General features: G+C 34.6%; 6 protein-coding genes and 1 pseudogene across 12 annotated transcripts in view; 5 read left to right on the plus strand and 2 right to left on the minus strand.

Annotated features, from left to right (window-relative positions):
• The first annotated feature begins 371 nt into the window (after nt 1-371).
• On the plus strand, nt 372-25,656 carry LOC138329517 (centriolar satellite-associated tubulin polyglutamylase complex regulator 1-like). 5 transcript variants are annotated; one of them, XM_069276555.1, is made up of 12 exons: nt 372-739; nt 1,651-1,753; nt 2,842-2,972; nt 4,193-4,277; nt 4,525-4,610; nt 7,463-7,655; nt 8,403-8,512; nt 12,082-12,136; nt 15,722-15,736; nt 17,501-17,521; nt 20,224-20,292; nt 24,495-25,656. In XM_069276555.1, exons 1-12 carry the CDS (start codon nt 694-696, stop codon nt 24,724-24,726), a joined length of 1,146 nt encoding a protein of 381 aa, XP_069132656.1. In that variant the 5' UTR covers nt 372-693; the 3' UTR covers nt 24,727-25,656. The 5 variants fall into 5 exon arrangements, with proteins under 5 accessions (XP_069132656.1, XP_069132658.1, XP_069132657.1 ...); XM_069276557.1 differs by lacking the exons at nt 15,722-15,736; nt 17,501-17,521 and adding an exon at nt 21,114-21,222 and having other exon boundaries at nt 24,495-24,692; XM_069276556.1 differs by lacking the exons at nt 15,722-15,736; nt 17,501-17,521.
• Nucleotides 25,657-30,078: 4,422 nt separating this feature from the next.
• LOC138329516 (cryptochrome-1-like) lies at nt 30,079-39,284 on the minus strand. The gene is made up of 11 exons (XM_069276553.1): nt 38,484-39,284; nt 36,165-36,389; nt 35,634-35,828; nt 35,067-35,170; nt 34,436-34,590; nt 34,029-34,175; nt 33,452-33,616; nt 32,970-33,110; nt 32,344-32,495; nt 31,306-31,514; nt 30,079-30,561 (listed from the first exon to the last, which is right to left on the minus strand). Exons 2-11 carry the CDS (start codon nt 36,377-36,379, stop codon nt 30,449-30,451), a joined length of 1,596 nt encoding a protein of 531 aa, XP_069132654.1. The 5' UTR covers nt 36,380-36,389; nt 38,484-39,284; the 3' UTR covers nt 30,079-30,448.
• A 3,567-nt stretch (nt 39,285-42,851) lies between these two features.
• LOC138329518 (putative per-hexamer repeat protein 5) lies at nt 42,852-61,492 on the minus strand (annotated as a pseudogene).
• Nucleotides 61,493-66,484: 4,992 nt separating this feature from the next.
• On the plus strand, nt 66,485-79,587 carry LOC138329519 (integrator complex subunit 12-like). Of its 2 annotated transcripts, none has more exons than XM_069276561.1 (8): nt 66,485-66,578; nt 67,922-68,063; nt 69,050-69,157; nt 72,346-72,641; nt 73,731-73,797; nt 75,011-75,103; nt 76,226-76,423; nt 78,724-79,587. In XM_069276561.1, the coding sequence occupies exons 2-8, from the start codon at nt 67,935-67,937 to the stop codon at nt 79,183-79,185; spliced, it is 1,353 nt and encodes a 450-aa protein (XP_069132662.1). In that variant the 5' UTR covers nt 66,485-66,578; nt 67,922-67,934; the 3' UTR covers nt 79,186-79,587. The 2 variants fall into 2 exon arrangements, with proteins under 2 accessions (XP_069132662.1, XP_069132661.1); XM_069276560.1 differs by having other exon boundaries at nt 66,492-66,568.
• A 6,873-nt stretch (nt 79,588-86,460) lies between these two features.
• Nucleotides 86,461-110,018, plus strand: LOC138329520 (uncharacterized). Its single transcript, XM_069276562.1, has 8 exons — nt 86,461-86,518; nt 87,588-87,609; nt 89,100-89,590; nt 90,774-90,890; nt 95,580-96,268; nt 97,844-97,883; nt 100,835-100,907; nt 105,542-110,018. Coding segments are annotated over exons 2-8 (1,419 nt in total). The 5' UTR covers nt 86,461-86,518; nt 87,588-87,601; the 3' UTR covers nt 105,543-110,018.
• A 2,114-nt stretch (nt 110,019-112,132) lies between these two features.
• On the plus strand, nt 112,133-117,885 carry LOC138328803 (carbohydrate sulfotransferase 11-like). Its single transcript, XM_069275540.1, has 4 exons — nt 112,133-112,859; nt 114,718-114,746; nt 115,129-115,362; nt 116,334-117,885. The coding sequence occupies exons 1-4, from the start codon at nt 112,724-112,726 to the stop codon at nt 117,261-117,263; spliced, it is 1,329 nt and encodes a 442-aa protein (XP_069131641.1). The 5' UTR covers nt 112,133-112,723; the 3' UTR covers nt 117,264-117,885.
• Nucleotides 117,886-135,595: 17,710 nt separating this feature from the next.
• Nucleotides 135,596-144,179, plus strand: part of LOC138329522 (zinc transporter foi-like) — a 10,476-nt gene continuing 1,892 nt past the window's right edge. The window contains exons 1-3 of one of the 2 annotated variants that reach the window (XM_069276564.1): nt 135,596-135,911; nt 141,087-141,231; nt 141,698-142,697. In XM_069276564.1, the coding sequence (XP_069132665.1) occupies nt 142,637-142,697 (61 nt within the window). In that variant the 5' untranslated portion in view covers nt 135,596-135,911; nt 141,087-141,231; nt 141,698-142,636. The remainder of the gene's footprint in view (nt 135,912-141,086; nt 141,232-141,697; nt 142,698-144,179) is intronic. The other variant, XM_069276563.1, reaches the window with a different exon arrangement.

A 144,179-nucleotide genomic window follows, 5' to 3' on the forward strand; every position in this document is an offset into this window, starting at 1 on the left:
AACGTTAGTTTGGAAATATTTTACAAAATGAATCTAGCTTCTATCATTTAACAACATAAGGTAGGTATATCAGAGTTACTTCCCTTTATTTAAATCAGAATTATTTACACTAAATGCGTTTCGTTTAAGATTGATCCGAAAATTTAAAGAACAATTACTTTCAGAAGTAGGTTGAGATGTTTTCGTATATAGATCATATCAACAACAATATTAAGCTATCTTAAATAAGTAGGGCTGTCTTTGATAATAACAAATATATTTTATGTGTACCAAATATGTATATAAAAGATAATCATAAAGCCTTATACACAAAGCTAGAAATTATGCGAAAATAAATAAACAGGTACCCGTGCTAGCTTTACTAATAAAAAAAGAAAATGGCGAACGACATACTGACAAATATTTTTCGAGGAATCTCATAACTTCAAACTAACACAGAGAGTGCAATCCATTTATACTTTCAGTTATGTCAATATCCATGATATTTTTACGTTCATTGTGCCCTTCTTGTGCATAAAATTCTATTTGTGTCTGTTCTCTTGATGTCGATTCTCCGGTTGCTAGGAAGGTGTCATGGACGCTATTTTCAATTTCAATTCTATTCCCAAATGTCACTGAAAGTCTGTTTTAAATCGACTTGACAATAGTCATAAACAATCTTATTTGCGCTAAGATTCATTCATCACAATAAAAATGACAACAGAGGATAGATTTTCCATGAGTGCCGAAAAGTATTTAGGTAATTATAAGAGACAACACGGACCATTGTCCTTGGTTTGGAATCAATTTTTTTTAATTAGTAGAATTACAATCTATCGATATCATAAACTGGTTCAGTAGCTCACAACTTATTTATGATCGATTGTACTCTTTAGGCCTGTTTTTTTATTTGTAGAATTTCAATCTACTGATATCATTAATTGGTTCTGTAGCTTACAACTTTTTTATGATCTATTGTACCCCTTAGGTCTGTATATCTTAATTTGTAGAATTACAATCTATCGATATCATAAATTGGTTCCGTAGCCTACAACTTAGTTATTATCGATTGAACCTTTAAGTCTGTATTTTTTAATGCATAGAATTATCTATCAATATCATAAATTGGTTCAGTAGACTAGTCTACAACTTATTAATATTTAATATCAATTTTATCCTTTAATCTGTAATAAAACTAATGATATGCTTTCTTTGATAAGATTTATTCATATGCTATTTAATTTGATCAAATTGATGCGGATCAAAAATAATGAAAATCTATACTTGTTTTATTCAGGTAATAACTTGACTTCCAATGATCATAATGCATTTTCACTGCATATTGAAATACCAGTTATAACGTTAATTTAAAGCAAAATTGCTAGTAAGAAAATAGTACATTAATTATATTTGTAAATTAAATAGCCAAACAAAGTTATTTTTTGTTGTGATTCTTTTTATAATATACAAATGTACATAGTGTAAAATGTGATTATGTCTGGTATGGTATTTGGTCACGTTTTTAAATTTGAATATTTGATTTATAGAAATATCAACTATAGCTAACTTGATTTCTCTACAAAGGTAGTCAGATGGATGATTGTTGATAATAGAGAACATGTCTGTTGCTATTGTTTGTCAAAATCTTGTATATGAACTTTATCTTTTCAGCAAAGCACAATATCCTAGTGTATTTAGAGGACAGTGTTGCCCAATTGTTGGAGCACAGAGAAGAGAATCCCAAAACAAATGCTGTAAAATTCTTCAGTGAATAGTGAGTATGATGTATAATAGTAGTCACAACATATTTACTGTACAATGATACAGTAAAACCTGCCTTAATAACAACCTCATTAAAATGACCAAATAATCTTAATATTACTAAACTGGTCATTAAGTACAGTAAATTTTCCCAGATAAAGAACAAAGATTTTTATATGCACAATTTTAATATAAGAAAAATGTACTATTTCCCAGATCTAATGGGAATCTGCCCCTGAGATTATTATGTATGGAACCACTAAAAATGTTATATAAAAATCTTTGTTATTTATCTGGGAAAATATGCACAAATAATCAAAAGGAAATGGCCTTAATTTGGCCCCAGAAGCACCTCCCCCCACAAAAAAACAAACAATGTCTGGCTCTAAATATGAATTATACATACATTTGTACAGTGGACCCTCGATAATCCGGACACCTTCGTTCCCAGTCTAAACCGTCCGGATTACGAGTTTTTCCGGACTGCCGAATTCCGTGCTCTTAGTCAATTAAATTGTCACGTACGAGTTACTCCCCTTGACCTTGTAATCGATGACAGGCTTTTATGTAATATACGTGTATTATAATCAATACTTCGTTTGGTATGTTTTTATAGGTATTTATATATCATTACGTTAAGAATAATAAATAAACGTATTTCTTTTTCAAAATACGAAATCTAAAGCCATAGTTAATTATATGCTATGTATGCATATAGCTACGTATCCAACTCTTGATCTGTCGTATGGCAAATTGCCTAACCAAAGATCAATGTCATCTACGTTCTTGGCATAAAAAAACTATGATAACAATAGTTGTGAACACTTTAGGAACTCATATAATTGTTATTTTGGATAATACGAATTTCCGGACTAGTGTGTATAAATAACGTTACGGAAATCCGTTCCCTGACATTTCCGTCCGGATTGTGAGTTTTCCGGACTATCGGCATCCATATTATCGCGGGTCCACTGTATAAGTTTTTTTTAACTATCATTAAACAAATTGTCTTCATTTTATTTTAGAAAATGATCTTGAAAAAAATTTTATGCACTTATCAATGTTTTGTTATCATATCCTTTTTTTTTTACTTTTGTTCAGCTTCAACAGTTTACGAGATGGCAACCACACAATGTTTAGAGAGTACAACTTTGTACAAGCTACTCCCCACAACAGAGCGTCCTTTGTTCGACTCTTCTGGAAATGCTACCGACAGATTGGTAAAAAAGGAGGTCAGTTACACATATTTATAATTGATCACAAGATGATATCATATGCTGCCAAATGTACATATTTTACAATAGCTAACGGTTTATTTAAGTAAGTATAAATCTGTTTATAAAGTTGGCTTCATTTAAAGATGCTCCACTGCTGACAAACGGTATTTTTTCACTATCAAAAACAGGAGCAGACAATTAAGTATTTTTCTTTTGGTACAAAAGTTACTTACTTTACACCATTACCACCATTGGAAAGTTTGAGCTTCTAATTTTACTTCAAGATAAATATGTTAGAAATAATAAATTGCATCCCGAAAAAATTCTGTGGCACTTTGTTCTATATAGAATGAAGTTCTGACTGCGCATGCACCAAAAGCAAAATAAATTATTTTATATTATTTTTTGTGTTAATTAAACATATATATATACACCATTAAACACAAATTGTTGTTAAAATGATGAGTATCATTTATGCTCTGTGGACAGAGTGTGGTCAATATTAATCCTAAGAGTTCATATTCAACATATATGTACCAAAACAAGTACTTGTCATCTGTACACAATGAAATGTAAATGTGGAATTAATGCAAATTTAAAGCTACAAAATGTACATGTCTCACAAAATGATGCATATTAATTGCATAATTTAAAGAATGCACTCAAAATGTGTTGAAAATGCAATTGACCACCGCTCTTGTAAAAGTAGTATTTAATGATTTTAATCAAATGGGGAGCCACTATAAGTCCAATCATACTAATTCATTATGATTGGCACTAGTCCGACTTTAAAGTTACTAGCCGTGGGCATCAGACTAGTGCTTAAAGTGGCAGACTGCACAAAAACACATATTGACTCTTTTTGGATTTAAAACTTCTGACCTACAGGGCTAGACTGTAGAATTCTAGACACTTTAACCACATGGTCACCATGACCCCTATTGTAATTCAAGCTTTTTAGCCAAGATGTACATACATCAATTTGGTCAATAAAACAACTAAGGTAAAGTAGAATTTACGATTGATTAGTCTCGCCATTCGGTGAATATGATGTCATATTTTGATATGATTTTATAATGTAACTATTGATCAAAGATGGGACTAGCTGACGGTAAATCATACTTTACCCAAATTGTTTTAGTAATATTTCAAAATTATGCATTTATTTCCCCATTTTTTATTTCTTGTTATATAAAAAATTACTTTGTTAGATTTGATTTGTTGATTTATTGTAGATCTACTAAGTATACAGGAGTATCACTCACTAATATCGCTACTGTGTCCAGATTTCCCGTTTGAGCCAGTTCAGAAAACAGCAAGGTAATGAATGAACAACTAAAATCTACAACATTGATCACTACACCTTGACAACAGTTTTCATTCAAAACAATGTATTATTACATTTGATGCTATCAATATCATGAGTAAGTATTATTACTAACTATACAAATAGGAAAACATAATGGATAAAAGGTACAAAACAACACTTATAGAAAATGTGATACTTATAATATTCACCTTAGAACTTTTAACCTTTGTGTAATTCAACAAAATTACCTAATTTCAGAATTATCCTTTTGGATGATGCCTTGGACTGCCTAATATCATTTGCCGACTTCATCTATGCATTTCAAGTACAGTTTTACTATGATGGTAAGATATCATTGGGATTGTTTACTTGTTTATTTATTATCTTGTACTATCAACAGCAGGTCCGGATTAATATGCTATAGTATATTATAACACAGTATTTTTATCAAAAAATGTTTCTGTAAAGCTTAAGTCATGAACAGGTGATTGGAATTTTTAGCTGGCCGGTGAGCTTATGTCATGGCGCGGCGTCCGTCGTCTGTCCGTCCGTCAGCCGTCAACATTTAATTTAAATCGCTACTAGTCATAGAGTTCCACATGGATTGTGACCAAATTTGGCACACAAACATTCTTGGATGAAGGGGAACAGAACTTGTATAAATTTTGGCTCTGATTTCTCGGGGGCAGGAGGGGCGGGGCCCAATAGGGGTAATAGAGGAAAATCCTATAAATCGCTTCTTGTTCTAGAGTTATAAATGGGTTGTAACCAAATTTGGCCAGAAACATCCTTAGGGGAAGGGGAACAGAACTTGTATAAGTTATGGCTCTGATTCCCGAGAGCATGAGGGGCGGGGCCCAATACGGAAAAATGATGTAAATCCTATAAATCGCTACTTGTCCTAGAGTTCTGCATGGATTGTAACCAAATTTGGCCACAAACATCCTTGGAGGAAGGGGAACAGAACTTGTATAAATTTTGGCTCTGAATCCTGGGGGCAGGAGGGGCGGGGCCCAATAGGGGAAATAGAGGTAAATCCTATAAATCACTAATTTTGGCTCTGATCCCCCGGGGGTAGGAGGGGCGGGGCCCAATAGGGGTAATAGAGGAAAATCCTATAAATCGCTACTTGTCCTAGAGTTCTGCATGGATTGTAACCACATTTGGCCACAAACATCCTTGGGGAAGGGGAACATCCTTGGGGGAAGGGGAACAGAACTTGTATAAATTTTGGCTCTGACCCCCGAGGGGCAGGATGGGTGGGGCCCAATAGGGGAAATAGAGGTAAATCCTATAAATCACTACTTGTCCTAGAGTTCTGCATGGATTGTAACCAAATTTGGCCACAAACATCCTTGGGGGAAGGGGAACAGAACTTGTATAAATTTTGGCTCTGATCCCCCGGGAGCATGAGGGGCGGGGCCCAATAGGGGAAATAGAGGTAAATCCTATAAATCGCTTCTTGTCCTAGAGTTCTGCATGGATTGTAACCAAATTTGGCCACAAACATCCTTGGGGGAAGGCGAACAGAACTTGTTTAAATTTTGGCTCTGACCCCCGAGGGGCAGGATGGGTGGGGCCCAATAGGGGAAATAGAGGAAAATCCTATAAATCACTACTTGTCCTAGAGTTCTGCATGGATTGTAACCAAATTTGGCCACAAACATCCTTGGGGGAAGGGGAACAGGACTTGAATAAATTTTGACTCTGACCCCTGAGGGGCAGGAGGGGCGGGGCCCAATAGGGGTAATAGAGGAAAATCCTATAAATCGCTACTTGTTCTAGAGTTATAAATGGGTTGTAACCAAATTTGGCCAGAAACATCCTTAGGGGAAGGGGAACAGAACTTGTATAAGTTATGGCTCTGATTCCCGAGAGCATGAGGGGCGGGGCCCAATACGGAAAAATGATGTAAATCCTATAAATCGCTACTTGTCCTAGAGTTCTGCATGGATTGTAACCAAATTTGGCCACAAACATCCTTGGAGGAAGGGGAACAGAACTTGTATAAATTTTGGCTCTGAATCCTGGGGGCAGGAGGGGCGGGGCCCAATAGGGGAAATAGAGGTAAATCCTATAAATCACTAATTTTGGCTCTGATCCCCCGGGGGCAGGAGGGGCGGGGCCCAATAGGGGTAACAGAGGAAAATCCTATAAATTGCTACTTGTCCTAGAGTTCTGCATGGATTGTAACCACATTTGGCCACAAACATCCTTGGGGGAAGGGGAACATCCTTGGGGGAAGGGGAACAGAACTTGTATAAGTTCTGGCTCTGATTCCCCGGGAGCATGAGGAGCGGGGCCCAATACGGAAAATTGATGTAAATTCTATAAACCGCTACTTGTCGTAGAGTTCTGCATGGATTGTAACCAAATTTGGCCACAAACATCCTTGGGGGAAGAGGAACAGAACTTGTATAAATTTTGGCTCTGATTCCCCGGGGGCAGGAGGGGCGGGGCCCAATAGGGAAATAAGAGGTAAATATTCAAATTCCTTCAGAAAAGAAACAACGAACCTGTATTCAGTACATGACTTAGCATTACAAACCAGGTGAGTGATACAGGTCCTATGAACATATTTCGGTATAAATCTTGTGTCTGATTGGGGTGGAGTGGTCCGGTTGGAAATTACTTATTTACATTATTTACGTTCCTTTTGCTGCATGAAAGTGTTGATTAATGTACATGCTTTCACGTTGAAATGGATATGGGTTGAATTAGTTGTTAGATTAACCTTCTATGAACTGCCAAGGTGTTTTAAGGACAGCCCAGCATTTATTTGGTGTGTTATTTGGTGTGTTGCCATAGTGAAGCGTGTGTATGTTTATGTCTTTAGTATATACCCCCAGGTACATATGGTTTAATTCTTGTCAGTTCTGTTGTGACCTGTTGTGTCCGATAGCATTTATGCACCAAACTGGAAAAAAATAAAAAATTATTGATGATTATTGTTTATGTAAGTTTTTCATATACATAGTATTTTCAATACATAAAAAGAAAATGAAGAAAGTTTTAAGTCAATTGCCTGATGAATTAGTGTTGAGGCCAAACTTTGATAAGAATAAAGTTTGTAGCTATGGTTGCTGCGGTTGTTAGCCTAAATAGATAGACTGTATATACTCTAAAGTAAACTTAGTCAGACTCTACAAAGTCGAAGAAGAAACAGATTTAAATATTTACCTGTGTATTGTTTTAGAGTTTATGGAGAAGTGCCATGAGATATACTTATCACTGATGCAGACACAGCGTAGTCCCCGCGACCCGGTGGTAGTACCGTCTGGGACAGAGGACACAAAAGTCCATCAGAATAGCCATCACCCCTCTGATGGGGTCGATGCCATGCAGTATTTCAGGGCAGTCTACCCTCTGTGCGACCGGTCCACATTTAGGTAAAAGTTCACTAAATCAAGGGTTAATTTTTGCTGTTGTAAATATTTAAAGATGCTCCACAGCTGACAGAGCATAAATGATATTCATTATTTGTACAATAATTGGTGTTCAATCGTGTATATCTATGCCTAATTAACACAAAAATAACATAAAATAATTTATTTCACCTTTGGTGCATGCGCAATCAGTACTTGTATTCCATATAGGAAATAGTGCCACGGAATTTTTTCGGGATGCAATTAATTATTTTTCATATTTTTAACTTGAAGTGAAATTAGAAGCTCAAACTCTTCAATGGTGGTAATGGTGTAAACTAAGTAACTTTTGTAACTGAAGATAAATACTAAATCGTCTGCTCCTGTCTTTGATAGTGAAAGAATACCATTTGTCAGCAGTGACGAATCTTTAAAGATTCTTTTATAGAATTTTGTAGAATCTGTTGAATGTACTTATTTTGTTCTGACGTTGACCTATCGTGTATGGGGTTTTTTCCTGTAATCAAATAAGGTCTCTTTATAACATGGGGAACTTGCAAGTTTTATTTAGATCTGAAGTTTACTAAGTAAATAGTAAATAGAAATACTGCACGTAAATATTATATACGATTATAAAAAAATCCTATTTTTGTCAATGTATATTATAGTTTAAGTTCATAATAATTTATTTTGAAATGTAACTATTCACTATAAAATTTTCTTTCTCTATTTATACAAATGTTTATATTATATGTTTTGTTTTCCTTCCAGTACCCCTCCTGGAAACTGTCTCAAGGAGATTTTATTTAATGTTCCAAGGGTTTCATTTTATGGCTTCCTAATGGCATTAGCAAAGAGTGAATCTATCAATGACCATATAGGTAAGTTACCAGGCACCATGGCAACACAAGCAATTATATACGGCACCATGGCAACACAAGCAATCGTATACATTACATCAATATAGTTATACAAGTGATTTTCTGTGTAAAGGAGAAGGTACGTTAAGACTCGAATATGGCCCCAAAATTAATTCTCCAGTAAAAAACAACATGTTTTGTCATATAACTGTTGAATACATTTGCTAACACATTACATCCCGAAAATATCCCGCATGTGCCAATTATGTTCACTATGACGTCATCAACATGCAGTTTCCCGCCATTTTTCACAAAAATCCTTGAAAAATCATACTTTTTGAGTGGTTTTCTCTAAAAATGAATGTGGCCGCCTTCGTGGAGCAGAAAGAGATTTTTACACATTGTGTATCGAGTATTTACGCATATCCATGCAAAATATAAAGTTGCTCCAAGGTGGCGGCCAAATCCATTTCAAGCCTTATCTAACCTAAAGATGATGAATTTCTAGCAAAATTTGGCGAGAAGAGGAAAATCATCAATTTGATGACGTCATAGGGGGAGCACATCGTGTACATGGTTATAAAAAGTTATGTTTTGATGAATGGCAAGTATGAGAGTATTTATTGATGTGAAATTGATGTGGATCAGAATTAATATTTTTCGGCCTGAAAAATTAAGGCCAAATACTGGTCCTATCATATCTACTCCTTTACCATATTTGTCCTATCAGGTCCACGGTGGCCAAGTGGTTAAGATGTCCCAATATCTTACCACCTCGAAGTTTTAAGCATGAATCCCATGTGGGACAGAATAATTTGTGATAAACCTTTTAGGCTTCCTCAGTGTTAAGATTTCAGAGTTTCCTGTTAAATCAAATTACTATGAATGTTCCAGGCTATATGTACATAGGCATGGATCTGTTTTCAGGATGGCTGCCGCAAAAATCAGAACTTTTAGATGGACCGGAGTCAGAAATAGCATTGTAAGAAGGGTGTGCTCCCTTTACAACCCGAGTGACACATTAATTGTCTTTATCACTGTGATATTTGTTACATCACATGATTTGTTGTTGTGATTAATTATATTGCACTTTGATCTTTCCTTTATTGTGATTTCAGTCACTCTTCGTTCAATTTTCATTGTGATTTCAATCACTTTTCATAGAGATTTCATTCACTTTTTATTGTGATTTCAGTCACTTTTCATTCAATTTTCATTGTGATTTCAATCACATTTCATAGAGATTTCATTCACTTTTTATTGTGATTTCAATCACTTTTCATTATGGTGATTTCAATCACTTTTCGTTATGGTGATTTCAATCACTTTTCATTATGGTGATTTCAATCACTTTTCATTATTCTTTTGTTTTAAGTGTTTGGTCTATTGCCATCTATTACTTTTATCAGTGAAGAGAAGGGGAGACTACTACATGTTGCGACCTTTGACCTATATGCGTGTGATACACTTTCGATTTAACCTTATCCTTTAATATCCTCTTGTTCCCCCTATTTTTTTCTTTTCTAACTTTGGTGTAATTTACAGGTCTCCCTGAATCATGGTTACTTTATTGATAGTCCCTTTTGTACTTCATATCCTGAAATATATTGAAAGAATTTTTAAATTTTTAAATTTGTTGCCCAAAATAAAATCCTTATATTGAATGCTACCCTGATTTTGAATCTTTAGATGTTTTGACTTTTGTAACTCTTTCTGTCTGTAGAAACATACGTCATCTGGAGAGTTTTTAAACATTTCAATGTATTCATGTATTGATATTTTTAGCCCACCATCATCAGATGGTGGGCTATTCAAATCGCCTTTCGTCCGTGGTCCGTGGTCCGTCCGTCCGTCCTTCCGTCCGTCCGTCCTTCCGTCCGTCCGTCCGTCCGTCCGTTAACAATTCTTGTTACCGCTATTTCTCAGAAAGTACTAAAGGGATCTTTCTCAAATTTCATATGTAGGTTCCCCTAGGACCCTAGTTGTGCATATTGCATTTTGCGACCGATCGGTCAACAAGATGGCCGACAGGCGGCCATCTTGGATTTTGATAGTTAAAGTTTGTTACCGCTATTTCTCAAAAAGTGCTTAAGGGATCTTTCTCAAACTTCATATGTAGGTTCCCCTAGGACCCTAGTTGTGCATATTGCATTTCGGGACCAATCGGTCAACAAGATGGCCGACAGGCGGCCATCTTGGATTTTGTTAGTTAAAGGTTGTTACCGCTATTTCTCAAAAAGTGCTGAAGGGATCTTTCTCAAATTTCATATACAGGTTCCCCCAGGACCCTAGTTGTGCATATTGCATTTTGGGACCGATCAGTCAACAAGATGGCCGACAGGCGGCCATCTTGGATTTTGATAGTTAAAAGTTTGTTACCGCTATTTCTCAAAAAGAACTGAAGGGATCTTTCTCAAATTTCATATGTAGGTTCACCTAGGACCCTAGTTGTGCATATTGCATTTTTGGACCGATCAGTCAACAAGATGGCCGACAGGCGGCCATCTTTGATTTTGATAGTTAAAGTTTGTTACAGCTATTTCTCAAAAAGAACTGAAGGGATCTTTCTCAAATTTCATATATAGGTTCCCTAGGGCCCTAGTTGTGCATATTGCATTTTGGGACCGATCGGTGAACAAGATGGCCGACAGGCGGCCATCTTGGATTTTGATAGTTTAAGTTTGTTACTGCTATTTCTCAAAAAGTACTGAAGAGATCTTTCTCAAATTTCATATATAGGTTCCCTAGGGCCCTAGTTGTGTATGTTGCATTTTGGGACCGATCGGTGAACAAAATGGCCGACAGGCGGCCATCTTGGATTTTGATAGTTTAAGTTTGTTACCGCTATTTCTCAAAAAGTACTGAAGGGATCTTTCTCAAATTTCATATGTAGGTTCCCCTAGAACCCTAGTTATGCATATTGCATTTAAGGACTGCTCCATAATGCTTTTTGGGACTGATCGGTAAAAAAGATGGCCAACCGGCCGCCGTCTTAGATTTCATTGTTGAAGTTTGTTACCACTTTTTCTTAGAAAGTACTATAGCGATCTGTCTCAAATTTTATATGTAGTGTGTTTGAAAAAGTTTGAAAAGCAGGGAAAAGATCCTCTTTCCATTGTCAGACATAAATCATTCTTTGGTGGGCGCCAAGATCCCTCTGGGATCTCTTGTTTATTTTCATTTTCAAACACATGTGGATATAATTTGAGATAATAACCAGTGTTGGATGTTATGTGTACACTTAACACATTCATGTTAAACATGTGCACATTTTCATCAATTATACGATGTAGGTATAAACATGGTCACTAAAAAATCACAGGTAACATAGGAGTTTTTGGTATACAAACGTCTAAACATATTTGTGAGTTCTGGGTATGATCTGAAGAAAGTCATTGATCTAATCTCTTTCTTCACATAATTGATCTCTAAGTTTTAAGACTTTAGGTTTCTTGGGGTGGCAAAAAAAAACATCTTTCATCAATATACTTATGCATTTGTATAATACACATGTATTGTTTTCTGTTCACTTTGTCCACATCTGTGTTGTGTCCTACACTACAGCGTGAATGTTTATCACTTTTTTACAGGGAAGCTCCCTCCGAAGGCTGAACTATTAGAAGGCGCAGACTCAGAATTAACATCGTAAGCTACTTACTTTGTCTCTTATATTTACCCATGGTGTCTATTTGGTCCTCTACTAGTATACAACTATCTTAGTTTTCTACTGAGTTTACCTGGGAGGGGGTCTGCCGTATTTCTACTGAGTTTACCTGGGGGGTCATACTAGTATACGTCTGCCGTAGTTTTCTACTGAGTTTACCTGGGAGGGGTCATACTAGTATACGTCTGCCGTAGTTTTCTACTGAGTTTACCTGGGAGGGGTCATACTAGTATACGTCTGCCGTAGTTTTCTACTGAGTTTACCTGGGAGGGGTCATACTAGTATACGTCTGCCGTAGTTTTCTACTGAGTTTACCTGGGAGGGGTCATACTAGTATACGTCTGCCGTAGTTTTCTACTGAGTTTACCTGGGAGGGGTCATACTAGTATACGTCTGCCGTAGTTTTCTACTGAGTTTACCTGGGAGGGGTCATACTAGTATACGTCTGCCGTAGTTTTCTACTGAGTTTACCTGGGAGGGGTCATACTAGTATACGCCTGCCGTAGTTTTCTACTGAGTTTACCTGGAAGGGGTCATACTAGTATACTTCTGCCGTAGTTTTCCTCCGAGATTACCTGGAAGAGGTTCATCTTTCTATATCTAATTATCATTACATGAAGTGCTAGTCATCCAAAGGTTAGTTAATCCAGACAGATATCCCTATAGATATCCTTATATTAATATCTGTACTTCTAGTAACGGCTCTATGATTGTATTTTGGGTTTTTTGTCACTAGAGGATTTAGTTTGTTTGTTGATATACATTTCTTTTTCTCTTGAGAAAATGAGTTTTTCAGTTTTCATAACATTACCTTCATTTATTTATCATGGATTTGCTTCTATACAATGTGACAGTCTTTTGATGAAGAAAAGTGTTCATTACCGGGCGGTAGTTTTCAGAATATTTATTTCTTTGTGTTACTATAGTTTTGCTTCAAAATAGATGGGTTGACTGAACAAATGAATATCAATTGTAAACTAAATTACTAGATACACTTTCCTTTTAAACACTATATCATGGTTTGATATGACCAAATCCCCCGATTAATATAATTTTTGAAAGCATGAAAATTAACAATTTTACCTAATGAAACCATCATTACGGAGTAAAACATGTGTACAATTTCACTTCGATATGATTATGTGTGTTCCACACTCACTCTCCCTCTGTACAGCACTTCAGGATATTAACTTCACTTCCCCAAATAACATAACTCCTCTGATAGTGTTTATCAGTGTACATAGAATATCATTTAAAATCATATCTATTTATAGAAACTTATTAGATACTTTTTAAGGGACTTATTTAATTATAAGTTTGCTTTGTGGTTTTTTTACTGAGATATATATATATATATATCAATATGATGCAGAATGAAACCCTTTACATACTGGTTTGATTATTTTAGAGTCATCTCCCTTAGGATATTGTGTAGCATTTGTTGATGACTGTGTAAGGATTTTAGTACTTTGTCGAATTGGGTTCAACAACAGGTTCAGAGAGATTCAATGATACATGATTCTGGTGACATGACTAGAGTGTTCGAAGCAGACCTTGTGATTCTCTTACTATAGCATACTAAACATGAACAAATCTTTACTGACCTTATTCCTTGATAATTAGAATACCATTTTAATCACCATCATTTCATCTAGATCTGTATATTCTTTATTTGCATATTACAGAGTTATTCACCCTTGCGGGTAGGTATTTTTAAAGTGTAATGTACCAAGTAATATTTTTCAGAGAAGGCAATGTCGGTTTTGCTCACAAAGTTGTGACTTTATGATAGATACCTACCCTCATGGGAGATAACTCTGTAATATATGTGAAGACAAAATATAATCTAGATTATTGAAATTAGCTTTTGATAAATTACTAAAAATATATGCCGTTTATTATTTATTTTTGAAAACTTCATCATCAAAAATTACGAAAAACCAATTCAACTTTCAAAGACTATTTCCTAAAATGTTAAGATATTTCAACTTTATGTAATGAATTTTCATTGCTTTTATCATTTCCCTGGTAAAATGCAATGTACTTGTAGTGAAAATTCAAGCATGGTAGAAATGCGGGACGTACATGTTACTATGGTAATCATTCATGTTATAGGTTAAAATATCAAATCACATTTAACATAAAACTGACGGAGGGTTTGAAGTGACAAATGTAGATCTTTACACTAGTCTAAACATATTAGTAATAAAGTCACATTTTTCTTTTTCTCAGATTTCCACGGATCCATGAATTGAAAACTAGTCTATTCAATGGGACATAAACTCCTAAACTCCTATTCAATGGGACATGAACTCTTATAAGTACATAGTGGGAAAAGTCCAGCTCATTTCTCACTTACATTTTATTCTTAAAAGAAACTTTACAAGCTCAAATGCATTTGTAAATATTTTATCATATTTTTTTTAAAATCTTAATGATAATTGTTTCGTACATTCTAGCATGTATAATTATGTTTGTGTAATTTTTAAGCTTAATTTACATAACTAAGTGGTTGTACAGGAATATTGTTATAATTTCGGTACCAACTGAATTTTAGATCACGGTTATAAAAGCAGTCTTTTTTCGAAATTTAAAAAAAAAAAAGTTTAACTGAACACACCGCCCCCCCACCCCCCACCCCTCCCGTCTGCCATTGGTATGTGGTCATTAAGCTTCACTAGAAGTAGCTGGTTAGCTGGTTGAATTGCTGTGTGTTGCTTTATGTTGTGTGTGATGTACATTTGCTCACATAAACCCTCCTGTCAGCTTCATGTTGATTTTGCAGCTAGATCTCATGGGATATTGTCAATACTATGTCATTACATTCATCAATAAGATTGTCATATTTGGGATGTCAGGCAAAAAGGATCTGTGACCAAAATTTTTTTTTTTTTTTTTTTTTTGCCATCTTCTGTTGAAGCTCATGCTCACTGTTCTTTGAGATATAAATTTTCAAGAAATTAAATCTATCACTGTTTTATTATGAGTGTTCCTTCTTTATTTTTGTTATCTCCTTCTGGAGAGATATTAACTCTTTCTGAAAAAATTTCCAAGATATCTTTTGTTCTCTCTCTTCTTATTAAAATGGCCTTTCTAGAAATCATAAATAATGATTAAAAAAATCCATTTTTGAAAAAAAAGTCTCTGACATTCCTGATGCTGTTGTTAGATAAAACTAACTGTGTTGCTGTATTCCAGGTCTGATAATCTTCCATGAAATAACATAATATGTACTGTGAAACTGTATTCATGGTACATTAATGCCATAATATATATATATACACAAAAGAATTACTCAAATTTAACAAAAATAAATAAGTCCTTACCTGTAGGAAAATGATGTGCCAAGTGTGGAACCAGAATATAGAAAAACTTTTTACTGAAATCAAACATATGGAAATGATGTTAGTGTGATGGTGTTGGTCCCTGTAACTAAGGAATCCTTCAGTTCTTTGTGAATGTTCAACGGAGAGAGAAAATAACATTTAGGTGGTGGTACACAGTACTAATATGATTAAATGTTTTTATCAGACAGATTGTTTATGTTGATATTGTTATGTTTACAGTAAAAAACCTACAAAGTAAGTCACCAGTCTCCCTATTATTGTCTTGTATTCATGTAACCTCTATAGATCTAGTCCATACCGGTCAGCCAGACCATATACAGTCAAACCTGGTTACCTCATGGTCAGCAGAGCACTGGTAGAATGTCGTACTATCTCACATGCTCTGGACTTTGTAATAGCAAAACTGAAGACAGTTCAAGAAAAAACAACAATAACAACAGAATAATCACATGACTTCATTTGAAAATTATGTAGAGTGTGAAACCCAACTTGACAGCCATACAGTCAATCACAGTGTATATGTATTGTTATTTAATTCTTTTAATATACATCAAAGTACAAAATTACCTGTTTGATCTGTTGGCGCACACAGAGCCTTCAGTCCAGGGGTGGATATTACTACAATAGTAATCTTTGGGTTACAGAGGATCACTTTATCAGTATTCAAGTAAAGATCATAAAGTAATAGTTTGGTGAGGACCAACAAAACCTTAAACATGGCCTTTGAGTTAAATCGTTGATCAATATGATTAAGCAGGTACAATTTGAACGCTGTATCCATACTGGAGCCAAAGTCACGCACATAACTACATAACCACTGAGCAGGTGATAAAATGATTTTTAGGCAAGACAATTCACCTAATAAGGTAAACACACTACTGTCAGAGCGATTTGAGCAGTTCTAGACAAAAGTTGTATAACTCTACGAGCAAGGGACAGGGTTCGGCATACAAGAAGTTTGACCACAGTGTGTAATGGCAGACAACGAGCAAGTTTGAACATTTCACACACATGTCACCACCATGGGCTTTTCAATCATATCACAGTAAAACCGACTGATCTAATTTCCATTAGAACTGGTTTTTTTTCGATACATGTACAAATTTTAATGTTCACTTACACTGAATTGTCCCTTTAAACAAGTAAACACTAGGTTTGACTGTAGATTTATATATTTTATGTATTCTCCAATACAAATGTGTATTTAGTGCCAATATATAACCAAACGTAATCTCCATACTTGTACCATTCTTCACCAATTTGATATTGTTCCACATGTATAAAGTAATGTCCCCCTAATTAGATATATTTTACTCCTATTGTCTCTTTTGATTTGAGTGGCATTATGTATTTTCCCCATGTCCAATTTATTCATAATACCATAGATTCTGCTCCAGACAGAATCCTGATGTACTGTATTCAACTCTGTACCGCTTTCCAAAGTCAAGTTCAAAGAAAAAGGTCAGGGGCTACTTGTTAATTGTGTCCCCTCTCCCTCTTTTGCTAATTCATTTATTGATTACTTTGTCCTAAAATTTCAAAAAGGTCTAAATTTGGTCCGAATAATTGCCTCCTCAATTTTCCCCCTGATGTTTTAAACACTATGGATACTTATTTTGGTTGAATACAGTACATTGAGTAGTTCATGTAGCAAAAATACTGCATAATGATATAAAAATGTTGACCAGTAATAGCTGTTGTACATTTTAAAGGCAAAATACTGAAATTTGTTTTATTTCTCATATTGATATCTGGAGTTTAAAAAACCTAAATCTTTAATAATTCTTTTCTCCCTCTTAAAGGCTAAATCTTTCATTAAATATCAAACATCACAAATTATCCATTCAGACTATTAATTTCCTAAAATAAGTTAAATTAAGTTCAGAGCAATCAAAAAGATCAAAGGAAAATCTTGAAAAGTAAACATTTTATGTTATCTGAAAAACTAATCAGGAAAAATTACTGATTACTGATGTGAAGCTGCTCTCGTGTTGACAGACTACCTATAAAACAGGGGAAGTAAGTATAGTTATTTGTCTATATATACAGCTAGAACTAGTCATACAAGCTAGCATAGAGTCTGTCTTACTATCAAGTGGATGTTTATGGTAAAAAGAACATGAAAGGTCAATGATGGGTAGCTTTTATAAAAATGTTTTTATATTGCTTATTTTTCTCAAATCTTATATTGCTTATTTTTCTCAAAGCTACTCAACTGGAGTTCTGAACAAAAATCTGTATAGTTAATAATAATGAAGATTATATAATAAAGATCTTTAGAGCATGTATTATTCCATCAGTTAGATGTATACACTGGTAAATGTTTTACATATAAGATTAAAAAAACAGTTTCTCCAAGCTTCATGTCCCCCAAAAATAACAGCGGAAATTTTTGAAAACTTATCTTAATCATTCATAGAAAATATTTTATATCAATCTAGTCACTACATTATAGTCTTCAAACATATTTTTTATCAAAGCTACCTGAAGATCCAATATAAATACTACTAGCAGTATTCAGAAAAAAGAGAGTTATTTATTATAAACATGTACATAATACACATACTTGTGCCAGTGATTTAAGTTTATTGAATAATAGCCAGTAGAGATACTGTTGTCATGATTGATGCATTTATTTTTATGTTCCATCAATTTCCTTTTATCAGTATAAAGTTTCACAGTCATTAGACTTTTTAATTCCCATCGTATAAATGGTTGTAATCATGTGGATTGTATTAGTGTATTTAGTTGCATTTATACCAGGCAGTATTGTATAAATGAACGAAGGAAATATATGCTTTATAGTAATTAGTTCAAAACTTTTTGAAACAGACCGCTTTCTTTTAATTTTGAATTATTCATCTTTATCATATGAAGCTATCATTGATGATTTTTTAATATCTAACATATACAGGTATATTAGGTGTTCTATGATGTAAGATTTTTGTGTTCAAATACTATTTGTGAAATGATCATACATATCTGTCCCAAATGCAGACCATAGATGGAAGTTGATCTTTACATCTAATAAATTTGCCAAAGGACAACTCTATGAAACAATAGGCATTAGTACTTCATTTGATTTTAACAATACCATACCTTTTGATTTTTAAACTGTAAAAAAGAGTTCAATCCATTATTGGCTATTGTGAAATTGATTTTCTGGAAAAAAAGTAGATAAAATATTTATGAAATATATGCATGCATATATAGGTATTTCATATATCTGTGAGGGTGTGTGTGTGTATATACTATATATTTAAATTATATGTGAATAATAATGTTTCATTAAAAATGTATGTTATTTATAACCTAGCTGGCCAGGAATATTCTTATACATTATAAATGTCAAATAATATATGATGACTTTTAACATTTTATGGAGAGTTAATGTGTGTAGTGGGAGATGACAGTTCTATATGGTTGTTACAGTGAGTTTTATGCATAAAATGTACATGGCTTGTTTTATTGTTTGGAATAAAATATGGCAAAATTTAGCACTTTGATGTTTTTACCTCCTGTTGTAAACGTTGTTAGATATCCTCTCTGTACTGGAGGGAGAAAAAGGATCAATATTTACATTGATAATTTAACCTGGACTCTCTCAGTACACTGATGTTGTTTTTTAGTGTTAGTGCATGCTTGACTTTATTGTATATCCTTATGTTTGCATGACCTTGATTTTTAGAGTATATCTGTAGGTTTGACTTTGACTTTTACAGTGTATCTGTATGTTTGACCTTGACTTTTACAGTGTATCTGTATATTTGACCTTGACTTTTACAGTGTATCTGTATGTTTGACCTTGACTTTTACAGTGTATCTGTATATTCGACCTTGACTTTTACAGTGTATCTGTATATTTGACCTTGACTTTTAGAATGTATTCTTTTGTTTGACCTGTTGCATTGTACAAGGTATTCTGATAGTTCATCTTGACTTTTACAATGTACATGTATTCTGATGTTTTAACTTGACTTTTACAATGTATTCTTATATTTCACCTTGACGTTTACAACATATGCTGATATTTCACCTTGACTTTTACAATGTATTCTTATATTTCACCTTGACGTTTACAATGTATACTGATATTTACCTTGACTTTTACAATGTATTCTTATATTTCACCTTGACGTTTACAATGTATACTGATATTTTACCTTGACTTTTACATTTTTTTTCTGATATTTCACACTTGACTTTTTAAAATGTATTCTGATATTTCACCTTGACTTTTACAATGTATTCTTTATATTTCACCTTGACGTTTACAATGTATCTGATATTTCACCTTGACTTTTACATGTATTCTTATATTTCACCTTGACGTTTAAACGTATGATATTTCACCTTGACTTTTACAATGTATTCTTATATTTCACCTTGACTTTTACAATGTATTCTGATGTAAATGGACTATTTTAATGCATTCTGATATTTATCTTAAATGTCACAACATCACTCCACCAAATATTGTTCTTGCATATATACAGTTATACAGTATATGTTGTAATTTGACTTGTGATTATATTTCCTTACATTATCCTAGACACTGTACTGGCTCATACATGTATTTTAATCTCGAATAATTGAGTCATATATTTGTATTGATATCCACCAAATGTTATATTCACTGTTTCCTTTTATACATATTGTACTATATTGTAATCTTTCTGTTTGATGTAAAGTGTTGTGTGACAGTGTTGACCATTTTACAGAAATCCCAGCGGTCAGCCAGTAGCTATCAATCCACCACTGACCGTGCCAAATCCCCAAGCCCAAGCCAGGTATCTATCTTCTGCTATATGCCTGATCGCTAACACTCTGTTTTGCTTTGCCGATTATTGTCTTGAAAAGATACTAAGTCTGACAAATGCCTCTACTCATCTCTAGATCTGTCACTTGTTAACAAAAGATCTAAAATAAAGTATCTTCATGTATACAAACTGTCTCAGGCAGGTAATAGAAGAACAAACTTTCTTCCAAAAAGCAAGCTTAATTTTTTGCATGTAAACTAAGTGCACAGTTTTCACATGGTTCATTACTCTATTTAGTTGTTTTCACTCTAAATGTTACATTCTCTACTTTAAGCAAGCTATATTCCAAAGAGAAAAAAAAAGAATTATTAAAGAATATGATAAAAGAAATAATTTTGCAGACAATGCCTTTATGGACACTTTTTAGCATTGTTCAGACACATTCAGGCACAGTAGGCGTCACAGAAAAAAGTAAATGTCAGTGTTATAGAACTGATCGTGCCATGAGGTCATCAGTGGTTGAACCACTAAGGTCATAAATGAATAGTTCTGTCACTAGTTCCTTAGGAACAAGGCTATCAGTTAAACATATAAATTGATGTTATTTTGATTTTTTTTTCTAAGTTCCCAACTTATTGATATGTTTGGAAGTCCAAAATCATGATCACAATTTTAAGACATGGATTATCAAAGTTGTTTATTATATATTAAAAAATGATTTTGATAGGGACATATTTTTAGAATACATGTATCAACAATTTGATACCATACATATATACTGTTTATACACAACTACGTACACTGACATGGATTTCAAGGAAATACACTGTACAGTATTCATATTTTTTCAGGAAAAAGAAAAAGTCACACTTGTCTTTGGTGCAAGTGTCGGATATTTCACAAACGTATTTACAAATAGTTGCGAATAAAAGGAAGCAATTTGAAGCTATGGAAAATGAGGTAGAATTTCCTATCACTATTTAGTAGACATTGAATTAATTTGTACATGGGTTTTGCTTTAGTATTTATTTAGCAGATATTCCGTGGGTAGATCAATTTTGTCGTTAATAGTGCACTTGCCACGTCAGTAGTTAAATAAAGAAAATATTGGTGTAGGTCACAGGGTCTTGTAAATTTGATCATTCTGTTTTCATTTACTGGAGGTACATAAAATGGTTATTTTTATGGCAATTAAATGTAATGTAAATTTTGCCTTCAAACTAAATGGTAAACAAGACATTTTTATAACATATTTAATATGTTTATAATTACAGTAGTGGGATAGTGATTAATATACAGTAACGTGCCAAAAGTCTTTGTAATTTTTATTTTTCCCTATATATTCTACGTATTTTAACATTTTTTCTTTGATTTTTCCTTATCTCGTCTATTGGCGGATTTTACTCAATTTTGGCATACTTGTAGAGAATTATTTACACTGCTTTCAGCTCATAATACTTGTATAATTTTCCGATATTTTGTTTTCAAAATATACATTTTGTATATCTTTTTTGTGCACTACTTACACTTATGACGTCATTTCCTTCTTTGTTTTTACCAAAATGGCAACAAAAAAGTATTGCGTGGTTATGAAATACAGTTTTCTCAAAAAGTGCATGAAGGAAAATTATGTTAATATTATTAGCTGAAAGTGTAGACAATTTTCTACAAGTATGTCAAATTTGATTAAAACCCGCACCTAGATGAAATCAGGAAAGGAAAAATCTAAGAAAAAATGTAAAAATACATAGAATATATGGGGAAAAAAGAAAAAGTATGAAGACTTTTGGCACACAACTGTATATAGGATAGTGTTGAAATTAATGTAATTCTTCATTTTCTAAAAACTCCCAATACTGTTTGAGTTTTGACTATAAAAATAATGGTTACAGTTTGAGATTTGTCCCTTGAAATTTCTACATGGTTTTGGCACCTGCATTAGACAAAAAAAAAACCAAAAAAAACACACACACACAAAAATTTAAGTAATAGAAAATTTCATAAGGAACTAATGGGACATAAGGAAATTCTAAGTAAAATACATTTAGTCATTTATATCCATTATAAATTGTTTTTTTCTTAGGTTTGAATTATCATATATTATGTAAAAAATATCTCCAGATCAAATGCTTTTTTTGTTAGGTTTGAATAATCCCTGAATAATACCACCAGATCAAATGTTACAAGACCCTATGACATTTTAAAAATGTTACCTAATGCATGAAGATGTCACACTGTAGTTAACAATATTTATCAGTACATTTTAGAAATTAATGCATTTATTTTTTCAACATTGCTTTTAATTCTTCATTATTTTTCATGTTCAATATTAATCAAGATAATTGTGAAAGGTAAAAAGTTCAAGAAAGGTAATTTGGAGATTCTGTTCCCTTTTGAAGGTCAGTCAATAGTACTAGTGGTGACAGTATATGCTACAAATACCAGACGGTTGTGTCACTGAACTTGGAATGTCTCCTCTCAAAATGTCACTGAAATCAGAATATGTATTCACAAAAGGTTGCTGATCTCTAAGGATTACTAGCTATCACCCGAAAAAATCTCCAGATGGTGGATAAACTTCCAATAGTGTCAAGATCTTTACCTGTATGTGTATGGTAAATCCAAGGTGGTCACCTGATGCCTTGATTAAGGTTGTGGGCAACAAAAATTAAGCACAACTCCTTGGAAACCCATCTTTATGTTCGGTCCAAATTTCTGAAGTAAATCTTAGAATGCATCACATTATTGTCCGTTTTATGATGTCACAAGGAATCTCCTCGATACAGCCGGACAAAAAGTGTGACAGATCATATTACATGTTTATGTCAATACAGTATTACAGGGACAAAATGTGAGTTATGAATGTGAAATATAGATACATAAGATTTACAAATAGTTTTGTATACCTTGCTTTTGTGGGTACTAACACATTTCAGTGTTTTGTTGCATGTTGGTATGGTGTGAATCAGACTTAGGTAACTCATTAATAAACTAATTACTTCACCTATCTCCTTCCTTCTCTAATCATTTTCAGCACTCCTTCATGCTAATTTCACACCATGATTTATTTGGCACAATGTTAATATTAATATTTCAAAAGGTCAAATTAGAATTCTTTTTTTAAAGAAATCAAAAGATAAACATGGAAGATATTATCAAGATTTTGAAGCCTTTCTATAAGTGAAGTCCTGTTCACACTGAATTCTACAAGTACTGTGTGGTACTAGCCTTGAGAAATGTACTGTTGAAGCAGTGTACATTAAAAATGTAAAGGATGATAAACAACAGTTTGTAGTGATGACAAAAGTGTTAAACCCAAACCATGATCTGAAAGTTTGAAATCTTTGTTGCATCATCATTCTTCTTCTTCTATGAAAATTCTCATGTTTTGTCCACTGCCTATAATAAATAGCATGAATAATTAGTAATGTGTTAGCTGTGATTGAAGACTGATGCATGGCATGCTTGCTTTCTACATAACTAGCTCATTATTTTTAAATACCAGGTAATCAAATGTGGAGATTTGAGTATAAAGGTCATATTGTTAAGTGTATTTGAATTGGAAACTATTTCATGTATCATAGATTGTCCAAAGATCAGAAATCAACAAAGTTGTGAAGCTAAACTAGATGATCACTCTATTGTCTATTTTATGAAATGATAATTTGTTTATTAATATTACTTATCTCAGCTGTTACCATAGAAAACAACTGTACAATCACTGCAGTCATTATCCTTGATGAATATGTTTTATAGTTTATATATTTTTCATATTTTTAATAGTAGTTTGTAGTTTAAATTTACTACCATTTAAGCTAATTGAATTAAATTTCTACATTTTTGTCTATACCATTAATATATAAATAGTACTTGATGCAAATTATAGTTGGCAAATTCTTAGAAATTATATCACATGGAAAGTTCTTCAAAATGCCTTGGTTGTCGAAAGACTGACAGGGTTACCATGTTGCTGAAAATGTTTTACATAATGTAGATTATTGCGTAAGTATTATACGCGGGTAAGGTATTGTATTGCCACACCTAAGGTATTATCTGTTGAAAGAAGCAAACAGTCAAACCAATCTATACATATGGTCACCTCTTTCTCTCTAGAATTTTAAAATTTAAGTTACGCTGCCCAACATTTTGTGAATTACTCCTAACTCAGACAAATTTGCTCCCATATTATAACAAGATCTGTGATATTATATTGTTCTTTTTGTTTCCTCCAGCCCGACAATTCGAATGAAAACAAAGACGAGGCCAGTATCAGCGACGGGGAACAGCAAACATAGTAGTTCACAGAATGTGTATACAACACAGACGTCGAGTAGTTCACTGTCGTCACACTCAAATAAGGGCAAAAACTCTCAAATAAATACAAGGAAAACAAAGAAGAGAAAGGACAGTTCAGAGGAAAGTAGTTCTGATTCGGACAGTGACAGTAGTGATGACACAAACTGATCCATTTACAGTCTATATTGGGTTATTGTGCTAGGATCTGAACAGAGAGTCCCGTAATATTAGATGTTAGGTATTGATCCTTCAGACATCTGATGTGATTCTTGTACAGGGGTCTTAATAGAAGTAAAATATGCTTCTGATCCACAAAGATCTGGACAAGGTGTCAATGCTTTTTGAAGTTTGAACCTGGAAATTGTGCTTCTGATGTAAAAAGATCTGGATAATTGATGGTACAGATCTAGAGGATAGGATTATTTCACTGACGAAATATGCTATCTTGCAACAATCTGATCCATAATGAAATTTCTATAGTAAGGTTGTACAAATGTATAGAGATACTATGTTGATATTGTCGGTAAGTCATGCATCATAAATATCATAAGTATGTAAGATTCACTGAGCCTTACCACAGATTTATGTATAGAAAATTTAACTTTTATTTTCCACTCCACAACTTCAGCTTATTGGTCCATCTAGTTGAGAAGCAGGATATATTATGGAACATCAGTATTTTGTGATGTAACTTTTTCTTCAATCAGGGTAATAATTGGTTTAAGTATGTTATTAAGACAGATAATGCAATATTTTCTATGAAAAATAAACTATTAATAAATATGCAGTATTCTTCATTGTATTTAAAATTAGTGTTGCTGATTTATTGAGGTTTCTAGTGAATGAACCTGTGGTATAAGCCATTATTTACTGAATTATAGCAGTTGCTTGTTTTTGTCATAAGGTGAACAATTTTCTTAAAGTACTTTCCACTGCACAGGCTAATTACCATGTTTGAATGTTATAGAAAATGGAGTCATGTATTAATGAAATCTTAAACGATAAAATCTTACTAAAATTGTTGTAACGTTGATAAGTGATCCATCTGTGGTTTTTCTGCTGTCCATTTAAAGATTTCTTTATCTATAACATTGGATGTTTGGTACTCACATAAAGATTTCTTTATCTGTAACATTGAATGTTTGGTACCCACATGTAAAGATTTCTTTATCTATAACATCAGATGTTTGGTACCCACATGTAAAGATTTCTTTATCTATAACACTGGATGTTTGGTACCCACATGTAAAGATTTCTTTATCTGTAACATTGGATGTTTGGTACCCACATGTAAAGATTTCTTTATCTATAACATTGGATGTTTGGTACCCACATGTAAAGATTTCTTTATCTGTAACATTGGATGTTTGGTACCTACATGTAAAGATTTCTTTATCTATAACATTGGATGTTTGGTACCCACATGTAAAGATTTCTTTATCTATAACATTGGATGTTTGGTACCTACATGTAAAGATTTCTTTATCTATAACATCAGATGTTTGGTACCTACATGTAAAGATTTCTTTATCTATAACATCAGATGTTTGGTACCTACATGTAAAGATTTCTTTATCTGTAACATTGGATGTTTGGTACCTACATGTAAAGATTTCTTTATCTATAACATTGGATGTTTGGTACCCACATGTAAAGATTTCTTTATCTGTAACATTGGATGTTTGGTACCTATATGTAAAGATTTCTTTATCTATAACATTGGATGTTTGGTACCCACATGTAAAGATTTCTTTATCTATAACATTGGATGTTTGGTACCCACATGTAAAGATTTCTTTATCTGTAACATTGGATGTTTGGTACCTACATGTAAAGATTTCTTTATCTATAACATCAGATGTTTGGTACCTACATGTAAAGATTTCTTTATCTGTAACATTGGATGTTTGGTACCCACATGTAAAGATTTCTTTATCTGTAACATTGGATGTTTGGTACCCACATGTAAAGATTTCTTTATCTATAACATTGGATGTTTGGTACCCACATGTAAAGATTTCTTTATCTATAACATTGGATGTTTGGTACCCACATGTAAAGATTTCTTTATCTATAACATCAGATGTTTGGTACCTACATGTAAAGATTTCTTTATCTATAACATCAGATGTTTGGTACCTACATGTAAAGATTTCTTTATCTGTAACATTGGATGTTTGGTACCTACATGTAAAGATTTCTTTATCTATAACATTGGATGTTTGGTACCCACATGTAAAGATTTCTTTATCTGTAACATTGGATGTTTGGTACCTACATGTAAAGATTTCTTTATCTATAACATTGGATGTTTGGTACCCACATGTAAAGATTTCTTTATCTGTAACATTGGATGTTTGGTACCCACATGTAAAGATTTCTTTATCTGTAACATTGGATGTTTGGTACCTACATGTAAAGATTTCTTTATCTATAACATCAGATGTTTGGTACCTACATGTAAAGATTTCTTTATCTATAACATTGGATGTTTGGTACCCACATGTAAAGATTTCTTTATCTGTAACATCAGATGTTTGGTACCCACATGTAAAGATTTCTTTATCTATAACATTGGATGTTTGGTATCCACATGTAAAGATTTCTTTATCTATAACATTGGATGTTTGGTACCTACATGTAAAGATTTCTTTATCTATAACATCAGATGTTTGGTACCCACATGTAAAGATTTCTTTATCTATAACATTGGATGTTTGGTACCCACATGTAAAGATTTCTTTATCTGTAACATTGGATGTTTGGTACCCACATGTAAAGATTTCTTTATCTATAACATCAGATGTTTGGTACCTACATGTAAAGATTTCTTTATCTATAACATCAGATGTTTGGTTCCCACATGTAAAGATTTCTTTATCTATAACATTGGATGTTTGGTACCCACATGTAAAGATTTCTTTATCTGTAACATCAGATGTTTGGTACTCACATGTAAAGATTTCTTTATCTATAACATTGGATGTTTGGTACCCACATGTAAAGATTTCTTTATCTATAACATCAGATGTTTGGTACTCACATGTAAAGATTTCTTTATCTATAACATCAGATGTTTGGTACCTACATGTAAAGATTTCTTTATCTATAACATTGGATGTTTGGTACCTACATGTAAAGATTTCTTTATCTGTAACATTGGATGTTTGGTACCCACATGTAAAGATTTCTTTATCTTTAACATAAGATGTTTGGTACCCACATGTTAAGATTTCTTTATCTATAACATTGGATGTTTGGTACCTACATGTAAAGATTTCTTTATCTATAACATTGGATGTTTGGTACCCACATGTAAAGATTTCTTTATCTGTAACATCAGATGTTTGGTACCCACATGTAAAAATTTCTTTATCTTTAACATAAGATGTTTGGTACCCACATGTAAAGATTTCTTTATCTATAACATCAGATGTTTGGTACCCACATGTAAAGATTTCTTTATCTATAACATCAGATGTTTGGTACTCACATGTAAAGATTTCTTTATCTGTAACATCAGATGTTTGGTACCCACATGTAAAGATTTCTTTATCTGTAACATCAGATGTTTGGTACCCACATGTAAAGATTTCTTTATCTATAACATCAGATGTTTGGTACCCACATGTAAAGATTTCTTTATCTGTAACATCAGATGTTTGGTACCCACATGTAAAGATTTCTTTATCTATAACATTGGATGTTTGGTACCCACATGTAAAGATTTCTTTATCTATAACATTGGATGTTTGGTACCCACATGTAAAGATTTCTTTATCTGTAACATCAGATGTTTGGTACCCACATGTAAAGATTTCTTTATCTATAACATTGGATGTTTGGTACCCACATGTAAAGATTTCTTTATCTTTAACATTGATGTTTGGTACCCACATGTAAAGATTTCTTTATCTATAACATTGGATGTTTGGTACCCACATGTAAAGATTTCTTTATCTATAACATTGGATGTTTGGTACCCACATGTAAAGATTTCTTTATCTATAACATTGGATGTTTGGTACCCACATGTAAAGATTTCTTTATCTGTAACATTGGATGTTTGGTACCCACATGTAAAGATTTCTTTATCTATAACATTGGATGTTTGGTACCCACATGTAAAGATTTCTTTATCTATAACATTGGATGTTTGGTACCCACATGTAAAGATTTCTTTATCTATAACATTGGATGTTTGGTACCCACATGTAAAGATTTCTTTATCTGTAACATTGGATGTTTGGTACCAACATGTAAAGACTTCTTTATCTGTAACATAAGATGTTTGGTACCCACATGTAAAGATTTCTTTATCTATAACATTGGATGTTTGGTACTCGCATAAAAAGATTTCTTTATCGTTAACATCAGATGTTTGGTACTCACATGTAAAAATTTCTTTATCTATAACATTGGATGTTGGGTACCCACATGTAAAGATTTCTTTATCTGTAGTTTCCCAATAGTAATGTATAGTTACTTTTATTCATATAGGATTAAATTTCACTATAATCACTATGTTATTTCTGCAGACTTTAAAACTCAAGAATAAAATGGAAAGAAATGTTCTCCCGTGAAATTAGTTAACTATACTCTATTAAATGTTTTTAGCTAAGAGATGATTCTGTTATAGGTGTCAAGATCCCTAAAGGATACATGTCTTTTGTATGCGAGGTAAAATGTATGTAAAAATGTTTGTGTTATTTACCTTATTCATTACAATTCCTCAAGATACTTTTTGTAAAATAAATGAAACATTAATGAAACTTATCAAATGTTTATTATTATTGTACTAAATAAAAATTTGATAGTTTATGGCAGAATTTATATGCACAAGAAGTGAGCCAGTTCAGACGGCCTTGACCTTTACGTACAGTGTCTGTGGTACAGAGAGAACTTACATACAAAATGACCCTACGAGCCTAAATTGCTCACTTGTTATACATATGTACAGTAAAACGCAGTTATAACAATCTTCTTAGGACCAACTATACCTCTTCATTATAAGCATAGTATGTTATACCCATGTTACAAACATCATGTAAGGACCCGGACAAGGAACGGGAAATACAGTGTAAACCAACGTATTTTTGCAATGATTTAATTTCGTGTGTTCATGGCGACTTAATTTTACACAATTCTTATTCTAATTCCACTTTAACAAGTGGTTTCTTGCATCTATGTTTGATACATTTTTGCGGAAATGAATTTTTGTAATTTCTGATTGTCCGCGTCATAAACAAAATTTAATCACATGTGAAAATAAGTCTATTTACATTATAACACAAATTTGCTGCATACGGTATTTGTTATAACCGTGTTTTACTGAACATACTGTGATTCTGCAAAAACTGCTTTAGTGCCTTTCTTCTAAGCCAAACTTCGGTAGAAAATCAGAAATCTCTGGTCCTTTTTAATACTTATTCTTGTGAATCAGAAAATAAGCAAACACCTGCTGTAATGATTCAATGTAAAAAAAAATTATAATAAAGCCAGTATTATTTTCTGATCTAATCTAATTTAATAAAACTTTAAACACCTTATTAATTTGAAGAGAATTTTTAACAGCAAACTGAAGAGACCTGAGCCTCCACATGCAGTAATTTTTTTTTCTATGGTCCAACCTTGTCTAATCTGCAAACCTTTAGTTAAAAAAAGGCCTAATTTAGACACTTTAATACCGTTTATTCAATTCTGGCCTCAGTTAGTACTATTGACACTACATGATTCATCTTCTCGTTAGAATTCAAAAAATAGACACTAGATATACCGGTAACTTTCTATCCATTTTTGACACCGAGCAGCATTTTGGCCGAAGTTTGGAAGTCTGCCATTGTAAAGTTTACATGTCCCACTTTTGATATTCTCTCAGTCCTGGTGAAGCTCACTTCCCACTTTTAACAAAGTCTGTGATTTTGGAATTTTTTGTAGCTGTTTTGCTCTTTTTAGGATTGGGTTTTGGGGTCGTCTGTTCTGATTTTCTCTTTTGTCCTTTTTCTACAACAGTAAGAAACGTCAAATGAGAAATTACATTTTTGAGGTTCATTTCACTATATCTCTGAGACAGAGAAGTTATGATTCAATAGCCAGTTAAAAGGAAACAAATTGCCTATTGCTCTGTAGTTGCATATCACCTAGTGGTCTGAGGTAGCTATTTCACAAACTTTATATACAAATGGCTACTCATCATAATTATTCTGTATTAACAAAGCATATTACTGAGTTATCTGCCCTTCCAGATAGGTATTGATTCTGATGTCGTGTGTTTGTGAGGGTAACATTGTACTTTTAGGAGAAAATGACGTAAATTGCACTCACAAAATAATGACATCACAATGGATACCTATCAGCAAGGGAGTTAACTCTGTAATATGCAATGATGGAATGGTTCATATAAGCGGTTCACATTAGACTAATTTATCCAGATACTTATGAAGGGTTTTATTTGTAAGTTGGGGGCCATTGTTGCCAAGTCGTTAAGATGTCCCTCCACATCGGCATAGGTCTTGAGTTTGAATCCCATGTGGAATGGGCAATTGTCAGGTACTAATTGACTGAAGTTCTGTGGTAATTCTATAAGTACTCTGGATTTCCTCCCCCTCCTGAACCTGACACGTCCTTAAATTACTCTGGCTGTCATAGGATGAACCAGAATATACCATTCAGTACCTGTTTCAGAAGTTGCATCTCTTATTATTTTGGCAAACATTAGTAAGTTAATTTGTATTTTATTGACTTTACCTGAAGACTTGTCCCCCTTATCTGGCCTGTTCTTATACGCTGTTGCCATACGCTGTATGTTGATTGGCCTGATCTTGTCGTGGTCCACAATCGGACGTGGGTAGTCCTTTCCAATGACGCACCCAGCCTTTTCCTGTACCTTCACTGGAGCTGTCCAGGGCTCATAGATATACTGGGTTGGCATGTTCTTCAGGACAGGTATATACTTCCTGGAAACATTGGAATTCAACTTATTACTTTGAAAATAGGAATGTATGTTATACATAAATAATCTGTCCCACAATGAGTTCGAGACAATTGGACAGGATGGCATAAGACTTTAGCAAATCAGCCATAATAACACTATGGCATAATGAGCCTAACAGTCATCTGTCTATTGATTAAATAATACAGTAGTAATATACAGCAGGGAATAACTCTGGACAAAATACAATTGACCAAATGGGCTGAAAGTGTTCACATTTTCTTTAACTCATAATTCATATATCCGGTATCGTATGCTAAGAAATTTCACTAGAAGATGCAAGTTTCTGATAGACCTGACCACTAGTACTGTAATCTTGAAAGTACCTTATTTTCATTTAGGTGAACAATCTCGTAACTGCTAACTAGCTATTGACAAGAAGTTATTTAAAGATTTTTGCCTTATTGACTCCTGTGACCTTCAAAGAAATGTCAAAATAATTTACATTAACAAACTTGGCAGACCTTAATCCAATATCGGTAGTCTGAGCCGTTTGGTTATTGAAAAGAAGACATAATTTAAGCTTACGCAAATAAAGCTAATTAAATTAAGCATTCAAAGTTTAAACTTACATTATTATTATTTAGAGATGAATTTATTTTTATGATTTGAACTTGTTTTGCTTTGTTAAAAGTAATACTGCAGGTATATACATGTATATAGATGATATTATACTAGTATGTGTATTATTTAATTTAAGTTTGGTGAAAAAATTTCAGACCTCAAATATATAGATTTCACAAAATCTGTATTCCTGATGAGAATATGCAGCACATGGAAAATAACCTCCTTACCTGATGTAGTTGCCATCTTTATCTGTCTTTTTGCCGAATGCAATTGGACTGTAGACTCTGAAGTACTGATAGAAGAAGCTAGAGGCAGACAGCCACATCCAGTTAGCAGCATTGAGACTCCAATCAGCATCTAGGAGGTATTCCTCAAACACCTACACAAACAAAGACTTATTGTACACTCTCAATCACTGTAGCCTTATTGCATATTATCTGCTCTTGAGGCTAGTCAGGGTGGTACATCATAAGTTTGTGTGAGAAAATGACCTGTGAGTTATTGTCTCTGAACTAGACATTGTAGACACAGGCGGCCAACTTTCAATGAAAATTATACACATCTTTACTGTACGATGATTATTTGCCATCATGGAAATCCCTCCAGGAGTAAAGGGGAAGTAACTGTTTAATTGTTTTGGTACAAAGGGCCATAACTCTGAAGGAATACAGGAGGGGTTTGAGAACATCACCTATACTCTTACCTATAATAGTAATTCTTCATATTTTTGCTGTTTCTTATTCATATCCCATTTCCATCTCACCTTTAAAAGTTTATTATGATAACTTGCTGAACATGTGACCTAATTGTACTATATTTTAAGTCTTTTATAACATGGAGGACATGTTCCTACCTTTTTGCCCTCCTCCCAGCTGATATACAGATCGCCCCTGGTGAGGAAGCAGGCGGTCGCATGCCTGGCCAGATGATGAATCCACCCCTCCTGTCTCAGCTGGGTCATGATGGCATCAATAAAAGGATATCCTGTTCTTCCCTGTAAAAAAAGAGCATCATTGCTTGTAGGGGCTTTAACTCAGCATTCACCCTAAAAGATGGTCTTCTGGTGTAGTAATTAAGGCATTTGTCTTTCACCCAGAAGGTCAAGTTTTGATTCACAAAACGGATGGGAAAGGGTCAGAGGTCACCTGCCCAATTATATGCGGGTTACATGGTTCTCTGTGGACTCCAGTTTTATTCCACTCAAGACCAGGGTAACCCTCGTATACTTATATCCAGGTCATGGATTGTATAAGGTATACTTGATTGATGAGTGACTGATAAAACGTTTTTGAGTAGGGTGGAAACAAAGATATTTGTTTTGCATGGCCTAATCACCTGTTTCCATGCATTTAAGAGCTCAGCATTAGTATCCCAGGGAATCTGTATACAGATAGGGTTGTCTACCATCTGGTCAAAATTTGGAGTGACCGATCCAACTGTATAGAAGAATTCCCGCCACAGCAGCTGACCATCAAGGGACACTGGTGGTGCTGTGTGTTTCTGAAAAAAAAACAATGGCTGTATAAAATAATGGTATTTCTCATGCTTTTCTTCAAAAAATATGCGATGATGACATGGTAATATATGCTTTGTTTTCAAAAAAGAAAGTACAAGAACTATATATAAGAAGACCGTTTCACCTCTACTCATCAGAGGATGCCAGGAACCATATACATGTAGGTAACCTGTTCTAGAACTACTGAACATGAGTTCTGAAACAGACTATCTTTTGTGGATACTAAATTTCTAGATTTCTATTTTAAAACAAGTTCGCAGAGAACATTTAACTTTTGCGAATTTGATAATTAAATGTAAATTTTGTGGAGATATACATTCGCGAATTTACTGTGATCCTGAAATTTGCGAAAGTAAATCGCATGTGAAAGAAAGTTGGTTTACAGTAAATACTGACCTTGTTTTGTTTGTAGATATCAACAAGTCTGTAGTACATGGTCCTTGGAGAGAGACAGCCAAACTTGAGGTATGGACTGAGGACAGTTGTACTAGGATGTAGGGAGTTCGGTTCTGTCTTTGGTTTCTCAAAATTACAGACCCAATTCTGTGGAGTAATGGAATATATGTAGTCTTCTGACATTGATATATAGACCCATTTATTTTTGCAACATACAAATTTTCATGTATTTTTGCAAGAGACCTCAAAAAAAAGTTCAAAGACTTGCAAAGAATTGTTTTCAAAATGTAATTGCAAAATGTGAATAGTTAAAGTATCACAAATTTAATGTACCAGTATTTGCCAACATGTTGATATTGACGGAGACGAGAAATATACTAGACATGATGAAACAGGTTTATACTTACTGTTTTCTTCATCATTCTGTCCAGCCTGTCCAGTGCCTCGGTCTCTCCACCAGAGAAAAGACATGGACCACAATCCTTGGCATTTTTACCCAGACCCTCTAGGGTTGGAATCCCATATTTCTTGTCATGGTTCTCAGAAATTGATGTTGCACATTCTGTTGTGAATCAAAGTTAAAAAGTTAAATTCTCAGTACAAGGATTATTATTACCCAGTGACTTTTTTGGTGCATTTGGTGTTGAATAAAGGCCTCTTCCTCTTAAGAAATTTTGCTGCATTTTCAAAATTAACCCAATTACATGTGAACATTTTCCCAAATAAAGAAAACTATCTCTGTTTCTAGGACCCTGGTTATATGCCTAACAGTGCCGTATACCGTTATATCCAATGAAGTGATCTAACCATTTTTTTTTTGTTGTGCTTGGATACCAGTACTTGTATTTCTCACAGTGCTGTATACCAGTATGTCCAGTGAAGTGATGTAGCCATTTTTATTTTGTTGTGCTTACATTTGGCTACGAGTAATTGATAACATTACTCTGTCTGACCCCTTTATTAAGCACAGGAATTAACCCAAAAACAGATTATGGAATGCTCACAAGAGCAGATAACTCTGTACAGGCTATTACTTACTAGAAGGTTGTGGTACAGGTTTTGGTGGGGAACCCAGCATGGACACAACTGTCTGAAGTCTCTTGTAAGTCAGAGGTGCAGAGCCACCATTCTTCTCTATAATTCTATCACAGCACAATTAAGAAAAGTTAACATTTTTTCAATGTAAACAGGTGAAATCAGTAAAACTAGGAAATTAAGATATTTTAAATGTAAATGCTAATCAGTAAACGAATAAATTAAGACTCATTCACTACAGTAATTGACAGTACATTACCCGGTATAAGCTAATATTTGTGTATTTTTTAATTGGCAAACTTTTAAAATACAAAATAATATTATTCTTAGCTCAATTTTCCCAGCTGTGCAACCACCTCTGATATATTGTGGAAAAGCATGTATGTAGACCGGTCAGGAATCCAACCAAAAACATAATGAACTTGTCACAATCGGTATTGGCTTTATAACTTAATCCTTATGATTATTTTACAAGCTTCAATCCAACCAAAGTATTAACATTATTGGCAGGTGGTTAGTTAAACATGTTAAATGTAACTTCTACTCAGGAACATTAACTATAAGTTTTACCTTTTAGTGTCGTACAAAGTATGGGACACACATTTGATGACTTCCACTCCACATTCTTTGGCAATGTCATCAACAGCAGCATCTCGTTGTTTGGCGTACGGTTCTGTGTCCACTTCGTAAGTAAGAGTGGTAATGTTCCACTTCTTAAACAGATCAGGGAGCACTTCTTCTGGTGTCCCTTTGATGACAAACAATCTGAAATTAAAATACAAAAAACATGTACTTTTTCTCTCTCAAAATATATCAATTTTATATATCTTCTTTTATCACCTAACTGGCCTTTTCAGCCATGTCATTAATATAATTACACATGTACACATGTGAAATAATTGCACAGTTATATATAAAATGATATCATATTAATCGAAATTATACGATTGCACATGATTGTCAAAACACATAATCACAACATCCAATTAACAAGCTTCAGCCTATGTAATGGTCAATTCTTTCCCCCTGCTGAACCCCAAGGAAAAAACAGACTATTAAATCAATTGTTTTTTTATGTTTATTGACTTTGTTTATTTTTACCGAGAGTTAATTTTCCTCAGATTGGCGTCCAGGTCCTGCAGACTCTGAAGAAGAAATCTCCACCTATTGATGCCAACATTGCCATTCTTTTGGAACCAAGGATCAAGGATGAAGATTGGTTTTAAGTCAGCTGCATTTTCACATGCCGCAACTAACGAGGGGTTGTCATGAATACGGAGACCTTTCCTAAACCAGTGTATAGACTTCTTTGCCATTTTATTTTCCCTGAAACACAATTGTACATGTATATATAAAAAAATACAAAAGAGCAGATTCTAAAGGTCATCGTCAATACTAAAATTATACATTATTGTATATTTTGAAAATAAGATGTTATTGATACATTAAAGATGCTCCACCGCTGACAAATGGCATTTTTTCACTATTAAAAACAGGAGCAGACGTTTAAGTATTTTTCTTCAATTACAAAAGTTACTTTCTTCACACCATTACCACCATTGAAAAGTTTGAGCTTCTAATTTTACTTCAAGTTAAAAATATAAAAAAATAATTAATTGCATCCCGAAAAAAAATCTGTGGTACTATATCCTATATTGAATGAACTACTGAATGCGCATGTACCAAAGGCAAAATAAATTATTTTATATTATTTTTTGTGTTAATTAGACTATAATATACACGATTAAACACCAATTGTTGTTCAAATGGTGAATATCATTTATGCTCTGTCGGCGGTGGAGCATCTATAATTTAATTAGATCGCATTAAAGGGACAATTCAGTCTAAGAGTACATTAAAACTTGCACATATTTCGGAAGCTAACCAGTTCTAATGGGAATTAGATTAGTTGGTTTTACTGTGATATATGTCAGAAAAGCCCACTGTAGTCAAATGTATGTGAGATGTTCAATTGCCATCACACATAGCCTTGTATGCCGAACCCTGACCCTTGCCTGTGTAGTAAAGAATTCTTTTGTCTAGAACTACTCAAATCGCTCTTACAGTTGTGTTAATATTATTACATACATGTTCTTGTCTAAAAATAATTTCATCAACTCCTCAGTGGTTATGCATTGCATTTGTTTAACGTGCGCGACTTTGACTCGGGGAAGGGTACAGCGTACATGTTGTACCTGCTTAATCGTATATTGATCAACGATTTGGAATGTCAATGGTATTAATCAAAATACTTAACAATGTTGTGAAATTTGTCACTATTTCTTGTCATATGTTTCATAAGGAATGTAGAACAATACATTTATGTCATATTTTGCTTCGTGGTTATGTAACGAATTAGCCTCACTGAATTTGATCGCATTAAGTATGATGTACCTCGTATATTTGCTAACATAATGATTATACTAGTACTACTATATATAATTTTCATAATTTTTTTATTTATTCAAGTTTCAATGTACAAATGATAATGAATTGTATACAAGTTAATGTCAATTTGCATTTGAAATTTAAAATTACAACCTGCACATTAGCAATTCAATTGAAACTTAGATATTTATATGATAAAATAATTTGATAATTTCAATTGCCAATAATTAATATATATAATGTGTGCATGTAGTATTTTTTAAATGAAATTGTATAATTTATACATTTATAGATATACTCTATAATACTGATCAGTATGTACATTTTGGTACATTGTATTCAAATATAATACTATAATATTGGAGTACAATGTACAAAAATGTACATATTGATCAATATTATAGAGTATAACTTGAAATTGACCAATTTTATAATTTGTAATTACTTGGTATATATAAAGATACAATGTACAAAAATGTATCTATTGATTATATACAGAGTATACAAATGTAACTTGAGATCTATTTCATGCTCAAAATAAAGGTAAACATTAATTTTACCCCAACAAGACATATATATAAACATGTACATGAATACATGTATGTTCAATATATTTCAGTCATGCATCATATGTCGATCAGTTTGACATTTAATACGAACTGGTCGAGAATGATATAAAATGAATTGATAAAGTTATAGTGCATTTCACCTTCTGAAGGTTTCGGACTGATTTCAAGCCAAGGCAAATAGGATTTATATAGTCTAGAAATAGTCATGGGAAAATCATCATTTAGAATATAACATGCATATGTATTTGTAAGATTAGTATACATGCTGTATGGATGCTTCATTCTGTTAATGCGTGTATGCAAACCGACGTGTTGTTGTCGCTGGACTGCTGCTGGATCGTGAGAAATGAAATTCGCCTGACATATTCGATATTTTGTGTGCATAATATAAAACTGTCGTATTTTTTCAAAGCTATAGTTTGATGAATAGAGAAAACATCGAGTTAAGCTTTAAAGGCCTTACCTCTAGTTCATCCACACACAAAACGCCGTCCAGTGCGCGATCAGCTGATTATGTAACTGTTTCGAAACATGGCGCGGTTTTCCATTCGGAATACTGCTCTATCGGGATGTCTCTTGATTCGGGATACAACGAGGATTCGAAACAAAAGGGGTTCGATGCTCATCGAGGGAACATGCAATTTTAAATTTTTTTTTTTTTTTTTTTTTTTTTTTTGCTATTTTAATAAATAAAGACTTTCAAACATTATTTCATGCAAAATGGAAATTTGACGGATATCAATGCTATTCTGAATTATATAAATAGAAGAGTAAAGTTGTTTCAAGTTAAAAGGTTTATTTTGATGATTCGACATGATCTTCAATATGATGAAGTAGGTCGATTACTTGGTAGATGTAGATGTAGATGATGTATTCTGTACTTTCGACTTAATACTCAAACCCCTTCTTTCTGGTTCTATATAGAGAGGGACATCTGTCGGTACATATCGGTAAAACAATCACTACATGATGATGTGCCACAAATGGGCGAACATTTGACATGCTAGCGTATTTTTTCTTCGGGTAAACTATTTAAACCATCAGGTATGATGAGATAAGATATTCAAAACAACGGACACGCATGAATGATGCCTTACAAACATAAATCAAAACACAAAATTTATGCACTGAATTTTTTATACCATATGGAAACATACAATAAAATGTACCTGCAGAAACCTCTCTATAATTACTAATGACACTGTACAAATGTTAAATAAAATTCTAGACCACAACTTGGCTTCATGGTCTGACCTTTTGTATTAATTTCACTGCACTTGGCCCAGTTTCATCAACATTCCTTAAATTTAGGGAAACCCTTAACTTAAAATTTTCTATAGTAAAGCATTACAGAATTTAAGAGGCTCCTTAACTTAAGATCATTTTCCTTATCGCCTGAAATGCTTTTCTACAGGGAAATTTAAGTAAGCAAGGACGTATATATACACTTATAAATACTTGAATTATTTTTTTAAGTTAAGGAATGTTGACGAAACTGGGCCTTGTAGCTGTAAATATAATGAGGTTTTTTCAGCCCTTATTTGTACTTAAAAAATTAAGACATATGCATTGTACGTATTGTAATTCTCTAAATGTTGGTATTTTATGGTGGCGAATAAAATATTGAAAGCTCGTCTTGAGTACGAAATTACGACACATATAACTTTAGCAATGATATCACCATTTTTAATTTCATCGGCAAACAAAAAAACTTGTTTGCGAACTGCGAATGCTTATATTTTTTTAGACTATTTGATAAAATAACATACGTTTTAATGAAAGACTCCATTGGTTTATCAGGGGATTCTTTATCCAAATCAACACAAATCGTCAATGTATCTATTGGGATGTCACGATTACTTCGGAGTTTCGCGTCATTCTCGTTTTTTAAGTGATATGGAAAAACTAAAGAATTAACAATACAGAAAGCCAGATTTAGTAAGGAAACAAATAAAAAAAAATTGCAACGTATACAGTGCAAACTTTCTTTATTGTATATACATCCATGTATTACTATTTTTGATTATAAATATTAGTTACATTTAGATTCTCAATTGAGGCGTAAACCTTCACACGAATAAATACAAATGACATCCTAAAGCAAATATACGACTAGTCAGAAGTTCCCATGACCTGTTATTCGTTTGATTTATGATTTCAACTTTCTTCATTTGACAGTAATATCTGACATGTACAAAGACATTTGCTTTACCTCTTGAAACAGATACATTTTCTGTATACTCTATCAATAGGATAAGCATAAGCTGTATCTTTGGACCAACTCCGTTACATTCGCCTCCGTTGAAAATTTCTTGTAACGTAAAAAGTTGAATCGGTCAACGTCAAATCTCAAATCCACACAGATTTTGACCGCAAACATTCTAGAGTATGATAAAATATTTTCTTAATTATTATTTAAAGATGCCCTACCGCTAACGAATGGTATTTTTCTCTAAAAAATAGGAGTAGACAAATTAATATTTTTATTCAGTTACAAAAATTACTTACTTTACGCCATTGCCATCATTGAACAGTTTGAGTTTATTTACTTCAAGATGTATTAGATATAATCATTTCCATCTACCAAAAGCAAAATAAATTGTTTTATATGCATTTTGTGTCAATTAGACCCATATCTACAGGATAAATTTCTGCTATTGTTCAAATAATGGATATTGTTTATGCTCTGTCGGTCGTGGAGTGTCTTAAATTGCTTCCTCTTTCCTCTAGATCGTCGAAAACGTGACTCAAAATACAATGTCAGATCACAGGCTTATGATTGTAGAGGTTTCTGCTCCAGCTTAGCCCTCAGCATAACGGGAGTGGGACGACTGGTTCGCCCGTTGTCAGTGTATAATGTAACCGGGTTGGGTGTGTTGCTTGGTGCCTTCGGCGGAATGCTTCATTGATATAGCACTATAAAAAGGGCAACAGTCCATTTTACAAGAAGACACAATACGAATACTCGCACACATACACGGAAGGCCGCCCTAACATGACACTGGCTGTTATTGGAAGTTAATTAATCAAACAAACAAACAAACAAACAAAATGATTCTAGAGTTATACAGACACCTCTATATATATATAACAGAGTATTACATTATATAGGCTGATGCCTGTATAACTATAGAACCACAAGCCTGTAGTCAGATCTATTTGGAAGGGACTGAACTGTTTTAGTCACGGCCAAATAACTACATGTCTTATCCACAGTTGATTGGTTGTTGCAGTAATTATCTGACTCTTTTACGTGTATCTTTCCAAAGTGCGTTGACCTTACACTATATTTAAAGCAATTTTTAAAAGAAATTAATGTGCGTTATCTTCAAGGCGGGAGTAACAATGCTCAGCGGCCTACATCTGGGTCTGGTTGTTCAAAGGATGATTAACTCAAATCACTTGATTAGTGAAGTTTTTTCATTTTTCATTTGCTGCAAAACCTGTCTTTATATCTTCTCTGATATAATTATGTAAGTAGGTACTGAATAGAGTTTCGAAGAATCTTGTAAAATTGTGTAAAGGTAGTATTACCAGATTTTATTTTATCTTGATTTCGTTAAACTGTGCAAATTACCCTTTGAACAACTGGGCCCAGAACATTATTCACGTAATTATTGAATAAAATGAAAATCATTAGCTAAAACATATAAAATAAATTAAAAACTTGTGTGAAATATTCTTATGAATGACTGTTACTAGAAGAAAAACCCCTGTTCAAGGACTATATTGTGTTTGTTTATTGAGTGCTTTAAATATAAATATTGATAATACTCTCACCTGCTTGACACATATAGCATTGACATATATATTTAATAAATATTGACCTCCCTCACGTTCTAACATTTAATATACAATGTAAGATTTTGTCTGTTTTATCTTTTATGACAATATTTGTATTGACTTGGCGACTATTTCCAATGGGCGTATCTGGGTCAAACTTCTACCCTAATCATAACATTTGTAGATTTGAAATATAGAAATCTGATATTGCAATGTGTGCTGATTTAGGTAAGACTTATGTTTTCATTTCAGAATATCTTATTGTAAGTACAATTTAATGGGAATTAGGCAACAGGCAATGTCCATATTAGTCCTCTCCCGGTAACTATATAAATAAAAGTACATGTACAATGCATAAAATCCACAACTAGAAAATATAACTTGTATAGTATATCACTGATATAACAGGAGTTGAACATAAATCATAAAACTATTATCAGACAAGTGTTTCTTAAAAAAATGATAATACATTAATAAATCTTTACAATATCTTAACGAATAAATATCAAAAGTGCTCTCAATGTCAATGACATCTTGTACAAAGCACCTGATATCTCTAATGTATTCATGAACAATTCTAAATAATATATTATTTGAATTAAATTGGAAAACCACACAGGCAGACAGGACTATCACTTAAATGAGATTTAAATACATAAATCAGAGTTTAGATTACTCGCGGAATATATTAACTGACATTATGTTGGGTTTTTTTTTCGCCAGAATATAGTTTAAGTGCTTCCGAACATTTAAGGGACTTATCTGTAATACAGATTGGAAGCATTCCTTTTGATTGTACACACATGGATGACAAACAATGTTTGTGCTGCAGGGGAATTGAATTAATAATTCGATATTCTGTAGAACACTATATCTAAACAGCATTATATCATGTGGCGATAAAATTAATTGATATACTCATATATATATCAATGATATAATCTTAATTGTTATAATGTAATTTATTAATTGGTATACTATTGGAAATATTTCCCAGAGATATGAACAACAACTTGAAAATTTCTTAGAGATGAAAACAGAACACTTTATTATCACAGAATTATCACAGTATTTATAAAATATCAAATTTAACAAATATAAAACAAATTAACATTTGATATATTAAAAATAAGAGAATAACAACCAGAATCAATGTCAAAATGTTATAGAAACATAAAAAAAACCCGAGAATTTACTTAATAACGTTAAGTCCCAATGTTGTTGTGGGATATTTTTGGTTATTTTAAGTTACCAAATTTTGACCAATGATAAAATGTATAAGTTTATAAAGATATTTAAGCATAATTCTCAATATCTTTTAGGGTTATGAAGTCATAGACAAAAAACGGAAGGACATTCGTCATAGATGCTTCCTTCTATGAAAAGAATGTTCGCCCGTTTTTTGTCTATGACTTCATATCCCCAAAAGACATTGACAATAATGCTCAAAATTTAATTCAGATAACTCAATAGGGTACTAATTAGGCATAAATTTCCGTAATTTTACTTACTTTTACAATAAAACAAATTGAGTTTTGGCGCATTGATATCTTATCCAATAATTCAGGTTGTCCAATGACTGTGCCGCTTTTAAAATTCCCCGCGAAAATGTTTTGTATTTATGACGTCATAATACCTCAAAGATTTAACCAATAGTAATGAGTGTAACATATGAAATTAAATTATTAGATGATGAAATTTCAATAGCCATCAGCCTTATAACGAAGGCATCATTTGAACTTTCATAGAGGCCAAGTAAGACAAGGTATTTGGTGTATTGTTTAGACAATTATATTTATAAGATAACGTGAAAATATTAATCAAACTCGTGTAGTTGCTCACCAGATTTACTACTCACTGGTTACTGAAGAATTATGCTTATATAATATATTAATTTATTCAGTTTGCTTTAAAGAGACAATTCCATTTTCCTGTGACCGAATCCTGCCATGTCACCACGTATAAATACATTGGTCTACATCCTTGTGAAAAATTCAAAAAAAAAAAAAAAAAAAAAAATTCAAAAAACAACAAATAATGAAAATTTGCACGATGATTTTGACAATTTTAAATGCTGTCGTAGACATTTGCGGACAGGCCACGTTTATACCAACTAAGTTAGAACCGGGTTATTTCCTATGTAAACTTCAATGAGCTCTTTAACTAAATTGTCCCTTTAAGAAAACATAGTCAAAATATACAAGTGTTTGTGGAAAGTTTAGTTAAATAAATGTCTAAATGATAGGACATAACAACTACAAAATGTTTTTACATTTAAAACGCACAATAACAAAAGTAACACAATGAACACCAAATAGGACATGGAACAATGCTATAAAACGCGCTGTAAATATTCAAATAACCATTCATGCCTATTCCGTTTTTGCATATTACAGAATTAGCTTCCTTGCGGGTATGTATCGATTGTTACGTCATTATTTTGTGAGCGCAATTAACGTCGTTTTCTAAGAAAAGTATGACGTTACGCTCGTAAGCACATGACGTCACAATCAATACCTACCCGCAAGGATAGATAACTCTGTTATATGCAAATACAGAATACAAACCTCTGTTGTAGCAACAAGGTGCACTTATTTGGACTCCTTCGAAAAAACGCTATTGTCATTTGTTTGCTGTTTACTCCACATTGTAGTGCACTTTACAAAATTTAAATGTGCTCAAAGTATTCGAACCTTTATAACAAAAGAGCCAAGAATGTCAACAAAAGATGAAACTCCGTCTTTGCATATTACAGAATTATACCTCCCTTGCGGGAAGGTATCGTTGTGATGTCATTATCTTGTGAAAGAAAAATTCACGTCATTATGCTCGCACACATGACGTCACAGTCAACACCTCCTGCAAGCTGACCAAGATACGTTGTTGTCCTGACTGACCTCGTCAGGGGTACCGAAGGGAAGATGTGTTTGTCAGCGGGGAAAAGGAATCAAGAAAAACATGATATATATAATACAACAAGGTATTATTGCACTTGTAAGATGAGTTTGCTGGCTGGCATATTGTGTCTAAAACTTACATGTAACACGACGCATTGAGATAGAAAAATACAGGAGCAATAACGATTAAAAAAAACACCAAACAAACAAACAAAACGTAACAAACAAAGAAAAAAAACGGCAACTGTTCAATAACAATATCAAAATTAACAGATATAAAACAAATAAAGAATGATGATAGGGTACATTTACACATCATACTAATGGAATGAGGAGTATTTCGTTGGTGAAACACTGGATGCTTTTATGTAACGAGTACTAACTATAGTTTCAATGATGAACAATGAAGCAAATCATCTATGAAAACAATAAGAAGACGGACTGCTCAGAAACAATAAGAAGACGGACTGCTCAGACTTAATATTCAGACTAAATATCAGACTAAATACTCAGACTAAATATGAGACTAATATGCATATAAAATTATACATTATCAACCAATATCACTAATAATTCTTGAATTGAAAAAAAAGTATTTTATGATTATGCTCAACATTACCAATAGAATTCCATTAAGATAACGAAATCTATATAAGAAATACTGACTTTGATTATATCCTTTCATTGTAAGTGACAACCTCTTTGTGCACTAATATAAAGATTACTCTATCTAAGAAATGTTCCCTAAAATGTTTTTAGACGTCTGCTTCTGCTATTCATAGCCGCTATGGAAATTTGAAAAAAATACATTCAATTCATATATTTACATTAGAATGATTTATGAAAATAAAAAATATTAAAAGGTTACTATGTTATATCAAAAATTATGACATCCATATGCAACGAAAAAACGAGATTAATGGAACAGCTGGATGACAAAGTCGTTGCACAACATCGTGTTTTCAAGCTCTCGTCTTCCGGTCGATCTTAATTTACAAATGACAAACGGTAAACAAGAAATATAGTTAAAATAAGATTTGATTGACTTATTACAGTAAACCATAGTTGATTCTATATCGAGAAACAACACATTAAAGATTATACATTAAAATAATATTGAGGGGGACTATTCTTTTTATTGATATGAAACTGGCGTGATGTTTGAAATCAGCTGTTCGATGCACGAGAATCGTTGTATTTATAGTGTATTCATAGTGTTTTCATAGGCAAATGTTTGTTTTCGTCAGTTGGTTGATTCATATAGTGACGAAACACTCAGAATGTAAATATAGTGAAATATTTGTACATAAACACGAATTCATTCGCATAATACTCTTCTTTAAACAGCGAAAGGTTGGCGGAACTTCTACCACTTCATAAAAAACGTCATGATCACCAAATAGACAGGAACAACGAGGTAGCGGACGAGGCAAAAGGTGTACTGTGATGGGGCTGTAAAAAGATAATTAAAAATTAGATAAGGACTATTTACACAGATATAGTAGTGGCCATAATACAGCACGCACGCGATTTTGTGTACTATATATTCTTAGTAATTTTACATTTTTTATTCCTCTTCAGAAACGTAAACATTTCAAAGTTGACAACATAAAAGCTGGTTTGCTAGCGCTTATTTTGAAATAATGAAAAATGTTCTTCCATTGCAATATTTCCGAGTTGTGAGCGATTATAGGGACCGCAGAATCAAACCAAAAATAGATTCCTGGAAATCCCCTTTTGGACACAAGATTTCATAGAGAGGTAGAGGTGAATGTTTCGGAGCCTGCTGATTGGGTATTCAGCATCAGTTTCAAATGTTTAATGTGTGGGTTGGGCAATACATGTAGATGTGAAATATGTAAAGAAATTTTAAAATTCTGTCAAGTGTGTTTCTGACAGGGGGAGGTAATTAATATTAGAATTTCATGAATATTTTGGTCAATTTTTGGGGCGGAATTCTTGAAACATAAGATGGCACCGCCCACATAAAAGTTTAGCAATATGGTAGATCTTATAATTCCTTTTTATTCACAGGTATGCGAGATACTATTCTCCAAAATTAGTGACAAGTGACAATACTTGAAAACTCCATTTAACCTGGACAGTGGCAAACGTTAACATATCGTATAAAGTGAAATCATTTGGTTCTGCGGTCTCATTTCATCCAAACAACGTTTGATGACATCGCCATTACCTTCTTTATCTATAGTAAAATGGTGTCATAAAGATTACATGTCTACAATTAAGATCGATTTTGTACTTTTCCGATAAATGCTGCAAGGAAAATACTTTGGATGATTTTCATAGGATGCAAAAATAGTCCAGTTCATATAATCTTGTTACGATTGAATGTAAAATGACTTTAGGAATAACAATTAATGATATGTAAAATTACTAATTTTATAGTTTATACTTGCGTCATGTATTATGGCCACTGACTGTTTATATGCTGTTCACATTATCAGTATTATATATTTAGTATTCCAAGACTCTCAAGTAAGTTTAATAATCCGCTGAGTCATGTTAAATTCTAATGGAAACGTTTTGATATGCCTTACTCTACCATCATTTTTTTTAAATATATATATTTATATCATAAGAGTATATTAAATTGTGTTATATTAATATATTAAAGAGTACGAAATCTTTCAAAGAGTCCGCCTAATGTTTGAACGACATATAACCAACTCATTACAATGTACTGATGCAAGGCATAACATCACGACGATACTATTTTGTTGATTTATCAATTATATATTTGGAAATCCAAACCATTAAGTTTCACTACTAGCTGTCCTCATTCTTGTAATCGCATTTCGTATCGCAGTTTATGAATTCTGTGAAATCATTTTCAAATAAAAGATGTTACTAAGAAGATTTCAACGTAACATTACCTAAATTCACGAGTTATCATAGCGAGTGTCCATATTTCACCGGGGTCTAAACTTCAGTATTTTTATGATAACAAGTGATATTGTGGTAATTATGACAAAAGATGAATAGCACAGTATCAGTAAGAAATAAAAATCTTCATAACAATATTCAAACAATAAAATTTTATTTCGAATTACCAGTCAGACTCCTTTTCCAGTACAGTTCTTAGAAAGGGCGACAACCTCCTGTGGGGGGATTGACTTTATAGAAACTGTTGTTTATTGTGTCCGATTTCACATAGTTTTGAATGAGTGGCTTATTAAATAATAAAAGGATAGTGTACGGACATAAATTTACTCAATATGACTTTTAAATCTACATTTACATATTTATTTACCGAAATGGTATATAGAGTTATATTGAAATCTATTCATACAAAAATATAGTTTTCATGCCTTTGTAAGGAATTCGAGTTTGTAAAAATATGAGGAAATTTTCATTTAAACTGTTAATTATATCTCTTATACGAACAATAAAAAGTAAACAATGGCGAAATTTGGACAATTTGAAATTTGGAATTCATTTACAAAAGTAAAATCTTACCTCCAGATCCCAGGGAGTCGGCCTGAAAGAAGCAACTTCCGCTGCCATTCACACATGCTGTAGTATCGACAGTGTTACTGGCGGTTGTTGTCGTTGTGGTTTGCTGATTACTGCTGGTTGTAGAAGTGGATGACGTAGCGGCAGCTGATGATGACGTAGTAGAGCTCGGTGTAACATTCGGCGTTGTGGTTGTAGGGGCAGCTGATGATGACGTAGTAGAGCTCGGTGTAACATTCGGTGTTGTGGTTGTAGGGGCAGCTGATGATGGCGTAGTAGAGCTCGGTGTAACATTCGGTGTTGTGGTTGTAGTGGTGGCTGATGATGACGTTGAAATACCAATGGAAGATCTCAAACTGCTTGGTTGCGCACTGCTGTCAGTAGAGCTTTGCGATTGTGTGCTACTCTCAGTAGAGCTTGGCAGCTGTGTGCTGCTGTCGGTAGAGCTTGGTAATTGTGTGCTGCTGTCGGTAGAACTTGGTAGTTGTGTGTTGCTGTCGGTAGAGCTTGGCAATTGTGTGCTGCTGTCGGTAGAGCTTGGTAATGGTGTGCTGCTGTCAGTAGAGCTTCCATATTGTGTACTACTGTCAGTAGAGCTTCCAGATTGTGTACTACTGTCGGTAGAAATTCCATATTGTGTACTGCTGTCAGTAGAGCTTCCATATTGTGTACTGCTGTCAGTAGAACTTCCATATTGTGTTCTACTGTCAGTAGAGCTTCCATATTGTGTACTACTGTCGGTAGAGCTTCCAGATTGTGTACTACTGTCGGTTGAGCTTCCATATTGTGTACTACTGTCAGTAGAGCTTCCATATTGTGTACTGATGTCAGTAGAACCTCCATATTGTGTACTGATGTCAGTAGAGCTTCCATATTGTGTACTACTGTCAGTAGAGCTTCCATATTGTGTACTACTGTCGGTAGAGCTTCCGTATTGTGTACTGCTGTCGGTTGAGCTCCCATATTGTGTATTGCTGTCAGTAGAGCTTCCATATTGTGTACTACTGTCAGTAGAGCTTCCAGATTGTGTACTGCTGTCAGTAGAGCTTCCATATTGTGTACTACTGTCGGTTGAGCTCCCATATTGTGTACTACTGTCAGTAGAGCTTCCATATTGTGTACTTCTGTCGGTAGAGCTTCCAGATTGTATACTACTGTCGGTTGAGCTTCCATATTGTGTACTGCTGTCGGTTGAGCTCCCATATTGTGTACTGATGTCAGTAGAGCTTCCAGATTGTGTACTGCTGTCAGTAGAGCTTCCATATTGTGTACTGCTGTCAGTAGAGCTTCCATATTGTGTACTGCTGTCAGTAGAGCTTCCATATTGTGTACTGCTGTCAGTAGAGCTTCCATATTGTGTACTGCTGTCGGTAGAGCTTCCATATTGTGTACTGCTGTCGGTTGAGCTCCCATATTGTGTACTGCTGTCTGTAGAGCTTCCATATTGTGTACTGCTGTCGGTAGAACTTCCATATTGTGTACTGCTGTCTGTAGAGCTTCCATATTGTGTACTGCTGTCGGTAGAGCTTCCATATTGTGTACTGCTGTCAGTAGAGCTTCCATATTGTGTACTGCTGTCGGTAGAGCTTCCATATTGTGTACTGCTGTCAGTAGAGCTCCCATATTGTGTACTGCTGTCGGTTGAGCTCCCATATTGTGTACTACTGTCAGTAGAGCTTCCATATTGTGTACTGCTGTCGGTAGAGCTTCCATATTGTGTACTGCTGTCAGTAGAGCTTCCAGATTGTGTACTGCTGTCAGTAGAGCTTCCAGATTGTGTACTGCTGTCAGTAGAGCTACCATATTGTGTACTACTGTCGGTAGAGCTCCCATATTGTGTACTGCTGTCAGTAGAGCTTCCAGATTGTGTACTGCTGTCAGTAGAGCTTCCATATTGTGTACTGATGTCAGTAGAGCTTCCATATTGTGTACTACTGTCAGTAGAGCTTCCATATTGTGTACTGATGTCAGTAGAGCTTCCAGATTGTGTACTGCTGTCAGTAGAGCTTCCAGATTGTGTACTGCTGTCAGTAGAGCTACCATATTGTGTACTGATGTCAGTAGAGCTTCCATATTGTGTACTGCTGTCAGTAGAGCTTCCATATTGTGTACTGCTGTCGGTAGAGCTTCCATATTGTGTACTGCTGTCGGTTGAGCTCCCATATTGTGTACTGCTGTCGGTTGAGCTCCCATATTGTGTACTGTCAGTAGAGCTTCCATATTGTGTACTGCTGTCGGTAGAACTTCCAGATTGTGTACTACTGTCGGTAGAGCTTCCATATTGTGTACTGCTGTCAGTAGAGCTTCCATATTGTGTACTGCTGTCGGTTGAGCTCCCATATTGTGTACTACTGTCGGTAGAGCTTCCATATTGTGTACTTCTGTCGGTAGAGCTTCCAGATTGTATACTACTGTCGGTTGAGGTTCCATATTGTGTACTGCTGTCGGTTGAGCTCCCATATTGTGTACTGCTGTCGGTTGAGCTCCCATATTGTGTACTTCTGTCAGTAGAGCTTCCATATTGTGTACTGCTGTCGGTAGAACTTCCAGATTGTGTACTACTGTCGGTAGAGCTTCCAGATTGTGTACTGCTGTCAGTAGAGCTTCCATATTGTGTACTGCTGTCGGTTGAGCTCCCATATTGTGTACTACTGTCGGTAGAGCTTCCATATTGTGTACTTCTGTCGGTAGAGCTTCCAGATTGTATACTACTGTCGGTTGAGCTTCCATATTGTGTACTGCTGTCGGTTGAGCTCCCATATTGTGTACTGATGTCAGTAGAGCTTCCAGATTGTGTACTCCATATTGTGTACTGCTGTCAGTAGAGCTTCCATATTGTGTACTGCTGTCGGTAGAGCTCCCATATTGTGTACTGATGTCAGTAGAGCTTCCATATTGTGTACTGCTGTCAGTAGAGCTATCATATTGTGTACTGCTGTCAGTAGAGCTTCCAGATTGTGTACTACTGTCGGTTGAGCTCCCAGATTGTGTACTACTGTCGGTTGAGCTTCCATATTGCGTACTGCTGTCGGTAGAGCTTCCATATTGTGTACTGCTGTCGGTAGAACTCCCATATTGTGTACTGCTGTCGGTAGAGCTTCCATATTGTGTACTGCTGTCGGTAGAACTTCCAGATTGTGTACTGCTGTCGGTAGAGCTCCCATATTGTGTACTGATGTCAGTAGAGCTTCCAGATTGTGTACTAGTGTCTATTGAGCTTCCATATTGTGTACTACCGTATTGCGCTGTTGTCGAACCAGAAACTGCAATTGATTAAGAAACATAATTAGTCTTTATCCGAAATGACAACATTTCTACCAGAATACTTAAGCTTTGCATAGTTTGTCATAAAGTGTTGTTACTGGCATTAGTTACGTTGTTTAATGCTTTGATTTCCAAAAATGTGAAGTTAAATTGATGACTTGAGCAGAATAAATATGTTACTTGTTGAAAATATTTATTGACATCATAATATCATATAACAATTTCCTTTTCATGTTTATGATCCTGTTACCATGCCATTAAACAAAGTGGTTTTTACCATTTCCATGCAGGTATATCAGAACTGACGGTATATCATATCTGGCTATCTTTGGACATGCATGCAGAGTTTGGTTGCCAAGACTCTGGCGTCCACAGTTACCAGGTTTCTATACACAAAATTTATCAAAACCCATATATGGATTTCTTTATTTTGACACATCACATGCTTAAATGGAAACAAAATACAGGTAAGAACGTAAGAACATTTGGTTGCCACGGTCTTAAATAAGTGTTAGCAGGGTATCAATTAGCCTAGACTTACAGTTCCAGTTCAGTGCTGTGCCGTTAGCCAGCTTATAAACAAGGAAGATACATACTCGCCAGATATTTTCATAAAATGTTTAGTGACACAAAGTTATCGTAGAAAGTTTTGCAATCTTATGAATTAACACAATGTTTGCCTTTTATTAATTTATGTTTTAATAATATGAACATAGAAACAGGAAAGAAAAAAGGAAAACAATTGGGAATTTTTACAAACATCAGTCATCCAAACCTGTTTATAAAGACCCCTCAAGGGATCAAGAAAAATTGTCTTTATAGCCCAATGGTTTTTATGAGATGACCATTTGGGAGCATGAGTATTTATACAGAGGTGGTCGCAAAGCCAACTTTAACCGTGATGCAATTTCTAATAAAAAGAGCAGTTCAAATAAACGAAAAAAAGTCTCAAAACAAAAAACAAACTTTAGGAATATCAAATAATACTGAGCTGTTTTTGTGTACGCCATTTTATTAAGAAGTTAGATAACGTGAATAATGTAGCAATAGGAGAGAGTGAGACAATGAGCAAAATTAATGTATCAAGACATTGGTCTGATATTTGTTGTTTGTTTCAAAATGTACATCCATCCAACAAAGCATCAAAATACATGTACTGTAGTTGTAAAGCATTTTTTGTTGATCATTTATTACATAAAAAAACCATTGTTGCCAAACTTGCTGTACCCCTATGACGTCTTATCAATTGCCTGTCTCCACCAACTGACGCAGTTCAAATTCAATTAATTTTACCTTAAAAGAGCAAAACCCATTTCCTAAAAATGTGACGTAAATTTGAACATGAGTTTCAGAAGAAATAGTAACCTAAATTCGCATTCTTCCACGTCCCATTGACGTAATGTTCATCTGAAATTGACATAAAGTTTTCTTTGTGTGACATTCACCACATTTTAAAGTAAATCTAAGGTTGATTCAAGTCATTGTCAGGTCAAGCTGTTTTCAGTTAAGATTGACACGAAGACAATACCCAACCCCAAACGAGAGAAAAAGACCAACTGATGTTTATTATGGAGTGATATTGATCCAACCTAATTACAATTATTTGAGAGTATCGAACAACATCGTAGTGGAGCGGAATTACAAATCTAATTTTGATTAGATCGGATATTGATCTAACATTTATGTTTTGCTTGTGCGAACATATTTTTACCATCTTGAGTTTTCGTAAAACCCAACATAAGTTTTTATTTATCTAGCAAATTGTCTCCTTTGTTTGATATGTATAATGCTGTGTCTTAGTCAGTATGACATTTTATTTGTTTGTCTGTGATATCTTTCAAGTATATATATCCACTGTCACCATCAATGTTTTGTTGTTTATGTGACAAGATGGAGGATGCATAAAATACATTTTACTAGTGATAAGAGTGGTATGGTACAAGAGGTGTTGAACCAGGAGCGGTTTTTTCCCCAGTATATTATCCACGATATTAGCTACTGAGAATATCTCAGCATTTAAAATAATACATCTTCAGGAGAAATAACAAGTTTGATTAAGGATGCGCTCTGTGATTGTAGATGAAAACTTAGCAAAAATAGGCAACAACTGCAATGATGCATAACTACTATTTGTACCAGGGATGAACTAGATATTTGAAATTCAACAATTTAATCACAAAATACCAGGTTAAAAAAGCGGATTTGGGTGCAAAAAAGGGCCCAAACCATATATAGTCCTTTTTGAGTAAATCACATGTTTTAATTATTAGTTTGTTACAGTAATGCTTGTGAATGCATGAATTCATCATTGCTTAAAATCAGAAATGCAATAACGTTTGATTTCGCCAAAATAATACTGAATATCGTTTGCAGTAGTTTGTGAAAATCTACCAGTATTAACGATCGTCAATATTGATATCAACAGAGAAAAAATGTTCTCGAGTGCGAAACGGGCAATACGAAATGTTGTTAATACAGATATTCAAGTAAATATTCCATTGAATATTACTCTTAACCATTGGTATTAAATGTCGACAAACACAGGTATAATTGGCCCCTCTTACTGTCGTAGCTGAAGTGTTGACGATTGTCCTTAATAGTCATTTAGCCATATTTGCCATAGTCATCAATTTTTCAGTCATGAGGAGTTTGATGTTTGGATTTTTTTTATCACGTATACAAATTTATATCAAATCTCATATCATGTAGCCATGTTGATCATAGTAATGGTAAGTCTTATAAAATTATACATTATTGTTTATATGTACATGTACCTATAATCCTTCATCCCTGGAGATCCACCTTGATACAGCTAGCAACTAACAATATATTTGTACTATGGGCAGCCTAATGAGACTTATCCAAACTCAATTTTTGAATTGTCTCTCTGTTAATATGATTATCATTCTTCTTCTTTTCTTGTGTTATTTTAAAATCATCAAATATTAAAGTAAGGTAACTCCTAAGAAACTAATTATGGGTAAACACTAGTAATTACAAATATAGTATAACTCCACAAATCAAATATATCTGTATTCTGTGAGATTGATTCTTGATGCCCATCAGTGGATGGCTAATTGTGTTAAACACATGTGGACTTTATAGCCTGTATCTGTTGTGGCGAATAGGACCAATATCGTGAAATATACATACTATCAAGTATAGTTAGAATTATGTGATAATATTTGGTTATTATATCAAAATGAAAATTAACTGTTAATTTATAGAGTTACTATAATATTTGATAAAAAATTATGTCATTTCTCATCTAGGCGTTACCTCCCCTTCTTTTCATAAACCTCACCATGTATATATGTTTTATATAATTATTTGTTTGTACCACCAATATCAGGAGTAGACTAAGATAGGCTGTCTAATCCAATTGACACTAACATCTTTTTGTCAATAAAATATTTGAAAATGGAAAATATCAAATCTCATTGCAATGCATTAAAAAAGCTATAGGCCCTTGTTTCCAGATTAGACTATGCATACTTACACATCATAAATAATTTATAACATAAAATTTCTTTTCATTACTTCTATATAAGTTCATATTCCTTAACTTCGTTCAGATGTCACAATTCTATCCAATCACAAAGAAGGGTGTATTGATACCGTATCACAGTCTAACTTTACAGATCGCTCAGATTTCACAATTCTATCCAATCACAAGGAAGGGGTATTGATACCATATAACTGTCTGACTTTACAGATCGTTCAGATGTCTCAAGTCTATCCAAATCACAAGGAAGGGGTATTGATACCATATCACAGTCTAACTTTACAGATCGCTCAGATGTCACAATTCTATACAATCACAAGGAAGGGGTATTGATACCGTATCACAGTCTAACTTTACAGATCGCTCAGATGTCACAATTCTATACAATCACAAGGAAGGGGTATTGATACCGTATCACAGTCTAACTTTACAGATCGCTCAGATGTCACAATTCTATACAATCACAAGGAAGGGGTATTGATACCGTATCACAGTCTAACTTTACAGATCGCTCAGATGTCACAATTCTATCCAATCACAAGGAAGGGGTATTGAGACCGTATAACTGTCTGACTTTACAGATCGCTCAGATGTCACATTTCTATCCAATTACAAAGAAGGGGTATTGAAACCGTATAACTATCTGACTCTACAGATCGCTCAGATGTCACAATTCTATCCAATCACAAGGAAGTTGTATTGATACCATGTAACTGGCTATTTTGGAACGTCAAATTTTTGAGGGGTCAAAATTTTCATTATTTGGCCTAAATCGGGATAATTATTTAGTTAAAATGTTATACATAATTCATCTATTCATCAAATTTTCGCTTATCAAATTTTCGCGACAACAGCAATACCCCATGAAATAGTATACATAACAAATTCGCAAAAATAACTGGCTAAACGGTCCAACAATTTTCTGGAAATGTTGCAAGGAGCCATTTTTAACATTAATTTGATAAATGTTAAAATGAAAGAGACACCATTCTTTTTTATTGACGATTTAGTTTGGCCTCGAATTGATTTTTTGACATGATGAAATTTAAGGTTTTAGGTATGCTCCTTGTGTTTGGCATATCATTTTAAAACTTACTATAGATATAATCCCTTAGCAGATATTTCTAAAAAAATTAATTAAATCTAATTCGCGAAAAATATCTTTTCAACGACTGAAATGTAGCCAGTCAGATTTTTTAAAAAGTCAGCATTCGTCCTAAGTGCCTTTAAATTAAAAATTGACCCTTGGGTCCATTAACACCATTTAGTGGTGGAATTTTGTAAACTTACACATATTTATTTAGTTAAAAGGTTATACATAATTCATCTATTCATCAAATTTTCGCTTTCCAAATTTTCGCGACAACAGCAATACCCCATGAAACAGCATACATATCAAATTCGCAAAAATAACTGGCTAAACGGTATAAGCTTTTATTAAGCTCGTGAATATTAATGACATTGATTAAAAAGGAAAAAAAGTTATATTTTTATAATAGTTTACATTGTATTCTATTTATGATCATGACGTATAAATATTATTTGTATTGTATGACCTTGAAGTGAATTATCTCTTACAATGTTGACTTAAAAGCACTTAACCGTGCGTCACAAAATAAAATAGGATTGGTACGGAAAGTTGACGTACAGGTATTACTTTTAGTATACTTATGTTATAGAATGAATAGAATTACCGTAAAGTGTTTAAAAGCAGTGTTGCAAAATCCACCCACGCTCCGATGGATCTTTATATATTTTTCAATCTTTTAAGCCCTTTAAAAGGAATAAATGGCATGAAATAATGTTTTTTCAGCATTGGAAATGTTGCAAGGAGAGCCATTTTTAACATAAATTTGATAAATGTTAAAATGAAAGAGACATTATTCTTTTTTTTATTGACGATTTAGTTTGGCATCGAATTGATTTTTTGACATGATGAAATTTATGTTTTAGTATGCTCCTTGTGTTTGGCATATCATTTTAAAACTTACTATACATATAATCCCTTAGCAGATATTTCTAAAAAAAAATAATTAAATCTTATTCGCGAAAAATATCTTTTCAATGACTGAAATGTAGCCAGTCAGATTTTTTAAAAAGTCAGCATTCGTCCTTAGTGCCTTTAAATTCAAAATTGACCCTAGGTCCCTTAACACCATTTAGTGATGGAATTCTGTAAACTTACACATATTTATGGTATTACGAAATAAGTAATATATTCTTGCATTTTCCTTAATAGTACAAAAAACTTTACAGCTTGGTTTCTTTTTTAATATTAGAAACCGAAAAATAATTGAAAAGAAATATATTTGTATAAACAACTCAAAAGTAAATAAAGAAAATAATATCAATTTCCCCTCTGATGTAGATAAACACTATTCAAAATTGAATTATAAACATATTAACATATCGAAACATAATCACGCGATCATAAAGGCTACACTCTAAATTTGACCAATCAGGAGCTTTAATTTCGTTACCATGGCAATAAATTATTTTAAAAATAAAACTTCATTGTTTCTTATTCGGCATACAGTACTTCATAACCTATAAGTACCAAACTTCTCTAATTTTCAACCAATCAAAGTCTTCCAGGTAGTTACCATTAAAAACAATCGTTTTGGAAGTACTCAGCATATTCCATAATCCCTATTAACCAATTTTCATTTGCATTTGACAATATCTTATATTCAACCAATCAGGAGCCTCCTTTTTGTACCCATAGCCAATCTTTTTTTCGAAGTCCATATTTTTGTACACCAATTTTCACTTTTATCGGCCACTGAAATCTTAAACTGGAAGCACCCCGTCGCTAACAGTACTCGCCATATCGAAAGTCGCCCAAAATTATTTTCCCATATTTTAATTTTGAAACTAATTTATACATAGAGAGAACACATCCCGAGATCTTAATGCAGCAATAAAATTCGGGACATGACATTTTTTTCTAAGAAATGGGACAGATACAAAGTATACGATACGCAAATGTAATGTGAATAAAAAGTGTAAAATATTTAGCAAAAGATATCCCATTTTGGCATGTTTGTGCAAGTAGTTTTAATAAAAATGAACACAATCATAAAAAGTAGTGTTATTTCAAAGGGACAACTAAAGTACTTTTGATAAGCAAATTTTACACAAAATTAGGCTGTTGGCAGTTTCTATGAAATGTTTACCATTATCATGAACACTATCTTTGATAAACGTATGAGCAGCCTCGTGCGTGTGTATTGGATATATTTAGTTTCCTTCATAAGTAGTAAGATATTTCCGTTTCATATTTTAGTGCTTTTCACGCTCTCTTTAAACGTTAATTCTTAAACAATGTACAGCACTAAGTTTTGTAAGAGAGTATTTCCTATATTGAACCACCATATTGCGCTTATTTCCATTCGCGCTAATACCTCATAATTTACAACTTTTCTCTAAACTTTGACTGCACTTATAATGTAAATAAGCATACTTACTGTAACAATATATATGCTACATTATTTAAAAGATCAATTTGTGATAAAATAAAACTTAAACACTGCGGAAGATTTTTTCAGATAGAAAGTAGATTTTAAATACTGTATTGTACACCAACTATCTTTCGTATACGATTCATTATAAAAAAGTTTTTACAGTAGATGAGTTAATGTAACCTAGGATTTTTAAATACCGGAGCCAAAAGAAACATAAAACAAAGATATATTGAAAAAAATTCTCAATCCAAAAAGGTCACATTGAATAAATACTCGTAAGCTATTAAGATAAATGTCTCGACCATTGCTATTAAACAAGATCAATAGAAAGAATTCAAGTGGGGCAGCTTTGGATTTAAATTCTGTTATGCAATAGACATTTAAAGGTTCGTGGTTTCAGTATGTCACGATCATTGGTAATGCTTTCTTTTATTGCCCTTCCTTGTAAGAAAGGGGGGCCCAAAAGGGGTAAACAGTAGTAAATCCTTTAAATTACATGTTAATTTCCTATTTAAATACACATGTAATGAAAATTCAATATCAATCAATTTCCGATATATTTCATTAACCAACCATTTCTGTTAATTGTGCAATTCGGTTCGTATTTCATATCATTATAAACAATGTTGAATGGACGTCGTTAATTATCATCGACTTTCTTTTCTGTACAAATTTGACTCTATGTTGTTAATTAGCATTTACTGGGTGTTTTGTACAGTTCTGAAATGACTCTGTACACATAAAACACACAAACAAACGTGATACTAGAACATTATAAATACACCATACCACCAAACACTATGTAAACTGCTTCAAAACTGCCGAAAGAAATTGTAACAGAGGCAACACTACATGATAAGCGCTTTAAATACACTGTACTGTAAAAATATTTTTGAAGTAATTTTATTTTAGTGTATTTGGCCAGTTCAGAGTGTCAATACATACACAATCTAAGAAGAGTTTCAAAAACGCCTTATACCGAATACGTTTCTTGAATAACATACCCATATCATTCGTAGGCAATATTGACACTCTGATCATTTGAAGCTGAATGTATCTTTAAACTAATATTGCATCCAGTACTATTTTTCAGTGGTATCATTCTTTTTGTGGTAAATTAACTTTCTTTTGTATCTTTTTTTTCTTTTTTTTTCAAAGCAACATATTTTTTTAAGATTGATTTTTTATTTTTAGAAAATCATTGTCTTTATTTGTAGCAAGTCGTCATTGCAGAAAATATGTCAAAAACTTAAACTTTTTTGTTCATTTTTTATACACGAATTTTAAGAAATGACCAATATGGCGGCCATTTAGAAAAAGTACATTTCTTACCCTTTGTAGAGAGGTATATTTTCACTTTTTTTTTACTTCAATATTTTTAATTAATTACCATGTTTAGCTATATCAAGTTCATTTTTCTGTAAATCTTTTCAATGTTCATTGTGATGAAAATATTAAGCATTTAAGTGTCGTAATTTAATAAGGAATAACACAGAATTTGAATGTCATGCTGACTGTCAATTTTGTAATACAAATAGCAACTTTACTGTTCTAGAATCGACACTACAAAATTAAATAGAAATCAATGTTTTGTAAATAATCAGAACTGTTAGCGAATGGCTAAGAAATACCCATGTTACCCGATTTTCAGACGATGACAACCAAACGGTCCTCCATTATGTTTCCATAGTAACCGTTAGTGAAGCATGCGAAGTGCCAAATTATACAATTGATTACGTTTGGCAAAAAATTATAAAAAGATTATATAAAAAGTTATTGTGCATTTCACAAAACCCGTTTATATGGTACCCATTAGTAATGAGAAGCTTCATTGAAATTAATCCATACAGCAGTTTAAGAGAAATTGTCTGGACAAACGTTTTCTAATGATAGTAGATACCCATGCCGCTGATTCAAGTATGCTCTACAAACTTCAGGGAGAAATTATAATAGACCTTGATCATAAAATGAAATACTTCATTGTTCTTGTTTGACGCATTTCTTTTTGAATAAAAATAATTTGTACTTCAATTTCAATAATATTGTCGACTTATTATTTTAGCATTAATCTCAATATCTTTTGGGTTTATGAAGTCATAGACAAACGGACGGAAACTCTTTGCGTCTATGAAAAAAGAATATCCGTCCGTTTTTTGTCTATGACTTCATGAACCCAAAAGATATTGAGAATAATGCTTATAATTTAATTTAACTAACGCAATCATGTACTAATTACAATGTAGTCATCAATTTCAGTGATTTTACTTACAATAAAACAAATTGCGTTGTGGCGCATTGATAGCTTATCCAATAAATCAATTTGGCCAATGACTGTGCCGCTTTTACAATATCCCGCGAAAACATTTTGTCATAATACTTGACCTACAATTCTTTTGGTCTATGGAAAAATAACCTCAAAAATCTAACCAATAGAAATTAGTGTAACATATGAAATTGAATTATTCAATTATATGTCTGAATGCCGGGAGCTTTACTGTGGAGAAGACAAAGAGCTCTTGTATGAGAATCTGAATCCATACCAGGGCAGACCAATCTTGGGAGCTCTTCTCAAAATATAGATGTACCTAATTATATATGTGCATCTTTATTGACGTTAAATCAGAGGGATAAAACAAATGTAACGCCGAACAGGAAAAAGGGGTAAAGTAAAAATTGATAAATGAGCGATACTTACCTGCGGTGAGGCAGACTACACACACCAGTGTGATGGCTATCCTTACTGTAGGCATGGTCGTAGACTGTGGTCCGATCGAAATAAACACAAACGTTCCACCTATTCAACAGAAACAAGTGCATATTTTCCAGAGAGCTCAATTTTGCGATTTTTATACATCAAACTTTCACGGTGATGTTATTTTCGCGATAGATGCACTTTCAGTAGACATCTAACAACAAAGTTCATACATGTACAAAATATTATACGCGGGGGGAATTTTCATGCGAGCGTACTAATTGGCATAATTTTCCCACTCGCGTAAATTTCCACCTTTACAGTACCAACTTTTCATGAAATTTATCTTGAACAAACTACATTCCTACTTCTTAGTGATTTATGGGATTTATAACGTATGTATTATAATTTTGGTAATAAAAATCGTTTATAAATGACCAAGGTATTAATAATATTTATATTTTTAAGAATACGATTTGAATTAGTAAAATAAATTTAACATCAAAATAAACAAGAAGTTTAAACTATCGACCGTCTCGTTGGCTCTTGTGGACTACAATGCTTTGATAACCTGGTTTGCAGCAATGGAAATAATATACCAAAACGATATTTGAGATCTAAAGTATTTTCTAAGAAAACTCTAGCAGAAAACTTTTTTCATTCTTCTATAGGAAGTGTCAGTCGAGACTAATTGAAAATTATCGTCATCACTAGGAGTGGAATACGATTGAAAATTAACATACCAGGTAGATCATTTAGAGGCGACTTAAAGTGAAAATTAATATACCAGGTAGATCATTTAGAGGCGACTTAAAGTGAAAATTAACATACCAGGTAGATCATTTAGAGGAGACTTAAAATGAAAATTAACATGCCATGTAGATCATTCAGAGGCGACTTAAAGTGAAAATTAACATACCAGGTAGATCATTTAGAGGCGACTTAAAGTGAAAATTAACATACCATGTAGATCATTTAGAGGCGACTTAAAGTGAAAAGTAATATACCAGGTAGATCATTTAGAGGCGACTTAAAGTGAAAATTAACATACCATGTAGATCATTTAGAGGCGACTTAAAGTGAAAATTAATATACCAGGTAGATCATTTAGAGGCGACTTAAAGTGAAAATTAACATACCATGTAGATCATTCAGAGGCGACTTAAAGTGAAAATTAACATACCAGGTAGATCATTTAGAGGCGACTTAAAGTGAAAATTAACATACCAGGTAGATCATTTAGAGGCGACTTAAAGTGAAAATTAACATACCATGTAGATCATTTAGAGGCGACTTAAAGTGAAAATTAACATACCAGGTAGATCATTTAGAGGCGACTTAAAGTGAAAATTAACATAAATTATCTAAAAGATACTTAAAATGAAATTAACATAAATCATTTGAGACGACTTAAACTTAAAATTAGCATAGGCTATATAAAGGCCCACTACCTTTCCGAAACGGCTATTCATTTTTAAAATGGGAATGTAAAACGTGATTGTCAATTTTGTAGAGTTGCAAAATATTAGCTTACTGTTATTTCTACACTTATATCACCTTCTGAACAATATACTTGATAAAAATCAATTACTAATTTTCAAAACGCTTGTGTTTCCCGCATGATGAATTAGTTGACTGTTACTGTGTCAGACTGCAAAATAGCGAAATAAATCATCCTTGTTAAAATACACTGTAGATCATGCTTGAATTCTTGCATTTGTTTGGTCGTGTAACATCATCTTACACCAAAAATATAAATTTTCTTATTATTGTTTATAAAAAAAAATTCGGAAAGATAATGGGCATTAAAAGACGACTAAAATTGAAAAATAATATAGAAGCGGGTAGATACAATCGTGGGTATTGAGAAATTGATATTAAAACGGTATCGGTGCGACTTAAACTGAAAATTAACATAAATCATTTAGAGGCGACTTAAACTGGAATTTAGAGGCGCAAAAACGAAAATTGGCATAGAAGCGGGTAGATACAATCTTGAATATTGAAAAATTAATATTAATAAGTTGGCTTACAGGGAAAATTGGCATAGGTCCTTTTTCTTCATTCAGAGGTGACATCAAGCTTAAAATCAATATACATCATTTGGAGGCGACATAAATTGAAAATTAACAGATTATTCAATTAATGACATTGATGGTATTTTGGTAAATAAATCATAATAATATACAGACACCAATGTCCACGATTATGGTGAAAAAAACCCTGCTATTTCTAGTTTGATGTTTTCACTAAAACAAAATAAAAACGGTACTTACGTGTAATGTTCACAACGTACCGACAGGACCTCCAGCAAGCCTACAGGATTGAAGTACAATCTCTAACGCTCAGCTTTTTACTTACATTCTAACTTAACTAATAGAGACTCGAATCAATATTGTCATATGTCCTTATTCCTGTTGTGGTGAAAGTGTAGCCCTAGTCTAATGCCTATACTGACCATACGGCATACCAAGGACATTAACCAATTTACACCAGAGATCGAGATACCAATTTGAAATAAAAGCAATGCTATATTTTCTGTTTTAAGTGTGTAATAGCGTTGCATTTTCTTGTAGTATGGTATGGTATTGTCTATTGCACAGTGTATGACTTGGCAAATTTATAAGTTATTTAGACGCATTTGGCAAGTTTTTTTGAATAACCATATTAATCGTAGGCCGGTCAGCTATTAAATAAACACTTAGACTACAGTTTGAATGTAAAGTGTATATAGCTATACATAAAGGTCATATGTTTAAATGTTTCAATAATTCGCTTGCTTGTTGCCTTTGGCAAGCCAATTTGTCATCGCCCGTACAGCAATTTTGATTCAAATATTTAAGCTAAATTTTATAGCTTACTTATCTGATGATATCTTTCTCTTAAGAAATGGAGAACTACATGAATAAGTCGTACGGTTTAGCAGTAATTTGTCTGTTTTCTGAGAAGGTTTGTGAATACTAATTTGACATGGACTAGAAGATGCCTGTCCCTTTGGACCCAGAAAAGAACAATTCATACTAACAAGATTAAAACCGTGAATTCAAAATTGATAAAAAAAGGTCAAGTTTACAAAGTATTGCGAAGATCAGATCAGTTTCAATGACAACATTCCATCATATAAACCTATTAAGTTACAACATGTTACTCAATAGGCATACATGTGTAATGGATTGCACAAAAGACCCACAAGATATCTTATTAGTTATACTGTATAAGTGAAATACATGTTTTTAAAACTGACACAAAACGATAATGGAGAAATACCAAAAGCATTAAGGGATCTATTGTTAATTGTTTTCGATCTTTAAGATATCTTACTGCTGACGAATGATATTTTTCTCTATCAAAAACAGGAGCAAACGAATTAGTATTTTTTCTTCGGTTAACAAAAGTTACTTACTTTACACCCTTACTATCATTGAAATGTTTGAGCTTCTTTCTTTCCTTAAAGATTAAAAATATCAAAAATTGCGTCCCACAAAACGAAATCCACGGCACTATACCCAATATTAAATTAAGTACTGATTGCTCATCTACCAAACCAAAAAATGTTTTAGATGTATTTTTGTGTTATTTGGACACATACAGGTATATATACGATTAAACATCAATCTAATAAAAATCAGTAGGCTTGTATATCAGTTATTATTCAAATAATGGGTATCGTTTAAGTTCTGTCGTCGCTGGAGCATCTTTAAATTAATCTTAAAATTATTTTAATGGGCACTTACAATATTAATGTACCTCTTACTAATAAAAAATTGATATTCTTCAAGTGATGCCGTACATAATACTATTGACATCCAGTGTCTTTTTGGATTACCAGGGCGTTAACGTACTTACTGTTACTATTCCATATGATATCGTAGAGACGACTTTTGGGATCTGAATTTTGCTCTTCTTCCTAAATGACTTTCATCTTTCTAACGTCTCCCTTGAGATTGCCTCACGTTTTGGCCTTCAGTTGAGCGCTCGCCCCTGTGAGGAAGGCTCTGGGTTCTTTCCCCTGGACGAGACACACCAAAGTCTATAATGTGGTAGTTTCTGCTTAGTTCTTGCCTCTTTATTTCTAGTAGTTTGAGATGGCTTTACAGTATTTAGATATTTTCTCCACTTGGTTCTTTTCCTTGGAAGTGCTCGAACAGCAGCCTGATACAGTGGGTGCTTAACTTTGTGACGATTGTCAACTTTGTTCACTGGTATGTGTTTTGTCAATGGTTCTTGATACATTATGCTAAACAAAGTACATTAAAATTTTGTAGTTCCGTGCCTCAACTGTAGACATCCTCTCCATACATGCCTAGTTCACTGTAGACATCCTCTCTATACATGCCTAGTTCCCTGTAGACAAATCTTAATTGATTTCTCTGTAGTCTGCTTTAAAATGAATGGCATGGGTATGAAATTCCAAGTTAAAACACAATGAATGATCACTAGAACCTAACCCAGGGTGTAATAAGGTGACTGGGAAAGGAGACATGAACAATACAAAGTTCTTGTGGGCGAACACAATACTAATATTGGGTTTGAACGCAATAGAACGCAATAATAAATATGACAGTTACATGTACAGTTACATGTAGCTGTCAGTGATATATATTCTTGCGTTCACACAGAATATTATTGCGTTCACACGCGATCTAATTAAAATTAGACTTGTAATTCCACTCCACTAAGATACCTATGTTATTGGAGAGTAACGTATAATAATACGTAGAGCATCGTAGTGGAGCGGAATTACAAGTCTAATTTTAATAAGATCGCGTGTGAACGCAAAAGTAAATTATATGCGTTCACACGAAATAGTATCGCGTTCACATGTAAAAGTATTGCGTTCGCACAGTATTTTTTATGTCGTTTCGCAGCCACCGCATCTTCGATACTCCATGAGTTTCGATCACTTACGATCTCTACATCCCTGGACTATCTCATAGTAAAATTGAAGGCAGCTCAGGGAACAAATCTGAAACAATCACAGGCCTGCAAAGAAATTGTACAGAGAGAGCGACGCCCAACTTCAAAGCCACACAGTCAACCACAGCTAGTGTACAGTTATACGGCTCTTTTGATATGTGTCAAAGGACTAAATTACCTGTTCTGTTTGTTGCCTCCAGTTTTACTATGAGATATTCCAGGGGTGTAGAGATCGTATGTAATCGGAACCCATGGAGTATCGATGATGCAGTCGCCGTAGATTCCACACATGTACGTATATTATATATGTACAGTTGTCGTACAAATATGTATTGACTTTAGGTTATTGTGAATAACAATGCATTACTTCCCCTATATGCCTATACATTGTATATTTTTCATATGTATTAATTGTCAATATATCTGTGTAGTTGAAACTATTTTTTCACCGAGAAAAGAATTTATTTCTGATTTTATTTTTTATAGGAATTCCGGAATATTTGTCCCCTTTTCCGGCTTGCTTCATTACCTGACAGACGCTTCCATCCGGCGGTGAGTTGAGGTAGATTTTGCATTTATTCCATTTCCAACATTGCCTTAAGTTTGTAAAATATGTTTAGGAAGTTACCTGTTTCACGGATAAAGAACTTAAAACATTTTAAAATTCAATTTAAAAAAAAGAATGTTGTATGACATGTCTTGAAATTAAAGTAGACTTAGACTTGCAAGTTTGACCGCTTTCTTCACTCAACTGCTCGACTGACCAAGTGATTCCACCGTTAGGCCTAATTAATCGTCTTCGACTTAAAATGGTTATGCATTCCATCAATAATGACGAATATTGGCATTACGGCGCAGCGGCGTGGGGATGGGGTTTATATATAGTGCATTTCTCTCTTCTTCTTTTTTTTAACTGGTGCTGATATAGATAAAAGTTAGTAGATAAAGGTTAAAAACAGGATAAAAATGAAGTGTTTACTACTTAGGCCTACTGTATATAGCTACTACAGATAGTAGTAGACTAAAGGTTACACCCTTGTGCACATGGAGTGCACAAGATTTAGACTACAGGTAGACACGGAGTGCACTACGTGTGAACACGGTGTCCACTACGAGTGGACATGGTGTACATTCAGACCTAGACAGACTTGATGCATATCAATCAGTTATCTAGCGATACCCTTCTAGATCGCCTTTCATTAAAATATGTATACACTTGTATATTATTTTTCTTTGCTATTCTAAATTCTAAGCGTAGTGTACGTAAAAATTACGTATCCACTTATTGGTGGTTAGTCTACCTACAAGTGCCCAATTTACACTAACACTAGCCAAGTGCTCTACCAACTGAAGTACCTGGTCACAGATGACCAACCCAGTCCAATCCCACTACACTCCTCCCTCCTTTTTCGAAGTCTTCGCCCTCGAAGACATACAAGAACCTTCCAAACATCACCACCGTGGGTTATTTAGTTGGGCGCCAATTCTGTAACAGGAGAGGAAAAAGTGTAGCGGCCAGACCAGGATTCGAACCCGGGACCCTCCGAACACTAGCTGAGTGCTCTACCGACTGAGCTACCTAGTCACTGATGATCGACCCAGTCCAATCCTGCTTCACTACATTATCTTAAGACTTTATACTTGTAAATACACGTACTATAATAGTGATTAGGTTTCCTTTAGCTTTGGTTTATATATGGGCTATCCTACCTGCTAAATGCATTTTATTTGGCAGAAGGAAGTTCTACATGTCCTTTAACAGAAGTGTAAAGTTTTTATTTTCTGATACATCTTACAGGCTTGCTGTTCCACCTTTCTACTGAGTTGATTGTAATTTTCTGCACTCTGAAGAAGGTGTCCATGCATCCTCTTAAAATCTGTTGTATATCTCTTATTCTATTTCAGAATTGTAGTAAGAATGACTACTGTTGAACTTGATCCGGTGTTTGTGAAGGCTTTGAAATTGCTACACTCCAAGAGTCGAGACTCAGCAGACCAGTTGTGCCAGTTGTTGGAGGATGCTATAGCCCAACGGAAAGGTCAAAAGGTCACTATCATTACATGGTGGTACAGTAAAACACTGATATAACAAACCTCTCTGGGCCAACAAAATAACTTCATTATAAACAGGGTTCGTTATGCACATATTACAGACATATTATAAATGCCTTGATGGGAATGAAAATTACTACGTTATAACCATGAATTCACTGTAAGAGCATTTATTAAAAACATGTTTTATTGTACACTCATTTTGAGTTGAGGATTTGTGTGATGGAATGTCAGTATATTAAAAACAATAAACCTGTCCAAAAGTCCACTCCTGGATCAAACAAAATGTTTTCTTGATAACCAAGTGGTCTAGACCCTTGTCAAATTCTATTAAAATGAGTCATTTGTAACTCCAAGAAAGTGCTTTTATTTAATATCTATAAACAGGTGGTCTTTATACAAAGATGGTCGCTTAGACAGATGGTCTTTATACAAAGGTGATCACTTAGAAAGATGGTCTTTATACAAAGATGGCCGCTTAGACAGGTGGTACTTAAACAAAGGTGGTGGCTTAGACAGATGGTCTTTATACAAAGGTGTCACTTAAACAGGTTTTACTAATCCATTAGTGTAACACCTGATATTAAACTATTTTGTGTGTGAAGAGACCAAAAACAAAAGTATGCAGAAAGTATGTCATTATATATATATATAACTGGATGTAAGTATAGAAATTATGTTGCATGATCAAAAATACACCTTTATTATAGAACTAAGATATACCTTGTATATGAGATGAGTAGGTTTGAATACCGGGGGTAACTTTTAAGCTTTTGATGTTTATTGGCTGATAGAAACTTAACCAATTACCATAAAAAAATTGAAAGATGAAATAATATTGAAAATGTAAGTGAGAAACTGGTTCTGTATATTTTATATCTATCATAGGTATAGATTTGATAAGACGAAAATATTGGAAAATTGCAAACATGTCAGTATTTAATTTGATTTTCATGTATACATATAATGATATGATTGCAGACAGCATCAATTACATCAGAGTCCAAGACTTCAAGTAAATCTTCACTGAAACATCAAGAGGAAGAAAAGCTGAAAAAGAGAGAGTCGGAGAAAAGATCATTGGACAAGGTACCCATATTGTTTTGATATGCATCATTGTATTTTAGTGTTGAATTATCATGTAACCATATTTGTTGAGTTTATCATACAATCATACAGTTTAATATAAGCATCATGTTTTCAGATAATTGTAGCAATTTCAAATTGAAAATTGATTCTCTATTAACCTAATTGCATGCAGTCAATTTTTAGCTCTCCTATTCGAAGAATAGGGGGAGCTAATGTTGTCACCCCTGTGTCGGCGTCAGCGTTGGCGTCCCATTTCATGTTAAAGTTTTTGAGCAAGTTTCTGTTTCGTCAATTGTTTAAGCTTAAGTCATCATAAATGTTTATGATTTTATTTTCCTAATGTGTATGGATGCTGAACGTGATAATACAACCAATTTGGGGCCCTTTAGGTTTTTTTTGAGTCTGTTAATTTGTCATACCCGTATTTCCATGTTTAAGTTTTTGAGCAAGTTTCTATTTTGTCTATTGTTTAAGCTCAAGTCATCATAAATGTTTATGATTTTATTTTCCTAATGTGTATGGATGCTGAACGTGATAATACAACCAATTTGGGGCCCTTTAGGGGGTTTTTGATTCTGTTAATTTGTCATATTTCCATGTTAAAATTTTTGAGCAAGTTTCTATTTTGTCAATTGTTTAAGCATAAGTCATCATAAATGTTTATGATTTTATTTTCCTCATAACGTTATCTGTGTTTACCATAAAAAATTTTATACTGCAAAAGAAGACATTTCAACTTCTGTTGGAGGCAAACTAATATAGACTGAGGGCACTGCTTGATAATTTAAAATAGTAAATACTTGAACATAAACTTCTTCTGAATAGGTGAGCTTTGCTGTTCTCCAACAGCTCTTGTTTTCCAATATTCCTACATGGTTTTAGTCAAATTCTCGAATCTTGACATTAATTGAAATATTATATATATATATATGTGTGTGTGTAATAAATATGAAGAAAAATCCTAACTGACGAAATCTATAAGAAATAAAAACGATAACGACTGACTAGTGAGCACTTTCGCCCCATTCAAGGGAGCTCTACCAACTGAAGTACAGACTGTATGACTTCATATATACTTATACATGTATATACAATATGTATTTTAAAAAAGACTTGAAACTTTACATTTAATAAGAATCATGAAAATATACTGTAATTAAAGGTAATAGGTATTTACTGTTAATAATTTTCCACTTTGACAGTAATTTCTAAATTGATGAAATGCCAATGGCATTTTCCCAATCGTGAAAAATAGTGATGATATTATCAAAATTTTGCTATGGGTTACTTTCCTGAAATGGCTGATAAAAACCCAGAATAAATATGGTTGTAACTGTTGGCTACCACAAACATAAATTGATGCATGTTATATGTCCATTTGGATTAAGTTGTGTCTGAGGACACAAAGGTACAGACCAATCTGAGTCTAGCCTTAGCAAGAAACACAAAGCAACATATACATTGCCTTTATTTGATATGGACAACACCCATGTCTTAATTAATTTTCTGCGGTCATCAGGCCTTCTTTGATTGACAAACTTTTGCATACTTTGTTTTCCCCCGCTTTCTCCGATACGGGGGATATTGATTTGGGTTTGTCCATCTGTCTCTCTGTCCGTCTTTCTGTCTGTCTGTAACACTTCGTTTCCATGCAATAACTGTAACAAATGTAAACCAATTTTCTTCAAACTTGGTGACAAGGTTAAATGCCTTAAGGGCTCAGCCAAGTGCAATTGCGACTGACAATGGACCTTATTTAGCGGAGTTATGGCCCTTTGAATTACTAATAACTGTAACAAATGTAAACCAATTTTCTTCAAACTTGGTGACAAGGTTAAATGCCTTAAGGACTCGGCCAACTTCGATCGCGACTTTCAACAGACCTTATTTAGCGGAGTTATGGCCCTTTGCTTAAATAAAAAAGTCAGTTTCTGCCACTTCCTTACAATAACTGTAATAAATATTATCCAATTTTCTTCAAACTTTGTAAAAAGGTCGAATGCCAGCTTCGATCAACTCTTTTAGCAGATGTTATTTATCAGAGTTATGGCCCTTTAATTTACTACAAATGTCATTTTTCTGCAGTTTCTGTGTAATAGCTAACAACTGTTAAAAGTTGGTACCGAAGTTAAATGTCTTAAGGGCTTAGCCAAGTTCAATCGCCACTTTTGGCAGATCTTAATTAGCAGAGTTATATCCCTTTGATTTAATAAAAAAAGTCATTTTCTGCCACTTCCGTACAATAACTGTAATAAATATATGCCGATTTTCTTCAAACTTGGTAACAAAATTAAATGTCTTAAGGGCTTAGCCAAGTTCGATCGCCACTTGCAACGGACCTTTTTTAGCATAGTTTTGGCCCTTTGATTTAATAAAAAAAAAAGTCATTTTCTGCCATTTCCCTGCAATATAAAAAATAACAAATATTAACCGATTTTCTTCAAACTTGGTAACAAGGTCAAATGCCTTAAGGGCTTGGCCAAATTCGATTGCCACTTTTGGCCGACATTATGTAGTGGAGTTATGGCCCTTTGATGTACTACAAAAGTCGTTTTCTGCCATTCCCTAAGTTAGTATCAAAGTTAAATGCCTTAAGAGCTCAGCCAAGTTTAATAGTCACTTTCAGCGGACATAATTTTACACATATTACTTTCGAATAAGACTTAAGTTTATTTCTTCATGTTTCAACCTAGGTTAAACCTAACCTCAATAATGTTTACCTACAATATGTCCTGAAAGCGGGGGATGGAAATTCCATAAATTTGCTGTTTTTATACAGCTTAGAATGAAACAAGTAAAAAGTAACGATATATAAATAAATTAATTAATAAAATTAATGTTGAGACTTAAGCATGATCACTTGAATGATTACAAATTCTATACAAAAATTACATCACTTAAAATTATATGCAAATTCATTTATTTAACTTTTCGGTACAATCATCACACAAAATCTCCCACAATCGTATCAATAAACTTAACAATTGAAATACACAATGGAAGCACTGACAAGATGGGATTGAGGTCAACCTGAATCATTCTCTACCAGGGTTATAGAGAAAACACAATCAATGTACTGGGAAATCAATACCTTTAAATCGGAATAAAATCACATCTCTATAACGAAACAATTGCCTAATGATATTTCATCATGATCTTGATATTAAAGTTAATCTTGCCTTTTTCAGTTGAAGAAAGAGCTGGCAGATTTATCGGAGGAAGTTCCTGCGAAGAAAGCACGTCATGATTCACCACTGACTGTGACAAAGGTGAAGGAAGAAGACACAAGTCAGGAGACGAGGAAGGAAGAGAAATCATCCAAGGACAGAGAGAAAGAAAGGAGGAAAGAGGCAGAAAGAAAGGCAAAGATAGAAAAAGAAGAAAAGGAAAGACAAGAAAAATCAGATGACAGTGATGATGAAGAGAAAAGTATTGATGCAGATGATTTTGCATTTGATCTAGGAATCGCATGTGTTGTGTGCAAGTAAGAAATTTATATTTTTCTATATGATTGATTGAATGGAAATTTACCAATGAAAGCTGCAAAGATGTTTGGACCGCTCAAAAATTTACAGAATTCTTAAAGATGGGAATTAGAATAAAACAGAATGTGTGACATTTACTCAAAAGTTTTAGTCATATTGTCAGGCTTAGATGAAAAAAAATTCTTGGAATTATTTGAAAATAAAGACAAATGACATCTATGATGTTCCAAATGAAAATATGAAGCAAATAAAAGTATTACATGAGTTTTTAAATTGGGTACATCTCTGTATTAGGTAACAATAAAATCAATCTGTATAGATCAACACCTAGTAATTTAACATCTTGAAAAAATTGAAGAGATCTTTTAATTATGCTGGGAAAAAATGCATAGTATTTTTTTCTTCAGTAAAGCAAATTAGTCAGTATAATTCTTCAATTGATAGCTACTATATTGTAGCTCATATCAATGAGACTAATTCACGAACCACGTGATACCGGATAACATTTGTGCAGGACTAGTATATCCAGTGGTGATGGAACTTAGCCCTTCATAATCTTCCCATGGCAATGATGTCATCTTTTGACATCATTCCATCACCAATAGAAACAATAGTCCCACACAAACATTTTCAGGTATCAGGTGGTACGTGAATTATTCCCATCAAAGCTCAAAAGATTTGTAGGCTGATGATGGTGTCATCTTAATAGCGCAACAATTGGTGCTCGTTACTGCTAGAGGAGCAAAGTAATGTTTTTGGAAAAGGCTATTTACACCTTTGCATGCCTGTTTTTGAGACATATTTCAACCTATAAGAAGCATAGAGAATTTTGTCTCAGAGAATCACTACAGCAGTGCTCCACTAGCACACATAGGGACAATTTTGTACCTGGCCAGAAAGCATAGTACTAGGTAGACAGGGTCTCTAATTAAATGAATATTTAGAAATTTGTTTACTGAAGAAATGTCAGGTCTTTAGTTTGAATTATAATTAAGCACTAAAACAGTTGTATTAGACTATCAGTCACATGCTGGTTATACAAGTGGTTTCTTTGTGTTAATTATTATTTGTTAATTGATATTTTTCAGAGGGTTTGATGTGACCTCTGGAAATCAGCTGGTGGAATGTCAGGAATGTCACAACTTATACCACCAGGTTTGTACGATCAATTATAACATCAAGTTTATACCACAGTCAAAGCCTTGGCTTTGTCGTTTGACATAAATATATTTCTATAGAGACAATATTTTAAATAGTTCTTCAATCTATCAGAATATTTTCAAAGTCACTTAGGTACTTGTAGATAAGGATCTAAAAACTAATAATTATAGTTTGTGATAGGAAGCAACCAATTAAGGAAAACAAGTGAAGTTTCAAAATCCATTTTAACAGTATCATAAGTATCATTATGTGCAATGGAAACACATATGGCCACAAGGGGAAACAAACTATCACTCCAGTTTTAGGAGCTCTAAGTATTCATCCGACGACAATTCATTACTAGTATAGTAGTCTATAGATATTTTAATTAATTAGAGTATTTTTAATTTCTTCATAAAATGCAAAATGGATTTATACTTTGTAATTTAAGTTCAGGAAGTATTTTGATCAAGTATAAAGTTTGCATCAACTTTGAAAATTACAAGTTATTTAAAGGGACAATTCAATGAGGCTAATTCTGTTACCTAACCACAAAGCAAGATATGACATAAATGTATTGTTCTATATTCCTTATGAAACATATAAATATTGACAAATACCACGACATTGTTAAGTATTTTGCCGTTAAAATTTCAAGCAAAAGTCAAGTATGTAATACATAACCACTGAGGAGATGGTGAAATCATATTTAGACAAGAACATGCACCTAATAATGTAAACACACTACTATAAGAGCAATTTGAGTAGTTCTAGACAAAAAATTCTTCTACGCCAGATTGATATGTTGCGGCATTCGCTAGAGGGCGTCTGATGACAAGGGCCAGGGTTTGTCATACAAGAATTCCGACCACTATGTGTAATGGCGGACAGCAAGCCAGTTTGAACATTTCACATACATTTCACTACAGTGAGCTTTTCTGGCATATCACAGTAAAACCAACTAATCTAATTTCCATTAGAACTGGTTTGTTTCTGATATATATATGCAAATTTCAATGTACTTTTAGACTGAATTGTCCCTTTAAATATGTATTGATTTAATAGAATAAATTGCTGAAGCCATCAAGCAATATTTTGATAAAATCAGTTTGCTGTTTAGTTATTAAAACTTATTAACAAGAATAATGATATGCAATGAATAATCTTGACCTAAACATTTACATCTATCGTGATATTAAGCCAGATCTCCATTGTATGTTAATTACAGGAGTGCCACAAGCCAGCGGTGACAGAACAGGACGTCAATGATCCCCGGTTTGTATGGTACTGTACCAGATGTACCAAGACGATGAAGAAAATGGTGAGTCTTAATTTTTAGTTTCATGTTGTAAATGTGGAAAGTACAATGTACGCAATGAAGTAATATGTTTTAGCACGAAATTCCCTCCATGCATAATTCTCTCTTTGTTAGCCCACCATCATCAGGTGGCTATTCAAATCGCCTTTCATCCATTGTCCATCGTCTGTCCATCTGTCTGTTAACAATTCATTCTTTGGTGGGCGCCAAGATAGCTCTGGAACTCTTGTATATTACAGAGTTGCCTTCCTTGCTAGTACGTAAAGATTGTGACATCATTATTTTGTGATCAAAACCAGTGCGGTGTTCTCTGAAAAGTATGTCATTAGGATGATAAAGACATGCCTTCACAATCAGTACCTACTCGTTAGGGCAGATAACTGTAATATGCAAATACAGAATGGACAGTTCATTATTAGCTTAGCTCTTATGAATCTTGATACAGGTTCTTTTTATGTTAGGTAAATCTTAAGAGAAGACCTAAATTACAATGAATTAATTAAAATCAACAAAAGTATTTGTACTAGTTGATCTGTTAGAAGTAGTATAACACTGCCTTTCTTACTTAATGCTCTTGTTCTGTACGTTGAACTAATCAACTAAGAAGCTAGATGTATTTAAGTTGTGTAGAAAAATAGAAGATGTATGTAGCTGTACATGTATTTATATGCAGAATTTTTTATTGGGTCATAAAACAATAAAGCATAGTTGTTTGAGTTAAAGAGATACAGATTTAACAATAATTGGTGATCAATTCTGTCTGTCCTATCATGTTCACTTGTAGTTTCTTTTTATCACAGGAGATTCAATTTTGCTATATTGGATTTTCATAAACCCTATTTGCCATTTTCAGGCGCTTAAAAATTTACAACACAGGAGGATGCTTATAGAAGTGGGTAGGATTGATTATATGGAGGGATGCTAGTTATTGCAAATATGGCACTAACAAATAGAATGGAAACAATACTTGAATGACTCATCACTATTTGACAATATTTGAACATTTCTCTTCATGTGAATTAGGATTTGAAAAACCATTGAAGTTTCTTTTCATCGAAGTAAACAGCTAATCAGCATAAGATAAAGTTTGACTATAATATATATTTTGTGTTCTTTACCATCCAGGCATCTGCTTCCAAGCCAGTTAAGGGCAAGTCATCGTCATCATCATCATCATCATCATCATCGTCCTCCACCTCTGTGCCGGCGTCTACCAAGGAAACATCTAGCTTGAACACCTCCAGTAGCAGTGGTAGTTCTAGCAGCAAGAACACCAAGCCCGATCCTTCTACACTGTTCAGCTTCCGCAGAGTAGAATCCAAGGTCAGAGTTGTCACCATAGCATTTTAAGCTCACCTCTTGAAGACAGTGGGGCTTATAGAATCACTCTAGCAAGTGTTGACAAATTGTTATCTGTAACAACTGACATTGTTTTCTTATTAAATTTTGGAATATAAGTGTTTTCATGACCTATCATTTTAAGGAAGAACATACTGGATTTTGAGAATTTCAAGGGGCTCAATGGGCCAAAATCACCAGGTTAAGGTTTTGGTGCAAGTGCTGAAAATTTGTTATCCATTACAATTGATATTGATTTCTTTATGATTGTTTTTAGGTTATAAGTATTGTGATGGGTGAGAACTGTTATTTTAAGGAAGAAAATGATAGATTTTGAGAATTTTGATAGGCCCATTGGGCCAAAATCATGAACTTAAGGTTTTGGTAAAAGTGTTGAAAAACTGTTATCTATAACAACTGATATTGATTTCTACATATTGTAAGTCTTGCTTTAGGTGTGGATAAATATTTCAAAGATGAAAATTAGAATATTGAGAATTTTAAGATGCTGAAAGTACCAATTTATACTTTACTTTATACAATTGACATTGATTTCTGCCTTGATATAAGGGCTTAGGATTATATATGTTGTGGATATGGGTATTCATTTTAGGGGTAAAACACAGAATTTCAAGAGGCCCAATGTGTAAATATTGCATGATAAGGTCTTTAATGGCTGCCAGAGGCAAGCTTTGCTGTTTTCAAACAGCTCTTGCTGTCATTAGGGAGGGGCATATATACTGTAACATTGAAATTTATGCGGATTTGAAATTTACGCTAATTATGCTGGAGACCTTTTTACAAGGAAAATTTCCAGCACGCTTTTTTAGCTCACCTGGCCCGAAGGGCCGGTGAGCTATGTCGTCCGGCGTCCGTCGTCCGTCGTCTGTCCGTCTATCCGTCCGTCCGTCCGTCCGTCTGTCCGTCAACATTTCCTTTAAATCGCTACTTGTCATAGAGTTCTGCATGGATTGTAACCAAATTTGGCCACAAACATCCTTGGGGGAGGGGGAACAGAACTTGTATAAATTTTGGCTCTGACCCCCTGGGGGCTGGAGGGGCGGGGCCCAATAGGGGAAATAGAGGTAAATCCTATAAATCGCTACTAGTCATAGAGTTCTTCATGGATTGTAACCAAATTTGGCCACAAACATCCTTGGGGGAGGGGAAACAGAACTTGTATAAATTTTGGCTCTGACCTCCCGGGGGCCGGAGGGGCGGGGCCCAATAGGGGAAATAGAGGTAAATCCTTTAAATCGCTACTTGTCCTAGAGTTCTGCATGGATTGTAACCAAAATTAGCCACAAACATCCTTGGGGGAAGGGGAACAGAACTTGTATAAATTTTGGCTCTGATCCCCCAGGGGCAGGAGGGGCGGGGTCCAATAGGGGAAATAGAAGTAAATCCTTTAAATCGCTACTAGTCATAGAGTTCTGAATGGAATGTAACCAAATTTGGCCACAAACATCCTTGGGGGAAGGGGAACAGAACTTGTATAAATTTTGGCTCTGGTCCCCCGGAGGCAGGAGGGGCGGGGCCCAATAGGGGAAATAGAGGTAAATCCTTTAAATCGCTACTAGTCATAGAGTTCTGCATGGAATGTAACCAAATTTGGCCAGAAATATCCTTGGGAGAATAAGAACTGAGTTTGTATAAATTTTGGCTCCGGTCTGGGGGGGCAGGAAAGGTGGAGAACAATAGAGGAAATAGAGGTAAATCCTTTAAATCGCTACTAGTCATAAAGTTCTGCATGGAATGTAACCAAATTTGGCCACAAACATCCTTTTTGGAAGGGGAACAGAACTTGTATAAATTTTGGCTCTGGCCCTCCGGGGGAAGGACGCGTGGGGCCCAATAGGGGAAATAGAGGTAAATCCTATAAATCGTTACTTGTCTAAGAGTTTTGCTTGGATTGTGACCAAATTTGGCCATAAACATCCTTGGGGGAAGGGGAACAGAACTTGTATAAATTTTGGCTCTGACCCCCTGGGGGCAGGAGGGGTGGGGCCCAATAGGGGATTTAGAGGTTAATATTAAAATTCCTTCAGAAAAGAAACAATGAACCTGTATTCAGAACATTACTTGGCATTACAAACCAGGTGAGCGATACAGGCCCTCTGGGCCTCTTGTTTAATGTGTGTGATACTAGTTATCTACAAGTTTGAAGGTATGTTTATTGTAAAAATTACAATGTCGCGAAATGTAAAAATGTTGATATTTAAAATGATTAATGATTTCCACTGAATGTTGAATGTATATAACCTCTAGATATTTTGTCTTTGCAGACATCAAGCTCTAAAGACCAAAGCAGTAGTTCAGGCAATCGTCCTCTCAGTGGCTTGGCTAGTCTGGCAGCCAATCTGTCGGGGAAGAGTGACCAGACAAAGTCCAGTAGTGGCAGCAGTAGGCCAGAGTCCTCATCCAAATCAGTCAAATCAGAGCCATTTAAAAGTAAACATGATCACTCGGAGAAAACCTCTAATAAGAACAAGTCGTCGGAGCCAGCTGTAAAACCTGGGGGCATAAAACTAGGGGTGGACATATTTAAAAATTTACCCACCAAGGCTGAACCCGTGAAATCTAGTTCTAAATCCAGTTCATCCAGTAGTAGTTCTAATAGTAGTAGCAGCAGCAACAAGCAAAGTTCGGGAGGATCAACGTCAGCAGTCAACGCCGACAAACGACTACAAATGATGAAAAAGAAGGCAGCAGCTAAACTACAGGAAAAACGGTCTTCTTTGAGATAAATGAGAGAGCTAAAAACTCTAAAAAACAATAATTGTATTTAGGATCCTGGATGGAATGAATAACATGTCTACCTGCCTGTATACATGATCACACTAGGTACATAGTAAATTTGCATACAAGTACGTCTTATGACATCGGCTAGAACCTCTCTATCAATACAGATTATAAGCCGGTTTTCTGATGTAAAACAAGCATCACTTAATGTATGGTTATGTGTTTGTAAAAATATGTTACAATGTAACATTGTGCTGAACATGACTGAGTTATCGATAACAAGCTACAATGTTTGTGTAGCTGAGTTAAGTATTCTCCAGGAAAAAAATCTAACTAATTAGGGTTTGTGAAACAAAACAAGTTCTATTCTACATATTTGAATAAGTATATTAAATTCCTTGAAATTGCTTGAGTGATCAAATAGTATCAATTTATTTCACCATTACATGTATTTACAGAGAACAAGACATTGTAAAATATTTAACATGGGTTTGGTTGATTTATCAAGTGTTTCTCATACTTAAAACATGGCATCGAATCCCACTGGTACTCCACCAATCTCTCCCAGGGTAATCCCACTGGTACTCTCCACCAATCTCTCCCAGGGTAATCCCACTGGTACTCCACCAATCTCTCCCAGTGTAATCCCACTGGTACTCTCCACCAATCTCTCCCAGGGTAATCCCACTGGTACTCTCCACCAATCTCTCCCAGGGTAATCCCACTGGTACTCCACCAATCTCTCCCAGGTTAATCCCACTGGTACTCTCCACCAATATCTCCCAGGGTAATCCCACTGGTACTCCACCAATCTCTCCCAGGATAATCCCACTAGTACTCTCCACCAATCTCTCCCAGGGTAATCCCACTGGTACTCTCCACCAATCTCTCCCAGGGTAATCCCACTGGTACTCCACCAATCTCTCCCAGGGTAATCCCACTGGTACTCTCCACCAATCTCTCCCAGGGTAATCCCACTGGTACTCTCCACCAATATCTCCCAGGGTAATCCCACTGGTATTCCACCAATCTCTCCCAGGGTAATCCCACTGGTACTCTCCACCAATCTCTCCCAGGGTAATCCCACTGGTACTCTCCACCAATATCTCCCAGGGTAATCCCACTGGTACTCTCCACCAATCTCTCCCAGGGTAATCCCACTGGTACTCTCCACCAATATCTCCCAGGGTAATCCCACTGGTACTCTCCACCAATCTCTCCCAGGGTAATCCCACTGGTACTCTCCACCAATATCTCTCAGGGTAATCCCACTGGTACTCTCCACCAATCTCTCCCAGGGTTTATTGTGGTTCCCACATTCACCTCTGTCAACGGCTTACGAACTGGACGTCTGTTGACCTCTGGTCGCAGAATATTACGTAATGACATTTTAATACACTGCGCACCCTTTATAAATGACATCAAAGTGATTGTTTTTGAAACGGCAGACGTTGTATGCAAATTTTGACTATTTACATACAAGTATCCACAAAAAATTCATAATTGTTTGGTTTGATATTGAATGATCAAATTATGTTATGTCAGAATTGACAGTCGTTTACATGAAAATGATACAAAAGAGAACTTACAATGTGCAAAAAGAACATATGTAGTATGCGTCCGAAATATGTTTTTTAAGAAACTTGAAATTTCCGTGAGTCGTTCATAGATGTGAAATATGGGGCCCCAATGCACCTTTGGGGAGATTGACTCTCCACTATTACACTGGGTATTGTTTAAAAATTCCACAGCTCCTGCTGGTAAACCCATATAAGACTTTGATATCCATTTATGACACATTTCATTGCGTCACTAAAGATCCATGCACAGGTACTATATGGTACTCATACTGAAACATTTACTCCGTTTAGTTTTCACTATTCAACATGGGAGGACCATACATCATAATGTACATATGTATCTCTGCATGCAGTTTTGAACCTGACAGTTATAAATTTTAGATATGAATTTAAGTGACTTGGACCAAAAACTTATGAGGGGAAAAAAAGATTTGGAAAAACAAAATATTCATCAATAGTTTGAACACAGAAGAGTGAAATCATGTGACACAAAAATAATGTTTTATGAAACTATTCCTGGGGAATTATTATCCTTATGAAAGGTATTGGGATGTAAATTTGTGTAATAGATGCAATTTGTACGGAATATGAAGTGTTTTGGATAAAACAAGAGGTCCAGGGGCCTTAATGGTCATCTGACTACTGGCACAATACAACACATCAAAGAATATAGTAGTGGCAAACAATTAAGGCAATACAAAAGGACTCTTTTTATGGAATATGAATAAGAACTTGAATGATTGAACAAACATTTGAACAAACTTGGTAGCCCTTCATCCCACCATGTCACAGGCCTTATATCAGGCCCCTATTTCTCAAAACAAACTTAAGTCAAAAACTGACTTAAGTCATAAATTTTCATATAAATTACAAAAGGAGAAAAACTTAAGTTTTGACTTAAGTCTGCACTTTTGTTTCGAGAAATCGGGGACAGATCTCTAGGCCTCTTAGTTATTTACAAGAAGTTGTTTAAATATTTTAGCCTATTGACCCTTGTGACCTTACCTTGAATGAAGGTCACAGTCATTTAAATGAACAACTTGGTAGCCATCTTTTCCAGCTTGTCATAGGCCCAATATCAGGTCTCTAGGCCTCTTATTTATTCACAACAAGTTGTTTAAAAATTTTAGCAATTTGACTCCCTGTGACCTTGGATGACGGTCAAGGTCATTCATTTTTAGCAAACTTTGTAGCTCTTCATCCTACAAATGTATCATGTCACAGACTTATACCAGGTGTCAAGGCTACTTAGTTAGCCACAAGAAGTTATTAAAAGATTTTGGCCTATTTGACTCCTGTGACTTTAAATGAAGGTCAAGGTAATTCATTTGAATAAAGTTGGCGGCCCTTCATGCAAGCATGCCAAAGGCCCAACAAGAGTACCTTTGGCCTTTTGATTCTTGAGAGGAAGTCGTTTAAAAATTTTGGCATTTTTGACCCTTGAATGAAGGTCAATGTCATTCATATGAACAAACTTAGTAGCCTTTCATCCCAGCTTGCTACAGGCCAAATATCAGTACTTTGGGCCTTTCGGTTATTTAGAAAAAAATTGTTTGAATAAAAAGTTTACGCACGGCGAACGGCGCACGACGACGGACGATGCATGGTGACAATATATAGGTCATCATGACCCTTAGGAACTGATGACACACACAAAAAAAAGAAAATTAAGCTGTGGTATCATGGAATTCCATCTAAACCTTCTCGGTCCCTTTTCGGATGTATTAAAGTGAATTCTTTAATGGGTTATGGATGTAGCGGATGTGAAAGAAATGATGAAATTTATTTTAAAATGAAGTAATGAAAATTGCACACATATAAAAATAAGTGTACAAATACATCGCGATAAATACCCCTGTACCTAGACTTTATCTTTAATATAAAAAAAATGGTTGTTGTAGCTTGGAATTCTGGATTTGTTTGTAGCTTTACTATTACTAGAAACCAAACCTTTGTAGTTGAATGGAGGATATTAACTTTCGTAAGAAATATGTCTACACTACAGAATCAAAGAGGGTGACAGTTATAGGCTAGCGAAATCATAACATTTAATGTTTGAATTATGGGAAATGAATAGTCTTGTTCTTGCTACATCCCTCTGGTTGCCTCAAAATTAGCTCGTTGGAATGAAAGGTACAAAACTTGTCACTTAATAACAAATTATGCCAAATTGCATTTTCGATATTGGACCACCCTTGGCCAATGTTATTGCCAAATTGAAGGCTATGTTTGTTACAACAAATGAGACTGGTAGTATGGTCCTTTAGTGTACATCAAAAGAATAGAATAACGGTACACAGTATATTGCTTTAAAGGTATGCAAAGCTTTCTTTAATTTTTAAAGGAAGTCTTTGTAGGCTTGCGTTTGGTCTTTTTCACTTGAAATATGTCTTGTGTTTTGCTATATGATATAGTCCAGAGATGGATTTAACAACGATCACTATAGTAAATATAATCTAATAATAAATCTAATTATTCTTGTAGTTTCATCATTTATTTTTATCATTCGTTTGAATACAAACCATCTGTACCTATTTACTCGTTGATCAGTAGCATATGTTTGAATTTAAAAACAGTGAGATATTTAGCTATGAATATTATAATACTTTTTGACGAAATAGTTTGTGACTTTTCAAACAAAGATTATACCATGATTTTATATCACATATAGTCAAAGAATATTTTATCTACAAATTCGCTCCTTTAAATGTTTAGTGCTTCCATTTTATTGTCATATACATCTAGACAGAGATTAAAAGCTATTCATTTCATTAATACATATATGTAGCTAAATATCTTTAACATCAACATATTTTTGTCGGCAACAATTTTAATCAGATCAAACGATTTAAAATAAATAAAAAAAATATGAAAGAGGGGATTAATGAATATCCATACACGGTACTGTTATTTTTGTACATGTATGACGTAACGCGCGATGTTGGTGACACATTGCGTAACATATAAATGGTCGTCGTTTTGACGGTGCTTTTCTGACGCGATTTATTTTGCTTGTTACGAGCATTTTCATTGGCTTAACAATTTACTTTATCAGCCCATAAAGGAAAAAATGGCGTCGCCGTTTGTAACGTCGCTTCTGATTGGCTGAAATGACGGCGTAATAATTTCATAGACAAAAGAGTCCCAAAATGAATTTTAAAGTGTTGAATAGATTATCTTTAGTAAATTGAATTATAAGGATTAATTTGAATAGATTTTTTATGTTATGGAGATATAACACAAAAAATCTGAGTGTACTCTCATCATAAACCGCTCGCGGTTTATTTAGAGTACACTCAGATTTTTGTGTTATATCTCCATAACATAAAAAATCTATTCAAGTTAATCCTTAATTATAAAGCATGTTTTACCGTTATCCAATATATACATGTACCAGTGATAAAAGAATGATGCACTATATAAATAACGAACATTTACAGGTTAAACTATGCATATAGGGCGTAATTTTAATTTCCTCATGATTATGTTCACTATTTTGTTTGAGGCTTACTGGTACTTACGGAGACGCGATGGCCGAGTGGTTAAGGTGTACCGACATACAATGTACATGTAATATCCTCGCGTCGTCGTCGCGGATTTGACTATAAATGTTAAAGCACTTTTCCTATGGCCGATGTTGATACATATTCTTTCAATTTTAGTACAGATCGATTTCTAATCACGCTTTTTAAATGGCGTGCCTGGAGTTACTGTTATGAATCACAGGGGTCTGAGAATTAGTACAGTGTACAGTGTATTTCAATTTGGACATAACATAGTGCCCATATAATCTTAAGACGTTTTATGGATCTAAATAAATGTCTACATGTAGACTGTACTCGTATGATACACCACGAAGAGAATGAAATTTCCTGATTTCTTTATCTAGACTCCTACACATCTAAAAGTGTGTGTTGACACTCTGGTATGTCTAACTATAACTAAATATCAGATGCCTGTGTTATGCATTGGACGCTAAAATATACTCTTTTTGTTCCCAGTCTTTCTGAATTGTCCCTTTAACACATTTCTATTTTTCATGAATGCCATTTGACACATCATACCGCATCATTGAATCATGTTCATTTATTTTTGCGTATGTTTAGTGCGATTTTAGATCATTTTTAAAAACCAACACTCCGGTAATTGTTACGCGTTACATGCCGTTATCTCAGTGTTTTGGAGAAACTAAACGTGATTAAAATGTTTTTATGATTCGCTTTTCCGCCTTTATTACCCATTAATTCAAAATGCATTAAAAACCGCTTTCAGTGATATATAATACGATGCAGGTATATGAAAATAAAAGAAAACCACAACGCTTTAAGTAAAGGATGAGTGTATTTTGAGACGACGTCACCAATTTCGCGAACTACGTCTATTATATTGACAGTTAGCTGCAATATTGTAGCTCAAAAGACTTTTAAACAGAAAATGGTGTCGTCTTTAGAGCTACAATTGGTGCCTATTACTGCTAATGGAGCAAAGTAATGACTATGCAAACCATTATAAAACGTTTGTTTGCATTTTATCGTACTTGTTTGATATCGCTTACCTACTAGGCAATAAAACTGAACCACATGAAATATCAGATTCTCATCGAGGCATTATTTTTTTACATAATACATATGAAATCTTTATGAAGGGAATTTATACGGCAGGTCCACAAATTGTGAATTTGACGTCGTGTGAGCGGTACTGTAGGTATTAAGAATGGTAGTTATGTTTGTTTTGGACAAAAATAATATGTAAATATTTGTATACGCATAAAATAATTGGAAACCTTCAAAAAAGTATAGAAAACTGTGCCCAAGTGATTTCCGGAGGCAATGCTCCACTACGACACATAGGGACCAATTCGTACCCGGCTGAAAAGTATAATTCATAGGCCGGGTACGTCACCAATATCGCGCGCTACGTCTATTATATTGACAGTATATTCACTGGAATACCTACGATGAGTTGATATCTGTATTTTGAAAATGACGATCGCATATGTAAATCTACCTTTGGGGGAATTAAATACAAACTTGGTTACAATATCTGTATTTGTATTAATGTGGAACTAATAACCGTATTAATTTTGTCTGATTTGACCGTACTTTGGCATATCTAGCTATATAAGTAGTCCTATATGCCCCTGGTAATGTCTCCGCGTAAGACAAATTATCGATCTAATTTGAACACTTTCAGTAATTTCTTGGTTTTTTTTTCCAAATATCCCTTGGATAAGCTATGTAAAAAAGCACACGACTTAATTAACGATACTTTTGTTATACAAGGAATAAATACAAAAGTGCTCTGTTACTTTAACTCTGCACGACACATCATCATTGTCAATTGATCGAAAACACATTTTCTTCTGTATTACGGTCAAAATTGCCCGCTAAACCTACTTATATTATCATATTAGGATTTTCTCCCTCTTTTGCCTAGCACATACATGTGTACGTTATATTGCAGGATGTGGGTGTCTAATAATAAAGGCAGGTTAAACGAACAACGGTTAAAAGTGCAAAGTAGAGGTTAAACATAATTTCAATAGTAAATATTCTATAAATTACACTGATCGTCTCGCGGATTTTCTGGATACATACATATAAAAAATGACCTCGTGACTTTAGCAAGTCTATTAGAGGAAGTGACTAAACTGGAAATCCCCAATTTGTTTTATATCGGAACTCCTCGTATATTTAGTATTTGATATTACTCTACATAGGGAGGTGTTCCGATAGATACTAATAGTGAAAGGAGACAGGTGAGTTTGAGGAATTTTTAGAAAATTATGTCAGCTGTTTACGCAGAACTAAAAATTGTTGTCGTAACAGTTAGTCCAATATACTAAGATATAATTAAATAGACGTAACTCGATCAAAAATCCTGTTTCATGATGAGAGCAGGAAGTGTCTTCTCATATTACATGTACACACAGGTGGTACATTGTAGGCTACATAAATGTAGTTCCTGTGACTCAGAAATAAAAGGTTTGAAATTTCGGCCAATACACATGTCCTTAAATACCACCTGTGCATGTACATAATTGTATGTACACGTGCATTGTATTATATATGTAATGTGATATACATGTACCCACATGGTTTGACGTTCTGCCAATAATATATAAATGTACATGTGTTTTTATTGACACGGCATATAATGATGTGGTATTCAAAAATTATTGCCAAACTCCTGGGATGTAACAGAAAGTTAACCAACACTTATATTTAAAGGTACTTACTCTAAGAATAATACTCTTCGTGCATTTTGTTTGTCAACTTAATCAAGCTATATGTATTCCTCAAAAGCGACGATTTTGGCAAACGATTGTTTAATGAAAGGGGTTGATATAAAACGACTGTTTGTTATTGCTGTATTCACAGGTAGATGGAATTAGGTTACTTAAAACCACAGAGATCTGAGAATTAGTTACAGTTTATATCAACATGGGCCCACCAATGTGTCCACAGACCATATTCAGGTGTTTAGGTCTAGATATAGTTTCTTATACTGAGTACATGTACATGTATCTATGTACCAATTTTTTTAACCCAGGCCCTTAAAACGTCCAAAATGGTCTATATAAACTGTAGGCACTCTGGTGGGTCCATATTGATACTAAAGTCTCAGATTCGTGTGTCTCTCAAACATGACATCAAATAATAATTATGTAACATGAAAGAATTGATATTCACGTCACGAGTCATCCTAGTACGGCTATATCAAGGCTTTATTAATGACGTCATTGGGCTATATATAGCCACGTTTTGTGAATGATGAAGTAGGTGACATGTACATGTACAACTTATATTTTGTATTTTCTTTTTCAGAATATCTTTAAGGCATGGCCCAGTGAGTAGTTAACTTTTTTTGTTTCCAATTATACATGTACTTAATATAGCATGAAATAGTCGTGGACATTTCATTTGTTTTCCTTGGTGCACTTACTGCTTCCTCGACATTCCATGGGTTACTGTTACTGTAGTTATATCCACCCGTGGACTATATCATAGTAAAACTGAGGGCTCTGTGTGTGACAACGCATCCAATACTGGTACATTATGGTTGACTTTGTAGCTTTGAAGTTAGACGTCGCTTTCTGTCAAAGGAAGTTTCTGTTGGTCTGTGATTAGTCACTCCCTGTCAGGAGATTAGGTACATTTGATGCCGAATAAAAGCCCCTCCCCTTGAGAAATTTTGCTGTGTTTTCCCAATGTTACGTAAATATTTTCCCAAATAAATAAAAAAAACTCTAACATTTACATGAACAGGGAAAATATACATTCCTGTCGAGTGCCCCGACCAGGAATCGAACCCGGGTCTCCGGCGTGGATATCTACGGCTCTACTGACTGAGCCAAAGAAGCATGCTCCATCAGCTGAGTGACAGAGACTGTATTTAACACTATTTACAAGTCACACCGACCCGCTCCTTTTACACTACTCCCCCTGTTTTTCTTGAGATTTCCTAAATCTCAACCCGAGACTCTTTAACCACCTACCATGGGTTATTTAGTTGGGCGCCAATGTAGAAGAACAGGGAAAATACACATTCCTGTCGAGTGCCCCGACCAGGAATCGAACCCGGGTCTCCGGCGTGGAAATCTACGGCTCTACCGACTGAGCCAAAGAAGCATGCTCCGTCAGCTGAGTGACAGAGACCGTATTTAACACTATTTACAAGTCACACCAAATAAATAAAAAAAACTCTAACATTTACATGACAATTGTATTAAGAAAGCTGGAATGTAGTGTTTTCTCTATTGAAAAGGTTAGGTACAGGCCCCTGAAATTATTCAGTAAGAAAATCAGCGCCTGAAATTCTTTCCGTTTCTCTATAAAATAGTCCAGGAGAGGATACCGGTAACGACAGTGAAAGTAAACTCTGGAATATCGAGGATATGTCAGTGCTGCAAAACTTCATTATCAAATTTTTTTAAATAAATAAATAAAGAGCCCAATTAATTTGTTTTAAATATTATTTGAATCACTGCAGAGGTTACTAATATGTCAACAATCGACATTCTTTGAAAGCTGTAAATCACGAAATATGAATACACACAAATATTTAAGTGTTGTAAAGTTGGGTTTCCTTTTTGAAAATAAAGTTTAAATATAACCAAATACTAAAGTGATGGACTTCTCAATGTTGTTAATTTGGCCTCGTGTATATTTCTTTCTTAGTCTGTAGTCTGTAGATCTAGATGATACTGTGAATATGATTTTCTTTTTTAATATTTTAGATGTAGCGTTTTCTTGTTTTTAAATAATTGGATAAATATGCCTTATACAAAATCATTTATCATTTCAGTATTAACACGTGATTTATAATATATTATACAGGGCACCGTCACCAAATCAAACTAATGAAGAAAAGTGCTTAGAACTGATAGCTGAATGTAAATGTGCTGAAATTTTGAGAGAATTGATAAAATCAAAAGTGCGCTGTTGGTCGTCGTTTTGTTCGGAATTACATAAAAAGTGCACTTCACTTACAAGTGAACAGAGAAGTCTTCTTCAAAAAACGGATCCAAATATCACCAATTTTGACATAGCATTATGCACAAAGATAGTTAGGAACATTAATGGTATAAAACCGGATGATGCAAAATGGAATTCGGACATAGATGACGGTGACCATTCTCTTTTCTCTTCGCTGAAAAAGATATTCAAATTCCGCACAGAAGTGATCCACAGCCCCGATGATAGAAGTTTAAATGCACAAGAACTTCTTGGTCTTGTTTCAACTGCCTTCCGAGATATCCAGAACTCACTGAAGTTTGAATTCAACTTCTATCGAGAGCTAGATTCCATAAGCATGTCATTTACACGAGGTAAGGATAAGAACATAAATATGATATGGCACATCTATTTGTTGTTCCAACGATACAGGACACTGTAACATACTTATTTGTGCTCTATCGCAAAAGGATCTTTAACAGGCAACTTTTGTACTTTAACAGGTAACTTTTGTACTTTAACTTGTAACTTTTATTCTTGAACAGGTAACTTTTGTTCTTTAACTGGTAACTTTTGTTCTTTAACAGGTAACTTTTGTACTTTAACTGGTAACTTTTGTTCTTTAACAGGTAACTTTTGTTCTTTAACTGGTAACTTTTGTTCTTTAACAGGTAACTTTTGTTCTTTAACAGGTAACTTTTGTTCTTTAACAGGTAACTTTTGTACTTTAACAGGTAACTTTTGTTCTTTAACAGGTAACTTTTGTTCGATCCTTTATCTTTTTGAAATAAAAAATTGTTGAAATTGAAGGGAAAAAACGCATAAAAGCAACGAGGAATTCTGGCAATCATCATCATGGTGGCACAGTAGATATATATATAGAGGTTACACAATATTAACTATTTTTTTGAAAAGTTGCAAAAGAAACAAACTTTAGCGAATGTCTTTTGGTAAATTTTGAAAAATAATTGATGAGAGGGAATTACATTCCATACCCTTTACCACACTATTCCTAGGATGTTAGAATCGTTGGTTAAATGGCCGTTATGCAAATCTGCTTACTTTCGTATGCAAAATAGGCGTACTGATATGACCCACATTGTTAAAAAGCTATTTAAAATTCAAAAAATGCATTTTCATGAATATTTCATTTTCATCAAATTTATTTGATGGAAATGGATAGATATTTCAACATGACTTTAGCGCGTCATTTAAAATATCTGTATAAAAACGCAGTTTACACACCAGTTAACAACGATCTGAAATCCAAGATGGCTGCCAGAGTCGCCACCTTGAAATTTCATTTTGATCTTTTTTTTTTATCTCCAAGTTTTACTAGTACGATTTGGCTGAAACTGAAGTGATCCTGACATGGTATTGACAAAGTTTTTTTATTTTGGAGTTAGACACCATGACACCATATCTAATACATTTCCTATACGCCTGTTGTCGGATGACAGTATACCCTTGGACCTCTTGTTTGCCTTCTACTGCTTCCAACACTACAGAGAGAACAATAAGTGGCCAATGTTTCATGATAGTATATGATGTTGTCAGGTCAGCGGTCATTGGAACGGCTCCCATCACAAGTAGATACAGACGCTGTAATGGACACTGGAGACCCCTTTGCCAGTCAGCCACCACAACTAGAGGAAGAGTTAGATGACAACATTGGTAAGATGATGTATCCACTGCCTTTTATGAGAATGATACATTACGGAATATATATAATCATATCCTTTATACAAAAATGTATGTGTTTGTCATCATGCACCGTCTGTCATCGTGCGCCGTCTGCCGTGCCCCGTCCGCCGCGTGTTAACTTTTCATTCAAACGACTTCTTCTCAATAACCAAAAGGCCCAGGGTACTGATATTTGGCCTGTAGCATGCTGGGATGAAGGACTACCAAGTCTGTTCAAATGAATGACCTTGAACTTCATTCAAGGTCACAGGGGTCAAAAAGGCTAAAATCATTAAACGACTTCTTGTGAATAACAAAGAGGCCTAGAGACCTGATATTAGGCCAGTGACGTGCTTAGATGAAGGGCTATCAAGTTTGTTCAAATGAATGACCTTGACCTTCATTTAGGGTCACAGGGATCAAATAGGCTAAAATCCTTTAAACAACTTCCTTTTAATAACTAAGAGACCTAGAGACCTGATATTGGGCCTGCAACAATCTGGGATAAAGGGCTATCAACTTTGTTTAAATGAATGACTTTGATCTTCATTCAAGGTCACAGGGGTCAAATAGGCTAAAATCTTTAAACAACATTTTCTCAAGAACCATATAAGGCCAGCAGTATGCTGGGATGAAGGACTACAAAGTTTGATGAAATAAATGACCTTGACCTTCATTCAAGGTCACAGGGGTCAAATTGGCTAAAATCTTTAAACGACTTTTTCTCAAGAACGGAAAGGCTCAGGGTTTTTCATATTGGGCCAGCAGCATGCTGGGAGGAAGGGCTACTAAGTCTGTTCAAATGAATGACCTTGACCTTCAGTCAAGGTCACTGGGGTCAAATAGGCTTAAATCTTTAAACGACTTCTTCTCAAGAACCGAAAGGCCCAGGATACTCATATTGGGCCTGCAGCATGCTGAGATGAAGGGCTACCAAGTTTGTTCAAATGAATGACCTTGACCTTCAAGGTCACAGGGGTCAAATAGGCTAAAATCTTTTAACAACTTTTTCTCAAGTCTGAAAGGCCCAGGATACTTATATTAGGCCTGCCGCATGCTTTGATGAAGGCCTGCCAAGTTAGTTCAAAATGTAGGTTAAAATCTTTAAAAGACTTCTTGAGAATAACTAGGAGGCCTAGAGACCCGATATTGGGCCTGTGACACGCTTGGATGGAGAGCTACCAAGTTCGTTCAAATGAATGACCTTGACCTTTATCCAAGGTCACAGGGGTCAAATAGGCTATAAGTAAGAGGCTTAGACCTGATATTGGGCCTGTGACATGCTGGGATGAAGGGCTACCATATTTGTTTTTTTTTTTGTTTTTTTTTGTAAATAACTTTGATCTCCATTCACAGAGGTCAAATAGGCTAAAATCTTTAAACGATTATGTTGTATTGTGCCAATAGTCAGATTACCTTTAAAGCCCATGGACCTCTTGTTTTTATTTTATTTTATTTATTTTAGTTTTTTTTTATTGAGGAGGGGTTCAGTTGCTTTATAACCATATTACGAAGTATTTTGTCTTTAAGGCTTTAGGCTGTTTAGAATTCTTTCATTTCTCATTGCTGTAATTTAACTTTATCTGGAAAAACTTGAAGTGTCAAATACTGAGCTGAAAACTTCACACACTACATTTTTGTTTTGAAAAATATGTGATAAAATAGCTATGGTCGGGGGTAAAAACTAGGGTTAGTAGGAGTACCTGAAACATACATATGCTTTTTTTTATTTTCCCAAAACAACACCATTTATCACTGGCCAGGGCTATCAATTAGGATATTTCCGCTACAATCTTGTGATTGAATAATTATGTGTGCATTCCATTCCGTTCACGAAATACGGTATATCCCTGCTTTATATATCTTTTATTTATCATTTACTGTTACATGGTCGGTGACTTTTCCATAGTTCCTCACTTTTGTACGGATAGTGAAATTATTTTCCAACTGCATACAAATTTATATGTACAGTAAAATACGGTTATAACGAACCTCTCAGGACCAACAAAACCAGTTCGTTAAAAACATAGTTTGTTATATAAATATTGCATATATCATTTATGAACTTTGAAGGGGGTAAGCATTACAACGTTATAACCATGAATTCATTGTAATTGTGTTCCTTATAAGTGTGTGTTACTGGCACAGGTAGTTAAATGTTTGGTACTTTTTATCATTATGGTTTTAAAGTATATTGGTATTGTGATTTCTCGTTCGAAATTACCTTAAGTTATATAATACATTGATGACTTCTTCGTTGTTTTTATTATTATTATTATTTTATTACAAACTAATCGATATTTACATTATATAATATTTACATTTTGTATATATCATTGACTTCTTAGGTAAAATCTGTGTTTTCGTGCAAATATCACATACACTGTACATAACAATAATAATAATAAAAAAGCTAACAGAATTTTATAACATATATATATTTAATTTATTTTTCACAAAAAATAATACGAGCAGCAACTTGAAACGTCATGATATACACGTGTATATCGAAAGGTTTCCAATACTTTTAAATAACATGCTTATCAATTTACTAAAAGACGAAAATTAAATATCTTAATTCTCGTCTTTTCGTCTTTTCGCCCCGAAAAGACGAAAATTACAAACCTTAAATTTCGTCTTTTCGTCGTTTCGCCCCGAATAGACGAAAATTAACAAACCTTAATTTTCGTCTTTTCGTCTTTTCGCCCCGAAAATACAAAAATTAACAAACCTTAAATTTCGTCTTTTCGTCTTTTTCGCCCCGAAAAGACGAAAATTAACAAACCTTAATTTTCATCTTTTCGTCTTTTCGTCTTTTCGCCTTTTCGCCCCGAAAAAATACAAATTACAGATATACTTTGTCATCTATCATATACGACGGAGATTATAATGTAATTTCTAATGTACAATTATGATGAAGACCATGTCATGTATGTAGTCAAAATGTCTTTTCAAATAATACACAGTACATTGTACCTACTGATTGACTGTTATAATTAACTGTATTTGAGCAATTTCTTGGTACAAGTCCTTCCTTTAAATTCAAAGTCTTCACGAGTTGTCTTTCATAAATTATTTTGTTAACAAGTTTATCCATGGTTCAAACGCTTTCAAATAATACCCGCCAACAACTTTTTTTTTCAAGTTGTGTAGGGGAGGCAACTCCTGTAAGTGCTTAATTTAGCATCTTAAGTTCATTATGGTCCTTACATATACACAGCAATGTTTTGATAAGCGTAATTGCTAAAGAGGGCGATTAGAACACAAAAAATAAGATATTAATGAATTTTAAAAAATGTATCAATCACGCTAAAGGATTTGCGGAATGATGAATCTGTTAGTGGCACGTGGCATATGCCACGTGTGAGAAATCTACGTAACTGCTGTAAACAAACATGTTGACTTCTGTTTTAAAAGGGGCGAAAAGACGAAAAGACGAAAATTAAGGTTTGTTAAATTTCGTCTTTTCGCAGACGAATTTAAGGTTTGTTAATTTTCGTCTTTTCGGGGCGAAAAGACGAAAAGACGAAAATTAAGGTTTGTTAAATTTCGTCTTTTCGGGGCGAAATTTAAATTTGTTAAATTTCGTCTTTAAAGACGAAAATTAAGGTTTCTTAATTCTCGTCTTTTCGGGACGAAAAAGACGAAAAGACGAAATGGCACAAATCAGCCACCGTACGGATAGCAGTTGAGACTTCTTCTTTTGTGTTGTACACATGTTCATTACATATGTTCATAGAAATATAACTGTTGAAAACAGATATATCTAGATCTAATATCCGATGAAAAGTTACATAATATAAGACCACGATCAAATTTGTGCAATGAAATGAGATGAGAAGGTTTTTGCCGAGTCATCTAGGTTTTCCGTGTCGATACCAAAAAAAACTTGTATTGTAAGACTGTGTATTCTGTTTATCATGCAACCATTTCATTATACATGCAGAAGATGATATTCAAAACTAAAGTAAATTGCATGTTATACATGTATACACGATTCTGCTGAAAGCGAAACAATCAAGAAAAGATGCATTCACTAAACCGAATGAGCGTGTACTCCCTTTTACTACCGTGGGAAATATGTAAGCGAGGTCATTCCGGTGATTGTGACGTCACTGTTTGGCGGGACTGACTGACGTTTCATTCACTACTACTAAAAGTGACGTCACTGGAATGTTCAGGATCAAATCATCAAATTTAGAATTTGAATCAAACGAAAGAAATTAAACATTTATTTACTGACATCGTAATATTTTCCTATCGCAACTGTTACAGGAAAATCTTATGATCTGGTATTGAGTTCTATGCCCGACTAATGTCGATATTAGTGCTGATATGCATTGTTTCTTGATATTGTTCCGCTTTTGTTGTTGACTTTAAATTCGTAAAATGAACTTAACCCTCGAAGGGCGTCAAAACGCTTGTTTTCAACGGGAATAAACACCGTAGTAACAAAGACCTTCCAAGTATGGCAACAGTGAATATTTGCATCGGGGAAACAGGGACACAAAAATTTGATTTTCTCCAAAAGTAAGAAAGTTACACTACATTAATTTTTCTGGAATACTTAAAAAAATCATTCTGATTTCAGAACAGTTGGAATTATGAAGATACCTCTTACAGTATTATTATTATTATTATTATATATAATATAAGGTGATTATTATTATTTTCGGCCAGATCTAGAAATGGAGTACAGCCTTTTGCACCGTTTCACTCTGGAAGAACGTGATCAACTGAAAAGGAAAATACGATTGATTAGGAAATACAAATCAAGATTCTCTCCATATCTCAAGTCTCCACAGAGCGATGCGATTGTGGTGTATCATAGAGATGATGACAAAAACAAAGATGACAGTGTTGCCGCCGAAAAATTCCGAAACACTATTAATGACAGAATCATCCAAGTAGGCAACCGCCGTGTAAAAGTTAAGGTTGTGATGTACGATGACCAACGATTCGAGGGCAGCAAGTTAGGATCACTCAATGAAGCCTATACAAGAAGCACATATGCATTCTTGTTTGTGACTAAAGAGTTCTTGGCTAATGAGTATCTTAAGGTGGTTACAGAGTCATTGCTTATGGATTCTATTGAAAATGAAACGAAGAAATGGAGAGTAATACCTTTCCATACTTCGCCATTAGAACTTAGGAGGTACAAACTACCATTAGGTCCTAATGTGTTGAAGAGTGAAAACACTTATGGGCAGGATGCCGGCTATTGGCGTAGAATGGACAAGCTGCTGGGAGGTAAAATCCACGAACGAGAAGACAGAGAATTGGATCTTTTGGAGGAGGAATATAAGGAAGCCATAAAGATTCAACAAGAAGACGAAAAGCTGGCACACGCAACAATGGCATTGGATGAGGTATGTAACTGTGTTTTTCTACCGTTTATTGTATTATTCTAACATTGTATCCTTTTTCTATTACATAAAATATGGAACTGGTGATATATAAAGAAGGACATAATAGAACCGGACTAACGTGTCGTTTGACTTAGTTGAAGTCGTACTTGACTAAGGCATGAATGTAGTGCTTTAAGTTATGATCTAAAACGTGTGTTCTTGTGTTAATTCTTATGTGTAGACCGGGCCCAAGAGACAATATTACTATGCCCTTTATTTTTTGTCTATGGAAACCACCTGATAAATAAACGTGTTGCTCTGCGGTTATGACACAATCTAAAAACGAAAACTAATTTCTCTTATCTCTGTACCACATAATCGCGTCATTAAAGGCTACATTGTATATTGCTACAATACAACCTTGTGATGTCCCTGTGTCTACAACATTAGGTCCTAGTGTTTTCTCGGTAAAATATCATTTTCAGAAAACAGACTCGTGAACCTGTTTAAAAAGACAAACATTGGTATTAACGAAATAGAAACTCCACGTAAAATTTAACGTATGAAACATTTTATCGCAGTCGCATTTTTCTTAGAACTTATTACCGCAATATTTTCAAAATGGCGGATTATCTTCATTGTAATATGTAATGTCGAGGTATAAGTATTAGAGAAAGAAATCTTCCATAATGTAGTTATAAAGGATATGGATATTCTGACCCCGGGATCGCAAAATGTTTTTAAGTTTTACATTATGTGACCCTCTAGTAGAATATCCCTATACATACATGTATATATCCTTCCTATCTGATGTTATCGCTTTCCTTTATTATGTGTTTATTTTAAACATATTTTTATTGTCGTAAATTATTGACAACAGGGATTGGACACAAGTTTTGCTAACTTAGTAACGTCCTCTCCCGAATACATAATATGAATATATACATAATGGACAGCAATGAAGACAATACATATATATAATATGAATCAAAATTTTCTATTTTAAGAATGAAGGAGAAAAGGGAAAGATGGAGGAGTATAGGAGAGGAGAATAGTTATTTATTAACTTATAATTATTTGTAAACGTGACAATTGTGTTCATAGTTATCTGACTAGCTGGGAAACACCGATCGGTTACTTCATTAAAATCTTGTCCATTATACACATTCCATAGAAACATTGCACTGGAGATCCACTCGAAGCCATTCCTTTCCTTGAAAATCTTTCAACTACACCAGCCAGCAGATACAAGTGATTTATACTGTTGACATATGTATAACATGTAATCTATTAATTAACTAAGATACAGGGTAGATATAGGATAATATATACATAATGGGGTAGGATGCTCATAATGTCAAAACCTGCCAGTACTATCAATATAAATTTGGACTGCCTTTGCAACATATTGCAACATCATTTTCTAAATCTGCATCTCCTCCTAGAAATGTATCTAATGTAATGTCACATGTGTTTATTCATTGTTGTCATCAGACTAGTTATGATTTTTCATTTACCTTGTACATATTTGACTAAGAATGTGCAAATACAAATAATAAGTCTATTAGCTTTTTATATTCATTTCTTTCTTTGTAGCTGAATTTGAAAGTTATGCAGTCGCCCAGATATCCTTGTGGTGAGTACCAGTAATTTATTATTGTATGTTTGAGAAAAATCATAAATGGTCTTAGTTTGTAATTTTGAATTAACAGTGTTTCATTTTCCCATCCTCCCGACTTAAAATGTTTCCATTTTAGTTTAAGCGTATCGTATATGACGATTTTGTTGTGTTTCCTTGTAGTGTTGTGAACATATGGGTGCCTCTAAATCGAAAGCGAAAGTACTTCTGTTAACATTTCGTAACTTACCCTATAAGGAAAATCATCATTGTGGAATTAACGAAATAGGCTTCTAATTAGGTTGAAATCTTCATTTTCTGTTGGAACAATGTGTTTATAATACAACTTGTGCATTTTTATTACCATTAATACGTTTTTGAATTTATTTTAAATGAAGATTGTTTCAGAAATTATCTTACATGTTAAATGATATAACGTTTGTCATATCTGAGCAATGAAACAATGAAAACTCTTTTGGAATAAACATGCAATATCACGTTGGCTTGAATAGAATAAGAAAGAAAGATTTTGATTCTGCTGGAAATTATTGACATTATTTTGACATTACCACATGTATGTTAAGGATAAACACCTCTGAGGTTTCAGTCTCATTGAAATTTCTTTTCAACCTAAATCAAGATAGTTTTGAGATTTTCATATAAAACTTATCAATATCTATAACAAGTTGCTGAATGTAATTTTTTGTAAAAAAAAACCAACAAAACAAATGTGACTTCCATTGTTTGTAGAATTTTTATTCATAGATTCAAAGAAAATACCCATTTTTCGGCCATTTTGAATTGTTTTTCTTTGTGTTGAGTAAAGCCAAATTCTCTCTATTTCCACTTCAACCAGATTTACTTTAAACTTCACTGCGATCAGGTTTATTAGCTGGCTATGCTCATTTTTGCTGCAAATCTTTACTATTATGCACTAGACAAAGTAACAAAGATTCAAATGAGGCAAACATGTAAACTAGCTATAGGATCCCCATCTATTTGCGTGGTTACTTTAAGAAAGAGCAACATCTTCTGCATTGATTTGAAAATAAATTTTAAAAAGTTTAATATTAGAACTCTTTCTATAAGGTTAGAGCTGGCAAAATCGACTAAATTGTACTGGTCATTTTGTAATTGAAACGTGAGGGGTAGTGGTAACATATGTTGCTATTCTGAGGGGAAAATAAGAGTCTTTTAAAGATGCTCCACCTCTGACAAATAGTATTTTTTCTCTTATCAAAAACAGGAGCAGACGAATTAGTATTTTTCTTCAGTTACAAAAGTTACGTACTTTACACCATTACCACCATCGATAAGTTTGAGCTTCTTACTTTAATTCAAGATGAAAATATCAAAAATAATTAATTGCGTCCCGAAAAAAATCGATGACGCTATGTCCTATATGGAACGAAGTACTTATTGCTCATACACCAAGAGCAAAATAAATTATTTTATATGATTTTTTTTGTGTTAATTAGACATATATATACATGAATAAAAACACCAATTATTGTTAAAATGATGGGTATCGTTTATACTCTGTAGGCGGTGGAGCATCTTTTACAATACATGTAACTGCTATATTTTTAAAGAGGACAAGTGTACAATAAACTCATAAATTCATACATATCAAACAACCCATTAGGAAAATATAGCTTTAAGATATCGTGTCATTTGTATTTGACTAAAACGACAAAATTATCATAAAATCCAAGATTTTGTCAAATACGTATCTTAGAGAGGTAATAACTCAAAAACAAGTACACGGACATATGGTTTTTGCCCATTTCTGCTATGGCAGCAACTCCCATTTTCAAAAATCTAGATAAGAAATAAAGTTTAGTGTGTAGGAAAATGTACTTCTCGGAGGTGTACATCATTAAGACGTTGTTCCAACATATAGTTATGACGATCATCATTCACATCTACATTATACTTGATAATGTGGATTTTTAGGAAAACAAGGGTCCATATATCATACTTGATAATGTGGATTTCTAGGAAAACAAGGGTCCATATATCATACTTGATAATGTGGATTTCTAGGAAAACAAGGGTCCATATATCATACTTGATAATGTGGATTTCTAGGAAAACGAGGGTCCATATATCATACTTGATAATGTGGATTTCTAGGAAAACAAGGGTCCATATATCATACTTGATAATGTGGATTTCTAGGAAAACAAGGTCCATGATCTACCTTTTGATTTGCCTACATTAAAAGTACGATATACGTTACCAGATTTAGTGTGGGACAGTCATGATTTATATGAGCTTGGAGGGGAAGGGCCCCAAATGGTGAATATTGCTTTGTTTTAAATGTCTACTCTTTCTTAACCCTTGAGTGGATTACAACCAGATTTGGTATGAGATATCATTGGGTGAATTAAGGCAATCATATTTTATATCAATGAGGGAGTCCTACCCTGGGACGTAGAGGGTGTGGATTCAAATTGGAAACCTCTTGTTTTTCATGACAGAAGAAATTTCGATACTGGTTTCATAGCATCTCTTGGAAAATAAACAAAATACATTTATTTTATTGTTTAAGAATGAAGCATTACCAAATAACGCCATCATCAGTTTCTAACTATATGCTGTTGTCCCCATCATTACATCACAATCGATACCAGTGTCACAATTCTCTAATTGCATATACAGAGTTTGTCTGCCTTTGCGGGTAGATATTGATTGTGACGTCATAGGTTTCCGAACGTAACGTCATACTTCTCGGAGAAAACGACATGATACCTACGCAAAAGGGAGCTGACTCTGTTATATGAAAAGGCGGGATATCTCCTGACATGAACTAAATGGACAATAATAGGACAATATGAATTATAAGAGAAATTAATAATCCTATTATATCGTTGATTCAAGTACAGTTTTGCTGAAGTGTGATCGTATTAGCAAGCGTAAATATACTTGTATATTGTCACATGATGTACAATCATTTATCACTTCAGATGGAGCCGAGTCCCATCAAGCCTCGCAGACATCAACTGTATACGATCGTACAGCAAATGATAAGGATTCATGGTGTGTATTTAGCCTCATCATTATTTTCATTGACGCTGTAACAACCTCGCTTTGTCCCTGCGTTTTCTTTTATCTTTATTTGAATAGTCTGTAAGTGTAAACAAGTTAGTCCGTAGCATCACAGTTTAAGTCCAAACCACAGGGACCTGGCACGAAATTTGTTCACCAACAGTATACATATATATAACAAGGGCGCAGCCCTTCGAAGGGCACGAAGTTCGAAGCTCTTCTAAGGTAACGCATACATGAAAATATAAGAAAAAACACTATCTTCAAAATTCAATCCTACACACTGACAGCTTCAGTTTGCGGCCACCATTTTTTTATCCACTGTAAAAAATCCCATCATCGTGAATGTGATGCTTGAAGTAAGCTGATTATAATATGAATTTAAGGCAAAGTCTCAGAAGAGCGCAGCTACATGTAAAAGATTATAACATCATAACTTTATTAGGGCTTTTCACCATTTTGGTGAAAAGACCTATTGTTTTTGTTCTGTTTTTTATTATTATTATTATTATTAGGGCTTTTCACCATGTGGTGAAAAGACCTATTGTTTTTGTTCTGTTTTTTATTATTATCATTATTATTCTTCTACACTTTTTTTTGTGTCCAAAAGATCTTTAAAATGGTATGAGGTATGCCAATGGCCTTATTGTTATATTGTATGGCATGAGTTGAAGGGGTGACCGCAACATTTTTAAGTAGGTCAAAAATCCAAGATGGCCGCCATGACGTCATACCTAAAAAGTTTAAAACAGCCATACCTCAAAAACCGTTTAAGATACAGCAAATATTTTTGATGTTTTATGTAGATCGTATAAAAGACTAATTTTTATTCAGTTACAGCAATTAGGTCAAAGGTCAAACAAAAAAGTTCGCTATGAGGTCAAAGTTCACAAATTTTTATTTTTTTGATTTTGCGAAATTTCTTTTCACATATCGATGCAGAATGTCATTCTGATGAATTTGGTGTCTTTTATTTTTCGGTAGCACTTCCGGTTAATGCTGTATGCCATTTGGAACATTCCTTTGATCTTTGCTAAATTCCCGCCAAAATGTTTAACATTATATATTGTCGAACTGAATGACTAATATAGTCTGCAATTGCTATAGAAAAGACCCCTCTAATGTTCTCTAACGTTTGATATGATTTTCATCTTCATCAAAAAAACAAAATGGCCGCTATGACGTCATATCTTAAAATTTAAAAATGCTTATAACTCACTAACAGTTCTTTTCACAGATTTTATCCAATAATATTTTTTGCAAATAATCTTAAGCGTAAACTTTTTCTCTCTACATGTTATTACAAAAAATGGCAACTTCCGGTTTTCGGTAAGGGTCAAATGTTAAAGTTCCAGTTTTTAACAATAAACTTGAAAACTTTTCTCCTCAAGTTCTGTAAAGGTCTAGGATCTTCATATTTCATATATAAGATGTCCAGAGGATGGGCTATAAAGTCAGATACTAGGAATGACCTTGACCCATATTCAAGTTCACAGGGGTCAAATGCACATATCATAAATAAATTGTTTAAATGGTCATAACTAACTTATCGTTGGTTTTACAGCTTTCATGCAATTATGTAATTTGAAGATTATTTACAGGACGGTATTGTAAACTAAATATAGTGAAAAGCCCGCCAAATTGTCTATGACAATTTCTAGTTATTATTATTCTTCTTCTACACTTATTTTGTGTCCAAAAGATCTTCAAAATGGTAAGAGGTATGCCAATGGCTTTATTGTTATATTGTATGGCATGAGTTGAAGAGGTGACCGCAACATTTTTAAGTAGGTCAAAAATCCAAGATGGCCGCCATGACGTCATACCTAAAAAGTTTAAAACAGCCATAACTCAAAAACCCTTTAAGATACAACAAATATTTTTGATGTTTTATGTAGATCATATAATAGACTAACTTTTATTCAATCACAGCAATTAGGTCAAAGGTCAAATAAAAAAGCTCGCTATGGGGTCAAAGTTCACGAATTTTTATTTTTTTGATTTTGCGAAATTTCTTTTTACATATCGATGCAGAATGTCATTCTGATGAATTTGGTATCTTTTATTTTTCGGTAGCACTTCCGGTTAATGCTGTATGCCATTTTGAACATTCCTTTGATCTTTGCGAAATTCCCGCCAAAATGTTTAACATTATATATTGTCGAACTGAATGACTAATATAGTCTACAATTGCTAGAGAAAAGACCCCTCTAATGTTCTCTAACGTTTGATATGATTTTCATCTTCATCAAAAAAACAAAATGGCCGCTATGACGTCATATCTTAAAATTTAAAAATGCTTATAACTCACTAACAGTTCTTTTCACAGAGTTCATCCAATAATATTTTTGCAGCTAATCTTAAGCGTAAACTTTTTCTCTCTACATGTTATTACAAAAAATGGCAACTTCCGGTTTTCGGTAAGGGTCAAATGTTAAAGGTCCTGTTTTAAACAATAAACATGAAAACTTTTCTACTGAAGTTCTGTAAGGTCTAGGATCATCATATTTCATACATAAGATGTTCAGGGGATGGGCTATAAAGTCATCTGATGATGGTGGGCTAAAAATGTCAACTTCCGGTTTGAAGTACGGGTCAAATTTCAAGCCGTAGTCTCCATTTTATTTCATATTTCTTCTTGAGACAGAGATTAATCTGCGCAAAGAAAGATAACTCCCCCTAAAAAACCTATGTAACAGTATATTTCTTTATAAGTGATTAACCTTGTTCATATGTTGGTAAGCAAGTCGTGAAGTTAATCACTAATTCAAAGTGGGAATTTGGAAATATGAATTGGATTAAGATGAGAGTTCTCTTCGGCTGATCAAACTTCATGCAGATCTTCACTAAAACACTTTTATTCAGGGCTGAAAGTCAAGGTCATTTATTGGTTACAACTTCAAAACCCATGAACTAAATATAGTGAAAAGCCCGCCAAATTGTCTATGACAATTTCTAGTATTGTCTATATTTTTCTACGAGATTAACAATAAAATATTTCACTGACATGAACATACTATCGATAGTTAGAAAGAATTCAAAATAATCCAAATGGAATAGCTCAATATATACTTCAATCTTGTTTTTATCAGATGCTATCAAAAATACGCGCGAATCTGTGCCGTCATCTTTGGCGTCAGTTTTTGTGACGTCACTGCTGACGGTGCCGTGCGCTTGAGAACATATACAGTATATATTGGACCAGTACATTTTTTGCGATGTATATGTCTAAATTAAAACTACTTACTGTAATTTTAAAGTGTTTACTGATAACACATTTAGTCTAGTACAGAAATTTCAAATCTCGTCGTTGCTGATAACGAGAATTAAAACATGGCTGCCTACATGGAGGCGCGAGACTTTTCCCGCGGGACACAATTTCAAAGTCCAAGGGGTACTGGAATGTATTGGAATCTATATGTTCACACATGTGTTATGGTTAGTGGAGCTTCGCTCTACGCGGCCTTCGGCCGCGCAGAGAGCTGCGCTCTTATAATCAAGCGATTCAAACGCTTTTAAGTTCCGACGAACGTAATTTTAATCCGGCAGAAGCTCAGTGCTGTTGCTCTTTATTTGCAAGCGTTCAAGTGATAGACTATCGTCCAATATACTCACTTGACCAAAAAGGGCATATCTGTTACGGAAAAAAAAGTTTCTTCTCTTATGTAGGTTTCCTTCTCAAATGGGGAGTTTGGGACAAAGATAGAGTGTGAACATATGAATAAAAAATAAACAGAAAATTCGGTTCTATTATTTTAATAAATTGAACTTTTAAACATTGTATAATTAATGCTTACTGAAACATCTTGCGGCGCCCTTTAAGGCCTGGCCCTATTTTTTTTAAACCGTGATTATTTTTTAATAAACGGGCTCAATACACCAGTGACGCATATCTTACCTTAAAGAGATTTAATTTATCTTTCCAATGAGTGCTTGATGAACAAAATTGGCAGAGTATTGACCAAGTTATGGCCTGATGAATCGGGAAATTTACGAAAAATATGCTAGGTGGACATTTCCCTGTCCGCTTGAAATGTCGTCTCGCCTCTAATAGGTACCTCTAAAACTAAGCCGAAATCACAAAATCTACGATTGTGGCGGTAAACAGTACCCATAACTGTGTTCATCCAAAATCTTCATTGGAAGTGTTATATCCCGTACTTGTAGAAACTCCATTTAAACATCATGGTGCTTACTTATTTTAACCATCACCGCCATGTTCATTTTTTCTCGGAATGCTTCTCGATGTTACATAACGTGACTGCATTATGCAAATTATGTAGTGTTGCGCTTGTTTCTTTTTCCAGTGATAGTAGCCCCTGTAGTGTCCATGATGGTATTTGTTTGGAATTTCCAATTTCTCTGATTATCTTATTTTAATGATAACATAAAGGATACAGACAAGTATTGACAATAAAAAAACCTCGCTAGTTCAAGAGGAAGAAAGAAATGGATTACATGCTGTTTATCATTTATTTGTTTTGTTCATGTATATTGAAATACGCAAAGTATATCATAGTAAGACCAATTAATAAGCATTTATCAATGATTATTTAATGTATGTTAAAATGACCTTTTGAGAACATCTTTTTTAATTTATGTTATTTGAAATGTTTGCCTTGCAGATATTCTAGACTAAATACTCCCTTGCAACTATACATATTCATCGACAGCCCAGCCAGCATGGTATCACAGGGAAGAGAAAGTAGATTGTCTTGGAAACTATACACATTATATTACATTTTATGTATCATATAATGTATGTGAATACTCGGAGCAACAAACTAAAATGCCTTATGTATGATTTTCACTACAATAAGAGAACTCTCGATTTGCTACATCTACAAACTCATTCGAAAGTGATTTCCCTATTATCACATTGACTTGGAATATATAATCTTAGCGGCAGCATTGATGAAATAATAGAGGATGATGATCAAGTCATAAATGAAATAACTGTTTACCGCGCTAAAATGGAAGGCCTTTAGTTGGAAAACAAAATTGTTTGCCTATGTTGTATGTTGAGACGAAAGCTTCATAGAACATAACAAACTAATCAAATCTGGTCAAAATCGTGTCTTGATTTTTACTTCGTAAAACTCTCTTTATAACAGTACCATAGTATATGTTACAAAGTCGTCGTATATTACCAGGCAAACATTTATTTCAAATACTGATTTTTGTTTATTTTAGTATTAGAACATGATAAAGATCTCATTCCACATTTACAAATAGATCTCGTTGATACATATTAAAACTAATAATCAAGTTATTTATTGCATATGCTATTGTGATCTGTCAAACCTACAAGGTCTGTTGTCAGAAGTTAAACAATGGACTGATTAGTGCGAGATATCGGAGCGTGTGATTTGTACAGAAATTACGTTATATTTCACAATATCATATACTATATGTAAATTGGTTGTTGGTTTTTCGGTAGATAGCTTTTTAACAATTATGTGCCATAATTTTCATAGTGATGAATCGTTATATTTCACAATATCATATACTATATGTAAATTGGTTGTTGGTTAATCGGTAGATAGCTTTATGTGCCATAATTTTCATAGTGATGAATCGTACGTTATTCACCATCAAAAGTTATATTTTGAAAATTGCAATACATCCAATGCATAGGTATTGATTATACACTGGCATATACGTGTAAGAACTCAAAATTAATTTTGGCAGTATGTCCAAATTCATTAAAATGTCTACAGGTTGAAATGAGTACATATGATCATACCATGAAACCAAGTTGTGGTTTACAATTTCATTTGACATTTTACAATGTTGTTACTTAAGTGTAAAGTGACTTTTGCAAATATGTTTTCATCTAAAGATTGAGAGGACAAAAATGTCTGGGCAGCAAATATACTTTGTCCGGAATCCTCCTGTAGTTCAGTGGTGACTACAATATATGCACAAAGAATGAACGTCCATTAAAATATTACTAATGGTAAACAAATATTAAAAATATGAAAATTAAATGTTGTTTATTGAATGAATCGCTTCCTGCATGAGGACAGTTATGTAATTTCCTATGGATTTTTAATGAAATTTGATTTTGAACCTACCTTGACGCTACACTTTTTGAAGAAAACTGTGAAAATGTTCTAACGTGTGCTTGATTCCAGATTTTTATTTTAACATTCCATAAATAGATGCCTTCAGTATTAATTTCATGATCTGTTTAATTGTAAGCAGTACATGAAATAGAAAGCTTTGAAGCATGCCCGGTTCAGCCCTGTGTTTCACCAGGTTCGAGTACCCAAAATGGAACACCTCCTTAATATGGTTTCATTAAAAATGTCTGGATAATATAAAAAATGTTAGAATTCATTTAAGGAAAGTTTAAACATTGTTTACTTTATATAAGGCTTTTATCTGTATAAAAATATCCCATTAAGCAATTGGTTTTTTTTTCTTGTTTAAAATATATATTATTTAAATGGTTGTCCCACAGCCTCGTTTCCCAGATTTGATCACAATTTCATTATTTCCATGTTTAAATAGAGATACTAAGCAATAGGAAACAAAGTGACGTCTCAAAATTACCACAGTTACTATTCAGTACCTAATTTTTGGAAAGAAGAGTTATTGTTAGATTAGATGATAAACTGAGAATTCTGTATCACATATTTCATAAGTGTTCCAAATTGGGTAGCGTCACGTTAAATCACAACTGCAAATATTCGTGTTGTAGCTAATGATATCAAACAATTTTATTGGTGCCTTTGATTATTTGCACAGCTTGGTTACCAAACCCTGTGGTTTTATGTAGATTTCCAAAGAAAAATGTCAGTATTTTCGCTTAGTTATGCCACATATGTCATAGAAAGGTGAACTACTTTGATAGTAATCGTATTTTATCATTGACATCATGTTGGAGACACCAGTTATTTTAAAAGATTTTAAGTGTGTTTAAAAACATTTTGTCAGTGTATTTGTTACTTTTCACATTGTTGATATACAGTTATTTTATATTCTTGAGAAAATATTTTCATTTGACGACATAAAATATTCTTTTGATACCGTTTTGTATGAAAAGGAACCTTGCCATACATTTCTAGAGAACATCTTTAATTTGACCATATTGTAAGACACCTTGGACCTTTTGAATTGATGAAAGGTATTTATACAAGATTTGGTTTTAATAAAATTGGTTCGTGACCATATTGCCATATCATATATGGGAAATATCAATTAATTAATTGGATTGATAATTCCAAAAATATTGGTTGATAGGTCTCTTTTCATAACGAATACTTGGTCCATATACAGATTGCTTTTGTACCAATAGCTATTTTTTTGTATAAATTTTATTGGGCAAATTAGTAATGTATAATTCAAGTTTCATCAACTTTCTTATCTATAGAAAGTAAATGTAAGTTCGTTACCCACTGAAATACTTCCTCTGAACCATTTTAATGTACACATATTTCTGTGGAATATTGATAAGCTGGAATATGATCTGAAAATTCTTTTAACAAGCGAAAACTTTACACAATGTTATAAGTCTATCAAATACACTTGTATACAGTGTTTGTGAATTTGTAGATTTTACTTGCCTTGTGATATTTCATGAAATACCCTGTATACTTATTCGAATGCAGTACTACCTTCATACATCGAACGTTATTACTCTCCGCTGATGTCCGATTGGTATATAAATAGAACGACTCGGACACCCAATTGGGAGCTTGCATGTAAATACTGACAGAGACATAGCCTTCCAAATATAGTGGTTAAAAACGCCTGCCTGTTTGTGAGACAAAAAAATGTGAATGTCACCATTTCATCTTAATATATTGCCACGCGGCATGTTTTGTCTTATAATGAACTATTATATTACTATCTCGGTTAGAGAGGGGCAATCGATAGGTCAGCATGTGATTTTACATTTGTACGCTGTGGACAATGCCAGCACGTAGAAGATTATAAATGTTTAGCTGTTGGTTATCTCATTTTCTATCTGCTTACTATATATAAATCTGCTTATATTTGATTTTGTTTAATAATTTACACAGCTATCTCTATATCAGAAATCTTAACGTTCTCATTTTGAAAACATATGCCTTTCTATTTTTCAGACGTTAACGATCAATAAGAAGTTGATCAATATAAATCCGTGGCCATGACTGTTAATTATAACGGCAAACACTCCTTTGGAAGCAAAACTTTAAAGTTTTTTTACAGCGATAACATCAGAAAATCTATATGGATGACGATTTTAGATAACGTTATAACAACAAACAAATACTAGGATATCTGTATAGTTTATGTTAAAGATGCTCCACCGCCGACGGACCATAAATGATACTCATCATTTGAACAGCAATTGTTGTTTAATCGTGTATATGCATGTCTAATTAACACAGAAATAATATAAAATAATTTATTTTTGTTTTGGTGCATGCGCAGTCATTCTATATAGAACATAGTGCCACGGAATTTTTTCGGGATGCAATTGATTATTTCTAATATTTTTATTTTGAAGTAAAATTAGAAGCTCTAAACTTTCCAATGGTAGTAATGGTGTAAAGTAAGTAACTTTTGTAACTGAAGAAAAATACCAAATCGTCTGCTACTGTTTTGATAGTGAAGAAAAAATACAATTTGGCAGCGGTGGAACATCTTTAACAATGAAGATTCTTTTCGTTGCCTTGACGACTAATGCAGCGATTGTCAATTGACGTGCGATAAAACGACGGCCGGAAACATAAGGCGGCCGTTTAAATAATAACTTGTGACTACAAAAATATCAAATTTGTTTTATATTCACATTTTGAAAATTAAAAACCGTTTCAGCTTAAGCAATGCCCAGAAAATACGCGAAAGGAAACAAATATTACACATGTGATGTGGTTATTTTTACAATTATACAAGTGTGATATTTACCAGCCATATTGTTTTAAAATGAAATGATATGCTTTTTAAATCTTGAATGTTGCCTGTTAACTTTGCTATATTGTAGTTATGTAGTTTTAATAATTTTCTCTAATTTCGTCAGATGATATCAGCCAGTTACATGGCTATGCTATTAACCATACATCTTGTAATAATGTGGAGAAGTCAAATAAATGATATCAGCAACTCACAGTCTCCATTCTATTTCCTTATTATTATTATGTATAGCAAACATAACTGCAACCACATGACTCATTGGACGTGACAGAAATTACACAACACTGTTGCAAGAATATAGAATCATAAGAGAAAATATACAACTGTTCGTCTCGTACGAACTTGAAGCCTTATATTATTAAAGATACTGAATATGAAGATTTCATAAGGTTGTTTCGTATCTCAGAATGGAAGTATTGCACCTTCATATATTAAAATGTTATTAATTGGATTGATATATGACTATTTCCGGAATATATATGATGCATCTGAAGGATATGCTGTACGGCTGCTACACATAATGAATCGCCCAGACATAGTACTAATCAGACCACAGCTCGTCGCTGTGGGACATGATAACAATACATTTGTATTCATCCATTACGCACCGTAATGTATTGTGATGTTGTCGGTAACATATGGATTAATTATATTGTACTGTGCAATGTAACGCAAAGAATTTATGAAGATGATTCATCTTCTAAGATTAAAAAAGAAGTTAATGTCAGGATTAGGGATATGGTGTTTACTGAAAACTGGTGATGTATTTTATTTAATTCTTATTCTTCTCTTTACAAAATAAACATTCAGAACAAAGCATACTTTTACTTCAGTCCCTGTAAATAAGAATGCACCGTTTGTTTGCCATGGAGACAAAATCTCGACGACACGCATCCTCGATATTCCAGGGGCTCCGATCACTTACGATATCTACACCCCTGGACTATATCATAGTAAAACTGGAGGCAACAGAACAGAACAGGTAATTTAGTCATTTGATGTACATCAAAAGAGCCGTATAACGGTACACTGTGGTTGACTGTGTTGCTTTGATGTTAGGCGTCGCTCTCTCTGTAGTCTTCAAAGGGAATCTTTGCTGCCCTGTGATTGGTCAAATGTTTTCCGCTGAGCTGCCTTCAATTTCACTATGAGATAGTCCAGGGGTGTAGATATCGTAAGTGATCGGAACCCCTGGAGTATCGAGGATGGACGACACGTCAATCTTCACTGTGGTCCAATAGAGAAAGTCGCACGATATACTCATTTTTCACTGATGGGTAATAGTTTCTGTATTTAAAGATGATATCCCGAAATTACGCTGAAGTTGAGTCAATAAAAGGACAATTGAGAAGATACAAAGACAATTCATTTTTAACCATCTTACATATTTTTTTCGTTTGTTTGTTTTTTGTAAGTTATTATGTACAAATATTTCATTCATCACGATCACAAACACATCATGCCACAATCAAAAACTTCAGATTCTTGAATACGAAAAGAGGGAATCACATCAACAACGTCAACAAAAATTAAAGTCTCCTAATCACAGCATGGGAAGGGGACGACACCACGGCAAAAAAGGCATACCATTAATGTTTTAACGTATTTCAAACAAACTTCAATACAAAAAAAATGAAAGGTTTTCCCCGGGTAATTTAAACATTTATTTAAAATGTTTATTCCATATATGAACATGTTATTTGCTTTCATCGTTTTGATTGTATGGCCCTGTCCTTTTCCTTGGTTAAGTTTCTTATCATAGAAAATCACAATGTTGATTTTAGTACTTAATCTCTTTAAGGATTAACTTGAATAGATTTTTTATGTTATGGAGATATAACACAAAAATCTGAGTGTACTCTAAATAAACCGCGAAGCGGTTTATGATGAGAGTACACTCAGATTTTTGTGTTATATCTCCATAACATAAAAAATCTATTCAAATTAATCCTTATAATTCAATTTACGAAAGATAATCTCTTCAACATTAAAAATTCATTTTGGGACTCTTTTGTCTATGAAATTATTACGCCGTCATCTCAGCCAATCAGAAGCGACGTTACAAACGGCGACGAATTTTTTTCCTTTATGGGCTGATAAAGTAAATTTTTAAGCCAATGAAAATGCTCGTAACAAGCAAAATTGAATTATATACTATTAAAGATGCTCCACCGCCGACAGAGCATATATGATATTCATCATTTAAACAATAATTGGTCTTTAATAGTGTATATATATGTCTAATTAACACAAAAAAATATATAAAATGATTTATTTTACCTTTTTTGGTGCATGCGCAATCAGTATTTCATTTCATATAGGATGTAGTACCACGGAATTTTTTCGGGATGCAATTAATTATTTTATATATTTTTAACTTGAAGTAAAACTAGAAGCTCAAACTTTTCAATGGTGGTAATGGTGTAAACTAAGTAACTTTTGTATCTGAAGAAAAATACTAAATCGCTGCTCCTGTTTTTAATAGTGAAAAAATACTTTTTGTCAGCGGTGGAGCATCTTTAATGATCTTGATAAATACAACGATCAAAACCTATGACGTACCTACAGTTATGAGGTACTTTCTAAAGATGACAGTAGGGTATTGACGCTATTATCATCTCATTTGTTCAATGGACTCCAGATTCAAAAGATGTCGGAGGGTAAGAGGAAAGTCTGTCACCATCTCATACAGTCCGCAGTATCTGTTCAATACACAAATAATGAAAGTTTAGCGAACCATTATAGGCAAACTGTATAGATGATAGCAGGATGTTACACGTGTACAGATACATGTACCAGTTGGAGGTGGGATGCTTAAGGACGCTGAAAGATGAAAATGTGCATGAGTATTCAACATTATCAATAGGAAAGCAGAGAAAACGAACTGAAGAAATAACAAAATGGATATCAGAACATATGCAGTTGTTCCTGTTATTATAGTTTTAACTTGGTTCGTGTACCTTGCATTAAATACTAACAGGAGCTATTTAAATGGAGAAAAACATTTCTTGAAAAAGGAACTCGAACAAGTACGAGGTATGTTGTATGAGCATGGTTAATTATATTTTATTAGCAATATATTTTGAAGGAACTTACCATGTACTAAGAAAAAAAGGACACTCAGCTTAAGCGACTCTTAGAATATGCTGAGCAGTTGTGCGGTGTATCGCTAGTGCTGTCCGTGCGATAGTATAGTGCACGGACTACTGCGGGTCTCATAGGAGAGTTCAAAATGTCTTAAAAACGTAGAACTGTGTGAATTAAAATTATCATTAGGATATTCTCAAAACAATATATTCTAAGGTGTTGTTGAGATAACAATAGTTTAGACTCAGGATGGTCGGGTTCATGGTATTGATTGGTTTGCACAGTCCAGTCTATGAGTATCGTCAATCTAATCAAAATTTAATCTTCTATGTAGCTCACCATTCGCTGACTTTAATTTGATTGGGCGTATTGTTCTACCTATGTAGTAAGTTATTTGGTAATTCAAACGTTTGTTTCGCAACAAATTCTTATATATGTCAGAGTATGCTAACTAATACATAGTAGGGGAAATCCACCTGCCTGATGACATCTGACAATTAATGGTGTGGTTAGAGATGGTACACTTATGTATTGAGTAACGTCGCTCATCAAAATTAATTTGGCGAACGAGTTTTATAGATTAGGAAAAGATTGTGATGTCATCATTATGATGTAACACCAGTTATTATGATGGTCGAATAAAGATACTTGGATCACAAAGAACCAAAAGGCTTAGGTATTGATATTGGGTCTGTATCATACTGGAATGAAGGACTACCAAATTCGTTCAAATAAATGTCCTTGGCCTTCATTCAAGGTCACAGGGGTCATATACATTAAAAAAAACATTAAATGCTGGAAAATACAGCTAATAAGCGTGTTAAAATTGACCTTGGACTAACATTCAGGGCCCGAGTATTCAAATCAATTAAAATGTTTAAACGACATCTGGTCAATAACCAGGATGCCTAGATAACTGATATTTGGCATGTAATATGCTGGGATGAAAGGCTACCAAGTACATCTATGTAAAAGGCAGCATAAAACATAAAGCACTTTCAAGTTTGTTAACTTAAATGATCTTGACGCACGTACTTTCAACTACAACTGAAAAGTATCTAGTGTGTCTTGATTGTTAATAGAAGTATTTTCTATCCCACTACTGTATACCTTACCCATGTTGTATTGTGCCAATAGTCAGATGATCGTTTAGGCTCATATGTACGGAAGCGTATTAGGCTCACGTACGAAAATATTTTTCAGGATAACGAAAATGTTTTATTTGGCGGCCGCCATATAATTATATGGCGGCCGCCAAATAATTATCTGGCGGCCGCCATTTAGTTATTTGGCGGCCGCCACTTAATTATCTGGCGGCCGCCACTTAATTATCTGGCGGCCGCCACTTAATTTATCTGGCGGCCGCCAGATAATTATTTGGCGGCCGCCAGATAATTATATGGCCGCCGCCAGATAAGTATATGCCAGAAATTTTTAAGTGGCGGCCGCCATGTAATTATCTGGCGGCCGCCACTTAATTTATCTGGCGGCCGTCAAATAATTATCTGGCGACCGCCAGATAAATTAAGTGGCGGCCGCCAGATAATTAAGTGGCGGCCGCCACTTAATTATCTGGCGGCCGCCAAATAAAACAATTTTGCTATCCTAAAAAACATTTTCGTACGTGAGCCTAATATGCTTCTGTACATAAGCCACGTGTTAAAATTTGTAAAAATGTGGGTAGTTAGTTATTTCATTGTAGCGTATTTATTTCATACGAGGCTTTTTAAAGCTGATTTTTGCTCATCAAGTTTAACTTAACGAAAAATAACAAAAACCACTTATAAGTTATGTTTTTCTTTTTCAGAACTTCTTGAAGCTCACTTTGAAAGTTTAGTAAGTGAATGTTTCAAAAGCATTTATCAGAAAAAAAAGTTTAACTAATGTTAATTTGATTAACTAATCCATTTTGCATATCATTAATCCAATATGATAATGTTTCAAAACTATTATATAATTAAATATACTATTAATTTTATGAACAGTGGTGTTTCGCTCCTGTATAGTTTGATTAAAACAAAACAAAGTACAGAAGAATAAGTCAGTTGTTTCTTATAATTTTACTTATTTATTTTTTTTCATTTATTTATTTATCTATTTATTTATTTTAAGTTATATATCATTTTAGATTTCGTCGAGTCCCTGTCCCGATAAATTCTTGTCACGAACGTTTTCTGATTTTTTTACTCGCAGAATAATTGTTTAAATTATCTTGCAGAATGTGTCTTCAAACAAAGAAATAGTAGCTTCTAAAGAATACACGGACTTGGAGGTGATATACAAAGAACGGGCGGAGCGTGTGCGGAAAGCATGTTACGGTCGTGAGACTGAGATGAAAGGGAAGCTACATCCAACCCAAGTGAACCATAACATCATCATAGATAAGGTTTGGAAGGTCGCTTACTGTCCTATTGAGAAGACAGCTTCCACCTTCTGGAGACGAATTATGCGGGTAATATGTCAATCTTTTAAAACATAGTTCTATCTTGCTTTACGCCAATACATTTCGCGCTGGCCGAAAGGTTTAGATGTCTCGACATATGGCCACAAGCCCTCCACCTTTGGGTCGCGAGCTCGAATCCCAAGTGGGGCAGTTGCCAGGTGGTACTGTCGACCACCAAGCCTAGCACTTCCTTACATGACCCTAGCTGTTTACAGGACGTTAAACTAATTAAACCAAACCAAAAAAATCCTAGGTTGATAGAAGTCTTTAAGTGGAACAAAAACACACTTTCTATTTCTTCCTAACAGATGCAGAAAAACCTTGCATGTATATATAGAGCGAAGAGAGTCTTTATCATCGATTGTTTGTTTGAATCAAATTTATCGTAGGACGTAGGGGTAATTTTCACTATTGTAAATTACAGTCCTTTGAAGATTACATCAGAACAAAATACCATATTTGCGTGTTGGATATAACGACAGTGATAGTAACCAGTAATTTCAATTGCTACTTGAAAACAATTTGCGAGGTTAAGTTACCAATATGAAGGTATATTTAGCATTTTCTACAACATATTCTAATTAGAAAGGATTTGAACTGTATCGTTTTCGATATTTCAGGGGTTACGATCACTGTCGTAGTATCCATCCATTGACTATATCATAGTAAAACTAAGGCATTTTTTAGGAGATAACACAATCATAGAACTTCCTTTGAAAAGTAAAAAATATCAATCTCAAATTCATTAAAGTTATACAGTCAGCCACGGTGTATCGATATTCGATTCTTTTGATTTACATACATCAAAGGACCCAATGACCTGTCAAATCTGTTATCGCAGAGCCTTCATGTTTGCTATAACAAATTCCACGGGTGGATCTCATGGCAGTAATACCATAGTAATATCTGGGATATCGAGGATGGATTAATATATTTTAAGAATCAATATTGAGTTCAACGTTTTTGTTTCTTTTCTTCAGATAGTTGTTGGTGATATACATGCTTCCTCACCTTTTGATGACTCCGTAATGGCATTTGCTTCTTTTGATAGCCTTGCCAGTGTTCCAAAGGATGCGATCGAAGCCTTTATGAACGAATCTCTTACATTCATGTTTGTTCGCGAGCCGTATGGTCGACTGCTATCGGCATATGTTGATAAACTGTTTTCGCCAAATTTATTTTTTTGGAAAATATATGGTGGATTTGCAGTCGATGTTACTCGAAACCAATCAAGTACTAGGTGTGGACACGACCTGACCTTTCGAGAATTTGTGAAAACAGTCCTGTATGCCGAGGAACACAATATCAAAAGGAATGGACATTTCACTCCGTCGTACGAACATTGTGACCCGTGCAAGTACAACTGGAAAGTGATTGGAGCATTGGAAACCCTTCCACAGGATGTATTTTACATTCTTAATCGTATGGGCAGAACCGATTTAAAGCGATCACTGGAGAAAGAATTCAGAGAACAGTACCTAAACGACACTATAACAGATCAGTTCAATTGGCTGTTTGAATTTAAAAAGAACTATGCTAGTGAATGTAACGTAACACTATACGAAGCACAACTTAGACTTTGGAAACAATTTCAAATCCGCGGCGTCCTCACAAAAGAGATTAAATTTCCGATATCTGCTGAGGAGAGTGAGAATTTGACAAAAGAGCAACTTAAGCGTATTGTGTACAATGCTATGGGTAATGCAGAAACTCGTGCTAGGGCCAAACTAAACAAAAAAGAAGCTTTTTTAGAGGCGTATGCAACTATAGACGCAGAAGACTTGGAGAAGCTGAGTGAACTATTTCGACCAGATTGTGAATTATATGGCTATGATTGCAGACCCAGTAAATTGTTCAAGATGAACAGGGCCGAAGTTTCGCCTTGGTTTTTCAAAATGGATCATATGTGACACAAAAAATTATCAAATCATAACATGCATGCAAAATTCGTACAAAGTGTATAAAATATGTTACATGTGTTATGTTGTTTATAAAAACTATAGTGTGATGTTAATACGATCATATTGTTGGTAATACGATTTTTACATTTTTCATGAGCTATTACTGATAAAACCTCATTTGAATCATACACAACTTGTTCACTTCATTGTCTGGGAGAGACACGTGTCAGTTTGACGAGGTATGCTTCTAAGTAATGACCTTCTGTGGCATTTTAGGCCACTCTTCAAAACGACCTATTCTTAACATCGTTTGTCGGTCATCTTTTGGTATTGATCGTGAGTCGCACGCCCGTATATAATTAAGGACATCTCCCGTGACCGAATATCAAACAAAAGTATTAACTGCATGATCCTGTGGAAATGATTGTAGACCGAAACTGTATGTAGTCAATTTAAGTAACTTCTTAAATACCACAACCGTTTTGTCCCACGTTTGTCCTTTGGCAACTTTACTTTTATTATCGAATATATAAATTCATTTGCTGCTCATAAGATGGTGCCAAAAAGAATGAGAATCTATCTCAGATTTCGGATCACCGTGACATGTAAATAAACCCGCGTTCAGTTTTAGATGCTTTATAAGTTTAAAGAACCATTATATTTCTGTAATATATTGTACAGAGATGGTTTACGATATCTAAAGTAATTGGTGGTGGAACAAGACTAGTACGATGATTTAAAGTGTTACTTATCTGTATGCGAATGTCCTGGTATAATCCTTGATCCTTCCAGGTTTCAAATTAACAATAATCACAAATCCACAAGGAAATTGAATGTCCACCGATGATTTGTAAAGTTCCAGGCAATATGAAAAAATCCACACAAAGTGTTGTAATAATCCACAGATAAAGTCACAATAGCTCTCCCAATAGAATCTTATATGGCGCTGTACAATTCTTGGTATGTCTTATTACAGGTCTCATTACAGTTCTGATTAGCCTTGGACAGCTGGAGTATATATAGCTAAACCCTAATTCAAGAATATTGGAGAACCTTCTACTTCTAGAAATATCTAACTAAAAAACAGTAAACAAATAAACACACAGAACTTTCTGGAAATAGATCATTCTAGATCTCTACTTATAATCAACATGTTTACAAACATATTTGTTTATACATGATTAAATTCTAGAAAGTTCTATAACCTAAATCAATGATATGACCTTCATAGGATGTATTGATAAAAAAAAGCTATAGGAGTTATCTCCCTTATCTCATAACTACATGTATTTAGTGTCATACATAACACACCCCTCCTTAAAGAAAAGAAAGTTTTCTTGAAAAAGGAAACTTTCTTGACATATCAAGTAATATTTAAATCCTTGATAAAGCATCAGCTAGAATATTGTCTTTCCCTTTGATATGTTTGATGTCAAGATTGTATTCTTGCAAAGTCAAACTCCACCTGAGAATTCTTTGATTTTTGTTTTTCATTTTCCCAATGAATGTCAAAGGGTTGTGGTCGGTGAAGACCAACACAGGCACAACTGTAGTGCATAGATACACATCAAAATGGTTTAAGGCCAAAATCAATGCTAAACATTCTTTCTCAATGGTGGAATAATTTCTCTGGTGTTTGTCAAACTTTTTCGAGAAATAACAAATTGGATGGTCAATTTGTTCAGTACCTTCTTGCATCAAAACAGCACCAACACCTACATCGCTGGCGTCAACAAACAGTTTAAACTGTTTATTAAAATCTGGAGCAGTCAGAACTGGTGAGTTTGATAGTATGGCTTTCAATTTCTCAAAGGCAGACTTACATTCGTCTGACCAGACAAATTTGACATTTTTTTTTAACAAAGCAGTAAGTGGAGCTGCTATAACAGAGAAATTTTGACAAAATTTTCTGTAGTATCCAGCCATACCAAGAAACCTCATCAGCTCTCTCTTGCCTCCAGGAGCTGGAAAATCTATAATTGATTCTACTTTGGCCTGAACAGGTTTAACCTGCCCCTGTCCTACAATATGGCCTAAAAATTCAACAGTTGCATGACAAAATTCACATTTCAATAAGTTTACAGTCAATTTCATGGTAGTGAGTCTTTCGAAGAATTCACGAATCCCGCGTAGATGGTCTTCCCACGTGTCGTGGTAGTTGATGACGTCATCAATGTATCCATCACAGCCTTCCAGGTCTGATATCACGCTGTTAAGAAGACGTTGAAATGTTGCCGGGGCATTCTTCATACCAAATGGCATAACTTTGTACTGGTACAAACCTTGCGAGGTTACAAATGCCGACACTTCTTTAGCTCTTTCTGTTAATGGCACCTGCCAATATCCTTTCAACAGGTCAAACTTGCTTACGTACTTGGCTTTGCCAACTTTGTCAATACACGAGTCAATCCTTGGAATTGGATAAGAGTCTGTTTTACTGACAGAGTTTACTTTTCTGAAGTCAGTACAGAACCGGTATGTCTTGTCTGGCTTTGGCACCAGAACACATGGAGAGCTCCATTCACTTTTGCTTGGTTCAATAATATCATTGTCCAACATGTATTGAATTTCTTTCTTTAAGTGTTCTTCTTTCAAAGGATTGACACGGTAAGGATGTTGCTTGACAGGTGGCGCATCGCCTACATCCACGTCGTGATAGATAGCATCTGTTTTGCCTGGTGTATCCGGAAACAAATGTTTATACTCAAGTATCAAATCTTTAAGTTCATTGCGTTCCTTTTCTGATAGATGACACAGTTTCTTGTCCAAGTTCGCGAGCACATCTGAGTTCCGTAACTTAACACCACAGTCTAAACCTACATCTTGTACACCACCATCTAAGTCTAATTTACAAATATCAGCTGTACTTTCACTTTGTGATGGTACAGAGGCCAAAGTAGCAATAGGTTGAGAGGTCTTGTTCTCTTCTCTATCTACATATTCCTTAAGCATATTAACATGACATAATTGAGTTTTCTTGCGTCTCCCTGGAGTTTGTACAATGTAGTTAACATCATCGACCTTTTTCTCAACAACATAAGGTCCAAAATATCTAGCTTGCAAAGGCTGACCCGGTATTGGTAATAGAGCCAAAATTTTGTCACCTGGATCAAAACTTCTTGCACGGGCATCTTTATCATACCATGTTTTCATTTTGGTTTGAGTAACGGCCAAATTTTCTTTTGCCAGTTCACATGCCCTTGTCAACCTTTGCTTAAAGTTAGACACATACTCTAAGAGATTCACTTTAGAATCTTCGTCCAAAATTTTGTCTTTCAAAATTTTCAAAGGACCACGTACAGTATGTCCAAACACAAGTTCAAAGGGACTAAAGCCAAGAGATTCTTGTACAGATTCTCTAACGCCAAACAACAACATGTGTATACCTTCGTCCCAATCTCTTTTGTTTTCAAAACAATAAGATCTCATCATATTCTTCAATGTCTGATGAAAACGTTCTAAAGCACCCTGAGACTCTGGATGATAAGCACTAGACTTATACTGCTTGATCTGGAGCTGGTACATGACTTGTTGAAAAATACCAGACATGAAATTCGAACCTTGGTCCGATTGGACAGCTTTTGGAAGACCAACCAATGTAAAGAATTTAACCAAAGCCTTGACTATGTTAGGGGCTTTAATATTCCTGAGTGGAATGGCTTCAGGAAAGCGTGTGGAAGCACACATAATAGTTAAAAGATACTCATTCCCAGACTTAGTTTTGGGTAGAGGACCTACACAGTCTATAATGACTCTACTAAATGGTTCCTCAAATGCTGGAATGGGGTGCAAAGGTGCAACAGGAATTTTCTGATTAGGTTTCCCTACCACCTGACAAGTATGACAAGACCTACAAAAATCAGCCACATCCCGTTTCAACTTGGGCCAAAAGAAGTGATCTAAGATCCTGTTATAAGTCTTGGTCACACCTAGATGCCCTGCCATAGGTACATCATGAGACAAACTCAGAATATCTTGCCTATACCTCGGTGGGACAACTATTTGATTGACAACCTTCCAGTCTTCCTCGGGAGACACATCAGGGGGGCGCCACTTGCGCATCAACACACCTGACCTACGGAAGTAACAAACCGGGACTTTCTCAGCCTCTTCCTCACTCAAAGCCCGATTACACAATAAGGAGATTTCAGGATCTTTCTCCTGTTCTACTATAAGCTCCTCTCTAGACAAAGATGATTTACTCATCATGTCAGACAAAGAAGTACCCTTGTTAGGAACAACTCTATCACTATCAAAGTCTACAGGATTGCTCAAAAGATCACACTTGCTCCCGACATCCTCTATATCATGAGCCAAGAAAGTGTCACCTAACCCTGGACTATAATGATCCTCAACTACTGCAACATCAGAAACCTTCTTACTCATTGAACGAGTTACAGCACAAGAAGGGAAAATACCAGGAAATTCCTGTTGAATAGTCTCAGCATCATCTGTTTTATCTGGAATACTGGACACTAAGGGATCTACCCTAACTTTCTCTCCAGCCAAGTCATTGCCTAAAATGAGCGACACGCCCTCTATGGGAAGTTCCGGTCTAACACCAATGGTGACAGGCCCAGTAACCAAGTCTGACTTTAAATAAACAGAATGGAGAGGCACATTAACAAAACCTAACTCTACACCTTGAAGCAAAACACTACTACCACATGAGGTCTCCTCAGACAAAGGCACTACGCCATCTAATATCAAAGAATGAGAAGCCCCAGTATCTCGCAAAATCTTCACAGGTTTCAAGTTGGTAATATCGCTAGTAAGTGAAACAAAACCTTCAGAAATGAAGGGAGAGTACTTCTCCAAGACACTATCAGACTCTGAGCTCTTAATTTCAACAGACACTTTAGAATCTTCCACAATATCACTAAGTTTCTGACTAGGCTTTGACATAGCTAACACAGAAGGAACTGACTGTTTACGCCTTTGCTCCTTACGCTGGAGAGAATAACATTCAGACATAACATGCCCTACTTTCTTGCAGTAATTACAAACAAGACCAGAAGGAGACCCCACACCTACCCTATCATCTGTTTTAGAAGCAGACTTAGTTTTATCACCTAATTTAGGTTTGTCGTTGGAAGGGCCACTAAAGGTTGGGTTCCTAGGCTGACCAAATTTACTAGTACCTGTGGTACTGTTTTTGTCTTGAGAACTGTTTTTAACAAATGAGCCTTTGTGGGTGAGAGCGTAATCATCAGCCATTGTAGCGGCTTCACTAAGTGTTTCAACTTTTCTCTCATCTAAATGAGTTTTTATGTTTGTGTGGACACAACGTTTAAACTCCTCTATCAACAATAATTGCCTCAATTTACCGAAATCCTCATCAATTTCTTTAGAATCACACCACCTATTAAATAATTGTTCCTTTTCTCTGGCAAATTCTACATGAGTTTGTTCATCTCTCTTTCTCGAGTTTCGAAATTTCTGGCGGTAAGCCTCAGGAACTAACTCATAAGCTTTCAAAATAGCTTTCTTGACTACTTGGTAATTTGAAATGTCATCTACAGATAAAGAAGAATAAATGTCTCTAGCTTTACCTATCAAGACACTTTGAAGAAGCATTGTAAGCTTATCTTCAGGCCATTTCATACTATCAGCTATTTTCTCAAAATGCAGAAAATACTTGTCAACTTCTTTCTCTTGAAAAGGCGGAACTAACCTAATGTTTCTACTGACATCAAAACCTCTGTTTCCTTGTAAACCCCTAAAAGTTAGATTACTTGAACTGTCTTGAGAAGCTAGCTCTAATTCTTTCATTCTAAGTTCTGTTTCAGCTTGAATTTTCTGCTTCTCTAGTTCTAACATCTGATCTCTCTCGATCTCTTTTTCTTTTAATTATCTTTCAATTTCTTTTGCTCTTAACTCTCTTTCTTTGTCTTTTTCTTTTTCTCTTAACTCCATCTCTTTCATTTCCTTCTCTATTTCCATTTGTCTTAGTTTCATTTCATGTTCAAGTTCCATTTGTCTAATTTGAATTTCTGAACTGACTGTTTCCTCTATACTATCTAATGCACTAGAGTCAAATTTGCCATTGTCAACAAAATATCTTATAATTACATTCCTAATTTCAGCTTTCCTCAAATTAGTTTTGATAGTTAGGCCTAAATGTTTACCCAATAACAGTAAATCCTTCTTACTAACTTGCAAAAGAACTTCCAGGGATGGCGCTTTAACAAACTGTTCTACCTGCATAGAAGTCATGTTTATCTAGCTGTTGGTTTCAAATGTAAACTCCAAGTTTGTACACAAATTTTGCAAATTTCTTAATTAATTTTTCCAAGTTAGATTTCACAAATAAAATATCGATCTCGGACAAGAGCCCCCAATTTCTGTTACATGAACGAATAACAGAAATGAGAAACCAGCAGCTAAATTCAAAACACAATTTAATTATATATACAATATTATACAGAGATGGTTTACGATATCTAAAGTAATTGGTGGTGGAACAAGACTAGTACGATGATTTAAAGTGTTACTTATCTGTATGCGAATGTCCTGGTATAATCCTTGATCCTTCCAGGGTTCAAATTAACAATAATCACAAATCCACAAGGAAATTGAATGTCCACCGATGATTTGTAAAGTTCCAGGCAATATGAATAAATCCACACAAAGTGTTGTAATAATCCACAGATAAAGTCACAATAGCTCTCCCAATAGAATCTTATATGGCGCTGTACAATTCTTGGTATGTCTTATTACAGGTCTCATTACAGTTCTGATTAGCCTTGGACAGCTGGAGTATATATAGCTAAACCCTAATTCAAGAATATTGGAGAACCTTCTACTTCTAGAAATATCTAACTAAAAGCAGTAAACAAATAAACACACATAACTTTCTGGAAATAGATCATTCTAGATCTCTACTTAAAATCAACATGTTTACAAACATATTTGTTTATACATGATTATATTCTAGAAAGTTCTATAACCTAAATCAATGATATGGCCTTCATAGGATGTATTGATAAAAAAGCTATAGGAGTTATCTCCCTTATCTCATAACTACATGTATTTAGTGTCATACATAACACTTGATAATCATCAGACTATTGCTGTCCTCAATCTCGCCACTACCGTGTTAATTATTCTTGTCCGAAGTTTAGCCATCACCAAACGAACAACGATCGTCAATAACCTGGTTATCACCATATGTGCGATGGCATTCATCAGATTTGCCATTACTGGATGTATGTTTAACATCGCGAACCAGGCCACCATCACATCTTCCAATACCGTTGACAACCGGCCTATTACCACGTCTATGATTATCGAAATTATCCTTCCCATTAACTCGTCTAGGATTCTTGTAATAAGTCTTGTCAAGGACAAGGTAACAATGTGAGTAATGAGTGACATCGGTTCATCCATAATAACAATAGTAGTGGTGGTAGTTTGTTGTCTTTTCCTGAAGGAGTTGAATACATTTTAATAACTTAAAACTCTATGCCTGCGATATATATACATGTAGTGATTTGCTTAGTGACGTCATATATTTCGGAGTCATATTCCAACCTATAGGATACCTCCTACCATCACTAGTCTGATCACGTGATATCGTATATAGAAATATCGAAAAGCCAATTCGTCAATTATGAGAAACACAATCCGGAATACGGACGTGGATGATCCGCTATGATATGGTCTGGGGTGGTGTTTGATTTAAATAGGGTGTCTATATCAAAGACCATCTGACAGTGGACGTTTCAATCAAAGACCATCTCATAGTATATGTCTTAATCAAAGGCCATTTCATATAAGGTGTCTGAATCAAACGCCATCACATAGTGGATGCCTAAACTAAAACCCATGTCATAGCAAATGCTTAAATCAAAGACCATCTCTGATAGGATGTCTAAATCAAAGACCATCTCATAGTGGATGTCTTAATCAAAGGCCATTTCATATAAGGTGTCTGAATCAAACGCCATCTCCTAGTGGATGCCTAAACTAAAGACCATCTCATAGCAGAGACCATCTCTGATAGGATGTCTCAATCAAAGACCATCTGATAGCGGACGCCTCAATCAAAGACCATCTCACAGTGGACGCTTTAATTAAAGAGCATTTCATATATGGTGTATTAATCGAAGACCATCGTATAGCAGATGCTTAAATCAAAGACCATATCTGATAGGATGTCTAAATCATTAAAGAGCATTTCATATATAGTGTATTAATCGAAGACCATCGTATAGCGGATTCTTGAATCAAAGACCATCTCGTAACGGATGTCTAAATCAATATCCATCTTATAGCGGATGCCTAAATCAAAGGCTGAATGATAAACATTTGTGTATTGCCGCAATCAATCTGGCCAATACTATTTGAAAATATCACAGAAGTTTGAACATTATATGGTAAATAAGTTGTCTTATTAAGAATTGATGAGGAACTGAAGACAGACGATCTGAAGAAGCCAGCGTGTGTGATGACACAGCTAAAGGAGCCACACGTGTCGTCCAATGTCGTGAAATATAGCATTATGCTCTCAGCAGGTCAGTTTTTCTTTGATGTCGGCGACGAGATAATCTTCAAAATTGACTAGTGTTTCGTCTTTAATGACATTACGTTTTCATCGTGGATGTCTTTCTCAGAATGAATATTGATGCAATGTCGAGTCCGAATCGAAATCAATGAGTAAATTATAGATCCTTCTTGATAATCATCAGACTATTGCTGTCCTCAATCTCGCCACTACCGTGTTAATTATTCTTGTCCGAAGTTTAGCCATCACCAAACGAACAACGATCGTCAATAACCTGGTTATCACCATATGTGCGATGGCATTCATCAGATTTGCCATTACTGGATGTATGTTTAACATCGCGAACCAGGCCATCATCACATCTACCAATACCGTTGGCAACCGGTCTATTACCACGTCTATGATTATCGAAATTATCCTTCCCATTAACTCGTCTAGGATTCTTGTAATAAGTCTTGTCAAGGACAAGGTAACAATGTGAGTAAGGAGTGACATCGGTTCATCCATAATAGCAATAGTAGTGGTGGTAGTTTGTTGTCTTTTCCTGAAGGAGTTGAATATCTTTTAATAATTTAAAACTCTATGACTGCGATATGTATACATGTAGTGATTTGCTTAGTGACGTCATATATTTCGGAGTCATATTCCAACCTATAGGATACCTCGTACCATCACTAGTCTGATCACGTGATATCGTATATAGAAATGTCGAAAAGCCAATTCGTCAATTGTGAGAAACACAATCCGGAATATGGACGTGGATGATCCGCTATGATATGGCCGGGATGGTGTTTGATTTAAATAGGGTATCTAAATCAAAGAGCATCTGACAGCGGACGTCTCAATCAAAGACCATCTCATAGTGGATGTCTTAATCAAAGAGGGTGCTATAATGTGAAAAATACAGGCGTAAATGAAGTAATAAGTCATTCTGCAGAAGACCCCGGAACGAGAAGCATCAGAACCCTTGGAATATATACAGCTGAGAAAAAGGTAAGTTTCAGCACAATTACTAACAAAGTCTGAGGTGTTTCTCACGCATGAATTAGGTGTACTGGATTAGGGCGATGTCACAAGTCCACAACGGAAAAAGGGTGCTATAATGTGACATGTCCCCGCGATATCCAGGAAGCTCTTTCCGACTGAAAAAATCATGTGGACCCTTCGGGTGATGCCAGTTACTGGTGACAGGAGCTTGTGTTCTTCGCACGAACGCCATAGGACTCCGGTCCTTTAATCAGACACAATTATACTCAATAGATTGCATAGTAGGAATTAATCAAACATAAAATTATAATTCAATATTAAGTTATTAGAACAACTGAGGTGTTTTTCACGCATGGATTATGTGTACTGGATTAGGGCGATGTCACAAGTCCACAACGGAAAGAGGGCGCTATAATGTGACATGTCCCCGCGAGTAGTACAAAAGTACCGGTTTTTTGCGCAGGGTCACCCAGTGCACCTCCTATATAATCCTTACTACCCCCTTGGCACCTCCCTATGACACCCCCCTTCAACAGGGGGTACCGATCGATGACGTCATGGGAAGAGGGGGGTTCTAATCGATATAGGTTTTCCCATTTATTTAAATCGTCATTGGGGAATCCATCTATTGATAACGGCAACGATTGCATCACGTTTAGAAATAGTCAAACAAGTTTCAACCTGTTGTGTAAACAACACCGAGAATGGCTACTAAACCAGGTCACACACTACCTTGTAAATTTCGATTAAGATCACTTATTAACTATGCTATTCATGTTTCGTCAAACCTTCAGGAATATTATATTTCCATGATACACGTATATATTGAATAAGAATTTTATTGTTTACTATAGAACCACAGAGTTGGCACACATAAATAACACACGAATTCAGATTTCCGTAGCAAAAACGTTTGAAGATGAACATCCCTAAATTATAAATATAAAATAGAGAAACACTGCAACAATGGCTTTATTTACAAACCGTTAGAGAATAACAATCCGTTTATCATATAAATCAACACGATTACATATCTCTATATATAACTACATACTACGGGTTTACATATACATTGTACAACGATTAGCTCTAGCGAATACGATTGCATCACGTTTCGAAATAGTGACACTGTTGACCAGTTCCATATGAATATATCGATGTGATTTGATAACGTATAAAATTATCAAAAACTATAGGAAGTTGTTTTAAAAGTTACCACGAACTAAAGGTTCTTTGGTGTTCACATACAACACTGTTCAGTGGTTTAGTTATATACCCGTAAACATTAAGTATATGTGCCGGTAAATCGGTACATTTCCTCGTATATAGTTATACGTTATTACTCGAAATGTAGTCATTGTGTAAAACGTATTTAGGTATAATCTCAACATAGTGGAGGATAAATGTTTTTAATAACAAACCTTAAACGTATTAAATTCCGCTAACACTATTATCACTATAACTGCAAATGGCCCCTTACAGGAAGCGTTACCTATTTATGTGTATATACACACACAGGTGTATACATACAAACCATACATAAAATTTGTAATTCCTACAGAGCAATGTAAAACACGTCCGACCACTACGATGAGACTAAAAAATGAAAAATAAAATTGCACAAAAATATATTAGCCAATCAAATTACGTGAAAATAATGGAGTGTCTGAGAGGGTATAAATACAGGCGTAAATGAAGTAATAAGTCATTCTGCAGAAGACCCCGGAACGAGAAGCATCAGAACCCTTGGAATATATACAGCTGAGGAAAAGGTAAGTTTCAGCACAATTACTAACAAAGTCTGAGGTGTTTGTCACGCATGAATTAGGTGTACTGGATTAGGGCGATGTCACAAGTCCACAACGGAAAGAGGGTGCTATAATGTGACATGTCCCCGCGATATCCAGGAAGCTCTTTCCGACTAAAAAGTTCATGTGGACCCTTCGGGTGATGCCAGTTACTTGTGACAGGAGCTTGTGTTCTTCGCACGAACGCCATAGGACTCCGGTCCTTTAATCAGACACAATTATACTCAATAGATTGCATAGTAGGAATTAATCAAACATAAAATCTTAATTCGATATTAAGTAATTAGAACAACTGAGGTGTTTGTCACGCATGAATTAGGTGTACTGGATTAGGGCGATGTCACAAGTCCACAACGGAAAGAGGGCGCTATAATGTGACATGTCCCCGCGAGTAGTACAAAAGTACCGGTTTTGGCGCAGGGTCACCCAGTGCACCTCCTATATAATCCTTACCGCCCTCCCTGGCACCTCCCTATGGCACCCCCCTTCAACAGGGGGGTACCGATCGATGACGTCATGGGAAGAGGGGGGTTCTAATCGATATGGGTTTTCCCATCTATTTATATCGTCATGGGGTAATCCATCTATTGATAACGGCAACGACTGCATCACCTTTAGAAATAGTCAAATAAGTTTCAACCTGTTGTGTAAACAACACCGAGAATGGCTACTAAACCAGGTCACACACTACCTTGTAAATTTCGATTATGATCACTCCTTAGAAATATCGAAAAGCCAATTCGTCAATTATGAGAAACACATTCCGGAATACGGACGTGGATGATCCGCTATGATATGGTCTGGGGTGGTGTTTGATTTAAATAGGGTGTCTAAATCAAAGACCATCTAACAGCGGACGTCTCAATCAAAGACCATCTCATAGTGGATGTCTTAATCAAAGGCCATTTCATATAAGGTGTCTGAATCAAACGCCATCTCCTAGTGGATGCCTAAACTAAAGACCATGTCATAGCAGATGCTTAAATCAAAGACCATCTCTGATAGGATGTTTAAATCAAAGACCATCTGATAGCGGACGCCTCAATCAAAGACCATTTCATAGTGGATGCTTTAATTAAAGAGCATTTCATATACGGTGTCTGAATCAAACGCCATCTCCTAATGGATGCCTAAACTAAAGACCATCTCATAGCAGAGACCATCTCTGATAGGATGTCTAAATCAAAGACCATCTGATAACGGACGCCTTAATCAAAGGCCATCTCATAGTGGTTGCTTTAATTAAAGAGCATTTCATATATGGTGTATTAATCGAAGACCATCGTATAGCGGATTCTTGAATCAAAGACCATCTCGTAACGGATGTCTAAATCAATGACCATCTCATAGCGGATGCCTAAATCAAAGGCTGAATGATAAACATGTGTGCATTGCCGCAATCAATCTGGCCAATATTATTTGAAAATATCACAGAAATTTGAATATTGTATGGTAAGTAAGTTGTTTTATTAAGGATTGATGAGGAACTGAAGACAGACAATCTAAAGAAGCCAGCGTGTGTGATGACACAGCTCTAGGAGCCGCACGTATCGTACAATGTCGTGAAATATAGCATTATGCTCTCAGCAGGTAAGTTTTTCTTTGATGTCGGCGACGAGATAATCTTCAAAATTGACTAGTGTTTCGTCTTTAATGACATTACGTTTTCATCGTGGATGTCTTTCTCAGAATGAATATTGATGCAATGTCGAGTCCGAATCGAAGTCAATGAGTAAATTTTAGATCCTTCTTGATAATCATCAGACTATTGCTGTCCGCAATCTCGCCACTACCGTGTTCATTATTCTTGTCCGAAGTTTAGCCATCACCATACGAACAACGATCGTCAATAACCTAGTTATCACCATATGTGCGATGGCATTCATCAGATTGGTCATTACTGGATGTATGTTTAACATCGCAAACCAGGCCATCATCACATCTACCAATACCGTTGACAACCGGCCTATTACCACGTCTATGCATATCGAAATTATCCTTCCTATTAACTCGTCTAGGATTCTTGTAATAAGTCTTGTCAAGGACAAGGTAACAATGTGAGTAAGGAGTGACATCGGTTCATCCATAATAGCAATAGTAGTGGTGGTAGTTTGTTGTCTTTTCCTGAAGGAGTTGAATACATTTTAATAATTTAAAACTCTATGACTGCGATATATATACATGTAGTGATTTGCTTAGTGACGTCATATATTTCGGAGTCATATTCCAACCTATAGGACACCTCGTACCATCACTAGTCTGATCACGTGATATCGTATATAGAAATATCGAAAAGCCAATTCGTCAATTATGAGAAACACAATCCGGAATACGGACGTGGATGATCCGCTATGATATGGCCGGGATGGTGTTTGATTTAAATAGGGTATCTAAATCAAAGAGCATCTGACAGCGGACGTCTCAATCAAAGACCATCTCATAGTGGATGTCTTAATCAAAGAGGGTGCTATAATGTGAAAAATACAGGCGTAAATGAAGTAATAAGTCATTCTGCAGAAGACCCCGGAACGAGAAGCATCAGAACCCTTGGAATATATGCAGCTGAGGAAAAGGTAAGTTTCAGCACAATTACTAACAAAGTCTGAGGTGTTTGTCACGCATGAATTAGGTGTACTGGATTAGGGTGATGTCACAAGTCCACAACGGAAAGAGGGTGCTATAATGTGACATGTCCCCGCGATATCCAGGAAGCTCTTTCCGACTAAAAAAATCATGTGGACCCTTCAAGTGATGCCAGTTACTGGTGACAGGAGCTTGTGTTCTTCGCACGAACGCCATAGGACTCCGGTCCTTTAATCAGACACAATTATACTCAATAGATTGCATAGTAGGAATTAATCAAACATAAAATTATAATTCAATATTAAGTAATTAGAACAACTGAGGTGTTTTTCACGCATGGATTATGTGTACTGGATTAGGGCGATGTCACAAGTCCATAACGGAAAGAGGGCGCTATAATGTGACATGTCCCCGCGAGTAGTACAAAAGTACCGGTTTTTTGCGCAGGGTCACCCAGTGCACCTCCTATATAATCCTTACTACCCCCTTGGCACCTCCCTATGACACCCCCCTTCAACAGGGGTTACCGATCGATGACGTCATGGGAAGAGGGGGGTTCTAATCGATATAGGTTTTCACATTTATTTAAATCGTCATTGGGGAATCCATCTATTGATAACGGCAACGATTGCATCACGTTTAGAAATAGTCAAACAAGTTTCAACCTGTTGTGTAAACAACACCGAGAATGGCTACTAAACCAGGTCACACACTACCTTGTAAATTTCGATTAAGATCACTTATTAACTATGCTATTCATGTTTCGTCAAACCTTCAGGAATATTATATTTCCATGATACACGTATATATTGAATAAGAATTTTATTGTTTACTATAGAACCACAGAGTTGGCACACATAAATAACACACGAATTCAGATTTCCGTAGCAAAAACGTTTGAAGATGAACATCCCTAAATTATAAATATAAAATAGAGAAACACTGCAACAATGGCTTTATTTACAAACCGTTAGAGAATAACAATCCGTTTATCATATAAATCAACACGATTACATATCTCTATATATAACTACATACTACGGGTTTACATATACATTGTACAACGATTAGCTCTAGCGAATACGATTGCATCACGTTTCGAAATAGTGACACTGTTGACCAGTTCCATATGAATATATCGATGTGATTTGATAACGTATAAAATTATCAAAAACTATAGGAAGTTGTTTTAAAAGTTACCACGAACTAAAGGTTCTTTGGTGTTCACATACAACACTGTTCAGTGGTTTAGTTATATACCCGTAAACATTAAGTATATGTGCCGGTAAATCGGTACATTTCCTCGTATATAGTTATACGTTATTACTCGAAATGTAGTCATTGTGTAAAACGTATTTAGGTATAATCTCAACCTAGTGGAGGATAAATATTTTTAATAACAAACCTTAAACGTATTAAATTCCGCTCACACTATTATCACTATAACTGCAAACACTGGTGAATATAAAACTCTGAATTTCCTCGTTTTTGGGTAGTTTTAAGCAACAACTCTGAGTTTTTCAGCGTGTCACGATTATATTCAGTGTGGTCAGGTTATATTCAGAATTGTAACCGAAAACTCAGCGTGTTACATTATATTCAGAGTGAAGACCGAAAACTCAAGAGTGTACTATTAAACTCAGCGTGTCAGATTAAACTCTGCATGTTCGGTTATATTCAGAGTGAAGACCGAAAACTCAGCATGCCCGATTATATTCAGCAAGTCAGATTAAACTCAGCATGTTCGGTTATATTCAGAGTGAAGACCGAAAACTCGGACTGGAAGATTATATTCAGAGTGTTAGATTAAATTCAGCATGTTCGGTTATATTCAGAGTGAAGACCGAAAACTCAGCATGTCCGATTATATTCAGCGTGTCAAATTAAACTCAGCATGTTCGCTTATATTCAGAGTGAAGACCGAAAACTCAGCATGTCCGATTATATTCAGCGTGTCAGAGTAAACTCAGCATGTTCGGTTATATTCAGAGTGAAGACCGAAAACTCAGCATGTCCGATTAAATTCAGCGTGTCATATTAAACTCAGCATGTTCGGTTATATTCAGAGTGAAGACCGAAAACTCAGCGTGTCCGATTATATTCAGCGTGTTCTTTTAAATTCAGAGTTTAGTGTCAATCAAACTTGCGCAGAGCGGGGACCCCGGGTCAGTCCTACCTAGCCACGGGGGGCATCACACCTCGTGTGCTACTGCGTAGTTGAGCTGTCAATCACCGGCCCGGTACGTTATAGAGGCACTGTTCCTCAGTAAGGATAGCGTGAGGTCGAAGAATGTTTACGACCGGGTCCTCAAATGTATACGTACGAGATATAGCCACTAAACAATTGATGATTCTTTAATTTAATTTTATAGTGAATGTATAATTTTCAGCAACGGGATCTAGTAATCAGTCTAATATTATAGAGACGGCCAAATGAAGAGACCGAGTCCGAGTCAAATATTGAAGAACCACGTGTAGTCTCTACTAGATCTCGACGAGACGAACATGACAAATAATTCAATGGACTCCAAATTCCCTTATCCCGCGCCTTAACGTTTCTCTACTAATTTGAATTTTTACACCATTTTCGAAAAACATCACTGATTATCCACGTTCAGTCTTAAATATATTTGACCGTCCGAATTATGACGATCTTATCTAAACTTACCTGTCTAAAACTAAAGCCATGTCTAAATAAAAATGTCCGTGGTCAATAACTAATTTGTTATGACTTACGTATACAAAACCGGTCTTGTGTACGTACATGTATAGTGTATCGTCTCTAATTTAGCTTACGACCGCTACATAGCTATACCAATATTTTACCAGGAATTCATGTTTGAAAAAAGTAACTTTATCGGTTTCTCAATATGAGTTTCATACCCATTGTCTAATGAAGATTGCCTTTATACGCAAGCCTCATCCACAGACGACACTCTGGTCACCGGAAGCAAGGACGTACATGAGAAGGATAAGTCACACTGGGGTTTGGGGAAGTCCAAGGCAGGCGCTTTTGTGTTTGTGCACTGACCGTGACGTTGGGCGACGACTGATTTTCCTTTGATATCCGCCGGCGCAGCCTTTGATGTAGCTTATAAATCCTTGCCGGAAGCAAGGACGAATAAATCCTTGTCAGAAGATACTTCTATGGAAAGTTATATAGAATATTGTCCAGAAGCCGTCAGCAGGATCTGTATTTGGCGTTCTTCATATACGTTTTCATTAATAAAATTCTCACAATAATACGGACGGATTTCCACTGCTTCACAATAGAGCAATCTGTGTCATATATCCGGCTGTCCCAGATCATAGCCGCGGGCGTTTACCTGTAGACTTTTGTCAAAAGATACGTTTGCAGTCAGTTTTAGTACATTGGTTTTTGATAGGAGATCAAACTTTAGAACGGTTATTGTAATACGCATTATCCAGATTATCGAGGCTGTAATATTTTGTAGAATTGTTTCGATTTCTTTTATTTCTGGTATGGACTATAATGAAAAAGGTGCATATATTTATTGGTGCATTTGTGTGTGTTTTAATGTGATTATCTTTACTTATTTAAATTATCTTGTTTAAATTGTTATACATTATCATGATAATAAGAAATCAAACATTTTAGTGATCAACAACAATATTTATCGTAAAGATATTTTTAATCATCCATCATGTCATGCTTAATATTCCAGGTTAAATAATTTCACTTCTTATTTGAACGACTATCAATCAATCACGGTAAGTATTTCCCGGCGCTAACGAGAGGTATGACCCCATTGTCTTGGTCACACGGCGATCTACCATGTACTGGGATTTGTTCACAGGTTGTAATTTTCACAATTTATATTTTCGTAAGTTACACAACTAACTACGGAAAATGGAGTATGCAGAGGGAGGCTGAAGTTGATTCCGAGTTCCGAGTTCCGAGTTCCGTTTAAGCTAAACGGAACTCGGAACCAGTTCCGAGTTCCGTTTAAGTAAAACGGAACTCGGAACCAGTTCCGAGTTCCGTTTAAGAGTTTTGTTTTTTAAAATGACATTTAAAAAAATCAGTTTATGTAATTTGAACATATTACAAATGTTCTCTCTTGTGTTTTGTCATATTTTTTTCCTATTTTTTTGCAATTCCAAAGAACATCTATTTCCGTTTATGTAAAATGGAACTCGGAACCAGTTCCGAGTTCCGTTTAAGGAAATTTTCTATCATTTTAGATAAAATCATTCTATATGGCTAAGACATATGAGAAATGTTGCCTGTTGGCTTTTTTAATGGATTAATATTGGTAAATCCACTTTAATTTAGTTTTCGGTCAACTCAACTCCCATTTCCGAGTTCCGTTTTAAAACGGAACTCGGAACCAGTTCCGAGTTCCGTTTAAGGAAATTTTCTATCATTTTAGATAAAATCATTCTATATGCCTAAGACATATTAGAAATGTTGCCTATTGGCTTTTTTAATGGATTAATATTGATCAATCCACTTTAATTTAGTTTTCGATCAACTCCCATTTCCGAGTTCCGTTTAAGTAAAACGGAACTCGGAACTCGGAACCAACTTCAGCCTCCATACTATTACTTTTTTTATCAGTGTGATAACCTTTTTATCGGCTTCCACATCCACATAGGCGAGACATTGTGAATTAACTACTGAAGAGTTGATATAGGTGTGCCCGGGGATAGTATCCACTCTTTCCCGGGACAAGTGTCCAGAAGACAATGGTGGTGGTAGTCAAGTTCAGCAACGCTCCTCAGGAAACTTAAGCGACATACCGACTGAAGGTAAAAATATCATGCACGATTATATATGTTTTGTACATTCTATGACAAAGTCAATATTTTAAAATGCTGACAATAGATATTATCATCATTGATATTCCAGGGGTTACAATAAATACTACGTAATATCCACCCCTGGACTATGTTATAGCAAAACTTAAGGCAATGTGTGTGACAATGGATGATCAGGTAGTCAGTCACGGATGAAAATATTAAGCCGATTGGCTGGTTTCAGCCATTTTGACTCAGAAAATAGCTACCTGGAAATTCCATATAGTTTTCACAAAAAAAGTAAATTTTAGCCTTTTTTAAGATTTTCCATTTTCGTTTCTTTTAAATCTGGTCCTTTGATGTACATAGAAATATAGTGATTCACTTAGTTCGGTAAACCTGTCTAAATCATTATGATTTTTGCCTTATATACAGACTATATATTAGGGGGAGCTTAATAATAAAGGAAAGTTTAGCGGACCATGATGCTCTGTGTTGCTTTGAAGTTCTACGTGGTTCTTGTTAGTTTCTGAGAGTTTAAGAGAGTTTCTGCTGTTCTGTAATTAGACAGTTAATTCCCCTGAACTACCTTCATTTATGCTATATAATGGTCCAGGATGGATATAAAGACAGTGATAGTAAACCATAGGATATCAAGGATGACATATTATGTCCTATTTATATATTCGCAGTTACATATTTTGTATTTTGACTTTCAGTATGAGGGTACTAGACCACAGTTATATATCGTGTTGTATTTTGACTTTCAGTATGGGGGTACTAACCACGGTTATATATCTTGTTGTAATTTGAATTTCAGTATGGGGGTACTAGACCACAGTTATATATCTATATCTTGTTGTATTTTGACTTTCAGTATGGGGATAATAGACCACAATTATATATATTGTTGTATTTTGACTTTCAGTATGAGGGTACTAGACCACAGTTATATACCTTGTTGTATTTTGACTTTCAGCATGGGGGGTATTAGACCACAGTTATATATAGTGTTGTATTTTGACTTTCAGTATGGGGGTACTAGACCACGGTTATATATCTTGTTGTATTTTGACTTTCAGTATGGGGGTACTAGACCACAGTTATATATCTTGTTGTATTTTGACTTTCAGTATGGGGATAATAGACCACAGTTATGTATATTGTTTTATTACATAATTTGTTTACACCAATCTATATATGCAGAAATATAATATTTTCAACTATTACACCGACCGTTCAATAAAACCTTGTTATATTGCACGGTTCGAAGTTATATTGCACGCTTCCATGGAAACGTTATATTGCACGGTTCGAGATGTTATATTGCACGGCTTTAGGAACACCTCGCTGTTGTTGTCTAGCTTTGTAGAAAACTTCCGAGAAATTGCGAGTAACAGTGAGTTACGTTATTATGACGTCACAAAGGTTCACGCTCAATTTCGCGCTGGATTTATAGATCTCGAATCAAGCACGTCATGTAGACGTTTACTGTACCGAGTAAAGGACGGACACGATGAATGAATTACATCAAATGGCTGTAAGCAGGTCTAATAATGTGAAAACAGACAATAAGACATCCAAACCTGAGTTACAACGTGACGTACGTGGGCTATACGTTAATCTTCAATAGGATATTAAGTTTTTTTTCCATACGGTACGGTGTTGATGATTTTGTGATTGTCGTATTCGTTTTATAAAAAAACATTCAACTGAAAAACTGGTGATTATGTAATAAAACAAATATTCCATGGTCACTGTGCTCTAGTTCATAATATTTACCCCTCGGTGATGGTAATCAACAAATGTTATATTGCACTCACGAGGCCTCACCTCGGGTTAAATATTATGAACTAGAGCACAGTAACCCATGAAATATTTGTATAGTATTTTGACTTTCAGTATGGGGATAATAGACCACAGTTATATATCTTGTTGTTTTTTGACTTTCAGTATGGGGGTTACTAGACCACAGTTATATATCTTGTTGTATTTTGACTTTCAGTATGGGGGTACTAGACCACAGTTATATATCGTGTTGTATTTTGACTTTCAGTATGGGGATAATAGACCACAGTTATATATCTTGTTGTTTTTTGACTTTTAGTATGGGGGTTACTAGACCACGTTATATATCTTGTTGTTTTATGACTTTCAGTATGGGTACTAGACCACAGTTATATATCGTGTTGTATTTTGACTTTCAGTATGGGGGTACTAGACCACAGTTATATATGTGTTGTATTTTGACTTTTAGTATGGGGGTACTAGACACAGTTTATATGTTGTTTTGACTTTAGTATGGGGTACTAGACCACAGTTATATATCGTGTTGTATTTTGACTTTCAGTATGGGGGTACTAGACCACAGTTATATATCGTGTTGTATTTTGACTTTCAGTATGGGGGTACTAGACCACAGTTATATATCGTGTTGTATTTTGACTTTCAGTAGGGGGGTACTAGACCACAGTTATATATCGTGTTGTATTTTGACTTTCAGTAGGGGGGTACTAGACCACAGTTTATATATTGTTGTGTTTTGACTTTCAGTATGGGGGGTATTAGACCACAGTTATATATCGTGTTGTATTTTGACTTTCAGTATGGGGGTACTAGACCGCAGTTATATATCGTGTTGTATTTTGACTTTCAGTATGGGGTACTAGACCACAGTTATATATCGTGTTGTATTTTGACTTTCAGTACGGGGGGTATTAGACCACAGTTATATATCGTGTTGTATTTTTGACTTTCAGTATGGGGGTACTAGACCACAGTTATATATCGTGTTGTATTTTGACTTTCAGTACGGGGGGTATTAGACCACAGTTATATATCGTGTTGTATTTTGACTTTCAGTACGGGGGGTATTAGACCACAGTTATATATCGTGTTGTATTTTGACTTTCAGTATGGGGGTACTAGACCACAGTTATATATCTTGTTGTATTTTGACTTTCAGTATGGGGGTACTAGACCACAGTTATATATCTTGTTGTATTTTGACTTTCAGTATGGGGGTACTAGACCACAGTTATATATCTTGTTGTATTTTGACTTTCAGTATGGGGGTACTAGACCACAGTTATATATCTTGTTGTATTTTGACTTTCAGTATGGGGGTACTAGACCACAGTTATATATCTTGTTGTATTTTGACTTTCAGTATGGGGGTACTAGACCACAGTTATATACCTTGTTGTATTTTGACTTTCAGTACGGGGGTTACTAGACCACAGTTATATACCTTGTTGTATTTTGACTTTCAGTACAGGGTACTAGACCACAGTTATATATCGTGTTGTAATTTGACTTTCAGTATGGGGGTACTAGACCACAGTTATATATCTTGTTGTATTTTGACTTTCAGTATGGGGGTTACTAGACCACAGTTTATATATCTTGTTGTATTTTGACTTTCAGTATGAGGGGGTACTAGACCACAGTTATATATCTTGTTGTATTTTGACTTTCAGTATGGGGAACTAGACCACAGTTATATATCTTGTTGTATTTTGACTTTCAGTATGGGGAACTAGACCACAGTTATATATCTTGTTGTATTTTGACTTTCAGTATGGGGGGTACTAGACCACAGTTATATATCTTGTTGTATTTTGACTTTCAGTATGGGGGTACTAGACCACAGTTATATATCTTGTTGTATTTTGACTTTCAGTATGGGGGTACTAGACCACAGTTATATATCTTGTTGTATTTTGACTTTCAGTATGGGGGTACTAGACCACAGTTATATATCTTGTTGTATTTTGACTTTCAGTATGGGGTACTAGACCACAGTTATATATCTTGTTGTATTTTGACTTTCAGTATGGGGTACTAGACCACAGTTATATATCTTGTTGTATTTTGACTTTCAGTATGGGGGTACTAGACCACAGTTATATATCTTGTTGTATTTTGACTTTCAGTATGGGGGTACTAGACCACAGTTATATATCTTGTTGTATTTTGACTTTCAGTATGGGGGTACTAGACCACAGTTATATATCTTGTTGTATTTTGACTTTCAGTATGGGGGTACTAGACCACAGTTATATATCTTGTTGTATTTTGACTTTCAGTATGGGGTACTAGACCACAGTTATATATCTTGTTGTATTTGACTTTCAGTATGGGGGTACTAGACCACAGTTATATATCTTGTTGTATTTTGACTTTCAGTATGGGGGTACTAGACCACAGTTATATATCGTGTTGTATTTTGACTTTCAGTATGGGGGGTACTAGACCACAGTTATATATCGTGTTGTAATTTGACTTTCAGTATGGGGATACTAGACCACATTTATATATCTTGTTGTATTTTGACTTTCAGTATGGGGATAATAGACCACAGTTATATATCTTGTTGTGTTTTGACTTTCAATATGAGGGTACTAGACCACAGTTATATACCTTGTTGTATTTTGACTTTCAGTATGGGGGGTATTAGACCACAGTTATATATCGTGTTGTATTTTGATTTTCAGTATGGGGATAATAGACCACAGTTATATATCTTGTTGTATTTTGACTTTCAGTATGGGGGTACTAGACCACAGTTATATATCTTGTTGTATTTTGACTTTCAATATAGGGATAATAGACCACAGGTACATGTATATACCTTGTTGTTTTATGAATTTCAGTATGGGGGTACTAGACCACAGTTATATATCGTGTTGTATTTTGACTTTCAGTATGGGGATAATAGACCACAGGTACATGTATATACCTTGTTGTTTTATGAATTTCAGTACGGGGGTTACTAGACCACGGTTATATATCTTGTTGTATTTTGACTTTCAATATAGGGATAATAGACCACAGGTACATGTATATACCTTGTTGTTTTATGAATTTCAGTATGGGGGTACTAGACCACAGTTATATATCTTGTTGTATATTTTGACTTTCAATATAGGGATAATAGACCACAGCTACATGTATATACCTTGTTGTTTTATGAATTTCAGTACGGGGGTTACTAGACCACGGTTATATATCTTGTTGTATTTTGACTTTCAGTATGGGGGTACTAGACCACAGTTATATATCTTGTTGTATTTTGACTTTCAGTATGGGGGTACTAGACTACAGTTGTATATCATGTTGTATTTTGACTTTCAGTATGGGGATACTAGACCACATTTATATATCTTGTTGTTTTATGACTTTCAGTATGAGGGTATTCGACTATGGCTACCATTGTCATCAGTATGGTTGGCCTGCTGGGAGTGACTTTCGTGCCGATTATGAAGCATTCCTTGTGGCTCTAGCTGTGGGCGCTCTATCAGGGGATGCCATGTTACATCTGCTACCCCACGTAAGTAATTCAGATAATATGTATGGATGTTCCAAGGACACAGTGGTTTGGCATTCACCTTTCACAAAGATAGCTGGAGCCAGATGCATTTTAAACGAGTATGGGGTCAGCTTCCCAACCACACATCACAATATGTCCCACGATTAGAACATTTGCCTTTTTTTTGTCCGGACACACTGGTCGAAAGGCCTTCTGACCCCGTAAGAGCCCAGACTCACAAATTATACAAAACTATTTACCATAAACGTACTGATGCTTTAGACCAAAATCCTTCATTCCTAAAGAAGCAGAACGTTTATGAATTAAATGCAGTGTAAATGAATTAAAAATACAAAAGATGTTCTAGTTCAGGCCAAACTTCAAACATCCCCTCCACCGCAACTAAATGAAACGAAATCCGGGAATGGCGCGGAAATATGTATAGGGGAACTGTAGCTAAATTATTAAACCCTCCTTCTGTTTTTAGAACGAATGGATTGGATTCATTTGCAGTGGTTTTGTAACAACCATGTGTTTCAACCCCCATTGGCAAAAAAGGCAGTTTGAGAAATGAATCAAATTCAAGTCCTTCTTTTGTAGGAATGAATAGACTGAAGCATCATGTAACGTATACGATATGTACATGATGGTATTTTATGTAAGCGTTGGTGGGTTGTCATGACCATCATTATGGTAGCAACAGTGAGGAAGATGACGAGCATCATACGGCAGTCCTGAAGGGCCTATGTGGAATGGCGGCCATTTTTGTTTTCTTCACCATGGAGAGACTGTTATCTATTATTACCAACCTCAAGCACAATCGAAAGAAGGTAAGAACAGTTAGTATACATTTCATTGGCAAAATAATTTACACTGTCAAATATGAAGGTTGTAAGATTGGGAATAATACACGAACCTATCGTTATATTCTATTGTTTTGTATATTGCATGAAAAAGTGCTTGAAAGGACTATGTATGGTTTAGACCCTTTTCAAATCCATAAATCTTTAAGCTAAGTTAAGAAAAATAGTTAAAGTTGTAGCATTTAAGTATTAAGTGTACATCACTAATTCAATAATAATGGACGATTTTTGTTTTCATCCCAGCTCTTAAGCGAATTGGAATTTGTAATATTTTTCCGTGTGAATCAATAAAACGCAATCTTGAAAAAACTTTAATATGGGCTTAGAATAGGTAAGCACCTGATATACATCTTTAGGGGAAATATAAAGTTTGTTCAATGATTCGTTTTATTTTTTTTTCTAGATGAAACACTTAGCTGATATTGACAATATATTCAAATTTGAATACTCTATCCATGTTTAGGATGGTTACCATAGCAACTACAGCTGTAATGATTCACAACTATCATATTAATTGTGTCTGAAAAGTGGTTAATGCTTGAAAATCAATGATTTAATAATTAATGCCTGCCATTGATCTAGACTGTAAAGAACAAGTCATAGGCATCCATCCAGGACAGAAAGGTAATTTCCATTCTTCACCTCTTAAACTGAATAATAGAATCAGCCAGTAATTATGAAAGAAGAGTAAAAATGATTTTTCAGGAGTGACAGAATATAAAAAACTGATAATTTTTTCTAACTTGTCTGGTGAGTACTTAAAGGCCCACTACCTTTCCGGAGCAAAATTTAAAGGTTTCTTAAAAACATAAATAACAAAAGAAAATATATATCGATGGTTTAAGATGAGGTTACAACACCAAACATATGCAAGATTTCCTGTCTAATGTACGATAACAGTGGAGATTCATTTCGCTGTTTTGCCGTCTGGCGCAGTGATAGTCAACTACCGCGCGGCATTTAGGACGACGGCGGGAAACATAAAACGACCCGCGTTATGAAAATTAACATTTTATTTATTCTAATTAAACAGTTCTGAAGGTGATGATAAGTGTGCTAGTCAACGTGTAGTTAATAACTTCTGCGACTCTACAAAATTATTGATCTCGTTTTACATTCCTATTTTAAAAATTAAAAGCCGTTTCGGAAAGGTGGTGGCCCTTTGAGATTTTCAGAATTTGTTCCCTTTCTTTATGTGAAAAAAGGTTGTTGAAAACTAAAATTTGCAATAATTTCTCAAATATTCGAACATTACAATATATTATATCTTGATTTTTAGTACTCATCGTTGTTAAATGCTTAACATTGCAATTTTTTCTCAAACAATCGTACAGTACAATATCATTTAGTTTTATAGCACTCAAAAATTTCTTTGAGTCGTCTCTGGAGAGATGTTCACTTGAACACAAAACTTACAACACCAATGACTTTGTTGACGAGATGAACTCCAGTGATGCCCTGTGTCGATCCCCGCACGGCCACGCCCATGTACTACCAACTACAGTTGCCTCCCTTGCATGGATGGTTCTTCTTGGCGATGGAGTACACAATTTATGCGATAGACTTGCGACCGGAGCTGCCTTTACTAGTTCAGTTACTGGGGGGGAGGGGGGGGGGGGTTTAGTACATCCGTGGCCATCTTTTGTCATGAGCTACCACATGAAATTGGTATGTTTTATATGTTTTATAGTTCTTGTTTGACTACATCTCGCGATGCTTATCTTTCCTACGACTAGATTCCGTATATTTCAAATTGTTCTCTGTCATATTTTTACAACAAATAGTTGTTCTCATTGTTTGTATCTTCAATTGACAAACATTTTAAATCAGTAAGAAAATTACATTTTTTTAACTGACATATTAAAATATTATAAATACTTACTAGATAAATACATGTAGATCAAATATTACTGATAACAGTTTAAAACGCTGGTAGAATAGTTTCATCGATTTACTTTGATAATGCTTGTTATGAAAAAAACAAAGCAAAATCTGTACATACCTTTCGTTTAACACTGTGTCCTTCAGTGTGTTCCATGTTTTACTAAAATAGAGTATAGATGTAAGAACGGGTTAAAACTGGCATTTGCATATGAACGCGCGAAA

Source organism: Argopecten irradians, chromosome 8, assembly GCF_041381155.1.
Source record: "Argopecten irradians isolate NY chromosome 8, Ai_NY, whole genome shotgun sequence".
NCBI classification, from domain to species: Eukaryota; Metazoa; Mollusca; class Bivalvia; order Pectinida; family Pectinidae; genus Argopecten; species Argopecten irradians.

What these genes read in the sequence shown, in the direction of transcription:
- LOC138328803 (XM_069275540.1), top strand. Translation starts at nt 112,724, where the DNA reads ATGGATATCAGAACATATGCAGTTGTTCCTGTTATTATAGTTTTAACT. An exon ending in GGAACTCGAACAAGTACGAG is followed by an intron (nt 112,860 to 114,717) that starts GTATGTTGTATG and finishes TTTCTTTTTCAG; the next exon opens with AACTTCTTGAAGCTCACTTT. An exon ending in TCTGGAGACGAATTATGCGG is followed by an intron (nt 115,363 to 116,333) that starts GTAATATGTCAA and finishes TCTTTTCTTCAG; the next exon opens with ATAGTTGTTGGTGATATACA.
- LOC138329519 (XM_069276561.1), top strand. Translation starts at nt 67,935, where the DNA reads ATGACTACTGTTGAACTTGATCCGGTGTTTGTGAAGGCTTTGAAATTG. An exon ending in GTCACAACTTATACCACCAG is followed by an intron (nt 73,798 to 75,010) that starts GTTTGTACGATC and finishes TGTTAATTACAG; the next exon opens with GAGTGCCACAAGCCAGCGGT. An exon ending in CCAAGACGATGAAGAAAATG is followed by an intron (nt 75,104 to 76,225) that starts GTGAGTCTTAAT and finishes TTTACCATCCAG; the next exon opens with GCATCTGCTTCCAAGCCAGT.
- LOC138329517 (XM_069276555.1), top strand. Translation starts at nt 694, where the DNA reads ATGACAACAGAGGATAGATTTTCCATGAGTGCCGAAAAGTATTTAG. An exon ending in GTAAAATTCTTCAGTGAATA is followed by an intron (nt 1,754 to 2,841) that starts GTGAGTATGATG and finishes ACTTTTGTTCAG; the next exon opens with CTTCAACAGTTTACGAGATG. An exon ending in ATCTATCAATGACCATATAG is followed by an intron (nt 8,513 to 12,081) that starts GTAAGTTACCAG and finishes ACTTTTTTACAG; the next exon opens with GGAAGCTCCCTCCGAAGGCT.
- LOC138329516 (XM_069276553.1), bottom strand. Translation starts at nt 36,379, where the DNA reads ATGGCAAAGAAGTCTATACACTGGTTTAGGAAAGGTCTCCGTATTCAT. An exon ending in ATATCTACAAACAAAACAAG is followed by an intron (nt 33,617 to 34,028) that starts GTCAGTATTTAC and finishes TTTTTTTTTCAG; the next exon opens with AAACACACAGCACCACCAGT. An exon ending in AAAGATGGCAACTACATCAG is followed by an intron (nt 31,515 to 32,343) that starts GTAAGGAGGTTA and finishes CAATGTTTCCAG; the next exon opens with GAAGTATATACCTGTCCTGA.
- LOC138329520 (XM_069276562.1), top strand. An exon ending in AAGCATGTCATTTACACGAG is followed by an intron (nt 89,591 to 90,773) that starts GTAAGGATAAGA and finishes TGATGTTGTCAG; the next exon opens with GTCAGCGGTCATTGGAACGG. An exon ending in CAACAATGGCATTGGATGAG is followed by an intron (nt 96,269 to 97,843) that starts GTATGTAACTGT and finishes CTTTCTTTGTAG; the next exon opens with CTGAATTTGAAAGTTATGCA.